At 42.5% G+C, this 144,179-nt stretch overlaps 3 protein-coding genes, 1 long non-coding RNA gene and 1 pseudogene across 14 annotated transcripts; 2 read left to right on the forward strand and 3 right to left on the reverse strand.

Annotated features, from left to right (window-relative positions):
- Positions 1–2,750: 2,750 nt before the first annotated feature.
- Positions 2,751–72,476, reverse strand: WDR37 (WD repeat domain 37). Of its 6 annotated transcripts, none has more exons than XM_037031971.1 (14): positions 72,317–72,476; positions 49,149–49,326; positions 44,338–44,434; positions 38,177–38,272; positions 37,761–37,825; positions 33,567–33,702; positions 32,134–32,205; positions 30,532–30,576; positions 28,554–28,630; positions 20,729–20,966; positions 19,354–19,495; positions 9,512–9,646; positions 8,949–9,063; positions 2,751–5,574 (listed from the first exon to the last, which is right to left on the reverse strand). In XM_037031971.1, exons 2-14 carry the CDS (start codon positions 49,284–49,286, stop codon positions 5,443–5,445), a joined length of 1,488 nt encoding a protein of 495 aa, XP_036887866.1. In that variant the 5' UTR covers positions 49,287–49,326; positions 72,317–72,476; the 3' UTR covers positions 2,751–5,442. The 6 variants fall into 6 exon arrangements, with proteins under 6 accessions (XP_036887866.1, XP_036887864.1, XP_036887869.1 ...); XM_037031969.1 differs by lacking the exon at positions 72,317–72,476 and adding an exon at positions 64,085–64,405; XM_037031974.1 differs by lacking the exon at positions 72,317–72,476 and adding an exon at positions 63,521–63,715 and having other exon boundaries at positions 20,729–20,963.
- LOC118977194 (uncharacterized) lies at positions 32,906–33,046 on the reverse strand (annotated as a pseudogene).
- A 55-nt stretch (positions 72,477–72,531) lies between the features above and the next one.
- On the forward strand, positions 72,532–79,228 carry IDI1 (isopentenyl-diphosphate delta isomerase 1). 6 transcript variants are annotated; one of them, XM_037031977.1, is made up of 5 exons: positions 72,532–72,603; positions 74,073–74,247; positions 74,855–74,947; positions 76,566–76,696; positions 77,870–79,222. In XM_037031977.1, the coding sequence occupies exons 2-5, from the start codon at positions 74,103–74,105 to the stop codon at positions 78,185–78,187; spliced, it is 687 nt and encodes a 228-aa protein (XP_036887872.1). In that variant the 5' UTR covers positions 72,532–72,603; positions 74,073–74,102; the 3' UTR covers positions 78,188–79,222. The 6 variants fall into 6 exon arrangements, with proteins under 6 accessions (XP_036887872.1, XP_036887873.1, XP_036887870.1 ...); XM_037031978.1 differs by having other exon boundaries at positions 72,555–72,628; positions 74,075–74,247; positions 77,870–79,228; XM_037031975.1 differs by lacking the exon at positions 72,532–72,603 and adding an exon at positions 72,735–72,902 and having other exon boundaries at positions 74,075–74,247; positions 77,870–79,228.
- Positions 79,229–87,481: 8,253 nt separating this feature from the next.
- GTPBP4 (GTP binding protein 4) lies at positions 87,482–110,651 on the reverse strand. Its single transcript, XM_037031870.1, has 17 exons — positions 110,529–110,651; positions 109,439–109,609; positions 106,162–106,265; positions 105,944–106,080; positions 104,008–104,108; positions 102,661–102,753; positions 101,786–101,977; positions 101,638–101,703; positions 99,005–99,094; positions 98,055–98,165; positions 96,445–96,522; positions 96,043–96,094; positions 95,474–95,574; positions 92,483–92,680; positions 91,394–91,459; positions 89,233–89,376; positions 87,482–88,144 (listed from the first exon to the last, which is right to left on the reverse strand). The coding sequence occupies exons 1-17, from the start codon at positions 110,574–110,576 to the stop codon at positions 87,992–87,994; spliced, it is 1,905 nt and encodes a 634-aa protein (XP_036887765.1). The 5' UTR covers positions 110,577–110,651; the 3' UTR covers positions 87,482–87,991.
- A 20-nt stretch (positions 110,652–110,671) lies between these two features.
- LOC118977093 (uncharacterized) lies at positions 110,672–111,765 on the forward strand. Its single transcript, XR_005064456.1, has 2 exons — positions 110,672–110,872; positions 111,549–111,765. It is a non-coding gene; the product is annotated as an uncharacterized LOC118977093 (long non-coding RNA).
- The last annotated feature ends 32,414 nt before the right edge of the window (positions 111,766–144,179 follow it).

The raw sequence follows: 144,179 nt of genomic DNA on the forward strand, positions 1-144,179 counted from the left end.
ACAGTTTTACATGGCTGTGTGCTGGGATATTTGTCCACTTTGAAGCTACGCCTCCATGGCTTGTTCTCCTTACGGTACCTTATGAAGCTTCATCAGAAAAGGCGTTTGTTCTGTCTGTGAAATATGCCATTGGTACTTTAATAGGTATTGCATTGAATCTGTAAATTGCTTTGGGTAGTATGGACATTCTGATGATGTTAATTCTTCCAATCCATGAACACGTATATGTTTCCATTTGTTTGTGTCTTCCTTGATTTCTTTCTTCAGTGTTGTGTAGTTTTCAGCATACAGTTCTTTAACCTCCTTGGTTAGGTTTATTCCCAGATGCCCATCGGTAAATGACTGGATCAAAAAGCTATGGTACATTTACACAATGGAATTCTATGCTGCAGAAAGGAAGAAGGAACTCCTACCCTTTGCAACATCATGGATGGAACTGGAAAGCATTATGCTGAGTGAAATAAGCCAGGCAGTGAAAGACAAATACCATATGATATCACCATTAACAGGAATCTAAGCAACAGAACAAACAAGCAAGCAAAATATGACCAATAACACTTGAATACGGAACAGGCTGACAGGGTCCAGAGGGGAGAGGGGAGAGAATCATAGGGAAAAGGGGATGGACTCACATGAATATAAAGAACACATGGACAATAACTAAGGTGGGGGGCGGAAATGGGAGGGAGGTGGGGAGCACTGGGGGGACAGGGCTGTGAATATAAGACAGAAAACTGTACCTGAACAAGAATTAAATAAAAATAAAAAATTTTAAAAATCAAAAAAAAAGGCATACTGGTGAAAACTGTTTATCCCACATAATCTGCATTTCACACCTTCTTGAAAGGCAGTTTGCTGAGCACACACTTCTGGTTCTTTTCTCTTAGCATATCTGCATTCTTCTCACTCAGATGAAGCGATTGGAGACTGGCTTTCTCAGTTCTAGTTCCAAAATTTCAGGGGAGGATCTTGAAATGTCCAGTTTGGGTTGGACGGAGTATAAAATAACCACTCACTAAGAACCCATGAGGGTGAGGGGCAGATGTGACACCCAGTGTGACAGGAAGTGTTTGTGTCCTGTTGGTGACAAATGCCTGGCAGACAGGAAGTAAACACATTTAGCTAAGGTAACTCAAACCCAATGTTCCTAAGTGGTGCTTAAACTTTCCTAACACATTGCCATTTCCTTTAGGGAAAAGTCCTCATACATTCTAGGTTGTACTCAAAACATCTTCTGGGTAACTAAGGAATGCCTGACATCAAAGCTGTGTGCTCCCAGTAACAGCATTTTCTACCATGCACCTGAATTGTGGAATAAACAGCCCTGCCTTCCAGCAAGAACTTCCTAGTCTCTTTCCAAGTCAGACTCGAGGCCATGCTCTTCCTCCACCACACTGCCACCAGCACACCCTGCAGCGATGTCTCCTACCTGCATGACTCCTAGTGACCTCTCGGTGCATCCCCACAAGTCAGCGAGCACACCTGGAGCAAACCTGCCCTCACCCAGGCTGCTGCATGACTTGGGCCCCACCGCTCACCCCACCTCGCCAGGTGTCCTCCCCTCGCTCTATACAACGCCGTGCTCTACGTGCGCATCCCCTTGCTCCTCCCCTGCAGTCCCCAACATCCTTGCCAACCTTCAATGCTTCAGACTGACTTCATCTCTTTATAGAGATGCCTGGCGCAAACGATCTAATGCTGCTCCCTTGTTGCTCTCTCCCCCAGCCCACAAGTCACAAATGGGTATCACCTGCCAATCACCTAGACTCTTATTAGAGCTCCAAAGATCCGCTTACTGTATTTTATTTTTGACCAGAAGCTGCTTAAAATGTTTTACTGGAATTATTTTTAAATTATGCAATACTTTTTATCTAATTTCACTTTTAGCTTCTTCACTCCATAATATGGACTAAATATGTTACATATAACAATTGAGGTATTCTCAATTTTTGGAATAATCTAACTTCTAACTTATTGAGAAAACAGTACCAATGGATAGGAGACACACATCTTAGTGGCATTTTGATGACACTATAGCAATACCAATCTTGCCTTCTTGATTCTTCATACCAATATGTGGACTTTTCAATGTAACTGAAGATGTAATCACAAAATTTCAACAATCACGTTTTTTAAGAGTAAGGAGAGGTAAGTAGTGGGGCACTTCTGCCAATGCCTGTGCAATGAGGGCCGGCAGGCAGGAATACCGCGTCGTGTGTGAACACCTCATGCAGTTCCTGCGACGGGCAGTGATTCGCACACGTGTGTGAGGACAGACGGAGGGCGGGCAGCCGCCCCAGATCCTGATTCACACTCCCCATAGAAAATAGGGTCAACTTTCTTTAACTGCAATTTTTAAAACTTTCAAACAAGCTTACCTGCTATAGTAACAACAAGCATCTTATTGGATGCTGGGGAACTTTGAGAAATGCCTGCATTACTTCAAATCATTAACTTCTTTCAGAAATTTTTGGGATGAGAATGCAGGAATGGAGAAGATTATGTATCACTTAATACTAACCTAACAGACAGATAGGAAATATAACACAACTGATCTTTTAAGTCTAAAATTAAAATTTTTCAACGGAGTAATACCATAATTAGAAATCTGTACAATTTCTACTTCATTGTGATGTTCAGTAGCTATTAACAAAGTTGCATGAAAGCAATACATTTTTAAAAAGTAAAATAATTTTAAAAAGTAAAATAATAATAAAAGACACCCCTAAAAACAAAACTTTTTACAATAGTAATTATGGAACATGGACTTTTAATGAATTTCATATTGGAATGAAGACACAGAACACTTAAAAACAATTACATCAATACAATAAAAACACTTGCTTCTATACAACACTTACAAATGCATACTTTGTCCCAAAGAAACTTGTTTTTCACACATTTAAGCAACAAATAATTTTACATAGGATTCTTCAGGTTGCAAAATATGTACAGAACCTCTGACTCCACAGAAACTGATGTGCAGTGGTCGAAAGAGTGCTGCTTTGTCCAACAGTGTATCTCGTATGAAATTCTCTATCAACACACAGTTTTCAGTAACCACCATTCCCTTTCCATTATTAAATGAAATTCTGGACATGTCAGCATATGGGACAGAACAATTCCCATTTCAAAACACTATTTCAGATGAAATCACTTGTGGCTGATCACATGACAAGTTTAGCCACACACACACATACATGCATGCAAACTCACACATGTGCACACACACACTACCCCCCAGTCTCCTTCATGACTTCTGAAATCACCAGCTCTACAACCAGAGCAGCTGAAGGGATCCCATCAAGGACACGCAGCAGCCAGCAGGAGCAGGTCCTGTGCCTGGGAACCCGGCTCCAGCACTGTGGGGCCTTGCGCCCTTCAAGGAGATGAGTGAGGCTGGCCCTTCCGCTTAGCAAATTGAGCAGCTGCCGACCATGAAGGGCGCTGGTCTGTGCAGAATTAAATGGCAATCACGAATACGTATTTAAAAGCTTCAAAATTTTCTATCTGGCAGAGATCTGGTTCTTCAGGTTGATTTAGCTATTTATATACATTTTTCAATGTCCCTAACAGTGATTCTAAGACACCCAAACATTCAAATTAAAACACAAGAGGACCCGAGAGTGTGGTTAGGCAAATCAACATTGAGAGCTCACCACGCTCAGGCCTTTGGGGTGTGGTGCCGTGGAGAAGGTGTGACCACCAGATATCCTGCCATAAGACCACTCAGGAGAGCACGGCTGGACCCTGGTGCTCAGGCTCACAGTGACAAGCTGACTTTGTCCTCAGTGTGCTCAGGGCAAATGGCACACTTTAAAAATACAACCAATTCTTGAGTTTTAAAAATTAAGTCACTCTAAAACTTTTCTTGTTTGTCCCTTAGTTAGCAACCTCAACTCTGATTCTTCCTGGTCCCTCTTCCCTGCCAGGCTCTGTAAATCATTTCAGAATCACCAATGCTTCAGGGCTCAAGTCTCAAAGATTAGCTACTGTAGGACCTGGGCCTTAGGCGCTCCACCCAAGGGCAGCCTGCACACTGTCCCACTGTGCTGCACCGCACCAAACGGCGCTCTAGCCCATGTCACTACAAAACAGGAGACACAAGGAATGGGGTCACCTATGGTCATTCCCAACATTACCCTCTTGTATCTCTCCAAGGGGCCAATCTCCAAGTGGACATATTCAAGGACTAAAATTATGAGGAGCAATACACTGAGATGTCTCTTTATCAAAACTATAACTCAACAATAACACTAACTCACAAACGTCAGACACAGTAACTGCTAAGAAGGCAAGAGTGACGGGCCCAGCAGTGGGAGGGTTGGCACTGAGAGGTGTTCCGGCAGCATAGACCGGAGCATCTTGTCACCTGTAAACTATGGCTATAGCTGCCACCCTGCTGGCTAATGGAAGCGCCTTTGTCTTCAGGATACATTTGCTGTTTGTCTTTCTTGCCTTCTGAACTGAATTCAGTATTCCAGCTAAAAGCCAAAGTGCTTAGTTAGCTAGGCACAGTGAGACTCCCAAGTTTTCCAGACATTTATTTTTGAGGTAGTGCTCATTTATTTGCATTGCTGGCTCTCAAATACCACCAAGGAACTGAACCCATGTAGAAATATGCAAACCAAAGGTGTAGAAAATAAATAAGGTTTTGTCTTCAGGTAGCAGAGCCTTCTTAAAAAGGTCAAGTCACATTCAATGGATAAATCATTTGAAACTTCTAAAAACTGTTTATAACCATAGCTATAAACTAAAGTGCTTTAAATTTTTGCTTACGATCTGAAATTGGTGATTAGAATCATTATATTTTAGAATTTGCTAATATGAGACCTCAGGATATTGAAATGATTTTCTATAAAAACAACAGAAACCTTTTCTTTTCAAAACAAACTCTCTGAATGTTGCAAACTCAACATTTCATGCTATTTTTTTACTTCTAAGATCCAGGTTAATTTCACAGAACTGTAACAGAATAAAGAGCTGAAGCTAAATTATACAACAGCGCTTGCTACAACTTCATAAGGAAGTAAACATAAAATTTTTTTACAATCCTGCCATTTATCAGCCAAGGCAAACACAGCCCTGCAGTCTCCCCAGGACAAGGTAGATATGTAGGATTATTCCAGAAATGCCACAGACTTATGCTCACAGTAATACACAGGTTCACATTGAACTCACACAAGTGTGATGCCCTCCTGACATCTGTCAAATGCCATGTGCTACAGGGAGGGGCTCCGTTCCCACTGACCAGAGGATGCCAGCACAGACAAGACGGATAAAAAACAAAACCACAGTTCTGTACATTTCATGCAAGCTGGGTACAATGTGAAAAGGACATATACAAATCACCCTTCTCAGGGTCCAGCTCTCACAAAAATGGCTGATCACTATGAGAAAGTCTGCTCCAGTCACAGGTCCATGGCAAATAGTGGCAGCACCTTATTTTTCTTGTAACAGCGCAGGGATGTTGATGTTCCAGCCTATGGCTTGCCTGTCAAACCCACAGGTGAACAAATTGCATGTGGGATGGTCCTCACTCCACGCCGAGCAGCACACCATTCTTCTGTGGCCCTATTACCAACACACAAACCAGAATTAGTGTATTATTCCTCAAGCATAAAAGCTATAAAACCTCAGCCAAATTAACAACTACACCACTCAAAGCAACCAAATGAAGAGGAAAACAATTAATAGGCAGGATTAGTCAAAGTGAGCCCAAAACACTGAGTAGGACAATAGGCTCTCAGGAATGTGCTGGTGGAAAGGCCATGACAAATGAATGAGGTCAGACACAAGAACCCAGTGAGATGCACAACAAAATCATTTACGATTCTTTTTAAGAAAATGAGGAAGATTACAGTCAGACAAAAATAAATAACTAAAAATAATCAACTTAAAATGTTTTAATGAATAAATGAGGCTAGGTAAATTTGGGAATAAACTCAATGAAATTCACTCAAAGACCTCAAATACATTTTAACAAATAATTGGTTCAGGTGTTAAAGCAGCTAGGAAAACACATTTGGTGCCAAGTAAAAAAAGAAAAAAATAAATGGCCTTTCAAGTAGATTCCTGCTAGCTTTAAAGATTCCAGTTCAATACCAGAATGTTGAAAAAAATTACTGTAAAACGTGTGTGAAGTTTACAGTGTACTATGTTTGGTGTATGCACACACACACAGATGCAAGCAATGCCTTAGAAGAGTCGTACATTGCTCTAATAAATAAGTGGCTGTTACTACATCCTACAATAAAGTACCTGAAGCAGGATTAGGAACAGCTGACAGAAATTTAGTAAGTGAAAGAACAGCACAGAAGTCCCCTCTGGAAAACATTCACATATGAATATTGCTAGCTATATGTTTTAGAGAGAACTAGACAGGCCACACAATGAAAGGACTGCGAGTAAGGAGCCCACAGAACAAAGGGTTTGGGAAGGGATCTTCTATACTTCTTTGTTTGGAACCCAAGAAGAGAATGAACAAGCATTCATTAGCTGGCAGGAAAAATCGAGTCTCTGGAAAGAACTAGTTGAAGATGACAAACTCAAGGCATTCACTGTACTAACCATAAAATCAGGTTCCAACTACCTGGATGAGGGAAGAGACCAGGCAGCACCTACAAGGGTGGGTGCAATCCAGAAGCTAAGTCCTCACTGAGCTGGAAGCCCACACTAGGTCAATCATCCTTTCATCTGTACACTCCCAGAATGCATGCGGACATGACCCAAAAAACCTCTATGCACACGCACACTCTGAAACCACTCTGCCCTCCTGGAGTCGCAGGCCCATGTTGAAAGCTCCACACTCCTGTGCAGACCCTGTGCCCTGGCCACAGATGGACCTCTCACTGTGCGCTACGCCATGGTCCTCTCCGCCCAAAGGGCGCCTGCTCAGTCCACCCTTTGGAAAACGTCACTTACACGCTCCCCGAAGTTAAAACAATTCCATTATCAAAAGCTCCTGCTGCTCTAGTGACCAAGTTCAACTGAGTTTCGTTGTCTCTTTATAAATCTGTCAGCTGGAAGAAGTTGAGACGACATGAAACAGGGATGTCTAGCTGCAGTTCTGTGACACTGAAAACCATATGACTTATCTGAAGAAGTGTTACAAGTTGAGAATGAAATGTTATTCATTAATAATAAAAATAAGTCTTTTCAGACTCACATTAGGAGGATATAAACCCAAGCACAACAGATTTCTACAATTCAAACAGGTTTGAATATTAACAGATAATTAAAAATGAAGTTGTGTTCAGAATGAGCCCCAAGAACTGCTGAGAACTCCCAGTTTTTTGCGGGGAAATATTCTGAAAGTAACGAAGCTACACACACACCCACTTGTATTTGAGAATACTAGCTTTCCACATTGCAGAGCAATTTTATGTACTGCACAGGTGCAGCGAAAAATAAAGAACCCTACTGTGTAGGACAGGCATTTGGAGGATACATCAGCGATGCTCAGCAGTTACCAAAGAAAATCCCAGACATGCAACCACAGCTTTGCTAGGGGCTGGGAGCCTCTCTATGGTTATGCTAAATCTGAGTAGTGCTTCTGTGACATGCATTCATAATTAAGAAGCTCAGTAACTGACTTCAAACAGCACACAAAGGAGCCACACAGGGAAGAATCAGCCATGTCTGAAGCACAGGGAGCTTTCAGAAAGTTGGTGCCACTTAGACTTGCTGCTCTATTGGCAGCAAATCCCACTTGACCGTCTTCCTAAGTCTGTGGTTCCTGAGCCCCAACACCCACCATGGCCAGCCTGCAGCTCACAGATGCACTTTGAGGCTCTGCCCAAAAAAGACATGGGGTAACTAGACCAAGGCTCATGGGTACCCACTATGTTGCAGCTATGGTGGTGGAATGCCAGCGTGCACAGACACACTAACTGCAGCATCAGAAAATGAGTTCCTTAAGAAAGAATGAGGTATCACAGTGACACACAGAAAAGGCTGAAAAAAGCAAAGGAGAATGACTGTGTGGTGGGACTCAGGCACAAAACTGAAAAAAGGCCACCTCACCAAGCTGGGGGCGGGCGGGGCGGAGGCAGGGCTGGCTCTTGTTACTGCAGCTACATTCATTTCCCCCACAGAAGGAACCAGTGTGCCACTCACTCAGGGATTCTCCCTCAAACTTGAAATCACCCAGAGAACAAATCAAGACAGAGGTTCCCTGGCGCCCCTCAGAGACCAAGTCAGCAGGTCTGAGCTGGTACTGCAGCCCAGGTAACTGTGACAGGTTGTGCAAACACCTCATTATATACTGAATCAACACCTCCGCACTGCACCATCTAGGCTGAATGTAGGGAGCAGTCCTAACAACCAAGATGGTCACATCTACAATGGAGTCTGTCCTGGCAACCCAAAACGGAAAGGGGTTCCTGGCTGGGACTGGAGGGTCCCTTCTTAACAAGCTACCACAATCCATGATCACCAATCCTGCCTGACCATGCAAACTCTTGTCATTTAATATACTTCCAATTTGTTTAAGTTCAACTGCAAATACGTAAACTGTGCTTTCCAGGACAGTGGCCACTACCCCACATGCAAATGAGCTCCTGAAACATGGCTGGTGACACTGAGGAACTGAATACTCCATTTCCTTTTAGTTAAAAGTAACAACTACTACTCAGTTCAAGAATTAGGAAACATTTTTAAAGTTAAATTCTAGGAACCCTAAATACAGATCAAATATTTGCAATGAAAATCTAGCATCCAAAGTTAATAAGAAAACAAGAGTGTCAAATTCACTAATACTTTTATACTAATGACATGTCCAAATGATATTATTTTGGATATATCTTGTAAAATGTATTGTTAACATAATTTTTTAAGTGGCTATTAGAAAGCTGAAACACATGTGTGACTCGCAATGTCATTTCCATGAGTTGCGGATGACCTTGCAGACGTGAGGCCCTCCGTGAACACACACTGCCTGCAGTTACCTGCCGACTGCTGCGGGGGAGCCGTGCCAGCCGCACTCCGGACATATCAAATAACCTTACTTGTCGGTTGTCATGGGGGAGGGCGATGATTTTTTGGCCAACACATACATTGATCCTGCAAAGAGACAAAGTGGGTTCCATATAAAACAGTGACAGCATCGGTTTCTGAGTTTACAGATTATGATGCAGTAGAGTATTCCACACTACGCATACTTCACAGCAAACATTACAGCAAACTCCAAGTATATTCCCTGCCTATAGCTTTAGGATACAGAGACCAAGTTATTTACACACAACTCACATGTACAGCATGGTCACTAAAACAGAAACACTATGACACTGAGCCATAACTGCCTCACTCTTATTCTCAAAGCCCACTACACCAACCTGATTCTGCACTGAAGTTTCAGTGTTTATGGACAATGAATTTGCATTGGAGGATCAATAACAAATATTCTCCCAGAAGTCAGAACCACTTTCCCAAGGCTCATGGACAAGACACTGCAGTACAACCAACCCTTTCCAGTCAAGTAAACATCTAAGCAATGAGTAGCTTCCTTCACCTGTTGATAGCGGAGTCCGTCCGAATGGTCGCAATGGGAGATCTCATGTTCTTCAAATCCCAGACCTTCACGGTGCGGTCGTCACTGCCTGAAACGACGTTATCTCCCACGGTAAACACAGCAGAGGTCACGGTGCTATGAGTAAAGGGAAAGGTCAGAACCTCATCTAGTGTACAGCATGGTGACTAGTTCATACTGTACCATGTACTTGAAATTTGCTAGGAGAGTGGATCTTAAGTGCTCTCACCACACAAACAGAACAGGTAACCATGGGAGGTGAGGGATCATTTCACTGGATGTATATACTAAACATCACACTGTACACCTTAACTATAATCAATTTTCACTTGCCAACTATACCTCAATAAGAAGGAAAAAATTTTAAAAAGAAGAAGAAATGGTCATGAAAATAATCTAACCATTCCTGACAACTCTGGCCCTAAATAACAGCCTCCCTGAATATTTAAGAGCCATATTATTTTCAGAGGCATAAAAATTAACTACAAATAAATAACATACATTTTACATATATAGCCTTATTATTTCTCACAACAATTCCAAACTACTTTTATTCCACTTAAGAATCTAAAACAAGAGACAAACTTCTCAGGTTTAGAATACCCAGGTCCATCCCAGACTCAGACCTAAAGCTGCTTCACCGGCATTAATTCCTGAGTCCCTGCCAGGTGGGCCTCACCCTGGTCGTCACTGCCGGCGTGCAGGTGACCTGTCTGTGGAGTATCCTGTGGACCTGGGATAAGCAGCCTCCCTGCCTCTGCCCAGCTGCTTCTGTCCCCTCCCCAGGTGCTACATCGCCCAATGTCAGCCATTATGCTACACCAAGGAAAACGGGGGAAACCTGGAGCATCAGTCCCGAGACCCATCTGAAGTCTCTATTTATAAAACAACACAAGGGCTTGTGTTACTCCTCATCCAGCCAAAGGTCACAGCAAGGTTTAAAGAATTCAACTGTCAACAGAGCTCTGGGAATAGCTCATAACACCAGGCTGCTCTGCAGATTCTAGCTTTTAGAAGATTTGGGCCAAGTTAAATTTCAGTTAACATTCTGCTAAATTAATGGAAAAAATCTCCACAAAAGACCGTCGAACCCTATGTTAATGAAATGCTGAAAGACATTAGGTTTTTAATAAATCACAGTCCTGACAGGTATTGTGGGCCATCAAAGGAAAAAAGCTGGCACAGAGGCAGTCATCTGACGGCACCCTCCACTCGGGTCCCACGGGGAGCGGGGCCGCCACGGCCGCACACTGGAAAAGCTCCGACTCTGCCAGACTCCAGCAGACTCATTTATCTTGTCGCCGCGAGCAGCCGAGCATGTGCTTCCAGCTGACAGCGTGGTACCTCCTCGCCGCACACCACTGCCCGATCTGGAACATTCCGCTCCCTCTGAGGGTCTCAATCAACGGAAAGACTGTAATGCTAGCACTCCTCATTAGGACTAACAGCTGTCTTCCCAGTCACACAGAGACACAAAAGTGTTTTGCATAACAATCTGCTGGAATTTCATGGCTAAGAAAAAAAATATATGATGTGGAAAATGCTGGCCCATGAAATGCTGCAGCAGGGCGTTTTCCTGGCTCTGCGTCAGAAACTGACTGCAGCGCACCCATTTCTTATTGTAAGGTGTAGTTTCCTGCAAAACAAAGTCATCCTTCTACATCTGAAGAGCAGGCCAGAGAGCAAGCACTACACTCCAGGAACAGAAAAGGCAGGGCACCCTTCCCTAGAACACAGGCTGCTTCTCCTCAGGTCCACGGAGCCATATGTGAAAAGCATATTGAGGAGCAACCAGTGTGGCCCTCTCGACGGCCATCCGCCTGTTACAGTGCACTGCAGTGTTCATGTAAAGGCACAGGTGTAACACCTGTGTGCCCAGCAGAGGCTGATGTGGCAAATGAACTATGGCACTTTCCCACCAGCAGAGGCAGAGTTCTCACGCCCCTGCACAGGAGACCCGCACATGCCACTCGACCCTGTCGAGGCCACAGCCTCTGTATCCAAAGGCATCAGAGGTCACCACATTCCTCTACAAGTTGTCCCTACTTTCCAGACTATTTTAGAACTAGGCATCGTAACATATGACACCATCTGCAGGAGACAGAGCAGGGTCCTGGGGAATATGCCCTCCTGGGCCTTTCCTACCACACGTGCTTGGCAGAATTTAAGGCACTCAAGCAGCCTGTACTATATGACCTCAGAAGACCAGGAAACTTCATCTCCAAATAAATTCATTTCTAAATATTCCTTGATAGCTAACTCCCCCCCAAAAAGATCACAAACATTCAAAGGAAGAATCAAAGTTATATTACACATGACTCTTTTTCAGGATTAAAAATTCCACTGTTCCCTTGAAAAAAATGATGTTAAGGCATGTTCCTGACTGGTGTGGCTCAGTTGGTTGACCACAGTCCCACAAAGTGAAGGGTTACTAGTTCAACTTCCAGTCAGAGAACATACTTGGGTTACAGACTCAGTCCCCAGTTAGGGTGTGTGCCAGAGGCAACTGACTGATGTTTCTCTCCCTCTCTTGTCTCTCTCCCTTCCCCTCTCTAAAAACATACAGATAGCCCTGGCTGGTGTGGCTCAGTGGATTGAGTGCCGGCCTGTCAACCAAAAGGTCACCAGTTCGATTCCCAGCCAGGACACATGCCTAAGTTGCAGGCTAGGTCTCTTGGTGGAATGTAAGAGGCAAACACACATTGACGTTTCTCTCCCTCTCTTTCTCCCTCCCTTACACTCTCTCTAAAATAAATAAGTAAAAATATTTTTTAAAAAACAATAAAAATAAAAATATATAGATAAAACAACTTTTAAGGAAAAAACAGATGTTAAGGCTCCTTACTGTGCCAGCTACTCGGTACTCTCACTTGGCTGCTCTCCTCTCTTCATCTCCCTCTTCAGGACAACTGAAAGGTTTCCTTTCTAAATTACTGAACTACCAAACTATCCATTCAACAAGGATTTCTGAGCACTGCTATGTGCCAGACCCTTCTTTGTGTGCTGGAGAGAACCCCCAACAAAGACCGGGTAAAACCATTCCGGGTAATGTTTACATTCTAGTGGAAAAGATGGCAGCGGTCCTGGCTTTAATGAAACGTGCTACAGTTTTAGAACATGCAGCCTAGTGGCTGGAATGTGCTGCTAATAGTTCTCTCGGAAACCCCCTGCAGTCACCAGCTTTACCACTGGCCAGAGAGGGCTCTGAAAGTGGTTTTAAGAGCAGGACAAAACAGTATGTTCGGTTAACCTGGCTAAATCCTCCTCCTTAGCATTCTATTAATTAAGAACCCTTTTCCACAAATTATTCAAGATGATAGTGCCACACAACCTGATTTAAAATTACTACAGAGAAGTTAAAATGAGTAAGATTTATACGCTGATTTCCCACTAGTAATATCAAAGTCAAGACACTGACTTTCTTTCTCTGAAAACTGTGGTCCTTGTTTTGTTCTTACTGAACAATGTAACAGCCCCAACTTTAAGTGTGAATATTTGTAATGACTACAATAATTATACAGAAACCCGAGAGGAATGTATACCATTTAAATTACATAAGGAATAATCTCTCTGGTTTTAATCACTTGACTTTCCATTCCCATATTCTCTGAGTCCCAAACTTTGCCTGTTACATACTCATCAACTAACAGCAGCCAATGTCTCAACATCACCATAATGTGAGTCTGTGTACAGAAACTGGGAAAGAACTTCGAAGGTTTTATTTTTTTTAAGCTTTCAAAAGGAAAAACCTTTTATATCAGCTTTGAAGGAAATGTGATTCAGACAAGTCCTATTCATCAGAATAGTTAGAAAATAAAAGTCAGAAATATATAAGGAACTGCAAATGTTTCATTCTCCAATATACTAGATTAGCCAAAAACTGCAAAGTTGAAGGAAGGTCACTATTGCTTTCATTGGTAAGAAAGACATCACAGGGAGCCACACGCCCAGCTCTGGGTGTTTAGTGACCCCTCCCAGGAGAATCTTTCCCTTACTGGTAATAAAGGAAGTGTTGCTCAGACTGGAGTATGGAGTGACCACCTAACACTGCACTAGAGGAGCCAAAGGCTCTTATAGCCCGAGACTGTGGGCCAATGTGCTTCAAAACCGTATGTGAGCACACCCACCAGAAGTGACACAGGTTACACAAAACATGACACATGCAAATAAGTGTATATGTGTATGAGTGTGCCCACTAGAGTGGTGTGGGCTACAAGGAGCATGACACATGTACAGATAGGTATATACATGTGTAAGGATGCCCATCAGAAGTGACATGGGCTATACGAATTGGGATGTATATGCAGATTATGTACATCCATGTGGGCATGCCCATCAGAAGTGGTACCAGCTCCTCAGAACATGACACGTGTACAGATAGGTATATATATGTATGTATAAAATAACCATAACTAATCTCCACTGATACAGAAGTGACTCTGCTACTTCAGCAACTACACTCAGAAACAACCATTTTTCAAATCAAATATGACTTGCTCACTGAAACAGACTAAAAGGGGTGGAACCATGTGGCCCCAGGAAGCATCCTTGGGTTCCACACATAAGCAGGGAGGTGACTACAAGTAAAATTTCACTTTAAAAACTTCAGAATTAGTCACTATCACAGCCCCTCAACACTTCGCATTTCCTTGTTCCTGAACCACTCAGCTGCCTGAGTGGTGACTGCCTGGTTTTCTCCTAGCTCATGTGTGATGCACACACTATGCACACTGGGCATCTGAGGACTGACTTCAAGGAGCCCCGCGTGGTGGTGAGGATGCCTGCAGCCCCCCCGGGTGGCCGAGAGGGAGTGAGCACAGACCAGACCAGATGACACAGCACCCTGGGCTCCCTGATGCAGGCCTCAGCGCACAGAGCGTGAGCACCACTACCCTTCCAAAGACAAGCCCCGCCTCTGGCAGCTGCTCGCCTCCCCACTCTGCTCACTTCACATCACTGCTCAGCGGTTTCTGCCAACACGTGGAACCTGGTCCAAACACAGCTCATGTCTGTCTTCACAAGTCTGTAACAATGTAGTTTGCAAGTTTTTCATCTGTCAATAACCTGACAATTTTTTTCTAGGTTATTTCAATGAAAGAGAAGCAACTTGGATAGAGCTCCTGACAAAGCTGAGGAGAGTGATTTAATCGTACTAATTTCCCTGAAGACCTTATTTTACTAGGTACTGATCAGCCCTTCTTAAATGAGAAATTTTTAAAAGGTAAATGGAGAAATATTATCAACCCACCTCTTACTTTACAAGCTATATTCTGATCTGGAAACAACTTACAAAAGTATCAAGAGGGGACTGATTAAGTAAATTACTATACATCCAAACTACAAGCTTCTTAGAAGTAGAGTTGGTTCCAAGGTGCTGACATGGAAGCACCTCAAGCCCTCTCTCAGTAAAATACAGTAAGGTTTGCAAAATGGCCCCATTTACAGAAAATCACCACTGTGTCCACATATACGAGGTGCAAACACATACTCCAGCAGTTGAAGCTACACAATATACTTACTAACATCTCTATGAGAAGACAAACATCCACTAATTAATATGAAGTAAACTTCCAAAAACAGCCCTTACACAACCACTGAGGTCGGGTCACACTCGGCCAGTGCTGCTGCTGTTCCTCTTCTCTGTGAACCTGGGTGGCATGTTCACACTAACAAAGCTGAGAAAATAGGAAACGGGGCCGTACACTGGAGTTTGCACTATCAAGCTGAGTCCTTGGTTTTATGATAAACTTCGATACCAACCATTGCCAGGGATTGTATATCTCTAAACTTTTTCAAATAAAATTATTCCAATCTATCCTTTTTAAAAAAGATAAAACCAGATTCTGAGGCACCATGGGTAAAGGAACATGAAGCTGAGAGAGGCTTTAGGTTCCATATAGTTTTGAGGCCACAGCAATCCTACAAGTCCTTTTCTTTCCCAGACAGCAATTTCTACCCCCACGCCACAGGGACTTCTGGGGCCACCCTACCAGAAACTTCAAAGAACAATATCTTCTCCTCCCCCAGGCAAGGGTTTGAAACCAATCACTAAGAGTAATGGATTTACAAACCGAGCCCAGTCAGTCTACCAGAATTTCTAATCAGTTAGAAATTATAATGATTAAAGTTATGCCACTTTTCTTATGTGTTTATTGCCAAATACCCAGGGGAGACATTTAGTACTAAACTCGAAACCTCCAAGGCAGCGTGCTGACAGACCACTGCCCACCTCCACCTCGGGCCCACACACGCCTGACTCACTCACCAAGTACAGAACTCAATACGGTGAAAATCACCACCACCACAAAACACACTCTTATCAAAGAGAATGTTGTCAAAACACACTCTTTTTTAAAAGCACACAAAAACCTTAACACCACAATACAGAATTCAAAGTACATGACCTACACTTTAGTATTTAGTACTTCTCCCCTGATATTTGGTAATAAAGCATATGAAAATGTCATAACTTTAAAGCAACCACTGTAATTTTTTAAATATTTTATTTATTTATCTTTAGAGGGGAAGGGAAGGAGAGAGGGAGAGAAATATCAATGTATGGTTGCCTCTGCCGAGGACACACAATGTATCGTGTGTGCCCTGTCAGGAACTGGCCCGCAACCCAGGCATGTGCCCTGACTGGGAATCGAACCGCGATCCTCTGGTTCGCAGGCCCGTGCTCAATCCACTGAGCTACACCAGCCAGGGCTTCCACTGTAATTTTTTAACTAATTTTTTAAAAACATTTTCTTGTTAGATGTGGGGTTTTGCTTTCTTTAGAAGAAATTGTTGAACTTCACATGGACAGGGAGTAAAGTTACAAGCATATGGAAAAAATAAAACCAAAAAAGAAATTACTTTCTTTTCTGAAATTTTAAAATTCTCAGATATTTTATCTGCGCTGAGCTAATTTCAGATTTTTTTCAATGTCCGAGTTTATTCACACTTGTAAATATCATCAGTTGGGTACAGAACTAGAGTCATCATCGGCCGCCCATGGGGGAAACTTAATGACCCGGTGACAGCCTCAACCGTCAGTCCCTTTTTACAGTAACTGAAACAAACCAAACTAGACGGGGGGGGGGGGGGGGGGGGGGGGGNTTCCCTACACGGTGCTCTTCCGATCTGGGGGGAAGGAGAGCAGACATTCTGCCACGTGCCCCGCAGGGAAGGCACGGGTGCCGGGAGGCACGACCTGGGTCCGCCTAGGAGAAAACACACTCAGCGGGCGCATCTCCCGTTCCTTTCAAAGGGCAGTTCCCGGGTTTAACCTAAAAGTAAGTTTTATTACAGTAAGAGGATAAATCTGAATATGGGCTGGACACCAGGGTTGTTAGAGAATTTGTTTAAATGTTCTTAGCTGGACAGTGGTGCTATGGTTATTTAGGAGGATGTCCTTATTCTGAAAAGATCTACCTGAGGTGAAAGGGCGAAGTGTGATGACAAGGACACTTTCTTTCCAAGGGTGCGGCCAAAGAAAGTGCTGTTCAGAGAATACAGTGTACATTCCGATACAATAATGTGTACACGCATCCATAGAGAGAGCAGTGTGTGTGCTGTGTCTTCACATGATACATGTGAACCCCTATTTGTAGAGACAGAAGTGCATCTTGCTATATAGTCATACAATATATGTGAACACATATCTAGGGAAATGCACATACGATGTACTCATGATACATGTGTACATACAGCTATAGACAAAGTGCACGTGCTGTATATCCATGTGTACAATATGTATCTAGAGACAGAAGTATAAGTGTGTTCTACTCATACACATGTGCACAAATTCAAAGACACAGAATTACACATGCACTATGCATTCTTATGATACATGTTTATGGGTACCTACAGGCAGAAGTGCATGTGTGTGCTGTGTATCATACAATACACATGTACACATATACAGGCAGACAAGTGTGGTGAAATAAAAACAACTGCGCTTCTAAAAGAAGGACCACTGGGTTTGCTGCACTCTTTTTTCCAACTTTTACATAAGCCTGAAACTTTTCACAATAAAAACTTGGAGAAAAGACGTGCAGGCTCCAAGGTAGAGTTGTACGAGGGTCTGTTCGCCTTCCCATATGGTCCGCATGGTAACCACCCAGACAGCTGCATCTGCTTTCTGGACCCAGTGACCTCAACCTAAAAGCAGACAATGAAGAACTCTTGCTCCACCCACAGCCCCACCCTTCCCAGTGTGCTCATGTGGGCTGGCCTGGTTAGCAGCTTTCCCTACACAACCTCCAGAGCCATCAAAAGAACCTGACTCACAAGGACATGGAGAACATGTAGGCCCAGCTCAGCCCCCAGCACTGTATGAACCCCTAAGAATCGGGCATTTTCTGTTTCGGGGCTATGCCTATCCTAGTTGGTAAAGAACTGCCTCCCTTATCAGAATAAAATAAGTTCTCACATGGATGCTCTCAGAACAGAGTCAGTGGTATGCTAAAATCTCGGACGTGCTGGCTGCTGCTTACTCCAAACACTTAAATGCACCTCAGGTACAAGGTGCAACCTGTTCTCCCATGTCAAGCTCCTTATATAACTCTGTCCCAGTTCCCTTTTGTATACTTTATGAATTATAAACATTAGCCCTGGCTGGTGTGGCTCAGTGGATTGAGTGCCAATCTGCGAACCACAGGGTTGCCAGTTCAATTCCCAGTTAGGGCACACGCCTGGGTTATAGGCCAGGTCCCCAGTTGGGGGCATGTAAGAGGCAACTACATATCGATGTTTCCCTCTCTTTCTCCCTCTCTTCTACTCTCTCTAAAAATACTAAATAAATAAAATCTTTTTTTATTATAAACATTAAATCTAAAATTTAGTATGTAACATTGCAAAGATAAAACAGACTTATCTGCTACATCACATGGTGGAGGAAGTGAAATATATATTCTGGAGCAGCTGGATGAACAAAATTTCATTCATAAAAAAGTATTTACTGCACTGGCTGGTGAGGCTCAGTGGATTGAGTGCTGGCCTGTGAACTAAAAGGTCACCAGTTCAATTCCTGGTCAGGGCACACGCATAGGTTGCTGGCTGGGTCCCCCGTCAGGGCCCGTGGGAGAGGCAGCTAACAGGTGTTTCTCTCCCTCCCTGCCCCTCTCTCTGGGAATGAACAGATAAAATCTTTTTCTAGAAAAGTATTTCCTGAACACTACTGCATACATCAGGAGGTACAACTGGACAGGAGTCCTTATTGTGGTCTGCATGGAGCACAGCAGCAGGGTGGGGAGGTTCATGGGCTGAGTAACTGGAAAGATGATCATGTGATATATTGGGAAGGGTCAGACTGGGAGAATAAGAAGTCTGTGGAAAGAAGAAAGTTCTGTGAAGATATGGTTACTCCTGAGCTGCCCACAACACACACCCAGACAGAGAAGGGTGAGAGTCAGTGTGCATCAGAGCACCGAGATCTAGTATCTTCTCCTGGAACAGTCCCTGCAAATACACGTAATACCACAACTAGGTGAAAAGCCCCCAATGTGAGGACTTGGGAGTGGCTGTGAACAGTCCCAGTGTGATCCCCTCACACTGCCAATGCTGGCAACTTCCGTTTCCTCTCTGACCTCCTCTTCCACTGTCCCATTCTGTCCCCATCCAATTTTCTTGAGAGAACTTTAGTGACTTCTCTCAGTCTTCTAACTTCTTTGAAATCTCCAAAATGGAGTTAAATGTTTAGGGAAAGAGTAGCCATTTTGGAAGACATTGGAGTTCAAAATTAATACTGAAAATTAAGGTACGAATGAAGTTTTCATATTCACCCACAAAACCTTTATCGTGAACAGTTAAAAAGAGACATTTGAATGACTGCAACTCACTCCGTATGGCCCTGAAAAACATTCACAGAGTGGATGGACGGGTCCCTGAAATCCCACAGACGGAAGGTTGTGTCACGAGAGGAGGTCACCACGAGCCGCTGGGTGGGGTGTGTGCAACAGTGAGTGAGTTCCTGGTCATGCCCTACAATACAACCAAAACCAACAAAAGTGTAAGGTCACCCACATGCAGACACAGTTACAGTGAAGCTCTCTTAATAACACCAGAATCAAAACTCAGTCTTCATGTTCTCCACTGCTAATGTCCACTGTAAAAGTAAGCACAAGGAAACAATAAATAGCACGTGTGGTCACAGGGAGACTAGTTTCCCCTCAGGAGCTGGAGGTCCTTTCACTTGTACATTTAAAGGAGCATGACACTGAGTGTGAGTGTGAGTGTGAGTGTGAGTGTGAGTGTGACCTACTTCCTGACCCTGACAGTTAAAAGGTCTGGCAAATCTCTTTAACAGGCTCATTCACTTGCAGAATAACTTCTAATAATACATGTGGAGTCTTCAGTGAAATTAGTCTTTAATAAACAGGAAATGTTCTTACTGACAAATCTGCAAAAACACTTGTGGTGGGAAGAATTTTAAAATGGCCTCAAGAGCCTCATCTCTGGTGTACACACTGCCTGATAGTTTCCCTTGAGTGTGGGCAGAACCTACAAATGTGATGAGTTACTACTCTGATAATCTCAGTACGAAACATGGCAAAACAGATTTTGCAGCTATAACTTAGGCCCCTAAATGAGGTGGCTTTGAGTTCTTGACATAATCAGGTGTCCTTTGAAAAGGGTCCAGGCAGAAATGCTGCCCTGCTGGTCTGGAAGAAATCAAATAGCCATGGGAAATACAACTCTAGAAGGGACTATCAGGGACCCAATGGCACGGTGGATGCTAAAGGTAGTCCCCAGCTGACAGCTAGCAAGAAAATGGAGAGACCCTTGTCATTCACCACAAGGAAATGAATCCTTCCAACAGCAGTAAAAAAAAAGGATGCCAAGCCTCAGATGAGCTAACACTCCAGGCAACATCCTGAGACCCTGAGCAGAGGGCCAATAAGTGTGCCCAACATTCCTGACATAGGGAAACCACAAGGTTTAAACTCATGTTATTTTAAGACACCATGTCTGTGGAATGCTACAAAGCAATAAAGCTAATACATCGGTACGTTTCAAATATCTAGATACTACATGTTGCAATTAAATCTCCTAAAGATAAAATCACCTACCAACAGTTTTTTTAGAAAGGACCTCTAAAAAATCAGCACCCAGAGAACTAACAATAATTCTGGACAGGAAAGAATTTGCAAAGTAAGATATAAACACAGGCACATAAATCACCAGCACACAACTGGGAGGCCAGGACTCAAGTACCTGTCAGAGAGTGAACGAGCTCTGCCGTCTCCACGTCATACAGGTTTGCTGTTCGGTCCCAGGAGGCTGTCACTGCCTGCTTCCCCCCAACCAGCCAGTCAGCAGCTATGACCACGCCCTGGTGACTCTTAAGAGAAGTCAAGGGTACCCGGATAGTAGGGCAGTCACTGGATACGTCTCCATCCACATCAGGCTCATCCTTATCAGAGCACTCGACTTCATCCTCACCGCATATCTGCTGTTGAAGGTGAAAACAGAGAAGAACTCCTGAGGATCACAGGTTTTTTCTGACATGGCTACACAATCAGACTGTTGTCCTACAAATCATCAGTCTTTTGTCAAAAGCTAAAGATAAAACAAAAACAATAGTCACTGTAGGCTTCAGCTCTTTAAAAAAATATGCTTATCTATTCATTCAACAAATATTTATGAGATGCCTGCACAGTTCCAGACCAAAGGATGGGCACAAAAGAGAGGAGACAAGCTCTGCTGACATGTACATAATGGACAATGCACAGCAAGGTAAAGAGAGCAATTAAGCCAGAGACTGACAAAGCCCCTGCCTCAGGGAACTTATATACTAGCAAGGAAGACAAACCACATACATAAACCATGCATGTAAACCACACGTGTGGGGTGCATACACACACACACACACATACACATTAGTATGGGAATATGTCATAGGTATACACACTAGTATGGAAATGTGTGTTGTATATATACACACACTACTGTGAGAATAATACATGTCATGTGTACACATACCCATAGCATAATGATATCACATGTTCGCACTCATAGTATAGGGATATCTGTCACACATGCACTCACAGTATACGGACAGGTTTCACATGCATGTATACATATTTGTGTAATAATTAAGTGCTAAGAAAAATAAAACAGGATAAAGAGATGGTCATGAGGGCTACTCTCTACACAGAATTATCAGGGAAATACTCTGCTAAAGTAACATTTCACTCAGGATGTGAAGAAAACAAGGAGTAAAGCACAAGAATATTTAAAGGAACAGTGTTCCCAGCCAAGGGAACAGAAGATACAAAAGCCCCATAATGGAGCACAGGAGCTGCAAGGAAGGAGCTTGCAGAGGTGGATTCAGAGATGTTTCCGGTGTAACTCATGTGAAACCTAGAGAAATGGAAAGGACTTTGGATTCTATTCTGTACGCTGGAAAATCACCAGATGATTCTGAGTAAGGAAGAAAGACAGTCTGACTCATGCTTTAAAGAACCACTCTTCTGTGTGAACATCTCAGGAAGCTGAACTGTGTCTCCCAAAATCCATGTCAAATCCTCAACCACCAGTACTTCAGAACTGTACATGGAGTCGGGGTCTTTAAAGAAGTACTAGAGTAAAAGGGAGCCTGTGGAGTATGCCCTAATCCAATATTATTGGTGTCCCTAAAGTAGGGGATGAGGACAGATACACACAAAGATAACCATGTGAGGACATGGGAAGAGGACTGTCTGTATGCCAAGGACCATGGGCTCAGAAAAAAACAGCCCTTCTGACAACTGGATCTGAGTTTTCCAGCCTCCAGGACCATGGAACATTTGCTATTTAAGCAATCCCCTTGTCCCCGGCCAGGTAGCTCAGTTGCTTGGAGTGGCATCCTGATATAGGTTTGTGGGTTCAATCCCTGATCAGGGCATACACAAGGAACAGCCAATTAATGCATAAATAAGAGGAATAGCAAATCGACGTTTCTCTCTGTTTTCCCCCTTCCTCCCTCTTTGAAACTCAATTTTAAAAAAATTTAACCGCCCCCTTGGGAGTGCTTTGTTACAGCAACCCAAATTGATACGGGGGAGACAAACAGAAGGTGATCATCAAGTATAGGCAGGAGAGAAGAGCCTGAACCGGGGTAGCAGTAAAGACGAGAAGGCTAAATTAAGGCAACTTTTGAGACAGCTCAGGATCTGACAATATCCAGATGGGTATAAGAAAAACAGCAGGTGATTTACAAGTGCTGATTCTAAACAACAGGGTGAACAGTAAAGGCTGAGACAGAGAACAAAAGAGAAAGAGTGGGTTGTAGGAACGTCCAGAGCTCAATTTTGGACACATAAGTTTTGCAATGTCTGTAAAACATCCAAGTAAAAATTGAGTAAGTAGTTAAATGTCTATAGGAGTCTGGAGCTAAAGTCAGGGACTCCATTGTGTAAACTTGGGGATCAGCAGCAAGGGATGGTCCTCAAAACCATGGGTCTGAGATCAGCCGCAACTACTGTGTGAGGAAACCAGGTCAGAGGATAGAGGTGGCCCCCACACATGTGACAGAGCAGGGAGGTGACCCACACAGAGAACAGAGAGCAGGCAGGTGACCCACACATAGGTGAGAGGGTAAAGTGTCGGAGACTGAGGAATCATTGGGAAGAGCAGGTGACCCAGCCAATAAGACTCAAGGAAAAAGAAAACAAGAGAAGTACACAAGATGTGAGATGGAGAGAGAAGCCCAAGGAGCAACTCAAAATGTCTGTGGGTAGGCAACATGGATAGGATGCTCAAGAGAAACATGTCCAGCAGGGACACCGCTGACTCTAGAGAGGCAAAGGAGTGCCAGTGACAAGTCTGGGATTTGCACTAAGAAAACCAATACTGAAGACTTCCGCCAAGATGGAGGCATAGGTGGAAACACTGTGCCTTCTCTCACAACCAAGTTTGAATACAACAAAGGTTTGGAAAACAAAGACACAGCCAAAGAACAGAAAATTGAATTATACGGAAGTCCAACAACTACGAACCGTTCAACCAGGACGGTAAGAGGGGCGGAGCCAGCAGCGGAGCAGGGTCAGGCAGAACAGATCCCCAGACCTAGGCGCGCAAGTAGCCCGGACCCAATCAGGGTGTGGGGCAGACTGACTGCGGTCGCACATTCTCGCACAGTGAGACGGACCACACAGGCCCCAGGGGGCAAACCCAGTGGAGGGCTGACGGCGGTGGCACACTCACGTGCAGTGGGACGAAACGCGTGGGCCCAGTGACCGTGGCAGCTGCGGCACCGGCCACCTGTGGGGGCCGCAATGGGAGGCGGCAGAGGGATGCCATTGTTCCTCTTTGACCCCGCCCCCACATACAGCGTCACACCCCAGCGACTGAGTTGCCCTGCTCTAGTGAACACCTAGGGCTCCGATCCTGCTACGGAACAGGCACGAACAGCCCAAAAGATGGCGCGAGAAGAACTCAAAGTCCCAGAGCCAATAACTCTAAGCGACCAACAGATTGCCAGCCTCTCAGAAGCACAGTTCAAGACACTGTTTATCAGGATGCTTACAGAACTGGTTGATTATAGTCACAAATTAGAGGAACATATGAAGGCTAAACTAATTGAAATGAAGGGAGATGTCGAGGAAACCAATAGTGATGGAAAGGAAACTGGGACTCAAATCAATGGAATGGACCAGAAGGAAGAACGAAACATTCAACCAGAAAGGAATGAAGAAATGAGAATTCAAAAAAATGAGGAAAGGCTTAGGAACCTCCAGGACATCTTTAAACGTTCCAACATCCGGATTATAGGAGTACCAGAAGGGGGAAAGAAACAGCCACGAGTGGAAAACTTATTTGAGCAAATAATAAAGGAGAACTTCCCCAGTCTGGCAAAGGCAATAGACTTCCAGGAAATCCAGGAAGCTCAGAGAGTCCCAAAGAAGTTGGACCCAAGAAGGAACACACCAAGGCACATCATAATTACACAAGCCAAGATGAAAATGAAGGAGAGAATCCTAGAAGCAGCAAGAGATAAGGGGACAGTCACCTACAAAGGAGTACCCATCAGACTGTCAGCGGATTTCTCAAAAGAGACCTTACAGGCAAGAAGGGGCTGGAAAGAAGTATTCCAAGTCATGAAGTCCAAGGACCTACATCCAAGATTGGTCTATCCAGAAAAGCTTTCATTTAGAATGGAAGGACAGATAAAGTGCTTCTCAGATAAGGTCAAATTCAAGGAGTTCATCATTACCAAGCCCTTATTCTATGAAAGGGCTTATCTAAGAAAAAGAAGATAAAAAATATGAACAGTGAAAGGTCAGCAAACTCAGTTACTAACAACCACACCTAAAACAAAAGCAAACTAAGCGGACAGCTAAAACAGGAGCGGAGCCACAGAAATGGAGATCACATGGAGGGTTAGCAACAGGGGAGCGGGAGGAGGAGAGAGGGGGAAAAGGTACAGAGAATAAGTAGCATAGATGGTAGATAGAAAATACACAGGGGGAGGGCAAGAGTAGTCTGGGAAATGTAGAAGCTAAAGAACTTGTGACACATGGACATGAACTAAAGGGGGGAATGTGGGCAGGATGCGGTGTGCAAGGTGGAGGGGAATGAAGGCAGGGGAATGGGACAACTGTAATGGCACAATCAATAAAATATATTTTAAAAATTATAATAAAAAGTTACAGCCAGCATGGATTAGAGACAGAATTTCAGCCCCCTGCAAAAAAAATTACAACTAAATACAGAACAACCATCATTCAAAAATGTCAGAAATCAAGCTGAATGGAAGTCCTACAACTACAGAATTAAACAAGAAACTATATCCAGACTGGTAGGAGGGGCGGAGATACAGAACAAGCTGGTCCCACATTAATGTGTATAGCGGACAAAAATGAGGAGAGCTATCTCAGGAATAAGGTGACCCAGCCCCATATCAGGTCCCCCAGCCCCAGTTCCAGTGCCAGGCAAATATGTCCCCATAATTGCTGGCTTTAAACACCAGCAGAGATTGAGGTTGTAGAAGACAAACTGCCAGAGTATCAGACAGTTCTTCCTAAAGGGTCCACACACAGATTTACTCACTCCCAAGCTCCAGCACAGGAGCAGCAGCCTGAAAGTCATCAGAGACATATGGGGAGAAGTGAATTGTCTCACACCAGGACAAGAGCTGGGGAGCAGCATTCTCCCACAAAGAAGTGCAGAGAGAGGCCACTGTTCCATTTCTGAGCCCTGCCCATGACAGAGCCACAGAGCCAGCAGGCAAGGTGCCACAGTTTGCCCCACCTTGCACCGCTCAACCCAACCTTCAAGCCCACCCAGGCTGTTTCCAATGGCTTTTCCATACAAAATGGCTTATCTTGGCCCATGCTTAATTTTCCAAAATTCTCTCAAACAAATAGCACCTGGCCTCAGTGTGCCCTGTGCCTATTGCTAAGTGGCCCCCAGGCCCAGAACTAGCAGCAATGCAGCTGGCCTTAGTTCACTTAAACTAGGTTAGGTGCCTCCAAGCCCAGCACAAGTAGCAGCCAACTGCAAATTGCTTTGTAGCTTATTTAGGCGGCCCCAGACAGAACACAGAGGGTGGCTAACCTTCGCCTGCACTTCCTGGGAGGCTCCAGAGCCTGAGCACCCAGTGGACAGTTATAGACCACATCAGAGCACTACCACCCACCTCCAAAAGCAACACACTCAATCTGTGGAGTGGGTCCCTGCACAACTGATCTTCCACGGTGATTGATTGGAGGTTGGTGGTCAGTGGTCACTGCCAGTCCTTGCAGCTGATCTACCTGGGTAAATCCTTCCTACTGATATGTCAACAGCAATCAAGGCTCGGCTGCAGGAGGGGGTGTACACAACTCACACAGTGGGTACACCTTGATTGCTCAGCTTGGGTGATAGCGGAGGCTATGCCACTGGACCCTACAGGACACCTACTACATTATGCCATTCTCCCAAGCCAGCAGGAGCAGTAGCAGCTCTACGTAATACACACAAACAAACACAGGGAGGCTGCTAAAATGAAACAAAGAAGCATGGCCCAAAAGAAGGAACGGAGCAAAACTAGAGGAGGAGAACTAAACAAAATAAAAACAAGCAGCATGTTAGATGCAGTGTGTTATAAGGATGCTCAATGAACTAAATGAGAACTTCAACAACATAAAAAAAGAGCATGGAAACCATAAAAAGAGAACCAGTCAGCAATGAAGGGCACAGTGAGAACAATTGAAGAACAATTTATAAGGAATCAACAGTAGAGAGGATGGAGCCAAGAATCAAATCAGTGATTTAGAATATATGGAAGCAAAAAACACCCAATCAGAACAGCAAGAAAAAAGGAATCCAAAAAAATGAGGATAGCGTAAGAAGTCTCTGGGACAACTTCTGGATACCAAAATTCACATCATGCAGGTACTGAAGGAGAAAAGAATGAAAAGGTGGAAACCTATTTTTTAAAAAAATGAAAGAAAACTTCCCTAACCTGGTAAAGGAAGTAGACATACAAGTCCAAGAAGCACAAAAAGTCCCAAATAAGATGAATCCAAAGAGGCCTACACCAAGACACATCGTAATTAAAATGTCAAAGGTTAAAGGTAAACAGGGAATCTTAAAAGAAGCAAGACAAAAACCATTAGTTATCCTCAAGGAAGTTTCCATAAGAAACCAGCTGATTTCTCAAAGGAAACTGCAGACTAGACGGGATTGGCAAAAAATATTCAAAACAATGAAAAACAAGGACCTACAACCAAGATTACTCTATACAGCAAAGCTATCATTGAGAATCAAAGAGCAAATAACGAGCTTCCCAGACAAGAAAAAACAGGAGTTCATCATCACCAAATCTTTATTATATTAAATGTTAAAGGGTTTCCTTAAGATCAGAAATATTAACAATAAAATGGTAATGAGCACATACCTATCAACAGTTGAATTTAAAAAACAAAATAAACAAACAAGCAGATCAGAAACAGAATCATAGATACAGAGAACATTTTGATGGTTGCCAGACGGAAGGAGTGTCAGGGGGCTGGGCAAAAAGGGATTAAGAAGTACAAATTGGTTGTTCCAGAACAGTCATTGGGGATCAAAGTACAGCACAGGGAATACAGTAGCCAAAAAATATATATGCATGATCCATGAACATGGACACAGTGTGGGGATGCCTGAGGGAGCTGAGGGGAATGATTCTACACAGAGGGAAAAACTGTGACAACTGTAATAGGATAAACAATAAAATATAGTTTAAATTTTTTACAGATTTTATTTATTTATCTTTAGAAGGGAAAGGAAGGAGAGAGGGAGAGCAATATCAATGTATGGTTGCCTCTCATGCGTCCCCTACTGGGTACTGGCCTGCAACCCAGGCATGTGCCCTGACTGGGAACCGAACCAAGATCCTTTTGTTCACAGGCCCATGCTCAATCCACTGAGCTACACCAGTCAGGGCTAGTTTAAATTTTTTAAAAAACCTTTACCCACATAAAAATAGTACACATGCCACTGATTTTAGAAAGCTGTCCAAAATCAAGTACATAAAACATTAAGAAATGCAACCTAATCATAAATTTAAAAGAAAGGTAAGCGTTTAATATTTGTGAGAGGGAGGTTAAAGCAAGCACATGCATATAATAAAGCAATGTACTTCTTCTTAGACTCCACCTTAATCTGCTCACATTGCCAACACAAAGCACCAAGACTGGGTAGCCAAGATCAAGGGGCGGTGGATATGGTTTGTGGACAGCGTTTTCTTCCCAGCATGTAGATGCTGCCTTCTCATCAGGTCTTCAATGACCTCTCCCAGTTGTATGCAGGGACGGAGCTCAAGAGCTCTTTGGCATATTTTTCTATAAAGGCCCTGCCCCTGTAGGATCAGGGCCCTACCCTATGACCCCTTCATTTTACCTTCATTTTTCCTTAGAGGCCCTATATCCAAATACAGCCACACTGGGAGTTATAGCTTCATCCTCTGAATGTTGGGAGACACAAACATTCAGTCCACATAACAAAAAGTTATCCTAATATTTGCAGACATCCAGAACCCCACCAACATACCCCAGGTTGCATTTTCAGGCTAAGAAAATGTGCTGCTTACACTAGTGTCGGCCACGGGCTGGGGTGTCGGCAGCTGAACTGCATATCTCCAAATGTGAGCAGTCTGATCTCCAGAAGCTGAAGAGAGAAATTGGGGAAAATTACCCAAAGTGCATGCCATATGTAAAAAGTATCTTTTGAAAGGCTCTTGGCATCATCGGACTTGTGTAATTTAGTGACCATTATTCACAACTTGAAGTACATTTACTCAAGTAGTTATTTCTGAAACCACATAAGGCTACTGAGAATAAGGTAAAGGCACAAATTAAGATAAGTACTTATAAAAATGTTCCCTTTTTCATTTTATGTGGAAAGCTCTGAGGGTTCAAAGAAAATTTACAAGTATGTTTTATTCTCCAAATACCTAAGTAAAGTGAAACCCAGTTATACTCTCACTTGTGCCTATAATAGTTTCTGAGGTTATTTCAGAAAAGTGAATAACACACAAATGAATGGTCCTACCACTCAACACTGATGGATCCCATGATCTGCCAGGCACCCATAAGTACTAGGACCTGACCAGCCAAATCTCCAAGGTGATGCTTGGACTTGGGAACAGAAAGACGAGGACAGCTGAAAGCCCAGAAAGGTCGAAAAAGTGCCAGTCATCTCCACCCATCCTCACAACAGGACCGGCTCTGTCTTTGGTTGAATCCCACTCTGTCTTTGGTTGAATTCCACCTCGGCCTATTGCCTGCAGAGCTTACCCAAGGAAGTGACCATGTACAGATGGTGGTACCTTCCTCAGGTGTTGAATGCACCTACTGCCTGACTTGCCAATCTCTCTGAATCAGCATCATGACCAAACCCCCATCTTACACTCCTCTAACCCACTACTGTATCTGTTTCAGTTTCCGTCAACTCCCTTCTGAGTTGTCTGTTGATTTCAACCCCTCCTTTCCAATCTCTGGTCGTCACTAGTCTCCTTCCATCTTCTCTCTTCCTAATCACACAACAGTCAATTTAATCAAGTTTAAACTCCTTACCTAGCTTATTCCCCAATTTTTTTTTTCAGGTATCAACTAGCTACTGTGGTCAGGCCTATCACTCTCCAACTGACTTGCCCACTGTATTCCACTCACATGTAAAAGTACCCAATTAGAACTGCTTTTGTCCTTTATCCCAGGATCAGCAAAATTCTGCCCATGGGCCAAATCCAGGCAGCCACCGCTTTTGTAAATAATGCTTACTGCACACAGCCATGTGGACTCATCTGCACGTGTCTCTGCCGCTTTCCCACTAACACAGAGCTGAGCAGTTATGACACAGACCCTGTGGTCCTCAAAGACGAAAACATTTACCTCTAGTCCTTTACAGACAAAGCCTGCTGACCTCTGGTCCATCCAAGCATTGATCCTTCAAGATTACTCTCAGTGTCCCAAAACACCAACAGCAGACTACAGCTGTTGGACATTTATGAGGAAAACTTCTCAATATAATAATGAAGGTACTTCATTATTGCTGTTTTTAAAGCCACTATGTACAATATGATAAACCCAAGCTACCACACTTTAGAACTACCTAGAAGAGAATAGAAACGCAGGCTCTTCAGACTGCGATGACTTGGAACTACTATTTCCTCAGGTCTGTATTGGAGGTGCACACAGAATTAGGAACTCGGCAGGAATAAAGGGCCTCAGAAAACTGAGTCAAAATCTGCTGAGGATCTTCATGGCACAAGCAGGGAAAGTGGGCAAACATGAAGTCTTCATAAAAAGTCACCAAGAAGAACCTGGGACAATGTTAATCTCACAAAAAAACAGTAAAGCTCATGTGATTCACCATCCATTACTGGTTAAAAAAACTACTACTCAATGTATTTTTTCCTTATTTTCTATGTAATTCATAAACCGCCTACTAAAAACCATCTAACTTTTGTATAAGACATGGATGATCCTGATGCTACTGATAAGAGAATGATTACAGCTGTTTTAAGAGTATCAATCACTTTGTTCAATAAAGAAAATAAATCAACATACCAGTGAGAGCCAACTGCTCTGATGGATGGAATTTTATAGAATTTACTGCAAAACAAAAATATTACACAAACAGGTTTAAGATAAAACATCATCAATACCTATAATAGCTATAGCATACATTGCAAAATTAAATTTAAACCCTAAAAGAACTATGGCAGTTCAATACTAGATCCTCCTACTCAGTTGAACTGTAAATAAATATGTACATTACAGAGAACTGAGATACAATAAAAATACTCAATATCAGCTATCAAACTGCTAAAATGCAGTACCCTCAGAAAAATATTAACAATCCATTTCTTTTTACCCATAGGGACGGTATCAAGAGTTAGAGATAATCTGCAGAGCACAGCGTAGGCCCAAGTGGCCCAAAGCCACGCCCTCCTCCCCAGCTCTCATGTGGTCCAGTCCCCCGGGGAAGCCAGCCCTAATACCCACACCAAAAAAAGAGATGCAGGGCCCATAAATGGAATGTAAGGAAGTTTTAACAAGTTCTCTCTTTTAGTGAGAATTCCCCTAGCTACGCCACTAGAATTACATTTTTCTAATGAACTAAAAAATGCTAAAAGATGCTGTTTTACTGTCAACTCTAGACAACAGGTAACTAGGAAAAGCTGGTGGAACAATGAATTGTGATGCTTAGACCATCACCACACTCCTGACAGACAAACAGTATGAATGCTGCCAATTTCAGTAAAGCCCACTGCTGGAGAGAGTGTGGAAGAGCCAGAACTTGCCTGCACTGCTGGTGGAACAGAAGCAAAGAGGGGGCGCACACAATCTGGAGACTGTTTGGAGGTATCTGCTCATGCTGACCACCATGAACTGGCCCACATGGAGACACACACCACGTAACATGATCATACATGTGAGCATCCTGGGCCCCATGGGAAGGACTGAAGAGCTCATTGCACAGCAGCCCCCTCCCACCCTCACCTTCACCTCCTCAGTCCAGCAGTAAACAGGCTCCGTTTCTTGACAAGTTGGTAGATGAGGACACCCCTAACTTTAGAAACAAAAGGCAGATGCCGCCTAGGAGTCTGTCTACAAGAATTCAGGGGGTGGCAAGGGCTGGGTAAGGGGCAGTAAGCCAGGGACTGCCTGACAGGACAGTGCATTCCAAATGGAAGGACCCACAAAGGGAGTGGGGACAAAGGGAGTGGGGACAAAGGGAGTGGGGACAAAGGGAGTGGGGACAAAGGGAGTGGGGACAAAGTGAGTGAAATCTGGTCAGAATGCTTGGGTACACAGGGTACTCAGAGAAGGCAGGGAAGAGATGCTGTGTTAACCACGGCACTAAAGGACAGACAGTGCCCTGCCTTGGGTCTGAATATGGGAAAGTGAATCTCTAGAGTGAATACATAATTTTTTATAAATAATGCACATATTTCCATTTCCAAACTATCTATGTGGGCTTTTCTGTGCAACACTAAATAAAACACAGACAACTCCTACCTGATGTTGTTTAGGGAGCTGAGCTTTCCCTTTGTGAAACCCACACTTAGAGGCATAGCATCTGTCTGTCTATGAGAATGCCTCACTGTCCCAACACTGACTCAGCAAACCTCCTGTCTGTAGACCAGCTGATGTCATGGCGCTCACCTGACCCCACGTGGCCCGTGTACTTGACAAGGCACCTCCCTGTCTCGATGCTCCACAGCAAAGCCGTGTGATCTGCAAAGTAAAACAAGGAACTGAGCCATTGCTAGCTACATGGTCTTTTTAATGAAAGAATAAGACAAATATTCTAAAAATGAGAAGTTACATTACCATGACTCTGATTATACTACTCTATAATTCAACTCTTCCAAAACGATGGAAGAAGCTGGTGACTTATCTAAGGTCATTTATGGGCAAGTGGAAAATCAGAATCCTGAGTTCCTGGTTCACTGTTACACTGACTATACCCCACTGGAGACTTAAATACAAAGGTCATTTACAACCTGGGTTTATTTTTGTGTGTGTGAAATATTGAAAGTTTTCAGAACAACAATATGATATTCAAGTGCAAACAGCATCCAAATAGAGTTCTAAATTATTTCATATTTAATAAATATTCCTTTAGATCTTTCCACTTAAGGGCATGACAAAAAGATGAAAAGTAGACCTAATAGGAAAATCTGAAAAATAAACACCAATTACCCAAATGAGATGTCAGAGACATAAGAAAAGGATCTTTCTATTCTTCATTAATTGTCATTTCCATAAAAAATTCTGGGGTGCTCATATACAAACATAATTTTAAACAAGAGAAAAAAGTCTTCATTATTCTAACTAGTTTTTCATTTTTTACTTCCACATGAAAAGGCAGAATCTAGTAAGTAACTTGTCACAGCTGGAAGTTATTTCCAACAAGTAAACACTTTTTTTTTTACACTGTCCTAGGAATGAACCACCTCAGTAGCTTCTGAGGCCAATACATTTCTATCACCGTAATTACTTTAGCAAACCTGGTTCCCTTACACTATTTTCCATTTTAGCAATTTTTATCCAAGGGGTATTAATTAGCTTTCAAAAAATGTCCCTTCATTAGTGAGGAAACATGAGTCTCTCTAACACCCACCCTGTGAGTCCCACAGGCAAACTCAGGGTGGCAGCAGCATTTCCCCCCTAGATCCCGGGACAGCAGCCCCCTTCAAAAGTACTACACAGCACTTCCCTCAGCCACGCCTCCCAAGTGGGAAAAATGTGAAACGCAGACATACAGTTAGCTATGGATAACAAGAAAGCCAATTAAAAAAATACCTAATACATTTAAATGACATTCCACCCTCCGCTGCCTCTAAAACTGATTCCTTAGCACAGCTGGCTATGTCCCATGGAGACAGACATGGCATCACACCCATGAGCTTCAGAAGATCTGACAGGGGCATCTGAACTAAGCACTAAGTCAAGGCTGAGTGTTTTGTCTGAATGGCTGCTCAGCCACATGTCTGCTCCCAGGCTCGCTCTGCTACCTACACCCAAAGGTCAGTCATTCGAACCAGCTGTTGTGCAGGATGAGTGACAAGTAGCAGGGTGAGCTTTGGACTCACCAGCAGATGCGGTCCCCAGGACCACGGGTTGTGTTCTCGCCACACTGACATCCCAGATGCCATCCCTGTGGCCAATGTATTCCTTCACAAGCTGGCACACAGCCCTCGACGTGGTGGCCTTGAAGCTGGAGACAATCTAAAATTGTGGTGGGAAGGAGACAATTTACTGAGCAAATACTTTTAAGTTAAAAAAAGATGTCTTAAAAATGCATAAATCATTAAATAGAATACTTAGAACATTAAAGGAACACAATATAAATGCAAGCAGTGAAATTCATCTGGTTGGATATCACAAAACAAGAATGAAGTCTTACTAAGGCCCCAGAAGACCACCCACCCCCAGAGTCCCCTTCTTCCAATAAGCATGTCCTACAATGGAAGAAAAGCTTATTTGTGTGTTACAAGTTACTCTTCCAAAAATCCAAATCGTAAGACAAAATTTCCAAATTCTGGAAGGTATATCCCAAACTTTTAACACTAATCACTTTAATTACTGCGGACTTTTGTTTTTCCTTTTGCTTTTGATAACCAATACCAACCACCTGTTATTAAGAGGAAAACAACCCAAGGTGGGGAGAAACCAAAAGATGGCCCCTCTGAACAGAAGTCTGTCCGGAATGGCTTGCTGAACACGTGTTTGATGACTACACCACGCAAAGAGACGGCGCAGAGCACTTATAGCAGCCCCGTGTGAGCAACGCATAATCTAATGGGAACAGACCCGAGTACCACACAGGTCACAGGATGGTGTGGGACCACCTAGCATGACACTCACAACAAACAACTCTCTCTTTCCTTATGAGGAAAGTAGAAAGTATCTAAAGAAGACAAGAATTAAACACAAGAACTCTTCAGAGTCTGAATTTTAAACTCTTCTCAGATGTAAGAGTGGCTTTTTAGCGTTTAAGTAAGCCAGAACAACGTAGATTAATCAGAAGACTAACACTAGCCCTGGCTGGTGTAGCTCAGTGGATTGAGTGCTGGCCTGCAAACTAAAGGGTCACAGTTTGATTCCCAGTCAAGGCACCTGCCTAGGTTGGGAGCCAGGTCACCAGTGGGGAGTGCTTGAGAGGCAACTACAAGCTAATGTTTCTCTCCCTTTTTTTCTCCCTCCCTTGCCCCTTTATTTAAAAATAAATAAAATCTTTTTAAAAAAGATTAAAATTGCAGAATCAAGTAAAAAAAATTGATGGCATTAGACATTTGTTTTAAACTCTGATTTGGCAAAGTCCTAAAAAGGTGTCTCAGTCCATTCTTAGTGGAAATAGAACCCAGTTTCATGAACGCGGGTGTGAGCAGGCACAGCAGACTGAACAAATGTGTGAAGAGACTGAACCAATGTGTGAAGAGACCCACTCTCACCAATACCATAGACTGGTTCCATCTGCCTCAGCTTAAACATACATGGAATTACAAAAGGATCTGATCAACCCGAAACCCATCATCATTACCATCTTCTTCTTTCTGAAAGTTCATATCATAGTTAACCTACAAGACTGTCCCTCTACATGGAAACATGCTTTTGCTGCACAGGTGCCATTCATGTGTTAAACAATGTAACATTTAGAAAGAAGTAAATTAAAAAACATGCACAGCCTACCCCCATAAGTGGTAGCAAGTTTAATTTTCCAAGTCTGCCATTTCTCACACAGACTGTATGATTATGAGACATGAACTACTGGAGACCGTATCTGTCAATGACGCCATGGGAACAGTAAGGACTGAGGGGCACTGACTCACAAAAACCAAGTTTCTGGTGGAATTTTGAAAGAAGTTAAGAGGCAGTTCATGAACATTAACAAATTGCTCAAGGTACTGGTTCCTAATGCCTGTTACATGGTGGCCACTTCTTCACCCTTTTTGTTCTTAAAAGTGTTGACTTAGCCACAATTCCAAAAAGCCCCCACAAACTACTCAAGGGAACATTCACGACAGAAAAGCAGCAGAATGAAGCAATGAGTGGACACTTGCACCTGCCATCCTATCATTTTAACTGAGGTATAACCTATACTACTTGAACAAAATCCAATGTGTGAACATTTTTGTAAGTTTCTTTCAAGTGATTTACCAGACTCTTGTGCCTGCCTGCCTCCCTCCCTCGTTTCCCACTAGAGATGGTCACCAGCCACCCAGGGAGGGCAGACCTCTCCTGGTTTGCTCAATGAACTTCAGTTTTTCTGTATGTCACCAAACATACTACCTACCTACCTGCTGAGTCAGGAAGAGGAAGTAATAAACTCAGATCACAGTATCTGCCTGCTACACCGTACTAGCTCTACTACCCAGACAAGCATGGTATAAATCAGAATACATTCTGTTTTCAGATCACTTCTCAAATAATGTCACATATTTTCAAATAATGTCACATATTTTCACTGGTATTCTTTAAGATGGATACATACATTTTGCACAATGCTATAAAGAACATTACTCATGTGCTTCTCATAAATTCAAGTGAATTTCTAATAATCAAAATGACCGGGCTTTAAATATTTCTAATATGTTTTTTAAAGCAAAGTGATATTGTACGTATACCTTTACCTTTGCCTCAATCTTATTTTTTACTACTCATGGTAACTGGTAATTTTATATAATCCTTTCTTCCTCTACTTCAGACATTATCAGAAAATTTGGCATTCAACACCTTACATTATCGCCCTGGCTGCTGTGGCTCAGTGGACTGAGTGCCAGCCTGCAAACCAAAGGGGCACTGGTTCAATTCCCAATCAGGGCACATGCCTGGGTTGCAGGTCAGGCCCCCAGTAGAAAGCACAAGAGAGACAACCACACTTTGATGCTTCTCTCCCTCTCTTCCTCCCTCCTCCCTGTCTAAAAATAAATAAATAAAATCTTTTTTAAAAGTTATGTATATAACTTTACATTATATACATAAGCTGGAATCACTGAATAAGCAATATAATTCAAGGTAGTATTACAAGAAGTTAAATGACAAAAAACATAACCTCACTGCATTTAAGAAAAAGTTTCAATTAAATTTAGTAAAAACTTCAATTCTATTAAGTGTGAACTATATAATACATAAAAACCTTTAGCACTTACATTCCAAAGTCATTAAAAAACCCACAAGAAAATGTCAGCAAAACTCAGATTTTAAACTAAGAATTACCAAAGACTTTCAAATAAGCAGAAATAGCAAAAGGACCATATGTCATAGAAAAAACTAGAAAAATAGAAAGCTAACAATGATTGTATGTCTTCATAGCTTCATTTGTGACTCACCACAAATTTAAACTTTCCATCAGGTTTAGAAAAGGAATGCACATTTGTTAAAGTTCAGCAACTAATTTACATTTTGTATATTCAAAATACTCTAAGTACAGATGTATTCAAAATAACCTCAAAATGTTACTTATAATGATACTCCCTGTAGATTAAAATTAATTTCCAAATAATTAAACCCTGTCACTTTCTGACTTTCCTTAAGTCAGAATGACATAATTTAAGAAAAAAGCAGCCCTGGCTGCTGTGGATCAATGAACTGAGTGCCACCCTGTGAACTGAAAGGTCGCCAGTTCAATTCCTGGCCAGGGCACATGCCTGGGCTGCGAGCCAGGTCTCCAAGCCAGGTCCCCAGTTGACAGCATGAGAGAAGCAAACAATTTATGTACCAATGTTTCTCTGGTACATAAATGTTTCTCTCCCTCTCTTTCTCTCTCCCTTCCCTGCTCTCTATAAATAATAAAAACTTTTTAAAAAGAAAAATACTATAAATGTCCTTATCTGTCTTGGAAACAGACCTTCACTTCCTGGTCATACTTGGAAAATTAGAGAAGGTGAACTAAAATGTAGCTATAGCTCAGATCTTATTTTTCACTGCTTTATACCCACTCATTAGCTTTCTCTAAATTCAGTATCTATATCAAGTCAAATAATAATACAAAATATATTTTGCCTCAAAAAAGACATATTTAATGATGCATACTGTGTTAATCTCATAAGTATCTGTATCTGGGTGTCTATACATGTAGTCACTTAACAATGATACTCCTTCTAAATCTTCCTTAAATTTAAGGAACACTAGTTTATTCATATCCTGTCTCCTTAAATTTTCCTAAACACCAGTTTATTTTACATCCTGTCTCACGTTTCTAATTAAAAACTATGCAACTCAGAGTACATATGTGCCCACCTTACAAACCACATGCCTGGCCCGTGAGCCAGCACCTTGCATACCTTGCTGGTGGAGGCCTTATAAGTGGTCTTCAGCTTCTGAGAAAGCTGGCTGGTACTGTGACTGGCTGCCAAGAAAAAAAATCGACAACCAATACAGTCATATGACCAAGAAGCCACAAACTTCAGAGTAAAGACAGACTGCAGACATTAATGCGACTGTCCCCCACTCCACATGGGAAAACAACACAACTGAGCTGGTCTGCCTGTCCATGCAAACATGGGACAGACAACAGCAGGGCTGAAACAGGCACCTGAGCTTCCAGGTGCCTCCTCCCTCTTTCCTCTATGTTGACACCAAAATTAAGGATTCAGGTAATGCTGACCACAAGAAAATCAAGTGAATCAAGTCCCACATTAAATTCCAAATTCCCTCCCCATGTATTCTGCAGGGCATCCTTCACGAGCATCCCCCTTACCTTTAGTTTTCAGTTGGCCCTTACTCAGCTCTGCCCCATCGATCACTTGTCCTTCTGCAGCTAAACGCTCATTAAGAGTCTCAATTTCTCTACGCACTGGAAATAACAAAATTTTTCAAAAAGGTAAAGCATGTACTTTTTACGTTTAAATATACCGACCACTTCCAAAACTTGAGCACATAAAATATTACACATTGGCATTGTCTAAACAAAGATATGAATAACATCCTATAAACAAGATCACAGTTTACTGAGTTCTCAAAAAAAACTCCAGACATCATTCCAAAAACAGAAACTCCAATGTTCTTCCTACACAAGGAAGACATGATAGATACTATCAGGGTTCTCATCCAGCAGAGCTCTTGGATTTTGATTTAGTTCCTTTCCTTTCTACTTCATTCAATATATTTAAAAACACTATCCTGCCCTGGCTGGTGTAGCTCAGTGGACTGAGCACGGGCCTGCGAACCAGACGATCGCAGTTCGATTCCCAGTCAGGGCACATGCTTGGGTTGCAGGCCAGTTTCCGGCAGGGGTCAGTTCCCTGCAGGGGATGCACCAGAAGCAACCATACATTGATGTTTCCTTCCTCTCTCCTTCCCTTCCCCTCTAAAGATAAATAAATAAAATATTTAAAAAAATAAAAATAAAAATAAAAACACTATCCTGATATCAAATCAAGGGGGGGAAAACATAAAAAAAAATAAATAACCACCATTGCATAGTACTTTAGATCACCAAGTGAGGATTACATATAGAGATTGAAAACTGATGGAAAGTTATGAAAAATGAGTAGAAGTAGAAGTGTATGGGAACAGAAGAGAAGAATGAAGAGGAAGGACATTAGCTACAAAAAAGAGAATGAGTAGAGAGACTGAGGAGAGAAGTGGACATGGCTGTGCTTTGGACACATGCTGTTATCCCACTGTTATCCACCCTGTGCAGATGAGAAAAGAGGCCAGCTGGGAAAAGGACTCATCCAAGGACATGGCCTACTGAGGCCATGATCTGGACCTTGCCTGGCCACAGATTCACCCAGCTCTAAGGGCATATGCCTATCATATGCCTGCCTCCAGGCTTCCGCAAGATCTGTTCAGGCTACAAGGAGGCCAACCATCTGGGTTAAGTACAAATGACATCAGTTAATAAAAGGAAAAGCTTAACTAAAGGCTCTGAACAAATTCAGTCTGAGCAATTTCAACTCTATTTTACAGGCAGCAGGAAGCCACTGAACCTCCAGCGTTAGTCATCGGTAATCCTACAGTTTTTCTTGAGCAAACTACACAAATTCATAGAACACAAAGCCTTAGATCACAATGGAAACTCAACAGTACTCAGGTCCATACAACTCTTGAGACTTAATCTAAAAACAAAAGAGAAAAAAAAACCATAAATCAGATACAGTACATGGTACCTAATTTTTATTTTAGAAAAAGTTGGAATAATTTTGCCCTCTGTAAATTTTCAAGATGGACTTAACAAGGAAAACCCAATATTAAAACATTAAGTTTTCCAATGGCAAAGTTTAAATGACATGCAATTACAATCTCTTCACTACTGGCCCAACTATACCACTTAGTCACAGAGTAAAAACATGTTAATAGTGCAAAAACTGGTTATTAGTATTCAATTTTTAGAATCAACTTAGAAGGCATGAAAAACCCAATTATAGTTAAACATTTTGTAAACATAAACCCTGTAAAATAACAAAAGCTAGAAACTAATGGAGCAGTGAGGGATAAAGGACACGTCATTTCCTAACATATCACAGCAAAACATGACTGCATGTGGACTAAAATTGACAGAGCAAAAAACAGAAGTAGATTAAGTCTATAAAAAGTGTCACTAAAAGCCCTGGCCAGGTTTTTTGGAGCATCAGTTGGTTGGAGCATAATCCCATACACCAAAATGTTGCAGGTTTAATCCCTGCTCAGGGCACATACTCATGCCTAGGTTGCAGGTTCAATCCCCAGTCTGGGCATGTATGGGAAACAATCAATGTTTCTTTCTTTTTCTCTCTTCCACCCACCTTCCTCTCCCTCTAAAATCAATTAAAAAAATATATATACACACTCAGGTGAGAATTTTAAAAATTTTAATAAATAAAAAATCACTAGAAGAAAAAAATGTAGCAAATGTTTTCCTTTGCAGAGTGAGATGGGTCAACAGATACGGTAATGGCAAATGTCTTTACTTTGTATATTGCCTGATTTTTTTAAGCAGTAATTTTCATACCTGACTACTTAGTGAGGACAACTGACCTCTTTTCCCTTACATTGTCAAATTAAAAAATGACAACAGCCAACACAACAATAGCTGCCCAGTGTGAATGAATTGAAATTATACCTATTTTTTGTCAGATTGGCAAAAAATGTATTTTTTGGTGTACCACAGAATTTTAGTAATCAGTTTATGTATGCTATGAGATGAAAAAGGTTGAAAATCAGTGCTTTAAGGAAATAAAGGCACTGCTTCTAAAATAAATATTTTCAATTAAAAATATCTTTAATTACTGTTTATATTCAATCCTATTTTGTATGTTTAGGTGAATAATTTTTTTTAAAAAAAAAACACAGACAAGCCCTGACTGGTGTGGCTCAGTGGACTGAGTGCTGGCCTGTGAACAAAGGGTCATCGGTTTGATTCCCAGTCAGGGCACATGCCAGAGTTGTAGGCCAGGTCCCCAGTAGGGGACGCGTGAGAAGCAACCACACACTGATGTTTCTCTCCCTCTCTTCCTCTATTTCCCTCTGACTAAAAATAAATAAAATCTGTAAAATTAGAAAAAAAAAAAAACTACAGACAAGATGGCCTACTTCAAGGATCCAAAGACTTGAACCACATTCCCCGCACGTTTGTTTTATTCCCTTCTCTCATTGTCTCCTTCCCACCTAGTACCATTATAGTTACAGATATCTGCATTTTTAGCAGTATTACTCCTTTACTATTTTTTTAATACTCAAAAACTTCTGCCTACAAAAGACGTAGTAGGGTATCAGACTTGAAAAATGCAGATGTCGAAGAAATAGATGTCTTCTGCTTTAAAACACTGTGGCAGAGCTGCACTATAAGCAAATGAATCTAGTAACCATGTAAATTATAAATAAAACCTAAAAAGGAACCAAAATGAAAAGGATAACTTTCAGGCAATATCTTTCTATTGTAACCTGTTATTTAAGGAATACTAGTGATTTGTTCTAAGTAGGATGTAAAACCTGTTCCAAATTACTCTTGCTCAGTCCAGCTTGCCAAGAGTTCAAATGTACCTGTAATATAGTGACCATTCCCAGGTAGACTGACAGGTTGTACGTGATCTTAGAATACACAAGTGACATAGATAAGATACAACAACTGAAATGGTAGATTCCTTTACACTGTTTACATTTCTATGACCATGCTTTTAGGGAAGGTGAGTTTTCTAAAAAATACATAATGTCTTCCTACCTATCTCCATATTAATAATGAAAAAGCTATTTATTAGTATTCAATTTTTGGAATCATGACCCAGGCAGCCCATCTTCTCCACACACCCACAGGAGGGGATCAGAGAAGCACTAGGAGGACTGCCTGACACTGAAGAAGGAGGGAGGAAGGGCTTCAAGCAAAGATGTGGGGCAAGCCCTAAATGCTAGGAATGCCAGCAAGAAGGTGGGACCACTGTCCTCACTGCAAGTAACTGAAATCTGCCACAATCCACATAAGCGGGAGAAGATTCCTTCTCATACCTCCAGAACACTTACAGCTCTGCCCATGTGTGATTTTAGTCTGCAGTGCTGTAAGATAATAACTTGCGTTATTCTAAGCCACTAAACAATATAACAGCATAAAACAGGGCTTCTAGTCAAGGTGAAGGCATAGGTAAACATGACTCACCTCCTCGCACAACCACAGCAAAAATTACAACTAAACTACAAAACAATTATTACCCAGAACCAACAGAAAATTGAGCTGTATGAAAGTCTGACAACCAAAGAATTAAAGAAGTCACATTCATTCAGATGGGGTGGAGACGTGGAGACACAGAATAGGCTGGTCCCATACCCATGTGTAGTGGATTAAAATCAGGAGAGATATCTCAGGAGTGAGGGATCCCAGCACCACCCCAGACCACCCAGCCCAGGGTCCCAGTGCCAGGAAGATAAGTCCCCATAATGTCTGGTTGTACAACCAGTGGAAGGTTGGGGCAACAGAAGAAACAACAGGATGCTCAGCCATCTCCTCTTAAAGGACCTGCAATGGACTTAGGGCTTAATCAGATTCACTCTTCCTGGGCTCCAGCACCAAGGTAGCAGCTTGAGGGGCACCAGTGGTATAGGGGGAAAACTGAAGCATATGACATCAGGGCAAGTGCCATGGGACAGCTTTCTCCCAGACAAAACTCCAGAAGCCAAGCAGCAGCCATGTTCCTTTCTGAGCCCTTCCCCACACAGACACACAGAGCAATAGCACAATATCTGAGACTCCATCAACCTGGTTTGCAAGGGATACCCTACCCTGATGACTGCCTAAGGCTCTGCCCCATCCAACTTACAAGTGCATTTCTCTACCTTAGGCCTACTACTAAGACAGGGAGTCAAAGCAACTCTACCTAATACATAGAAACAAATACAGGGAGGCTGCCAAAATGAAGAGACAAAGAAATATGGCTCAAATCAAAGAATAGAACAAGACTCCAGAAAAAGAACTAAGCAAAAAGGAGATAAGCTATCTATCAAATGCAGAGTTCAAAACACTAGTTATAAGGATACATAAGGAACTCACTGGGCACACCCAGGCAGAAATGAAAGTTACACTAAGTCAGGGGTGTCAAACTCATTTTCACAGGGGGCCACATCAGCAATGTGGTTGCCTTCAAAGGGCCAAATGTAATTTTAGGACTGTATAAATATAACTACTACTTAACAGTTAGGCAAGAGCTCAGTGCTGCCACTGGATAGAAACAAGGTGCCAGGCCAGATAAAGCAAGGTGGGGGCCTCAGGCCTTGTGTTTGCCACTTGTGCACTAAGTGAAGAAATAAAAGAAAAATTTAGAGACTCAACAGTGGAGAGGATGAAGCCAAGAATCAAATCAATGATTTGAGACATAAGGAAGAAAAAAAAACATTCAATCAGAACACCAAGAAGAAAAAAGAATCCAAAAAATTGAGGACAGTGTAAGGAGAGTCTGGGACAACTTCAAACACACCAACATTCACATCATAGGGGTGCTGGAAGGAGAAGAGAGGCAGCAAGAAATTGAAAACTTCTTTCAAAAATAATGAAAAAAAAAACTTCCCTAATTTGGTGAAGGAAATAAACATACAAGTCCAAGAAGCTCAGAGAGTTCCAAACAAGATGGACACAAAGATCACACCAAGATACATCATAATTAAAATGCCAAAGGTTAAAGATAAACAGAGAATCTTAAAAGCACAAAGAGAAAAGCAGAGTTACCTACAGGGGAGTTACCATAAGACCATCAGCTGATTTCTCAAAAGAAACTTTACAAACTTTACAAACTTTACAAGAAGCATTAAAAGTGATAAAAAGCAAGGACCCACAATCTAGATTACTCTGTCCAGCAAAGCTATCATTCAGAATGGAAGAGCAGATGAACTACTTCCCCAACAAGATAAATCTATAGGAGTTCATCACCACAAACCATCCTTATATGAAATGTTAAAGAAACTTATTTAAGAAAAAGATCAAAGCTATGAACATTAAAAGAGCAATAAATTCACAACTATCAACAATTAAATACAAAAAACACACTAGGCAAACAAGCAGAGCAGAAACAGAATCATAGATATGGAGACCATTTGGAGGGTTATCAGTCAGGAGTGGGAAGGGGGAGATTGGGGGAAAGGTTCAGGGATTAAGATGTACAACTTGGTAGGTACAGAATAGCCATGGGGATGTTATAAACAGTACAGGAAATAGAGTAGCCAAAGAACTTACATGCATGATCCATGGACATGAACTAAAGAGGGGGAGGAATTGCCAGAGGAAATGGGGGATGCTGGGTGGAGGGGATAAAGGGAAAAAAGTTGGGACATCTGTAAAAGCATAACAAATAAACTACATTAAAAAAACAAAGATAGTGGTGAATGTCCAAACAATAGGACTCACAAAGATTTTTAAGTGAAAAGTTATAAAAGTATATTAAGACAGGAAATACTCACATTCTAAGTTTTCAATATAAAGGTTTTCAAATTCTCTTTCTATTTGACCAAACAGTTCCAAAAGTGTACTGCGAACTGAGGAAGGCAGTTTGGAATCCTGCAGAAAAGGAAGATTTTTGTTTAAAAGGCATGAATGAATGAAGCACTCTGACACCAAGCACGAATATACATTTTCAAAAGTGAATTTTCTTGCCCTGGCCAATGTGGCTCAGTTGGTTGGAGTGTCATCCTATAAACTGAATGGTCATGGGTTCAATTCCCAGTCAAGGAACACGCCTAGGTTGTGGTTCAGTCTCCAGTCAGAGTGTGTATGAGAAGCAGATAGATGTTTTCTCTGACATTGGTATTTCTCTCCTTCTCTCTCTCCCTCCCTTCCACTCTCTCTTTAAAAAAAAAAAAAAAAGTAGTAAGTATGCCCTCAGGTGAGAATTTTTTAAAGTCAATTATCTTAAGCTCATCTTATTATCTTTACATGTTTTATTTCTTATACATAAAATACTTAAGAACTTAAAGTTTCGGCCCTGGCTGGTGTAGCTCAGTGGATGGAGTGCGGGCTGGGAACCAAAGGGTTGAGGTTCGATTCCCAGTCAGGGCACATGCCTGGGTTGTGGGCCAGGTCCCCAGTGGGGGCCATGTAAGAGGCAACCACACATTGATGTTTCTCTACCTCTCTTTCTCCTTCCCTTCCCCTCTCTCTAAAAATAAAATAAAATAGGCCCTGGCTGGTGTAACTCAGTGGATTGAGCACGGGCCTATGAACCACACGATCGCGGTTCGATTCCCAGTCAGGGCACATGCCTGGGTTGCAGGCAAGTTCCCTGCAGGGGCCAGTTCCCAGCAGGGGATGCACGAGAAGCAACCATACATTGACATTTCTCTCCTTCTCTCCTTCCCTTCCTCTCTAAAGATAAATAAATTTAATAAATAAATAAATAAAATATTTTTTAAAAAGAACTTAAAGTTTCAAATTTCTGTAGATAAAACTAAAATCAAATTGTATAAATGGTTACCTAGGACAATATGGAATTCAAGAATAAGCACTTCTTCAGAACATAATTTTTCTTTTTATGAGAGAGGAAATAAGTGTACTTTATTTTAAAACTTTTATTTTTTAAATAAAAATAAAACTTTTATTTAAAAAATTTATAGAGAGGGCATACAGTTCTCATAAATATTAGAAATAGCCTTTAAGTTCTACCATAGAGTATTATAAATTAATTGTAATGTTATGTACTAATATAAAATGTGCCTCACATAGTCCTCATGTCCACTGTTGCTTCAAGCAAAATATTTTCTATTATTCTATGTAATACCTAAAAGATTACTGAGAAGACAGAAAAAAGAAAAATGTTCACCTGTAAAAGCCAAGTGTCAGTTAAATGAGAGCATTACAGCGTGAGTCCCAGTAAGCTGTCGATGCCTGCGAGCCACAGCACACGCTCTGCACAGATCAGTCCATCTAAACCTCATGAGAAGTCAGTGGAAGAAGCAACATCTCACTTGAATTTTTAGGTACAGTCAAACAAGTAAGCAGTGTCCTAGGTACCAACTGTGTTGACAAGCATTTACCTTCCAGACACTGCTAATAACAGGCAGACTAACACAGTCTACATTCTGCTCTAATCCCCTGAAGACATGATCTGTAATCAGGCATGTCCAACCTGCAGCCCACAGGCCACATGTAGCTCAGGATGGCTATGAATGCAGCCCATCACAAAACTGTAAATTTACTTAAAAATGCTGAGATTATTTCGTGATTGCATATTGCAATTATTTAACATCTGGCCCAAGATAACTCTTCTTCCATTGTGGTGCAGAAACGCCAAAATGCTGGACACCCCTGCTCTATATAGTATAGTATTTTCTATGTGACCTCATCCCAGCATTACAGTATTTTCAAACAAAATTCTTAATAAACATTGCAATATTTCTAAAGTAATGTTTTAATACTTAACTCCTGTCAGTGTAATTTTCTAGGTGATTTTTCAAATTGATATATAGCACAAACTTTTTTATATCTAATGAGTTGCAAATAAAAAGTTACAGGTAACATATATTAAATTCCTTCTCAGATTAATTTCTTGTCACCCTGATGTTAATGGTGACATCAAAACTAAAATGTCACCATTAAATTAATGTCACTTCATAAAAGAATTTAAGGCAAAATGCTCTGGCTGACGTGGCTCAGTGGATTGAGCACGGGCCTGCGAACCAGACAATCGCAGTTTGATTCCCAGTCAGGGCACATGCCTGGGTTGCGGGCCAGTTCCCGGAGGGGGCAGGTGCATGAGAGGCAACGGTACATTGATGTTTCTCTCCCTCTCTCCTTCCCTTCCCCTCTAAAGATAAATAAATAAAATTTTAAAAAAAGGAATTTAAGGCAAAATGATCAATAATGACATAAGCATTTTGGCAGTATGTTTTGAAGTAATCACAGAATGCTCAAGTAAATTTTACAAGCTACTTGAAAATATATGTGAAGTCACTTGTTTACATGCTGAATCTGGTAGGATTGATTAATGCAGTCTCTCTCAATTCCCATCTAAAATATCAATAAAACATATGGGGAAAAAAAAAAACTTAGCCCTGGCTGGTGTCACTCAGTGGATTGAACTTCAGCCTGAATATCACAAGGTTGCTGGTTCAATTCCCAATCAGGCCACATGCCTGGGTTGCAGGCCAGGTCCCAGGTTGGTGGGGCATGCAAGAGGCAACCTATTGATGTATCTCTCACGTTTCCCTTCCTCTCTTTCTCACTCCCTTCCCCTCTAAAGTAAATAAATAAAGTCTTTTTAAAAATGAAAAAATAAAAACTTAAAGAGTAACAATGAAAAATAAAGTAAACCATCACAATTAATGTATTACTGCTTAATACACTGTCTGCCCGGCCTTGTGGCCTTTGCATAGTCTCTTCCCTTCCCATGCCATGTTCTTCCCAAACCCCACATTCAGCTGGCCCCTCTCATATAAGTGTCACTTGTTGGAAGCTTTCTGACTCCCAAGGCCAAATCTCCTCTCACGTGTATCAACTTTAACTCACCTACACCCATAACGTTTAAGATCCTTATTCAGCCATTGAAATGTTACATTTACTTAAATAGTAAACACCTCTTAATATAAAATGTAGTTGTAATGACAAAACTAAGATGTCACCATTAACATTACTTGATAAAATAAAGACAATCAGGAAACAACATGCTGTGAAATGAGAACTTTTCCACTGGAAGGCAAGCAGGGCTGAGTGAGCACTCCCGAAGGACCTCCTCCTGACCTTTCCTAACAGCTCTCCTACTGCCATTTGACTTCACAAACCCTGAATTGAGGAGCTGAACTTCTAGTATCACTTGAGAAAAGTCATGACAGAGAAGCTACTAGTTCAGTAAAGTGCATAAAGGGATTTGCATTTTACAACAGCCGCGTGAACCTGGACACAGGACCCATCAGTGATCCATGTGCACAGATTCAGGAGACCCCTGCAACTACAGACCTCCCATCCCTGCACTAAGCACCACTTTCTAAACTACTTCCAACTCATGAATCTAAGAGTTTAACTTACTGTAGTCCCTTCACACTAATCTTCACTACTGATACTGCTCCCCAACAACTCAAAGAAGATGACTGTAACCTCATGCAGAAAGTGATTACCTACTATTCAATTCAAACCCACTGGTAATCAACCACCTGTACTCTCAGACCCCTCTACTCACACCCACCATGCCAACTGCTTGCAGCCCACACCATCACTACCATCCTCCCACTGCTGAACCAGGCAAAGCACCTCACACCAGCCAACCAGGACACTGTACTCATCGACAGGTAAGCACCTTTTAAGGAACACTGGAGACACCAAAATGAGGGCTGAAGAGCAATGCTGGGCTGTGCAGCTCAGCATTCTTTAAGGTCTTCACAAAGGGTTACCCTGAGATCCAATTACTGCACTTATGCTACATCATAATGGCGGGCAGGCACTCAGAAAGCCAAGAGAAGAATGCATGTACTTCATATTGGAGTTCACGCTAGGAGGTACTAGCAAAGGTGGTAGAATTTTTACTGCTAGAAATGTAAGTAAATCTGCCCTGGCTCGTGTAGCTCAGTGCATTAAGCTCGGGCCTGCGAACCACACAATCGCGGTTCGATTCCCAGTTAGGGCACATGCCTGGGTTGCGGGCCAGTTCCCAGCAGGGGACTCACGAGAGGCAACCATACAGATGTTTCTCTCCTTCTCTCCTTCCTTTTCTCTCTAAAGATAAATAAATAAAATCTTTAAAAAAAAAGAAATGTAAGTAAATCTAACAATTAAAAAAACATATGTCCTGGCCAGTGTGGCTCAGTTGGCTGAAGCATAGTCTCATAACCAAAGGGCTGTGGGTTCAAATCCCAGTCAGGGCAAACACCTAGGCTTCAAGTTTGATCCCTGGTCCAGGAGCAAACAATCCCCAGTCTGGAAGCATTCGGGAGGCAACCAATCGATGTTTGTCTCATGTATCGATGTTTCTTAGTATTGTCTCAGATAACCAAAACTTGCACTATAGAATAAAAACTACACTATAGAATAGCACAAAGAAAAACTAATCTAAACTGTCCACCCACTTATTTATTATTATTATGTACTATAAAAACATTACTTGGGAATTGAATCCTGTCACTCTGTAGGTTACTGTATTTGACAATAACTTTATATCTGGGGGTGATGGAGTTGGGTTTGTTTTAGTTTTGGTTTTTCTTTGGTAACCCACACTTTTCTCTATGTTAGAGGCCTTGTATGCTTGGTTATTTCTGGAACATTACAAATATGCTTAGCACTAACTTACTTGTCCTTCCAACATCTCTCTTGGTATACCCGTCCTCTCCTGCTCCGAGCTGTTAGTTCTTCGTATAGAAAGGCTATGAGATTTGCGTTTCTGTTTTGCTTGGCGCGCAGCTGAACAGCTCCCGCTTTCTGTGGGCATTACTTCCACAAGGTGATATCCTGGTCACTTCTGCAATAAGCTAGACAAAAGCAGGAAAAACAAGTATACTTTATTTCTGATTATAGCAAACTAAAATGAAGAAAAATGAGTGGACGAGGCAATGGCTATTTTTAATTCCAAACTTCCTTACTATGGTTAACATTTACTATGTAATTTAGAATACCACAAATTAACATTTTAAAATAGAAACCATGGCCTTTGTTAAAGAACTAATTTTTTTATCAAATTCCATTAAGATGTTTTAAAAATCAAATAGCAATGAAAAGCTTAAAATATAGAACAACTCTTCCTTGACCAACTTTTCCCAGGCTCAGCCTACTTCCTGGGAGAACCAATTCTAACTGCATGTCCTAGACTACAAATTGTAGAGCAGTAACTTTCAACTGGTGTGGCACAAGAATTTTTAAAACATGCAGTACCTGACCTTTTTAGTCAGAGGCACTGACCTCTTTTCCCTTAGACTGTCAAATAAAAAAATGACAATAGCCAACACAACAATAGCCATCCAGTGTGAATAAATCAAATACATACATATTTTTGTCAGATCAGTAAAATAAATTTTGGTGTGCCACAGAATTTTAGGAATTAGTTTATATGTGTCATGAGATGAAAAAGGTTGAAAATCGCTGTCCTACAGAAATACAAATACATGCAGCTGCAAATTTTCTATTAGCCATATTTTAAAAAGTAAAAACAGGTGAAATTAGTTTCACAATGATTTATTTAGCCCAGTATGTCTAAAATAATATCATTTTCATCAATGCAAAAATACTATGGGATATTTCAGTTTGTATGCTTTAAACTTCAATGTGTATTTCCTACTCACAGCATGCCTCAGCTGGAACCAGCCAAGTTCCAAGTACTCCGATGTGGTCAGGGTTGCCGTGAGACGGTACAAATTTTCATTTATCCATTTTGGATATTATTACCCATTTCTTGCTACTTCGAGTTCTTCCTCCCAATATAACCATATTACTTAGTTAACATAATTTTCTAATTATATTAACCCATGATATTTTCTTCTTCAACTGCAGATTCACATTTTGGGCATTTTTGCTCTTACTGGTCCTTCCTTCTCCCAATACATTTATGGTAGTCATGTCATTTTAAGTAATACACTTACATATATTCCTTCTTCAACTACTATCTTTTAATGTTCTCCATTCCCCACCTCTCTTTGTAAGAACGACTGCAAGTATCCAACCTTATCTTGAGGTCTCCCCCACAGCCTACCCATCTCTCAACTTTTGTTCTATCATCTGTACTCTAAATGAAAGCACAGAGTATGTGTCTTTTTGGGATTTTGAACTTAATACCCTTGAGGTCCACCCAACTTGTTGCACACACCAATAATTACTTCCTTCTGAGTCTGGGTAGTATTCCACAGAATGAATCTATGACAATTTTAACCATTCACCCCCCTGCAAAAAAATTTGGTTCTTTCCAAATTTTTACTACTACATTTAAAGCACTATGAACAGTAACACACAGGTTTTTCATGAACCTTGGTTTCCATTTGCTTTGGATGAATGCCCAAGCATGAGATTGTTGGGGTATAGGGAAAATGTGTATTTCACTTAAAAAAATTACTGAAATGTAATTCAAACACCATATAAATCACTACCACCGCCAACTTTAGGCAAGCACTAAATTACTTTCTCTACATTTAAAATTTCCTTTATTGGCCATTTCATATAAATGGAGTCACACAATTTAGAGTGTGTGACTCGCCCATGTCACAGACTGTATTAGCAATTTCTTCCTTTTTATTGCCAAATATACATTTTACTTGTTCATCAGTTGGACACTTGGTTGTTTCCATTTTTAGATTATTATAAGTAACACCACTGTGAACATTAGCATGCAAGTTTTAGTGTGCACTTGTTTTCATCTCTCTTGTGTACACACCTAGGAATGGAACTGCTGGGTCATAAGGTAACTCTATGTTTAACCATGTTTTTGTTTGTTTGTTTTTTAGACACTGTCAAATTATTTTCCAGTAAAACATACTCCCATCGGCAATGTATGAAAGATTCTTTCGCATCCTACCAGCATTTGGTTAACTATTTTTAATTTTGATTGTTCTGATAGGTATGTAGTATCTTGTCATAGTCTTAATTTGCATTTCCCTGGTGGTTAGTGATATTGAAAGACTTTTTGTGTGCTAACTTGCTGTTTGTATAGCCCCTCCAGCAAAATGCCTCTTCATATCTTTTGCCAATTTTTCTAATACAATTGTTTGGATTTTTTACTGTTAAGATTTGAGAATTAGCCCTGGCTGGTGTAGCTCAGTGGATTGAGCATGGGCCTGCAAACCAAAAGGATGCAGGTTCGATTCCCAGTCAGGGCACATGCCTGGGTTGCAGGCCAGGTCCCCAGTAAGGGGGTATGGGAGAGGCAACCACACATTGATGTTTCTTTCCCTCTCTTTCTCTCTCCCTTCCCCTCTCTAAAATTAAATAAATAAAATCATTTTGAAAATAAGAAAAGCTCACTTTCTTAAAAAAAAAAGATTTGAGAATTATTTATATATTCTTCATCAGTTACTTCTCAAATATGGAGATTGCAAAGTTTTTACCAGTCTGTAACTTGTCTTTTCCTCCCAACATGGTTTTTCACAAAGCAAAACTTAATCTGATGAAAACCAATTGATCAATTATTATATTTTTAAATTTTTTATTTATTTATAGACAGAGGGGAAGAAAGAAACATCAATGTGACTGCCTCTTGCGCGCGCCCAATGTGGACCTGGCCTCCAACTCATCCATGTGCCTGGGCTGGGAATCAAACCAGCAACCCTTTGGTTTGCAGGCGGGCACTCAATCCACTCAGCCACACCAGCCAGGGCTGATCAATTATTCTTCTATGAATCATATTTTGAATCATGTCTAAGAACTTTTCATCAACCATAAATCCCCAAAATTTACTGTTTTCTTCAATTTTTATTTAAAACTATATTTAAATGTATGAGCTATTTGGGGTTGATTTTTATACGGTGTGAAATTTAAATCAAGATTTTCGGGGCTTTGTTTTGTTTGGGGGTATTTTTGTTTCTAGTATTATCCAATTATTCCAGCACTGTTAAGTTGAGGACTATCTATCCTATACTGAACTAAGCAAGTTTTGGCATACTGGTCAAAAATCAGCTGGCTATATGCTCGTGGTATCACTTCTTGGTTGTCAGTTCTATTCCACTGACCTGTCTATCCCTCTGCCAACACCACAGTCTTGATTACTGTGCTGTCTTGAAATCAGTTAATGATTCCTGAGTTGTCTAAACTATTTGTTATTTTGCCTTTCCACCACATAAATTGAAAACAATCTTTTCCATATCCCCTGATGGGGATTTTAATAGGAATTGTGTTTAATCTGTTCATCAACTTGGAGGGAATTGGCATCTTTATGATATTGAAACTTCTAATCTATGAACACAGTTGATCTGTTTATTTAGATTATCTTTGATGTCTTTCTGTTGTAGTTTTCTGCACAAAAGTCCTCCATATGTCTTCTCAAATTTATACTAAAGTTTGTATTTTTGAGCAATTTTAATATATTTTTATTTCCATTTGCACATGTTCGTTGCTAGTATATAAAAATACAATTGGCCCTGACTTGTGCAGCTTAGTGGGTTGGGTGTTGTCCTGCCAACCGAAAGAAAGGTTATTGGTTCAATCCCCAGTCAGGGCACATACCTGAGTTGCAGGCCAGGTCCCAGCCATGGGTGAGGGAGAGGCAACCTATCTATGTTTCTCTCCCTTTTTTTCCTCCCTCCCTTCCGCTCTCTCTGAAAATAAATAAAATCGAAAAGAAAAAAAAACCAGTCTTTCACCATTAGGTATGATGCTCACTAACTGTAGATTTTGTAAATATTTTTAATCAAATTGAGAAAGTTCCCTTCTATAGTTTATATTCTGAGCATTTCAGGAAGGAGTGTTGAGTTTTGTCATGTTTTTTTCTTTTCTTTTTTTTTTTTGAGTTTTGTCATGTTTTTTTCTTAATGTGACCATGTGGCTTTTCCTTTCTAGCCTGCTAACAAGTCAATTACAGACACCATGTAATATAATGACATGCATTTTCAGTTTATACCCACTTTACCACAGTGGACAATTCACTGTTTGTTCTCTCATTTTATTTTATTTTTCCTACTTTCTTGTGGGTCACCTGAACATTTTCTAAAATTTCATTTTGATTTATCTATACTATAGTTCAAATATACCTTGTTGTAAATTTCTCTAGTAATTGTTAAAGCATGACATTTTCACAATGTATCAGTCTACTGATTATCAACATTTTATCAGTTCATGATAAAATGTAGAAACCTTAGTTCCTCTTGTCCCTGTCCCAACCCACTTCTAACATAATCATCTTAAATATTTGCTCTACATACAAAGAGAGCCACATCAGACAGTTAAGTTTCAACCTTCACACATAATGTAAAGAAGGAACATCTATTGAATTCACCAATACACTTGCTCTTTCCATTGTTAGTTCTTCCTTCCTGGTATTCCCACACTCCTTATGTCACTTTTCTGTTTATAGAACTTCCTCTACCTGTTTTTTTAGGGTAGGCCTGCTAGGAACAAATCATGTGAAGGAAATTTTCCCTTGATGTATTATTCTAAGTTGACAGTTCTTTTCCTCCAGCAGTTGAAAAATGTGCCACTTCCTTCTGCCATCTATAGTTTCTGATGAGAAATCCACTGTAAAGGAAATTGTTTTTATACTAAAGGTAATTTGGCATTTCCTTCTTGTGCCTTGTTTCATCTTTAGTTTTCAGAAGTTTGACTGTGATGTGTTTTAACATGGATTTCTTTGAGGTTATCCTGTCCAGGTTTCACTAAGTTTCTTAAAACTGTACATTTATAGTTTACCAAGCTTAAGAAATATTCAGCTTGTACCTCTTCAAATACATTTGGAGGCCCAGTCTTTCTCCTTTCTGGGATCCTGAAGACAATAATGATAAGTCTTTCTGTTAAAGTCCCCCAGGTCTCTGAGGTTGTTTATTTTTTTTTCAGTCTATTATCTGTTGTTCAGATGGGGCAATTTCTCTTGTTTGTCTTTAAGTTCACTGATTCTTTCCTATGCCCTCTCCATTCTACTATTAAGCCATCCACTAGTTTAATATATCAGACTTTTCATTTCTGAAACTTCCATTTGTTTCTTCTTTATATCCCATATTTTATTCCTGATATTATCTGTTTTTCAAGTGTTAGTAATTAATCATTAAAATATTTTTATGATGGCTGCTTTAAAATCTTTGTCAAATAACTAATATCTGTCAGCTCCATGTAAACTTGACTTATTCTCAACTTTAGATTTTCCTGGTTCTTTGTGTGACATGATTTTTTTCAATTGAAGCCTCAACATTTGGGGAACTGTGTTATCAGACTTCCAATATGACTTAAGTCTTCTATTACAGCAGGCCTCTGCTGACACTGTACCATCAGGCAAAGATGGAGACTACTTTGTTTCTGCCAAGTAGATATGGAAGGTAGATGGCAGTTAGGGCTCCCCACTCAGCCTCCATTGACCCTGGGTAAGGTAAGAGTTCCGCCACTTCCTTGGCCTCTGCTTACACCACCCTAGCTGGACCAGAAGGGTTCCTCAGTTACTGCACGCTATATGGAAGTGTGGTGAAATTCCAGACTATACTAGGTTTCCTCTGATGCCACCCCAGCAAGAAAAGGGATGGGTATGCTTTGTTATCACCCTGCAGAGATGAGACTTCCAGCCCCTCACATGGCCTTCTCTGGTAACACCCAGGAGAGTGTCGTCACTTCAATACAGCTGTCGAAGGTAAAGTCTAGTTTCCCCACCCAGCCTTTGACAGCAAAAGTTAGGGTGGGGGCTGCAGTGTTTTCTAAAAGTGTTCTGTCTGGTGGACTCTCCCTTTCCCGGTCTTTTGTCTAAAAAGCAGGCTTCTTCTTGGGGCTTCTTGTGTGAGCCATTCGGTGTTGCTGGGTTGCTGGCTTCTCCAGTCTCAGTCTGGCATACATGAGGCAGAAAGAAAGAAAAGCCAGGGAACTCAGCTCTGTGTCATTTCTCCGGCCCCAACACACAGTCAGTCTACTCTCTTTTCTCCACCTTTCAGTCTTAAATTCATTTTATATGTAATGTCCAGTGTTTTTAGCTGTACTTACAGAGATGAATAGGAAAACTACATCTGCTCCACCTTTCTTTAAGAAAAAGTCCACTCACCTTTTGTGTCTCACATTGTATGTGTAGGCTTTTTAAAATGGCAACGAGGTCTCACTTTACAACACAGGAAAGCATTCAAATTGGTCAATTCTGCATGTATGTTTTAAAATTTTGACACTCATTAATTTATTGAAATTATTTTCTGTAGCTTTATGTAGACAAAATGTAACTAAAATATTTTTTAAAGCTCAAAAATAGGAATAAAGATACTTGTAATTCTTTGTCCCTAAAATTCTTGCTTTTTTAAAAATCTTCTATTTCTCTCACTTTTTGGTATTCTGTTTGTCAAAACAAGTCACAAGGCCAATCCAGATTCAAGTAGAGACAAAGAGACTTTTAATCTCTGGATAAGAGGAGAATGAGAAAGAATTTGTAACAATCTTTAATCCATCACACCCTAATCTCATTTGTGAATTTTGGCTCTACACTTAATAACATTCTGCTTCCCTAAGAAATATCAGTGAAAAGAAGTATGTAGTTTTGTCACTTCAAATACTTAGTGGAATATATGGATATAAATAATTCAATTATTTATACACCTCTCTTAGAATGAAATCCACAGAACACAATGGTTATGAATATGAGTTTTGCCCTGGCTGGTGTGGCTCAGTGGATTGAGTGCTGCCCTGTGAACCAAAAGGTTACTGGTTCCATTCCCAGTCAGGGCACATACCCAGGTTGTGGGTCAGGTCCCCAGTTGGGGACATGCAAGAGGCAACTGATCAATGTATCACTAGTACATCCACGTTTCACTCCCTCCCTCCCCCTTTCTCTAAAAATAAATAAAATAAAATAAAAGAACAAGAGTTTTATGGTTATACAGACTTTAATTCCCCCCAATTCTTCTAAAGATTGGCTCTTTTCTATCATAAAGCCTCAACTTAAACGTTACCTCCTCAAAAAGAGTTCCCCTGACCACCGCTAGTCCTAGTACCTCATGACCCTTAACCATATTTGTACTTAGATCTAATTTGTGATTTTCTCATTCAGTGAATGCTTCCTTCCCTACATCATCAACACCATGAGGCATTGGACATGTCCACCATGGGACATGCTCATTTGTGTTCACTACTGTACTTGCAGGGCCTACCATATTGCCTGACATAAAATATATTCTCAAAGAGTTGATGAATGTATAAATGAATGAATAAAAAAACACATCTACCACTGACCAGCCATCTAACTTCGATCAAGTAACTTGATCACCTTCCTAAGACTTAGTTTTGTCATCTTTAAAACAGGAATAGCCCTGGCTGGTGTAGCTCAGTGGATTGAGCACAGGCCTGCGAACCACACAATCGAGGTTCGATTCCCAGTTAGGCCACATGCCTGGGTTGTGGGCCAGTTCCCAGCAAGGGATTCACAAGAGGCAACCATACATTGAGGTTTCTCTCCTTCTCTCCTTCCTTTCCTCTCTAAAGATAAATAAATAAAATCTTTAAAAAAATAAAACAGGAATAATAACAGCACTTAATTTCATTAAAGTCATTCATTGAATACTTGTTGATGATATAATGTGTAGATGAGCTAGGTACTAGAAATATAGTAATGAACAAAACAAACTTGGTTCCTACCTTCAGGTTGCTTAGAGTTAGGTTTTAAACCAGACATTAAACACAGAATCTTGTAACTTATTATAGAAATAAATTATGGTGAATAATTTAAATATATTATGCATATTATAAAAGAGATATACAAATATTACAGGGAGACCAAATATTAGCTACAGTTAAAAAGGTCACTGTAGCCATGGCTGGTGTAGCTCAGTGGATGGAGTGCAGGCCTGCGAACCAGACGGTCGTGGTTCGATTCCCAGTCGGGGCACGTGCCTGGGTTGCAGGCCAGTTCCCAGTGGGGGACATGCGAGAGGCAATCACACATTGATGTTTCTCTCCCTCTCGCCTTCCCTTCCTTTCTAAGGCTAAATAAATAAAATCTTAAAAAAAAAAGTCACTGTAAGGAACTGTCATTTAAATTAAGGCATAGGTAGTTATACTTTGCCTCCTCGCATAACAAAAAGGACAACAATAAATTTAAAAACAAAAAATAACCAGGACTACCAGAGAATTGAAATGTATGAAAGTCCAAGACCCAAGGAGTTAAAGTAAAAACATTATTCCAGACTGGTAGAAGGCAGCAGGGGTGGAGAGGAGGCACGCAAGGTGGCATCTGGAGGACTGGGATGGGTGAGACAGCAGCTTTACCTTTGCCTGCGGAGGAACAATTTAGGCTTTACCTAAGCCGGGAAGAAAAACTGGAGAGCAAGATAGACACGCAACCCAGGGTTCCAGCACATGGAAATATATCCTCAAAACCTCTGACTTAAAAACCTATGGAGGTTGCAGTGGCCAGAGAAACCCCCAGCCTCACAGGAGAGCTCGTTGGAGATACCAACAGCATCCTAGAATGCACACAAATCCACCCACCCAGAAATCATCACCACAAAGGCCCAATTGGCTTATGGGTAAAGTGGGAAGTAACTGAAAGCCAGCCAAGAGCCCAGCAAGCAGCACTGTTCCCTTTCCTACACCTCTCACACACAGCACCACAACCCAGTAACTGGGTTGCTCTGCCACGGCAAACACCTAAGGCTCCACCCCTTACTGCATAGCAGGTACACCAAAACAAACAAACAAAAAAAATGGCCCAATGAAAGAAAAGATCAAAGTTCCAAAAACAGAAGTGAAGAAGAGAGAGCCAATCTATCAGACGCACAGTTCAAAACACTGATAATCAGGATGCTGACAGAAATGGTTGAGTATGGGCGAAAACAGAGGAAAAGGTGAAGGCTATGAGAAGTGAAATAAAGGAAAATGTTCAGGGAACCAACAGTAATGGGACTCAAACCAATGCTTTGGAGCAGAAGGAAGAAATAAACATTCAACCAGAACAGAATGAAGAAACAACAGTTCAAAAAAAATGAGGAGGGGCTTAAAAACCTCCAGGACAGCTTTAAACCTTCCAACATCCTAATCATAGGGATGCCAGAAGGAGAAGAGGTAGAGCAAGAGCAAGAAATTGAAAACCTATTTGGAAAAAAAAAAAGGAACTTCCCTAATCTGGCAAAGGAAATACGCTTCCAGGAAGTCCAGGAAGCTGAGCGTCCCCAAGAAGGTAGACCCAAGGAAGCACACACCAAGCTACATCATAATTACATTACCCAAGATTAAAGATAAAGAGAGAATCTTAAAAGCAGCAAGAGAAAAGGGGACAGTTGCCTACAAAAGGGTTCCCATAAGATTATCAGCTGATTTCTCAACAGAAACCTTATAGGCAAGAAGGGACTGGAAAGAAGTATTCCAAGTCGTGAAAGGCAAGAACCTACATCCGAGATTACTTTATCCAACAAAGCTCTCATTTAGAATGGGAGGGTAGATAAAGTGCTTCCCATATAAGGTCAAGTTAAAGGAGTTCATCATCACCAAGCCCTTATTATACGAAACATTAAAGGGACTTATCTAAGAAAAAGAAGATGACTGAATATAGAAACAGTAAAATGACAACAAACTCACAACTATCAACAACTGAACCTAAAACAAAAGTAAACTAAGCAAACAACTAGAACAGGAACAGAATCACAGAAATGGACATCACATGGAGGGTTATCAGCAGGGAGGGGGAAAATGGGGGTAAAGGTACAGGGAATAAGAAGCATAATAGTAGGTACAAAATAGACAGGGTGAGGTTAAGAATAGTATGAGAAATAGAGAAGCCAGAGAACTCCTACGTACGATCCATAGACATGAACTAAGGCAGGGGAATGCTGGTGGGACACGGGTACAGGTGGGAGGGGAATAGAGGGGAGAAAGAAAATGGGACAACTATAATAGCATAATCAATAAAATATATTTTCAAAAATAAATAAATAAACTGAGACTTAAGAATTAGCAAGAGTTAACCATGTGAGAAATGGAGGGACAGAAACTATGTGTAAAAGCCCTGAGCCGGAAGTAAGACTGTTTTATTAGATACTAAAAACAGGTAATGTGGCTACAACACAGCAAGTAAACAACGGAGAAAATGGTGCAAAATAAGCCAGACAGAAAGGCTTAGATTCTGTTCTTTTACATTTAGGTTTTATCCTAAATTTAAAAGGGAGCCACTTAAACATTTTAAGCAATAAGAGACACTAGATTTGCATTAAAAACCCATCAGGCTGCTGTGTGAAAATATGTAGAAATAACAGGTGACTGGAAATGGGGAAGCTAATCAGGAAGTCACTAACGTAGTCTAGGTGATAAATGACGGTAGTTAGTTAAAGGGCAGATGATCAGATTTGGGGACTAGAGGAGCAGGTGGGGAAAAAGAGAGGTTAGCAAGGAGAGCTCTCATTTCTGAGAAAAGAGGTAGGTGAAATGGGAGGCCAGGGCCCCTGAGATAAGGCAGCAAGATTTGGAGAAATCAAAAACTAAACACTGAACGTATTGCGTTTGCAATGCCACTGAATATCTAAAACAACAAGGTGACTGGAAGTATACAGGTCTAGAGATGAAAAGAGAATTGGACTTTATCAATCTGTCAGAGATCTACATTTAAAGTAGATGGGCATTTTGACCCCATCATGCCTCTAGATCCAATGCTTTCCCAAGTTATTTCTTTGTAAGAAGAAAGATTTATAATGTGCATTACAGGTGAAATAGGCAATATAAAACCAAACTAATGGTCCCTTAAATGACTTATGGAAAGATTTCCAATTGAAAGATGACAGAACAAATCTTTTGATGAAATTTAGATCTGAAAAATTTGAGCTACAGAAATTAGAAGTGGTTGGCCTTGGCCAGGTGGCTCAGTTGGATGGAGTGTCCTCCCATGCACCAAGGGGTTGAGGATTCAATTCCTGGTCTGCGCATGTGCCTGTGTTGCAAATTCAATACCGAATTAGGAGGCAAAGGATCAATGTTTCTCTCTCCCTTCCTTGTTGTCTGAAATTAGTGAGCATATCCTCAGGTGGGGATTTTTACAAAAGGGGAAGGGGAGGGAAGGGAAATTAGAGATGGTAAAATAAAGACATAAAAGAAAAATTCACAATGGCAGAATCTGTAATTGATTAATTTTATACAAAAAACAAAGATTGTATTGATATTAAATTAAACAAATTTGAATTTGAATATAGATTTGAATATAACAAATCTATAGTCATAGTCATATGACTCCCATTGAACAGCAATTTAGCAGTTACCTTGCAGTTTACAAGGTATGTTTTGTAAAGGAATGATAGCAAAACACTGTGAAAGCTGTCCTGATAGGGCTTCAGAGAAAAAAGGGAACTTCACCTTTAGACATTTAAATCAAGCAAATAAAGCAGTAAAAGTTTCTTTCCTCTTTCAATAACTTCAGCACAAGCATTGTTAAGTATAAACTGAAAAGTTAATGCACTCCCAAGAGTGTTATCAGTTGGTTAAAAAAAGATTGCAATACCAACCTTCCTTTCACATCACAGATTTTCTCTCTTAATATCACGTCTCTGGTTTTTCCAGCCACTATGTCTTCAGTAGGAAATTAGTAGTCTTCTTCACAACTCATTTTTAAGATCCTCACCTTCTACCTTTCACTGAGTTTTTAATCCCTCATCTCCATGAACCACATCGTGTTCTGTTTGCCTATTTGTCACTTCACAAAACAGTCCATATCCTGGTAGTCTTTCCCCATTGATCAATTTCCAACCAAATATACATTTCCATCTATTATAAATTATAAACCTGGAAGAGGTTTTGGTTCTCCAAAACCCAACATCAAATGGAGATTTTTCACAGAGATTTTATCTTTTTGTAACTTTCTAAATTCTGTGCAATCATATCTCAGAGGTGGGTTCATGTGCCTATGCTGTACACTGTGTATTAACACTAAAATATTATCTAACAAATTCAGGTTCTGCCTCTTCCTCTAATTTCTTCTGCTATAGTTCACCATTCTTCCAGAATTAGATCTGTAGGTTCCTCTAGTTCTAACCTCTTTCAAGGTTTTTCTTCTTTTCTTGTGTTGTTAACCTGTTACAATTTTTTTACTCAAACTTTTTAAAAATTTTACTTGTCTCTTCATTAAGTCCTCCACCTCTTCCCAGCAGGCATCACTAGTCCCAGCATCACTTCTTCCCTTCACAGCAGATGGTCCATGGAGGGTGACTAATTTCTTCCCAAGAAATTCAATGAAAATTTTCATAACATTTCATTGTGAAAGCCATTAGGTAAATTCCTAGCAGGCTGAAACACCAAACTTGACAACTGAGGAGTATCAGCAGAGAGGCAATCTCAAAATTCTGTCAGCAGTCTCACCTGTTTTAAATGTTTTGTTAGTGATCAGGATACACCCTTATCAAATCTGTGACTGATACTGAACTAAGAGACACCACTAAAAGACAAATAACTACCAAAAATTTTTTAAGATCTTAATAGCAGTTTCTTAAAAAATGACCTGGACGTGGCATGTGTGGCTCAGTATTGCTCAGTTGGTTGGAGCCTTGTGGTCGTCGTATTGCCCACCCCTCCCCCATAGGTTTTCGGTTCAATTCCCGGTCAGAGCACCATAGTTTGCCATGTAAAATGAGCACTTTTTTGCCCACATTTTTGCCTGCAGTATACATGGGTATAATGATTACGTGGCATGGGTATAATAGTACAAAAACAAGTGTGTGTTATGCACGGGAGCACATTATACGTGGCAAAATACGGTATATAGGTTGCGGGTTCACCCCTGGTGAGGATGCAGATGGGAGGCAATCAATGTTTCTCTCTTTCTCTCTCAATTAATAAACATATGTTTAAATATTTTATTTATTAATTTTTAGACAGAGGGGAAGGGAGGGAGAACGAGAGGGAGAGAAACATCAATGTGTGGTTGCCTCTTGCGCGCCCCCAACTGGGGACATGGCCTGCAACCCAAGCAAGTGCCCTGACAGTGAGTGAATCAAACCGGCAACCCTGTGGTTCTCAAACCAGCATTCAATCCACTGAGCCACACCAGCCAGGGCGGATAAACATTTTTAGTGAGCCCAAAATCTAGGGTGAAATTTAATAAACGTAAAATACTGCCCTTAGAAAAACCAAGACATAATATTTAGAGAGCTTTTGGTATCACCTGGAGGTAGAGGGGAGGACTTCAGGGTGCAAGGTAGGTGCAGAGTTAAGTGAACAGTATGACACTACTATCTAGAAGAGGAAGGAAACATACTAAAAAAATATGTCTTGTGTCGAGGACTTTGCAAGAATGCGGATCATATTGTAACATAACCTTCTCAATAACAAAACAAGGCTAAGAATGGAGATTGAGGAAGTCCCTTACCTAAGGTCGCACCGCTGTTAGCCAGGAGGTCTACTAACCTCCTCTCTCCTTAGGCAGTACTAACAGAACGAGAGTTGACGGTCACTGCATTATTCCACCTCCCTCAGACACTTCACAAGTGACTGGCTGACCACCCTTTTGACCTGAAGGTGCCCCAGACTGCAAAGGAAGCTGGCAGAAGGTGCCCAGGACCCGGCGAGGAGGCCGGACCCCAGGTACGCGACTACCTGGAAATTTTATTTATTCGCTGGACGGTAATCCCAGGGTCAAACGTGTAGACCAGCACACTGGATTTTTAAAGGGCGGCAGATCAAACCTAAAGTACCGACACTGCGCTCTCCCACGCCGGCGCAGCTTCCCCAGGCCCGGCCGAGGGGCTCTGTGGAGGACCCCTCTCCCCATACCATTCCGCATCTGCCCGCGCCACTCGTGCACTGAGGTGAGCGATCTTCCCGGCAATTGAAACTGTGACGCCCGTGGCACCAGGACTCCAGGCATCGCTGCGAGGCTCAATGCACCCTCCTGGGACCTCACCCAAAGCGGGACTAGAAAAGCCAGCCAGGGTGCACGGAGTCGTTGAACGCACGGGCACGAATGAGTGCAACATAGTCCTTGGGACGGCTCAGGAAGGCAGGGGACGAACGGACCTCCACAGCGTACTCCCACCCCGGGGGAGCCGCAGACGCCTTCACCAGGGTAGCCCGTCCCGGAAGGAAGATGGCCGCCCGGGCACTCACCAATCACACCGACGCCGAGCCAGCCGCCTAGTGCCTGCCGGGCCGTGCCTTGCCACCCGTCACTTCCCTACCACACGGAGCCGGGACCGACGCGGAGACGTAGGACACTGACCCAGCCCTGATCAGTCTCCAAGACCCGGCAGCCTGACTAGCTGCACTTCCGGCGCCGTCGGAAGTCCCCGCCTCGCCCCGCTGGGAGGGGGAGGGGCCAGATGCCCCGCCCAAGACTCCGGAAACCCCGACGCCTTTGCCCTACTTCCGGGCCGCAGGAAGTCCCGCCTCGGCCCCTGAAGTTCCTCCCGGCTTCCCCCGCCTCCATGCCGCCGGAAGTACCGCTCGGGCTCAGCCGCTCAACAGAACTACTGCCTCGGCCACAGGCTACTGCCGGAAGTCCCAGTCTGCCGCCCGCGCCGACCGACCTGGGCTCTTGAGGAGAACCGGGAGTCGCTCGCGACGTCAACTAAATCGCTATGGCCCTTCCTGTTCTCCATTATCACCGGGTCCTAATTTCCTTGTCCGCGCTCGTTTGGGAAGACCCTGGGGTGTGGGGCCGCAGGTACTCACCGCGGTCGTGCCCCTTGGCGCTCGGTCGCTGCACGCTCCCATGCATCTTCCCGCAAGCCCCCCACTCTCGAGGCCAGTTCAGCCGTTCCGGCCGGCTGGGCCGCGGGCGGGCGTTGTGAATGAGGCTGGTTGCTGCTCGGAGCCTGGCGGAGGTACTATTAATATTCCAGCTTATCTGCAGAAGGTGACTCAGCCAGCGTCCTTTCTGAAGTATCCGTTCACCATTGGCTCACAAGAGAAACGAAATCAGCTGCTCACTGCGAAAAGCTTTTTCGGCTTTGAGCCAAGCTGGAAAATCTGCATAGTAAATGAGTCCAGATCCCACTGCGCGTGAAAAGCTCACTGCAGTGAATCAAGAGCATGAAAGCATTTCTCCGATCTGGGTCACCTTTCTTGCCCTTTCCTGTAAACACTAAAGCTCAGCATTCGAATTCAAGAAGCACTAATATTAGATAAGAAACAAATTTAATGTATTTGGTGGTCCAAATAACCTAAAAGTATGTGGAAGAAAACCTTAAGTTATGACTGCAGTGAGTATAATAAAAGCTTATCGCTGGGAACAATCATGTAAAATGATCCAAGGCCTTCACACTGTTGGAAGTTGGTTGTGGTAAACATTCAAGTAGCAGTTCTAGTGGTCACCTAATTTGCACAAGGATTAATGCTGGGCATTGGTCGTTGATGGAAAGCTTTATGAACCATATACAGCTAACTCACAGGCTAATGTGTGGGTTTCTTTTGCAATTCATCATCCACAGTTTGGAGGAAACTGGATATTGTTAACTGATATTTTAACTGGATATTTTAACATGCCCATCCATGTTAAAAGCATGCAATTTTTCATCGATATATTTATGATTCCACAACAGTCACTAGATAAATGAGTGCATAATGAGGTGTCACAAATCTAAGAAGGGAAAGAAATCACCACTTTCAGGGCCTACTGTGTGCCAAGCACATATTGGGTAACTTGTTTAATCCTCAAAATGATATAAAGTAAAAGTGATTCTAAATTGAATTCTAATTAAACATGAGAGTTAAAATTACTTTTCAAAATTCAGAAAGGTACTATGCAATGGAGAAAACATTAGATCAAACTCTACGTTCAGCACTGGCCAGGTAGCTGCAAGTTGGTTGGAGCATCATTCAGATGCAACAAGATTGCAGGTTTGATGCCAGTCAGGCACATGCAAGAATCAACTGGTGAATGCCCAAATAAGTGGAACAACAAATCAATGTCTGTCTCTCTCTCCTGCCCCATGTCCTCCCTAAAGTCAATAATTTTTTTAATTGAATCTAGGTTTGCATCACATTCTTTCCACCATGTATTCCTTTGATAGGGCTGCAGAAACAAAATGCCACAAACTAGGTGGTATAAGCAATAGAAATGTATTAGAAGTCAAGGATCAAGGTGTCAGCCGAATTGGTTCCCTCTGAGAGCTGTGAGGGAAACTTTCTGCCTCTCTTAACTGCTACTTAGTGATCTGGCATTCCTTGGCCCATGGCAGCCATAACTGCCGTCTTCACATGGCATCTCCTGTGTGCAGGTCCCTTCATTTGACACTCTTTATAAAAAGATCATAATTGGACTAGAGGCACATTCTACTCCACTATGATTTTATTCTAACTAATTATATTTACAACAACCCTATTTCCAAATAAGGTAGTACTCTGAGGTTTTGGGGCTAGAATTTCAACGTATGAATTGGGAGAGGGGGCACACAATTCAACTTGTAACATACCATATCCTGGAATAACTATCCATGTATTTTTAAAAAAAGGCTCATTTGTAAAAAATTCTGATTGCCATGCTGGTATCCAATTTCACGATCTTGCAAAAATTACACAGAGCACCCAAATCCTATTTTGTCATGTGCCCATCCATGTAAAAACATGTGATTTATCCCCATCATGAGGGAATAAAGCTGAATTTAGTAAGACTCCATTATGAATGTGTTTTGAAGGTAGGTTAGGTTTGCTGGGTATTCAGTCATGCTTCATCACTGATTATTTGATCTGTGCCTCAAACACCTCCCATATATTTCAGGGTCGAGCTGTTTGACATGTTCTTCGTGATGATTCTCAAGTTATTTTATGTATATGCACTATGTGATATATATACATATATAACAAACTTTTTCTTGAAGAACTCTATGTTTAGCACTTCTTTCAGATCACTGCTCAAATACACCAATTTAGAGATGTTCTCCTTATCATTTCTATTTTTGTGTTTTGGTTTTGCCTTTGGATAAGGAGACTTTTTTCAGTTATATTTTATTGATTATGCTATTACAGTTGTCCTGATAACTTTCCCCCTTTTTTTCCCTCCACCCACTCCCTCAAGCAATCTCCTCACCATTGTTCATGTCCACGGGTCATGCACGTAAGTCCTTTGGCTACTCCATTTCCTATACTGTACTTGACATCCCCATGGCTATTCAATGACTACCAATTTGTACTAATAATCCCTCACCTCTTCACCCATTTGCCCACTCTCCCACTGGGCAACCATCAAATCCCTCTCTGTTGATGATTCTGTCTCTATTCTTGTTTGCTTGGTTTGTTTTTTTTAGATTCAGTTGTTGATAGTTATGAATCTGTTGTCATTTTAATTGTCCATAGTTTTGATCATCCTCTTGAATAAGTCCTTTTAACAATTCATGTAATAATAATGGCTTGGTACTTCCGCCAAGATGGAGGCATAGGTGGAAACACTGTGCCTTCTCCCACAACCAAGTTTGGATACAACAAAAGTTTTGGAGAACTAACACACACCCAGAGGCCAGAAAACCGAATTATACGGAAGTCCGACAGCTACGAACCGTTCAACGAGGACGGTAAGATGTGGAGCCAGCAGCGGAGCTGGGTCGGGCAGGACAGACCTAGGAGCGCAGGCAGCCCGGACCTAGTCGGGGTGCGGGGCAGACTGACCAAGGTCGCACATTCGCACGCAGTGAGACGGACCACACAGGCCCCAGGGGGCAAACCCAGTGGTGGAGGGCTGACAGCGGTGGCACACTCGCATGCCGTGGAGTGGGGCGCGTGGCCCTGGTGACGGTGGTGGCTGCGGTGCTGGGGGGGGTCGCGGAGGCAGCGGGCACCGGAGGGAAGCCATTGTCCCTCTTTGACTCCGCCCCCACATACGACGTCACAACCCAGCGACTTAGTTGCCCTGCTCTGGTGAAAACCTAGGGCTCCGTTCCTGCTACTTAACAGGCACGAACAGCCCAAAGGATGGCTCAAGAAGAACTCAAAGTCCCAGAGCCAATAACTCTAAGCGACCAACAGATTGCCAGGCTCTCAGAAGCCCAATTTAAAACACTATTTATCAGGATGCTCACAGAATTGGTAGAGTACAGTCACAAATTAGAGGAACATATGAAGGCTAAACTAATTGAAATGAAGGGAGATGTCCAGGAAACCAATAGCGATGGAAAGGAAACTGGGACTCAAATCAATGGAATGGACCAGAAGGAAGAACGAAACATCCGACCAGAAAGGAATGATGAAATGAGAATTCAACAAAATGAGGAGAGGCTTAGGAACCTCCAGGACATCTTTAAACGTTCCAACATCCGGATTATAGGGGTACCAGAAGGGGGAAAGAAACAGCCACGAGTGGAAAACTTATTTGAACAAATAATAAAGGAGAACTTCCCCAGTCTGGCAAAGGAAATAGACTTCCAGGAAATCCAGGAAGCTCAGAGAGTCCCAAAGAAGTTGGACCCAAGAAGGAACACACCAAGGCACATCATAATTACATTAGCCAAGACTAAAATGAAGGAGAGAATCCTAGAAGCAGCAAGGGATAAGGGGACAGTCACCTACAAAGGAGTACCCATCAGACTGTCAGCGGATTTCTCAAAAGAGACCTTACAGGCAAGAAGGGGCTGGAAAGAAGTATTCCAAGTCATGAAATCCAAAGACCTACAGCCAAGATTGCTTTATCCAGCAAAACTTTCATTTAGAATGGAAGGACAGATAAAGTGCTTCTCAGATAAGGTCAAGTTCAAGGAGTTCATCATCACCAAGCCCTTATTATATGAAATGCTAAAGGGACTTATATAAGAAAGAGATGATGAAAGATATGAACAGTGAAAGGACAGCAAACTCACAGTTATTAACAACCACACTTAAAACAAAAGCAAACCAAGAGGACAGCTAGATCAGGAGTGGAACCATAGAAATGAAGAACACATGGAGGGTTAGAAACAGGGGGCTGGGAGGAGGAGAAGGGGGGAGAAGGCACAGAAAATAGCATAGATGGTAGGTAGAAAATAGATAGGGGGGAGGGTGAGAATAGTGGGGGAAATATAGAACCTAAAGAACTTGAGACACGTGGTTATAAACTAAGGGGGGGGAGAAGGGTGGGGGAGGGAGTGTGCAGGTGGAGGGTAATGAAGGGGGGGAATAGAACAACTGTAATGGTATAATCAATAAAATATATTAAAAAAAATAAAATAATGGCTTGGTGATGATGAACAACTTTAGCTTGTCCGCAAAGCACTTTATCTGCCTTTCCATTCTAAATGATAACTTTGTTGGATAGAGTAATCTAGGTGTTAGTTCCTTGCTTTTCATCACTTTGAAAACTTCTTGCCAGTCCCTTCTAGCCTACAAAGTTTCTTTTGAGAAATCAGCTGACAGTCTAATGGGAACTACTTTGTAGGTAATTGTCTGCTTTTCTCTTTGTGCTTTTAAGATTCTGTTTATCTTTAACCTTTGGCATTTTAGTTATGATGTGTCTTGGTGTGGTTCTCTTTGGGTCCAACTTGTTTGGGACTTTGTGCTTCCTGGACTTGTATGTCTATTCACCAAATTAGGGAAGTTTTCTTTCATTATTTTTTCAAATAAGTTTTCAATTTCTTGCTCTTCCTCATCTCCTTCTGACATCCCTATGATTTGAATGTTGGTACCTTTGGAGATGTCCCAGATGTACCTTATATCATTGTGGGCGTTTATTGAAATCTTCTTGCTGTGCTGGTTGAATGCTTATTTCTTCCCTAAGTTTCAAATAATTTATTTCAATCCCAACTTCATCTCCACATTTGGTACCTTGCAGATTTTTTTTTATTTCACTTAATGGAACCTTCATTTCTTCCTGGGTCTTTTTTATTATGTTATCATACTCAATGAAGTCTTTGAGCATCCTGATCACCAGTATTTTGAACTCTGCATCTGATAGGTTGGTTATCTCCATTTCATTTAGTTCTTTTTCTGGAGTTTTGTTCTGTTCTTTCATTTGGGTCATATTTCTTTGTCTCCTCAATTTGGCAGCCTCACTATATCTGTTTCTATGTATTAGGTAGAGCTGCTTTGACTCCCTATCTTAGTAGCATAGTAGGAGGGCCTATTTTAGAAAAGGCTCCTATAAATTGTGGGACAGAGCCTTAGGTAATTGCCAGGGTAAGACAACTTGCTTCACTGCTTTGTGGTTCTGTGTGGGAAGAAGGCTCAGAGAGGAGACAATGCTGCTGCCTGGTTTTTGGAGGTTTGTCTAGCACTCGTCCTGTGGGACTGACGCCCTTCCAGCTGTTACCCTGTTGCTGAATCCCACACAGGATAGGTCTGTGTAAATTTTAAGTCCATGTGGGCCCTTTAAGCAGAGTCTCCTGAAAATGTAGCAGTTCTTCCACCACCCCAACCTCTTATAGCCAGAAGTTATGAGACTTATCTTCCTGGCCCTGGAACCCTGAGCTATGCAGTCTGGCCTGGCGCTGGGATCATTCACTCCCAAGGTGGTATCCCTCCTGATTTTTATTCTCCACACATGAATGTTGGACTGCCCATTCCGCTGCTGCTGCCTTTCCACACCACATTGCATCCCCATGCCTCTTGGCCCATGTCACATCTCCACCCCTTCTACCCATCTAGATGAATGTGGCTTCTTTAAATCCTTGGTTGTCAGACTTCTATACAGCTAGATTTTCTGACAGTTCTGGGTGTTATTTGTTTTGAGATCCAGTTGGAATTCTTTCTGTGGTTGCGCGAGGAAGCAAAGTATTTTTACCTACGCCTCCATCTTGACCAGAACTCTCATCATCACTGACTTTTAATGGCATAGTCCATCACCATCCCTTAACTATACCTTATTTTTCTTAGTACTTTAACCTATTGACATTATTTTTGTATGTTATTGTTTCCCCCAGTAGCATGTAAACTCCATAAAAGCAGTAACTTTTTCTATTTTGTTCACTGCTTTATTCCCATGACCTAGAAAAGTGCCTGGCACAGAATGCACAAAAAAATGCTAAAGGGTAAACAAATACATGTACTTCTCATGAGTATATAGATGCCTGAATGGCGTAGGTTAAGTTTTTCAATCCCTTTTATGTACCAAATTTATCTAGCTCTGCAAGAGGAGAAGGAAGAAAAACACAATCAACTGGCATGAATATAATCAACTGGGTACTCAGTTTCTCCTATTCCTAACTGTTAGGGTGATGCAGGCTGTGAAAGAATTCACAAAGAAAAGAAAGTACAGAGAGTGAAGTTTTTATTCACTCTCCAAGAAAGGAGAGGGGCATGGTGTAGAGCTATATACCAGCACAGCAGATAGGGGCTTTGAGCTTTTACTGAATGATAATTGGATGTTAAAAGGGGAGGTGCTGTTGTGAGGCCTCCAGGCTGTTGGAGCAGTTTGTTCCAATATTATTTTCTGCCTGTGGCTGTAAGGATAAGTTAGGCATGGTGTGTTCTTGCTTTCCAGTAAATTCCGGGGGACAAGCTGAGGAGAGTAAAATGGAAGTCATGTTTAACAACGTCATAGGCCTGCAAAGCAAATGGCACCACTATAGCAAATAGCACTGGCTTTGTCCTTTCAACAACTGCTCTTACTAGGAGAAGAGAAAAATTAATTCATAGTCTTGTGGACCAAAGGGTCCAGTCCATATGATGAAACTTCACCAGGACTGACTTGCTGACACATGTCACTTGTGCCTCATGTATGACACTGGAACAGGTACTTTCTTGCCTCAAAAAACATTACAGTCTCTGTATTAGTTCTCACCCAGTACATACATACCATCAGTGGAGCTTATTACCTTGTGTGCTGTCCACGTACTAAATGAAAAGGGAAAAGTAATCTCACAATGAGTGTATGTTGTCTCCAAGCTGTCTTTAAGAATATGTTTCATTCAGCCCTGGCTGGTGTACCTCAGTGGATTGAGCATGCGCCTGCAAACCAAAGGATCGCTGGTTCAATTCCCAGTCAGGGCACAAACCTGGGTTGCAGACCAGGTCCCCAGTTGGGGGTGCATGAGAGGCAACCACACATTGATGTTTCTCTCCCTCTCCTTATCCTTCCTGCCCCCTCTCTCTAAAAATAAAATCTTGTTTTTTAAAGAATATGGATTCAGTTCTAGGAGTTTTGATGACTTTGAATAAAGAAATCTGCATTGTTTTTATTATCATGACGCTTAAATGTCACAGGTTCGATTCCAGTCAGGGCATGTGCCTGGGTTGCAGGCCAGGTCCCAGGCTGGTGGAATGCAAAAAAAAAACAAAAAAAAAACGACCAGTGTTTTTTTGCAACCCCGATAGTGGTTGCAAGATGGTATGCTGCCAAACTCATGAATTGTTTAATAAAGCAAAGTAAATCTCCAAATTTACTGAGTTTTGTTTTTTAACAAGTTCATATGTGTCCATACAACAGTGGTTACAGTATGTTTATAGCTCAGCCTTGAGCTGAGTTTAGCAACCTAACAGCAGCTCTGGGGACTGAGAGACAAGATGTGCCTTAGGCCCCCACTTCTCTAAAAGCCTCCCGACTCTATTTTAAGTGACCCTCTTAGCAATGCTTAGTCCTAGACGAAACTTCATTTCAATTACATATACTTTGTATTTAAACATTGAAGGTAATTTCACACTGTAGTCTGCTTTAAGGTATTACTGACATATCCCTAACCAGCGTGGTTCAGTTAGTTGGGCATCGTCCAGCAAAGCGAAAGTTCGCAGGCGATTCCAGTCCGGGCACAGGCCTGGGTTGTGGGTTCAATTCTAATCCCGGTGCATAGGAGGGGCAACTGATCGATGTTTCTCTCCCCCTTTTCCCCCTCCCTCTAAAAATAAATAAAATCTTTTTTAAAGAAAAATAAATTTAAAAAGTATCACTAACATATAACCTATGAATATACATGTGTAAATGACTGCCACCCACACAGTCCTATTCAAGCGCAGAAGTCTCAAACTGCCTCTACGCTCAGCCCTGCTGAACTGTCCCTGATAACGTACCCGCTTTAGGACTTGCAGAAATTTCCCATTGGAGACAAACTCGTCAACGATTCCAAATAACGTAACTCGGGACAAGTGGCCCCCAAGTTACTACATTAACAATGACTTCTAACTACACCTTCAAGCCTTGAACTTGCGGAGGCGACCTCAGCTAGCCGCGCCGCATTTCAGGTCCAGTACGCAGGGCCCCAGGGCGCAGGCGCCAGTCCACGCCCCGGCGCCAACGCCTAGGGACCAGCCCGCAGCCCAACCCGTAGGCTCGCCACACGGTCCCTAAGGCAGCGTTCAGTCAGGTGGCTCCTCGGTGGAGGGGCACGAGAGGCGAAGTAGAGGCCCCACGCTCTTTGTAGACGAGGATCTTCGACCCACCGGGCACAGAGGTTACCCAGCCCCACCCGGGCGTGGTGCCAACGCGCGACCGAGACGTCAAGACTGGGTCGGAGCGCGATTGGCCTGCCGTCATGTGGGGCGCTCTGGCGAGGGCTCGAGTGATTGGGCGGGCGGCGCCGCGAACCTGGACGGCGGGGCTGTGGCGGTGGGAGGCGTGTACGACGGAGCGGCGAGCGGCGGTCGGTCCTTGCCTCAGGTTCGGGGCGTCTCCGAGGGGAGAAACGGGGCTCCCGGGCGTCCTCGAGGGATGAGGGGTAGTGATTGGGTGCTCCCAGGTGTCCCGAGGGGAGGGGAGGGGGTCCCCGGGGGGAGAATTGGAGATCTCCCCGGATTCCTCAGTGGAGAGACGGGGGGCCGGGGGGGGCCGCAGATCCTTGTGGGGGAAAGACTAGGGGTGGGGGTCCCCTAAGGGACAGATTGAGGGCTCCTGGTGTCCCGAGGGGGAGGGACTAAGGGTGGGGAGCTCCGAGAGGACAGACTAGAGGCAGGTCCCCGAGAGTTCCCGGAGCTAAGCGCGGAGTCTCGGTAAGGTTTGGTGGGGAGGGACCACTTCAGCCTGGGGACCGAATGCGGCTCCACTGCCGGTTATGTCCCGTGAGCTAAGAATGGTTTTTCAGATGTAGTTGTTTGTGGGGCGGGCGGAGAAGGAATTACTTTATGGTTTGTGAAAATTTTGTGAAATTCCAGTTTCCTTGGAACAGTTCACACGCAGCCAGCGGCTGCGTCTGCGCCTGCGCTGCCAAGGCGTGGTGCAGTCACAATCTTATTAGGAGCCCCAGCTGTCAAAATTGGGTTAAATCTTACTGGGATATTAAGAAAAGGTTCGTTAGTGTTGGGCATATAAATTGGATGTTGAAAAATGGATTTTAACAGAGATTGGTATGTACCATAGGAGGGAATGGCAACGCATTTGGGCGGGTAATGGTTACCATATTTATATATGTAATATATAATATGGGTTATCACAGACACACAGAAATGTTGAAAATAGGGTAAAAAGTGAGATTGGGGCTACATTATAGATGGACAAACACCTAAGGAAGTAAAGTGTACAGAGGGAGAGGACTGACTGTCAAATGCTGCATAGGGTCTCACTGGACAAGAATTTAGAGGACAGCATTGAGACCGGCAGTTCAGAAAATGGCTGAGATAGAAGGCCAGCTGATGGCCCGTAGGAGAAATGGTGGCCAAGATGGGCCCAAACGTGGGGACTCAGGTGGGAATGCCAGCAGCAGCAAGCACCGTGCTTACCCTTTGAAATGGCTTTCTTGCTTACTGGGCTCTTGGGTTCAGAATGGACTCATCACTGTGTTTATATGACAGTTACAGAAATGTGATGTAATAACCTTTCTTTCTCTCTTCTTTTAGGATTCTAGGGCAGATCAGACATTTAGTAATGATGCCCGAAATCAACACTGACAATCTTGATAAGCAACAGGTTCAGCTCCTGGCAGAGATGTGTATTCTTATTGATGAAAATGACAATAAAATTGGGGCTGAGACCAAAAAGAATTGTCACCTGAATGAAAACATTGAGAAAGGTACTGTTTTAAAATAGTCTGTGAGAAAGTGACTTGCCTAGGCATTTCAGGATAGCTGAGAAAAGTATGTTAGTAAAGGTGTGATCTTTAATCATGTCATCATATTTTATCTTTGGTTCCAGTTAGTTGAGGGTATAATAGTAAAATCTGATTTGCTACTTTCCCTGCCAAACAGCTGTTTCTCTCCACTCATATCTTTTACTCAGATTCTTCAAGATTATTTTGGTTTGTAAAAGAGGGACTAGCCTAATCTTAGCAGAATAGCATTCATCAAGGCTATAGTGCTAGGGAGGTTTTTTTTAGTGAATGGAGAAAGAGACAAGTTATGAAAAGGAGGACATGCCTTTCCAGTTTGCTCAAGAGGGGAGGCTCATTAGCAGACTGGCCAACAGATCACCATTTCTTTCCCCTGGTGACCAGCTTCCTTACTGGTATTCCAGAGCTCTTCTCCACTATAACTTTCAAGCGACTCACTAAGTAAAAGACAGTGGGAAAAATGTTAAAAAACAAATGCCAGCAAGTCACTAATATCTTAAATCCCAAGTAGAGAATTAGGCACATAAATGGTATTTTAAGGCTAAATTAATAGTATTGCTTTTACTTTCAGGATTATTGCATCGAGCTTTTAGTGTCTTCTTATTCAACACTGAAAATAAGCTCCTGCTACAACAGAGATCAGATGCTAAAATTACTTTTCCAGGTTAGTGGCCTAATGTATAGTATTTTGTTGGGAACTATATTTAATTTGACTTTGTCACTTGGAACTTTCTGGTTAGCTATTATCAAAAAGGGAAATTCTGTGAATAACATAATTTCACATTCTACATAAAAGAAACTTATACAATGAGTGCAACCTAATGAAGTAACAACAAAGAATAAAAACTACTAGATATACGTATGTATTTACATAAATACTTAAAAAATCTGTATCTTGCTGTGGCCAGGTGGCTCAGTTGATTGAGATGTCATCCTATACCTGTCAAGTTGTGGATTTGATCCCTGGTCAGGGCAAGTACAGAAAAAGTGATATTTGTTTCTTTCTCACATTGATCTCTTCTCCCTCTCCTTATCCCTTTTGCTTTCTCTCTAAAATCAATAAGCAGATCCTCAGGTGAGGATTTTTAAAAATCTGTATCTTACACACATCTTTATCTTTTTGGTTGAGATGGCATTGATAACCCTGGCCAGGTAGCTCAGTCAGTCAGAGCATCATCCTGATACATCAAGGTTGCAGATTCAGCCCCTGGTCAGGGCATGTACAAGAATCAACCAATGAATGCATAAATAAGTTGAATGACAAACTGATGTCCCTCTGTCTGTCTTTCTCCCTGCCTCTCTTCTTCCTATCTTTAAAACCAATAAATAATTTTTTAAAGGTGATAATAAAGAACTTACCTACACATGTTTGTTTCACAATATGATGACTGATAGTGTAACCGAACCCAGGTCCAGCTGTCTGCTGCAACAAAAGCCAAACTTGTGAGACAGATGCTGGTGAAAAAGAAGAAAGTTTATTCAAGTGCCAGTCACCTGAGATGGGAGACTATCATCCTAAAGCCTATCTTAACATCTCAGTGCAGGCAGAGGTTTTTATGAGGAAGGAGAGGGAAAGTACAACAAAGAGATCAGGGAGGGACTGTGGAAATGCAGGCAGTGTCCTTGCTGGTCCTGATGCGGATTTTCGTGGTCAGTGTCCATGAGTTGGCCATCTGTTTTTTGTCAGCTGAATTCCTGTGTGTGATCGGCGTTAGCTGGGACCTTAAGGTTGGGCTGCTCCTTAAGTTCTCACTGGAACTGAAACTGCTGAACTGTAAAGTATACTAAAAAAAGAACTTTTAATATGAAAGCTTTAACTTCAAGGAAAAAATTACATTAGAGAGTAACAAGCTGAATTTAATGTTTACTAAGATTAATGTGTATAGATTTATATAAGCATAGTATATTCATTCCTCATTACAATAGTCCATTGTAACTGAATAAGAAATTAATCCTCAATAATCATTTGACTAATATTTATATTACTGTTTTTTAGATTTTATTTATTAATTTTTAGAGCGAGGGGAAGGGAGGGAAAGAGGGGAACATCAGCATATGGTTGCCTTGGGCACACCCACTACTGGGGGCCTGGCCCGCAACTGTAGCATGTGCCCTAGACTAGGAATTGAACTTGCGACTCCCCTCAGTTCACAGGCTGGCCCTCAATCCACTGAGCCACACCAGCCAGGGCTGATTTTTCTATTTTAAAACTTTGGGTTTTCTTCACCTTTTAGGGCTACTTTGGAGAAAAGTTAATCTACATCTATATTAACATGTTCCAGGTTGTTTTACCAATACTTGTTGTAGTCATCCATTAAGTAACCCAGGAGAGCTTGAAGAAAATGATGCAATTGGAGTAAGGCGAGCTGCACAGAGGCGTTTAAAGGCTGAGTTAGGAATTCCCATGGAACAGGTAATGAAGTTGTTTGTACAACCAAACATATAAGGTGAAATATAAACATTCTGTTTTGGGGTGTTTTTTTTTAAGATTTTTAAATTTACCTTTAGAGAGAGGGAGAGAAACATCAATATGTGAGAGATACATCCATTAGTTGCCTCTCGCATGCCCCCAAATGGGGACCTGACTCACCCTCTACTGGAGACCAGGCCCGCAACCCAGGCATGTGCCCTGACTGGGAATCAAACTGGTGACCCTTCAGTTTACAGGCCAGCATTCCATCCAAAGAGCCACACCAGCCAGGGCTAAACATTCTATAAAATATTTTTCAGTAAAATTTTAAATTCAAGTGTAGGTCTCTGCTTTGGAACCTCCAGATTTATTGACCCCCCAAAAGCACCTCGAATGAAGATTATTTAAATTTTGGTGTCTTAATAATGTTTGTCAGAATTTAGCTCAGTACCAAAATGGATTGATCTGTTAACCAGTGTATAAAGTTGAGTATTTTTACAGTTGATCATATCAAAGGTGAATATTTTCTTGTGGAAATTCATAGGAATATGATCGATAACTCTGAGTGAATTGAAATCATCTCCCTACCCCCATGCCCAGAATTGTCCCCTTTCAATAAAACCTGAATAAATAAAGTATCTCTCATCTAGCTAAATGGTAATTTTTCCCCCCAAAAAGTAATATTGAGATGTGAAGGAGAATGTCACAATTCCCATTTGAGTGACTCCTTTTTTTTTTAAAGATTTTATTTATTTATTTTTAGAGAGAGGGGAAGGGAGGGAGAAAGAGGAAGGGAAACATCAGTGTGTGGTTGCCTCTCATGTGGCCTCCACTGGGGACCTGGCCCACAACCCGGGCATATGTCCTGACTGGGAATTGAACCAGTGACCCTTTGGTTCGCAGCCCATGCTCAATCCACTGAGCTATGCTAACCAGGGCTGAGTGACTGCTTTTTAAAATTTTTTTCAGTTAGTCAACTTGAATTTTTGGTCCTATGGAAAAAATTCAGATACTTGAAACTATGTAGTGATACATCATCAATAGGAAGTTAACATTTTAAGAGTCCTAACTAAAACTCTACTGGTCTTGTTCAAAATAGTACTGAGATGTGGTGGGTTAATTTAGACTACTTGTTTTGTTGTTGATGTTTGTATTTCTGTTTCATTTTTGTCCTAGGTTCCTCCAGAAGAAATTAACTATCTGACTCGAATTCACTACAAGGCTCAGTCTGATGGTATCTGGGGAGAACATGAGATAGATTACATTTTGTTTGTGAGGAAGAACGTGACTTTGAATCCAGACCCCAATGAAATTAAAAGCTATTCCTACGTGTCAAAGGAAGAAGTGGAAGAAATGTTGAAAAAGGCAGCCAGGGGTGAAATTAAGATAACTCCATGGTTTCAACGTATTGCAGAGACTTTTCTGTTTAAGTGGTGGGATAACTTAAGTCACTTAAATCACTTTGTTGACCATGAGAAAATACACAGAATGTGAATGTGGAGATGACTGATCAGTAAAGTACTAAAAAACTACTTTACTTAGTAAGCTTAAAATGACTTTAAAAAATTAGTTCTGTATTAACACTCACTGGATACATTGATATTTTACAGCCAGAATTTATGTAAAAAAGACGACTGACTTAATTTTGTATCACACACACCACACATATGCACTGCTGTTTGTGAAGGACACTTATGAGAGATTATTTTTTAAACTTGACTTAACCTACCTAAATATAGTCCTGACAAATTTGAACAAATAAGTGAAGCTCTTTATTTTCGATCTGTTGAGGTACACATTTTCAGAATGCTTGTAGAGCACTGTATTTTCCAGGTGCTTTACATATCGTTAAGTTTCTATTATAGTTCAAAAAAACATGCGATAGAAACTCTTTCCTTAGTTACTTCAAAACATCTCAAATTAACTTTCCATTTTAAGATATTAAACTAGGGGAAGTGGGTCCAAGGTAATTAAATGCTGTATGTCCTGACTTCTCTGAAAAGTCTGTGTTTTCCAAATTGCAAGGGACAGACAGGCTGTTTGCAAAATAGCCTGAAATTGGGTCATACCTCAGAAATTGGGTCATACCTTAGCACAGGATTTCTTACAACTGGTTTTTGTTGAATAATTCTTTGTTGTGGAGGTTCATCCTATGCATTAAAGGACGTTTAGCAGCATCCCTGGGTTCTACCCACTAAATACCACCGGTACCCATCCTCCCCCAATATCACAGTCACAATGTCTGCAGATGCCGAATGTGTGCTGGTGGGCCAAGGTGCTCCCACTGAGAACCACTGGTCCACAACATTGTGCTATATTGGGTGAAGGGGACGGGAGATTGACAGGTTAATATTTGTGTTAAGTGGAATCAGGGCATGGAATGTGTGTATATTAATGTGTAAACTGTACCTTAGATTAATGAACTTTTTAAAACTCTTGCATAGATTTCTCAGATTTGAAACCTTAAGGTTTATTATCCTTGAATGCTATGTAATAATAATGAAAAAGATAAAAATTTGTTTCTTACCAGCTAAATGTTTTATAAGTTCAATAAAAGAATCTATTTCTGCTTAACTCTGAACAGTTAATTCATAATTCCAGGGAAGATTGTCATGAGTAATAATTTCACTGAAAAGTAAATATATTTTAAAAATGACATTTGTTGTCTAGTTTGTTAAAATTTTAATACAATAATAGGTTAACCTGTCTATGGTAGCTTAAACATAAATGCCAAATAGCTTCAAAATATATTCATAACATTATTTCTAGTTACGTTTTCTAGGAAGTTTTAGGCTGAAAGCCACACATAAGTAGTTACTCAGCTACAGTGGCTAGTGGCTGCAGTACTAGACAAGGGGGCCTTACATCAGCACTTAGCACTTTGTAAATGCTCAGCAAATGTTACCACTGTTACCTTAAGGATGACTCTTCTTTGACCTGATGAACTCCTTAGAACTCAAACACTTTTTTAAAGCCAATGGAGACCATAAACAATTCCTGAAGGGGCCAGGGGTGGTTTTTAAGTTCATTCTGTCCCCAAAGTTTTATTACCAAGGAAAACAATAAAATACTGTAGATGGATGGAGACCACCCTGCTGATCTCACGCCCTTATCTTGTTCCATGAAGCCCATTGATAACACCAGGCTTGCTCCCACCTAGGTTTTCTGTTCCTTCTAACTAAAATTCCTAGGAAATTCTTTTTCCAGAGACATCCATAACTCACTCAATTTTTTGAGACTGCTCAATATTAACCACTTCAGGAATGCCTACTTTGACTATTACGTGATGCGGCCCTATTCTGTACTTCAACCTCCTTTCCTGCTGTTTTTTTTATAACTTAACAGCTCAGCGTTGAATTTACTTACTGTCTGCCCACCCAGGTGCAGGTTCCATGATGGAGGGGATTTATTATTTCTTCCATATTTTCATTTTGGAAAACTTTGAACATACAGGAATATTGCAAGCACAGTACAGCTCATGTAGACACTTGACACAGATTTACCAACTGTGAGTACATGTAAACCTTTACATTCTACTACAGATCTAATGACATAAATTACTCTCTGCACTTCAGCATACATACTCCCTAAAAGGGCATTCTAACATAGACAATCAGCACAATAGGATATTTAGCACGTATAATACTTATATTTAAAATAAATCTTTTCAAATTTCCCCATTTTTCTGAATGATGACTTGCATAAATTCTCTCTCCCTCCCCCTCTCCCACCAAGAGTCTGTCGAGGATCAACAACCTGCCTTAGTTGTGACTGTTAAACTATCCCAGCGTCCTTTTGTCTTTCATGATTCTTCAAGATTGCACAGCAATTATTTTACAAAGTTCTCCCTATTTTTATTGGTCATACTGTTTCCCATAACTAGATTCAGATTAAACTTTTTTGACAACAGTGTTGCATAAGTAGTAGTGTTTCCTCAGGCAATCACATTTGGGGGCACATAAAGACAACTGTAAAAGTGATGTAAAGTTAGCCCCTTCAGTAGGATATATCTGCGAGGTTTCTCATAAAAAGTATTTTCCCCTTTTGTGATTCACAAATAATTATAAAGTAATACTTTTAAATTGTGTGAAAATCCTGCTTCTCAATATTTTTAAATATATTTTATTGATTATGCCATTACAGTCGTCCCATTTCCCCCCATTCATTCCCCTCCACCCTGCACACGCCCTCCCACCCACCTTCCCCTCCTTTAGTTCATGTCCATGTGTCATGAGTTCTTTAGTTTCTACATTTCCCACACCACTCTTGCCCTCCTCCTATTCTCTTCCCACCATCTATGCTACTTATTCTCTGTACCTTTTCCCCCTCTCTCCTCCTCCCACTCCCCTGTTGCTAACCCTCCATGTGATCTCCATTTCTGTGGCTCCACTCCTGTTTTAGGAGTCTCCTTAGTTTGCTTTTGTTTTAGGTGTGGTTGTTAGTAACTGTGAGTTTGCTATCCTTTCACTGTTCATATTTTTTATCTTCTTTTTCTTAGATAAGTCCCTTTAACATTTCATAGAATAAGGGCTTGGTGATGAGAACTCCTTGAACTTGACTTTATCTGTGAAGCACTTTATCTACCCTTCCATTCTAAATGATGGCTTTGCTGGATAGAGCAATCTTGGATGTAGGTCCTTGCATTTCATGACTTGGAATACTTCTTTCCAGCCCCTTCTTGCCTGTAAGGTCTCTTTTGAGAAATCCGCTGACAGTCTGATGGGTACTCCCTTGTAGGTGACTGTCCCCTTATCTCTTGCTGCTTCTAGGATTCTTTCCTTCATTTTAATGTTAGGTAATGTAATTATGATGTGCCTTGGTGTGTTTCTCCTTGGGTCCACCTTCTTTGGGACTCTCTGAGCTTCCTGGACTTCCTGAAAGTCTATTTCCTTTGCCAGATTGGGGAAGTTCTCCTATTATTTGTTCAAATAAGTTTTTCCACTTGTTGCTCGTCCCGTTCCCCTTCTGGTACCCCTATAATTCAGATGTTGGAATGTTTAAAGATGTCCTGGAGGTTCCTAAGTCTCTCCTCATTTGTTTGAATTCTTGTTTCTTCATACTTTTCTGTTTGGCCATTTTTGTGTTCCTTCTGGTCCACTCCCTTGATTTGAGTTACAGTTTTCTTTCCATCACTATTGGTGGTTCCCTGTTCATTTCCCTTCATTTCAATTAGTTTAGCCTTCATTTGTTCCTCTAATTTGTAACTAAATCAACCAATTCTGTGAGCATCCTGATCACCAGTATTTTGAACTATGCATCTGATAGGTTGGCTATCTCTTCTTAACTTAGTTGTATTTTTTCTGGAGCTTTCATCTGTTCTTTCATTTGGGCCATTTTTCTTGTCTTGATGTGCCTATTACATAGTGAAAGGGGAGGAGCCTTAGGTGTTCACCAGGGCAGGGTAACCCACGTCACTGCATTACAATGCTATATGTAGGGCAGGGGTCTGAGAGGGAACAATGGTACTTGCTCCGCTGTCTGCCAGATTTCAGTCACTTCCACCGCTATCCCCAAGCAAACTGGGCCATTCTGGTGCTGATTCCCCGGTGGGTGAGCTTGTGTACATTCTAGGCCCCTGTGGGTCTCTTTAACGAACTCTCCCTGAGGCTGGGAATCTCTCCCAGCACCTCAACCCCCACAGGTATTTTCAACTGGTGTTTTGAGGCTTTATTTCCCCGCACTGGGACCCTGAGTTGTGCAGTCTGTCTTGCTCCCCACTTTTGCCTGGTTTATCTGTGCACAAATGTGGGACCATCCAGTTTTGCAAGCCACCTTGCACACCAAGCCCCTCCACAACCTGCCACCTCACTGGGTCCACCCACTGCTGCTTTGTGTGTCCTGGGTCCGCCAGCCACTGCTTTTTTTTTTTTTTTTTTGCTGAGACCTCTCCTCCTGGCCACCCCACCCCTCCTGCTGGTCTGGATGAATGTGTCTACTTTAACTCCTTGGTTGTCAGACTTCCATACAGTTCAATTTTCTGACAGTACTGGTGGTTATTTTGTTTCTAAATTTTTGTTGTCTTTATTTTGGTTGTGCAAAGAGGCACAGTGTGTCTACCTATGCCTCCATCTTGGCCAGAAGTCCTGTAATCTGTTTTTAAATTGAAGGACATTATTAATGTGTATGGGCTGCTTTTAAAAAAATGTTGTTATATCTAGGAGTAATTTCATTTAAACTGGGAAATGATTTGTCATAAAGTCCTCCCAATATTCATGGAGTTCAGCTACCTATAATTTAGGCTGGATAAATGTGAAATCTGGAAAGAGGCTCATCTTAACTAATTGTAGAGTTTCATAAGGATATATATAATTTCTGGAGTAACAAGTATAGAAAAAGACTGTATTACTTTCAACTCAGTAGACAGACTAATGTAGGATAAAAATTATTTCGAAGGAAGACAGTTATGTAAAAAGACAAAGTAAAAGAAAATAAGTTAATGCTTTCAAATTCAGGAATGTAAATAATGAGAATTTTCTTAGTTTATTCTTAGCAATTTTCAAATACATAATACATTATTTTAAACTATAGTTACTATGCTATACATTACATCCCCATGACTTAGCTATCTTCTACAGGGATGTTGTAACTTTTGACCTTTGTCACCCATCTCGCCCACCCTTTATTGCTACCTCTGGCCACCACTACTCTGTTCTCTGTATCTGAGGTCAGTTTTTCTTAGATTCCACCTAAAAGAAAGATCGTATAGTGTTTGTACTCCTCTGACTTACTTCACTTAACATAGTGTCCTCAAGGTCCACCATCCATGTTGTGTGAAGCACACAATTTCTTCTGTGTTTTTTTTGGTCTGATTATCATTTCATTTTAGATACACCACATTTTCTATATACAACCATCTGAGAATAGACACTTAGGTTGTTTTCATGTCTTGGCTGTTGTGAATAATGCTTCAATAAACATGGGAGTACATATTATCCCTTTGAAATCATGCTTTCTTTTGGATATACTCATATACCTAGAAGTGAGATTGCTGGATCATGATATTCTACTTTTTGAGTAGAAAAACCTCCATACTGTTTTACATAGTGGTTGCACCATTTTACATTTCTGCCAATAATGCACAAGGGTTCCAAATTCTCCTTAATCTTCACCAGCACTTGTTTTCTGTTCTTTTGGTAGTGGCCATCCTAATGGAAGTAAGCTCACTGTGGTTTTTTCATTTCTTATTAGTGATGTTTAGCATCTTTATATAAACCTGGCCATTAGTTTATCTTATTTGGAGAATATTCTAGCATTCTACCATTTTTATTAGGTATTTATTGTAGTTGAGTTGTAAGAGTTCCTTTTATATGCTGGACATTAATCTCATAGATACTTGCAAATATTTTCTCCCATTCTGTAAGTTGTCCTTTCATTCCATTATTTCCTTTGACGCACAGAAATCTGACCTAGACCCCACTTGTCTCCTTTTGCTTTTGTTGCCTGTACTTTCCATCTCCAGAGTTTTTTTGGTACCTTTGTTTTATATCTGTTGGTGTTTCTATTATGTTCATACTGTTTTTCCCACATCCATGTCCTCCTTTAGCTCTTTGAGCATCTCTAAGACAGTGGTTTTCTGTGGTAGTGGCAGAAAAATAGACTCACACTAATGGAACAGAATTGTGAGCCCAGAAATAAACACATGTGTATGGGCATATTTTTGACAAAGGAGCCAAAAACATACAATAGAAAAAAAAGAAAGCCTCTTTAATAAATGGTGCTGGGAAAATTGGAGAGCCACATGCAAAAGCATGAAACTAGACGGCTGTTTATGACCATATACAAAAATTAACTCAACAATAAATCACACAGAAGAAAACATAGAATCTCAGCCTTAGAGATTTATGAATTTGACCTCAAAGGCAAGGGAATTAAAAGGAAAAATAAATGGTACTGTATCTAAACAAAACTGTAAGTCTTATACACTGTAAGTCTTAGACACCACCAACAAAACAAAAAGGCAACCAAGTAGGAGCAGGTATTTGTAGACTACACTCCTGATAAGGGGTTAATATCCAAAAATATGTAAGGAATTCATACAACTCAACCAAAAAACAAATTGAAAAATGGGCAGAGAATCTAAACACCTCTCCCCAGAAGACATACAAATGACCAACAGATGTATGGAAAGATGCTCAAATTCACTAGCTATTATGAAATGCAAAACTACAGTGTGATACCACCTGACACCTATTAGAATGACCGTATCAACAATAAATGTTGGAAAGGTTGTGGAGAAAAAGGAACCGTCATTCACTGGTGTTGGGAATGTAACCTGATACAACCACTATGGAAAACAGTGATGAAGTTCCTCCAAGAGTTACCATGACTTTCTTCCGGGTAAATACCCAAAAAATTTGAAGACACTTATTCATAAAGATATATTCACCCCTATGTTCATTGCAGCATTATTCATGGCGGCCAAGACATGGAAACAATGAAGTGTCCTTCAATAGATGACTGGACAGAAAAGATGTGGTACATATATACTATGGAACACTACTCAGCCAGATGAAATACTACCATTTGCAACAACATGGATGGATCTTAAAATATCATACTAAGCAAAGTAAGTCAGATAGAAAAATTGAGAACCGTATTTCACGCGTCTGTGAAATATAAAACTGAAAGCAACAAATGAACAAGACAAGCAAAAAGAACAAAAACTCAGACACAGATTAACAGTATGGTAATCACCAAAAGAAGAGGCAAGTGGAAGTAGTAAATGGGGCCAAATACATGGTAATGAAATGTTTTGACTGTGGGTGGTAAACATACAGGTTATTTTTGTAGACTATACACTTGAAACCTATGTAATTTTCTTAACCAATGTCACCCCAATGAATTTTTAAAAAGACGGCTGTTTTAAATTCTTTATCTGAAAGGGACCATTTTTAGGGGGCCATAATTTCCTATTTATTTGTATGCCTCATTTTGTTGCCATGAAAACTGGACATTTGATTTGTATGATGTGATCAGGTTTTCTCTTCACCTGGGTGGTTCGATTTGTTTATTTTTTCTTGATCGTTGTGCTGGCTTGGGATAAAAACTTAAGAGCTTCTCAGTTCTCTTCTGTGGCAGACTCTGGCCAGCAGAGTCCACCTGTTGTGACTGAAGACAAGAATAAATGCACAGGCTACAGCAATCCTGTGGAGTAACAGGGGACTGCATGGCCACTCCCTCAAGAGAGACCCTCGCCTAGACAAGCTTGTATTGTTTTTCTAGGGTTTTACATCAAAGAAGGATTTATTTTCTATTACATAGAATATCACTGTCTACATTTTAGGTACAATCAAGGAAATGAAAACACATGTAGAATGGAAAGGTGGCAAGCTGATTAGCTCTGTCCTTGGGAAAATTTACACAGGCTTTGGAAATTACCTTGAAGACAGACAGTACATATTTGTTGTTTTAGACCAGGGTGATGGAGTTTTAGCAAGAGCAAGCTGTATACACTTTCTAGGCCTGATTCCCATGGGAAAACTCGGTTTGAAGATCTGGCTCCTGCCCACAACCTCGCTTCTGTAATTTTCCACACAGAGCTGAGACACATTTGCCACACCAGAACAAACTGGTCCCCTACACTCTTCTGAGTATGTTTTTCCTTGGGCATGTATGCTTTCTGAATTCCCCAGAACAAGCAGTTGGTTTTAAAAGTCCTAACCCTTAAAGGTCTTGTCTCCAAAAAGGGATAAAAAAAGAAAAAAAAATACAAAGTGGTAAAAAGCACTGGCGCTTCCAATTTTCTGAATCTGATTCAGCTTACGGGAATTGCAAGAATGGGAGTCTACCTCTTCTATCAGAAGCAGCAATCAGCAATCAAGACATAGAATCCCAGCCCTGACCAGTGTGGTGCAACTGTTTGGACATCATCCCACAAAATGAAAAGCTGCTGGTTTGATTCCTGGTCAGGGCACATGCCTGGGTTGCAGCTTCAGTCCCTCATTGGGAAGTGGGCAGTATGTAAACAGTAAGTCACGAAGGCTAAGCTGACCAAAATCACTGTGATTTATTGACCAAGATTCTCCCTGGAAGAGGCAAACCTTCAGAGTTCCAAATTAGTTACACAGACAGGGTCTGCCAGTCCTTCTTTAAAGGAATTCCTGGTGCTTCCTATTCCATCTTCCCTGAGAAGAGTTTGAGTTTCTCTCACTATAATCTTTTCCAGCACAGACATATGGAATTATACTAAGTCCTCACTTAAAATTATCAACAGGTTCTGGGACTTTAGGTGAAACGTGTAGGTAATAAAGCCAATTTTGACATAGGCTAAATGAGGTAAGCAAAGAGTCAGTTCATACAGCATGTCATGAAACGTTCGGAAGCCTAGTGTATAATGCAAACACTGGAAGACTGCCTACACAGGTGTCATTAGAAAGTGCTCTGAGTCAGCAGGGGACTTGCTAAAAGCATACAAACTACGTGGTAACAATGGTACTATTTTGTGGTCAGAAGTGATGTTTTATGCAGTTAATGTTCTAATGTTAAGGGTTTTGAGCCAACATGCACCTCACATTGATATCCATATAAAAAAATTGAAAACAGGCCCCCAAAAGGTGCTTTTCTGGTAGTGTTGTAGTGTTGGGTGTTTGTGTTTTACTCAACACATGTGATTTTTAGCAATGGACTTCTGAAGCAGATGTCCACATTTAATTGCTGTAGTGCCTGCCTTAGACACTACACAATAAAGTATTTCTGCTTTTAAAAAAAGCCCCCCCCCCATTTCATCAAATTGACAGTAATTTGTGACTACCCCCTCCCCCCAAAAAACAAACCAAATAATCGAAACTACTTTCTTTCAGAAGTTTATTTTGGATAAAATAGTTGAAGACAGGTAACAATGATACACTGTACAAAAAGACTAGAAAATAATTTAGTGATGGCATCTGACATACCCATAACCTGCGTCTGCAAAGCAGGGGCGGCAGCATTCTGCCCACAGCCACAAGTGGAGTCCAAGGAAAGAAAGGACTCATCACATGCAGGGAACCAAGCCGAAGTTCCCTCTTGCTGAAGAGAACAAGTGTCACACCAACAAATCTTTCCAGTACTGCAAATATGATGCAATCAAGAGTCCATTAAATGCAGAAACCAGTCTGCTCAAAGTATTCATGAAATTATGCAGTGATAACAATTTCTCACACCTGTATCATTAAGGGTTACACAACAGGCACTTTAGTTATTTCACTATCGCTTGAAGTTTATAGATCCCTGACTCCAACTTTGTGAAACCATAACCGTATCATATCAAATCAAGAAACAAACGGCAGTCTAGCCAAACTGCTTCAGCTGACAAGGACACTATCTCCTGTCCTTCTTACCAGCTTTCCTCTTCCCAGAGAGTAAGTGCTTAGGCTTCATGTCAAACACATGCCTGTCTGCCTCCCCCTTTCTCCCCAAGCGATTCATCTTCTTCTGAGCACTCTTCATCATAGTCTTGGCTTTCTTCACCATCTACAAAGGAGGAGAAAACGTAAAACACGTTTGTCACTGAAGACCAAATTTCCATGTGCCTGGTAAGAGTCTGTCTTGCCCTGGCTAGGTGGCTCGGTTGGTTGGAGTATCATCCTGTACACCAAAAGGTCACCAGTTTGATTCTTAAGGCACATGCCTGGGTTGTAGGTCTGGTCCTGGGCTGAGGTGTGTATAGGAGGCAACCAATCAACATTTTTCTCTCCCATTGACGTTTCTCTCCCTTGCCTTCCTCTCTCTAAAATCAGTAAACATATCTACAGGTGAGGATTTGAAAAAAAGAATTCTGTCTGTATGGTCTAAGCCTGTTCTGTGTTGAGAAACCCAGGTAAATCTCACTCATGGCTATTCTGGACCCACCAAATATCTGCAGGAACTCAACCAATACCTGCATGTGAAGGCGGGAAGAAGATTATAGCCAGACAAGTTTTATACCTGTAAGGACCAGATATATTTAATAAAAAATCAGAGTGTATCTATTCTAACTCCCTCTTGGACAAACAAAAGACCCCTCAAATTTGGACCCATGTGACTGTACTGCTCACATGTAACAAATGGCAATGTTGATATTAAAATCCAGGTTTTTAGATGGAGATGGCATCATGGAATGAAAAACTCAAGCTTCCGTGAAACAGACTGCTCACCTATTATTCAGACTTTCTCCTTTACCTAAAGTTTTAAAATGCTGAAACTAACAATTTTTTGTGTTTAATTAAAAAGACGTTTCAGCAAGAGTGTACATCCAGAGTGTCTTTCCCAAAACACTGACCAAAACAGGCCAGCTGGTTCCCAGCATGTCCAAAATGGCTGGGACCTAGGCTCAGCACCATACGACACCATGCTTCTGTTTACCCTGAGAGGACACCACAAAGGAGTGGTGTAACCAGGGCACAGAGCCAGGGACACCCAACTGAACTGGCCCAAGGGAAACTCTTGGTGTGTAGTGCACAGCTAACTCCCACCTGCAGCCCCTGCTCCAAATGACAGCTGGAGAAGGGGGCTTTGCCCTGAGTGCTTGTGTAGCTAAAAGCAGAGGCCATCCTGTTACTAACTGCACGTGAGAGACTAACCTTGGTGTCCCGAAGACCAGACACATCACGTGGCGTTCGAGAGCTACTGCGACTCCGGGCAATAGATATGGGGGGGACAGAGTCTTCCCGCTTCCTTTTCCTAGTGACACTTCGAGACCTTCTGGCCTGGATTGCATAATGGGCCTGAAAAGCACAAAACACACATATCAGGATCCAAGCCTAGCTTTCAGGCTTGGTGACAAACATGAAATCACTCCAATAAAGGGAAAGGACACTCAGGAACTTTTATCAAAGCCGCTGTCAGATAACCTAAAAAACATCTTTAAAATACACGTCATTAATGTCACATTAATTATTGGTCACATGTTTTTCACTTAATATGGCTGCATTATGTTACAAAGCTAACCATATTCTACTGGAAAAGTTTACTAGAGCTAAGCTGCCCACTCAGTAATATTTTCTCTTAACCTAGATCATTAGTTTAGCATCACGACCTGAATTTCAGACATGGAGCTCTCTCTTCTTTACTCCTCTGTTTTGGGTTTCTTTACTCCTGTTTTCACTCCTCTGTACATCTGAACACCGTGATGGCCATCAGAAAGCTCAGCCTCGAGGTTCAGTAAAGACATGCAGGTGGCCCCTGACTGGTTCTTCTGAAGCCCCCCAGTTGTTAGCTCTGCTTCCGCTGGTGGTGGGTAAAGGGTTCACCCACCCCACTTGTCCTGACATAAGGATGACCTAGTTCCTTCAAAGGTTTGCAGATAGTAAGCCCAGCACTCACTAAGCCCCCAAATGTCAGAGGCTACAAATGTATGTTAAATGAAGACTCCACATGCGCAGAATGTTCTCTCAACTTGTGCTGACAAAAATTCACATCAACCAAACCCTCCTGGAAAAAAAACTTCTACTCTTTCACTTCTTTACTCTGCTTCTGGGAATCTATCTGTTCTGAGCAAATAATACAAAATATGAAAAAGTTCCCAGTAGGGGGCATGAGAGAGGCAACTCATTGATGTATTTCTCCTACGCTGATGTTTCTCTCCCTCTCTCCAAAAAGCAAATAAATAAAATCTTAAAAAGAAAAAGTTCTTTTGTACAAAGATGTATATGCATAACTCACCAAGCATAGAACAAACCTTGTTATTCTAACAAGTAGTTGAAATGCCTTTTTTAATCATTGGGGCTCCCGGAAGAACAGCTTTGAATGATTCACAGCCTAATTTCCTCCCCCAGATGAGAGACACTTCATGGTTATTTTGATACTAAAGTGAAGTTAATTAAAGCATCAAATAAAGACTTTAGTTACCAAAATCAAAGTTAAAAAACAAAACAAAACAAAAAAACTGTATAGGATGGATGACATGAATTTGTTTTGTCTAACATTTCTAATTTGTATTTTTCACTGACACAAATTCTTCTGTTTTTATTGTGTATTTCTTACATATCACCTTACATTCTTTAAGGCATCAAGTGAATTTTTAAACTGTAAGCCATTCAAAAGGCCTAAAATGAAGAGACTAAATTTTTTACTCAATTCCCCTAAAATCAAAATAGCCTACAGCACAGTAAAAAGTAGACGCAGGGTGTGGCACATGGGTATAAACAGATTTCAAAGAAATCAACAGAAAGATGAAAGCCCTCTGCATAAACACTGAATAAAAAGGCGTCTACCACATGGCATCCTAGTTCATTTTTGTGTGTTATAACCACAAGTGATTTTTTTCTTTCTAGTTTTTGAAAATTCCCAAATTTTGCATCAGCCTAAAACAAAAAATGTATATAGAAATATAACGATATTGACAAAAAGCAAAAAAAAAGAGTAAATGAAAATGCAGTGCAGCCATCTCACACACGGAACATCACCTAAACAGGACAGCAGAGTGACATCCAGGGAGTCCGCCCACAGGGATGATTCTGATGAAGGATGATGGCATGGGCAAGGTGTCCCCAAGTGGGAACAGCAAGAACTGAGTCTGGCAATGCCATCCTGCACCAAAAGCATGGCCCCATGAGCCAAATGCCCAACCTCTTCCCCGAGAGGAAAATCACACCAGTGTGACAATCATGCCGCCCTCAACCTGGAGGTTCTAATTTCTTTTTAAATCAACTCTGTGATTCTATTGGTTTCTGAGCCCCTGGTTTTCTAGGATGCAGCTGTATCCAACTACAAAAGTACTTGAGAACACCTCTGCACACTCACACTGTCATTATCATCCAAGTTGACACCAAGACTGCGCATCTCATTCTCCAAGACTTTCTGCTGAACCTGAAAAAGGGGGGAAAGGTTATTTGTCTTAAGCAAAATCAATCTGATGAAATGTTAAACTCAAAGGAAAATGTGCCCTTTATAATGATCTGTGATATACCTCTTTTATAGATTATACTTTTTATTTGGGTTCATAATGATACTTTTGACAGCTCATTAAATCCTATGAAAAATAACACTTCGTGGGCACTTGCCACATGTAGGACAGTGTATACTTCATCTCTGGATTCTGCACAGCACTGCAGGGGATTCCCTGAGTGCCGATAAAGTCACTGAGGCAGAGGTCACTCAACACACATCCTAGGCCAGCATCCCCACAGGCCCACCAAACACCACGGGGGATACTGCACCTGCCAAGAACCACTCACCTGCCATCACTGAAAACAGGTCAAGCACGGGAATATCCATGAGGAGTGTGGGCTGTAATCATTTCCCTTCCAGCCCCACTACACTTTAACCACCCAGCACGTCAAGTCATCCTTTCTTTGGGGAGCTGACCCCCATGTTGTCATATCCTGAGGTTCAGAGATGACTACAGGACCTAACCTCACTTGCCACCCTGATGAGGTCATGAGTAGCACTGAGTAGGAGAAGATGCCTAGAGACAGAGCTGAGAGCTGGAAAAGAAACCTGACCTCACTGACCCACTCGAGCCTGATCTGTGGTAACCAGTCCGAACAGGTCACAAGGCAATAAATCACCTTCAGATTTATCTTAGACTGGGCTAGGTTTCCAAAAATTGTAAAACAGCAGTCTGGCCTAATAAGAACATGTTAATTTGTGGCTTGCTTTTACAGCTACGAATCATAAATTACAATCTCATAAACTTTGAAAATCACCAGGAAAAGGCATAATAATCAGTAGATCAAAACTCAACCTACCATGAAAGACAAGATATACCAGCAAAACAAAGTATGTACAATATTATGGCTGCACACAGGTAAAGCTGTTTTATCCAGCAATGACTATCCAATGACTAGCAAAGAAATGGGTCACACTTTCTTGAAAAGACACAAAACTTGCCTTCTTAGCTGTTCGTGGCATTCTGGGTCCCTGTGTGTCCTTCTCTTTGGACTGCAGAATTTTCAACTTCCTTTTTTCTCTGATTTGTTTTGCCAGCTGTCGGATTTCCACCATTTCTTCGTCTTCACTCTCTGGTTCACTGTCATACTCGCCAGCAGCTGTTCTTAGCTCTTCTTCTTTTTCTAACTCTTTCAATTTCTTTAAAAAGAGTCACAGATAAACAAAATCAACAATGAAAACCTTGTAAGTAAGTGTAGGAGTTCTGGGAACTAGGTTTCCCCTAAGCCTTTCGGTAAGCAACAGGTGCCAGGGTTGTCCCATGTCAGCCTCACCCACGTGCCAGAACTGACCTCCCAGCAAAGATTCTGGGAAGAAAATGAAGACTGTGTGAACACTGAGCTTACAGCATATTAACTGCTCAGGGCCATGTCGTCTTCTTTAAAATCGACAAGTGCACACACTGCGGTTAAAAATGTGTAGACAGAGAGCACTTCCCTCAGTCTCCTCGCTCCCAGCAGATTCAAGGAAGACATTCTTGAAGAACTTTAATCATCAATGTGCACTGATCTTGTATTACATTTTTCCATTTATCCATCCTAATGCCATCTCCAAACACAACCTCATCAGTTATAAAGTTAAAATTTTTAAAAAAAGCAAAAAAAAATATGTCACAATTTAAAATAAAAATACCTTAAAAAAAAAAAAAGCCCTGGCTGGTGTAGCTCAGTAGATTGAGCAGGGGCCTGTGAAGCAAAGGATCATGGTTCGATTTCCAGTCAGGGCACATGCCTGGGTTGCAGGCCAGTTCCCAGTGGGGGACACATGAGAGGCAACCACACACTGATATTTTTCTCCCTCTCTCCTTCCCTTCCCCTCTCTTCTTTCTGAAAATAAATAAAATATTTTTAAAAAAAAGCCCTGGCTGGTGTAGCTCAGTGGATTGAGCACAGGCCTGTGAAGCAAAAGGTTGCCGGTTCAATTCCCAGTCAGGGCACATGCCTGGGTTGCAGGCCAGGTCCCCAGTAGGGGACATATGAGAGGCAACCACGCATTGACGTTTCTCTCCCACTCTTTCTCCTTCCCTTCCCCTCTCTAAAAATAAATAAATAAAATATTTTTAAAAAATAAAAAAACACACACATGTATGTAGGCCCTGGATGGATAGCTTAGTTGGTTAGTGTTGCCCCAATATGCCAAGGTTGTATCTTTCATCCTCAGTCAGGGCACACACAAGAATCAACCAATGGCCCTGACCGGTGTGGGTCAGTTGGTTGGGCACCATCCCACAAACCTAACACCAGTTTGATTCACGGTACGGGCACATGTCTGGGTTGCAGGTTCGGTCCCTGGTTGGAGCATGTTTAAGAGGCTGCCAATCAATGTTTCTCTCTCACATCAATGTTTCTCTCCCTCTCTTCCTCCCTCCCTTCACTTCTCTAAAAATAAATAAATAAAATATTTTTAAAAAAAGAATCAACCACTGAATGCATAAAGAAGTGGAACAAGATATCACTGTTTCTAAAATCAACAAAAAATAAAAATATATGCATGTACATTATTATCCAATAAATAAACTGGCAGGAATCCAGCAGTCCACTGTGCCTGCATCACTATTTACGTGACAGTGTGGGGGCAGAGGTTAGGAGGGGCCTGGCCTGCCAATCACAGGCCACCCAGAACCCACACTGAATTAATGGGTGCTGTGCAATAAGAGATGAAAGCAAGAGGTACAACTGATGAGTCTGAAGGAGGAGAGCAATATCACTTCTCACATGTGGGAGTACAGACAATGGGATGACAGTGGTAAGAGATGGGAAAAGCAGAAGACTAGTAAAGCCATGGCAACAAGGATGAAAATCAGACAACAGAGAATAAGGACTACTTCAAAAGTGGAAAAAAACAGGGAAANTATATGCATGTACATTATTATCCAATAAATAAACTGGCAGGAATCCAGCAGTCCACTGTGCCTGCATCACTATTTACGTGACAGTGTGGGGGCAGAGGTTAGGAGGGGCCTGGCCTGCCAATCACAGGCCACCCAGAACCCACACTGAATTAATGGGCGCTGTGCAATAAGAGATGAAAGCAAGAGGTACAACTGATGAGTCTGAAGGAGGAGAGCAATATCACTTCTCACATGTGGGAGTACAGACAATGGGATGACAATGGTAAGAGATGGGAAAATCAGACAACAGAGAATAAGGACTACTTCAAAAGTGGAAAAAAACAGGGAAAGTGTGAAAGGGGCTTATGTTAGGGTTAATGTCCTTGATACCTGGAGATTAAAAGTATAAATTAAAGGTACCACTTGGAAACTGAGAAGAAAATTAGGAAATTTATATGGCAAATATCTGTAAGATTCTGTTTTCCAAGAAGCTTGACTAAGAAAAGAGAGTAAAACAACTAGAGGACCTAGATTATTTTTGTTTTTTTAAAGTGAGAGAAACTTGCAGACACTCATATTCTAAGAAAAAGCAAACAGGGAAGGGACTGAAACAGGAGGGAAACACTGGTGATGAAGCAAAACTCCAGAGAAAGGAAGGAGGAACCAGGCCTGAGAACCAGGGGTGCTACACCCAGAGGTACCGCCAACAAGAAGCACCTGTGTGAGAACAGCGCTCACATCCAGGGCTGCACGTTCTTCAAAAAGGCAGGCCGCCGGCTAAGATGGGAAGAGGGGAGTAGAGCAAGAGCCTGAGAAGGTAAAAGGTCTCTACAGGAAGGGGATGAATGGCGCTGACAAAGGGCAGAGTGCTGGGGTCTCCACGACACTTGGCAGGAGCAGGCAGTTAGTGACTGGGGACAGAGAGGCTTGTGGGTATAAAAGAAACAGTAGCAACACAGGCAGGTGAGCCAAAACTGGTGCTTGAGTCATAGACCAAAGTATTGAGCATCACATCATGGGACCAGCTAAAAGGTGTACCTGTATCTTCTTGTGGTCATATTAAAAAAGAATAAAAATCATGTAAGTTAACAAGTGACACCAACCTGCATGATGTCAGGATCAATGTAATCAGCTACATTATGGCCTTCCCAGATCTCAGGTATCTTATCATACTTTTCAGATGAATTCATTATGTCCCAGTACTCTAAAGTCAAAAAAAAGGTTATGTTTGCAGTAGTTTTTAGTATCTTCAAGCACCACATGTCCAAAACAAGTTATAACCCAAGCAAGACGTGACACTCTGTAATTCGACACAATGTAAGCAAAGCCACCTGCTTATCAAAGATTCACCCACCAGGCATTTCCCAAGGTGTATCAGTACCTAGGGATGAAGTGAGCACAGAAGGAAAACAAAAACAAAACAAATAAGAGGAAAAAGGCATGAGTAACAGATTGCTGACAATTATCAACCTGGCTCAACATTTATGTGCTACGAAAGCTACAAAAACAATCCCTTATCCTGAAATGACAGAAAACTACCGCAATTTCATCTTTAAGAAATTAAATCACTAAAGTCTGGAAGACTTGTGCTCATTATAGCCCTTTCATACTTTCCTGAAACACTTTACATGTAACTGGCAATTTAAAATAACTATTACATGCAAGTCCTTACTTTTAAGATCCAAAATATAATCATCTCCTAGTTCCAGTTCAATATCTCGTTCCTGAAATAAAAAAACCATGATTATGAGCAGCTCTATTTGACTTTTCAGGTTCAGAAATGCTAAGCCCCCTCCTTATTCCTACAAAATACCCTCATCTCCCACCTAAGGACCAATCCTTCCCACACCCGGCACTCAGCTCCTATTTTCAGTAGGAGAGCTGTTGTGAACATCTGGATGCCACATACAGGAGAGCAGTAATCTTCATCCAGTTTCATGGCCATCTTCTCATAGAGCGTAACGGTGTGGACCCCAGTGCTGCTGGCTATTTACACTCTGAGTCTCTATCCCTTGTTTCAAAGCCTTTCTGCCCATCTCCGCAAACAAACCCAGTGAGGCTGAGAGTGACCTACCATCTTCCTCCGAGGCTCCCCAACCTCCATTCTCTTCCTGCGTGCCACCACTCCTTCTGGAATGAAGGGGGGCCTCTCCTGAGAAGACATTATGGGAAATGTTTCTGTAAAACACCTTGTCAAATGGCAAACACAGAAATGAACAAGTAGCAGTAAATTCTCAATCTAAAAAAAAATTACAGAACCACACCCAGACTATTTAAAAACCAACAGATAATTCAGGGGGAGAGGGGAGGGTGCAGAGCCAATTTGGGCAAGGAAGATAGGAGGACTCCACAAGACACCTCTTAAGTTCATTTAGAAAACATAAACATCAAGAGTACCAAGAACAATTATTAACAAAGGAGGGAATACAGATGTATAGCAGATCATGAGTAAGAGATATTTAAGTACAAACCTGAGATAAATGACTAGCTACCTAAAAACAGAGTTGGACAACTACCTCAACCTGCTTCCTAACAAAGTAAATTCATAATCAAGTAAAGACTTTTATTCAAAACAACTATTTTTGGAATGGTTAGGCATTAATATGCATGACAAGAAACCCAGAGGCCACAGAGAAAATATTAATATCTGCTAATAGCTTTAAAATGTGTACTTTATCTGAGGTTAAAAAAAAAATCCCCCAACTCAAAGGGCAAATGACAAAAATAAAAAAACCTGTTTTATAGCACAAAACATTTTGTAAATACATGACTGTCTAACCACTATGCTGTACACCTCAAACTAGTACAAAATAACAATTAATGGTAACTGTAATTTTTAAAAATTAAATAAAAACGAACATACAAAGGTCTGATTTCCTTAACATAAAAATCACAAGTCAGTGAGCAAGATAAATGATCTGAAGAACTGAAAAGGCCAAAAGCCCATCAAAAGTGCTCACCCACACTAATCATTAAAGAAATACTGCATGGTAAAACTATTTCTTTAAAAATTGTAGCAAAATTGGTATTCAAGATTGTATGTATTTCAGGTGTTCACCGTCATAATCCAATACTTGTACACATGACGTAGTACTCACCAGTGTCCATCTAGTTAGCAGCTGTATCTTTACCCAGCTTAACCCACTAGACTGGCAGATGCCAACACCCAACACTAAGGGTGCATTCAGGGAACCATCAGTGTGACACACACCATAACGCATCAGGGAGGACAACATTTTCAATGCCATACCTTAGTTTCCCCTACAGATAGAGTTGTACACAAAAATATAGAACTCTATATAAAGATGTGCATTCAAGCACTGTCTGTAATGGCAATTAAATGAAAAATTTAAAAGAACATAATAAAATCTGTCTAAATAGTTTAAAAATATACTTTCATACCAAAAATATTTCTGGAAAGATAAATAATACAGAGGTAACCATAACCTCCCTGGTGGAGTAAGAAGCAGGTTTTAACTTGGCACCTCACATCCATTTTTACCTTTTCCATATACACTGCATGATTTCTAGTCTGAGTAAAAAGCCCAAGTCCACTCACGCCATCCATTTATGCCCGCGTATAGCTGGATCTGAAGCCCCTGGACAAAGGCACACAGCGTGTCCATTCTGTCGGCAACAACATCACAATCCCCTCTCACAGGCTCTCTGGAAGGGCAACCTTACCTTATCATCTCTTTTGTTTGGCACAGCCAAATGCAATCTGTTCAGCACCTCATTCACTTTATTTCCTTTCATTTTGGTTTCAACTCGATGAGCCAAAAGCCTGTCACAAGCCTAAGACAGTGTGAAAACAAGGCATGGAGTCACAAAATGTCCTGCAGCAGCAACCAGAGACTGTGTTCCAAAGGCCTGAAACTGGCTAAGCACTTCTGTTCAGTAGTGACATCTGGTGGCTAAGTCCCCAGGACTACTTTAAGGTCCACTCTCCCCTGGGGCAAACCCCACTCTCCAGGATGGTGGCTGTGTCTTTCTCCCTCTCCAGGCCAGGCCCAACCTGAGGGTGAACCCAGAAGCAGCACCACCACACAGCTGGCCCTGAGAGATCCCATGGCCCTTTCTAGGCCCTTCTCCCACTTTCAGTGACCCCATGCTAACCAGTCAGCTCCCTAACTCGACCCATACCCCGCCTCGGGACTCGAACTAGAACAACTGAGCTGGGCAGAGTAAAAGATATCAAACTTGCCCTTACTTTTTATTTCAGATAAAAATAACAACAACAAAAAAAGAATATTAGAACCACATGAAATCTAACAGGAAATGCCTCCTTAAGCTGTTCCCACTTATACTCCCTTTTTCCTATTTCTGAACAGGATCCATGAAAGTACTTTCCAGTCCAGTTCCCATGGAAATACCGGCAGGTCAGGAGAAACAGCAGGCAGTGGACAAAGTTAAAATGGCCTGTGCTGGCAGTGTATCTCCGCAAAGCCCCACTGTCATTGGGGCAAGTGGAACTAGGGCTTCGGTGAGGGCACCTGCAATTCACGCCTCCTGCCTCAGTCACTACAAGTCCGCAATGTCATAACCCCAGAAAGAAAGCCCTCCCAGGACTGACTTTTCTAAAACAAGAGGAAGACAGTAGAGGGTCTGACACCTGCCTATGAGGGAGCACTGACCTCTGTTTTCACTTGGATAACCCCTTCCTCTGTCAGGGTGCTGGTCTCTATCACAGGAAATCCTTCAGCCTGCAAATCTATAAATATTTTCTGGGAATATAAAGGAAAAGTGAGAGACATGTTATTTCTAGGTCTCTGTGAACAAATCTTAGTGTTCCTCAGACGGGTGTTATAAATGCTACTCAGCACATCTGTGGTTTAACTCTTGAAGAACATCTCCAGAAAACAGTTAGTTATTTTTCCCTATATTGTTCTGTGATTAAGAAAATTTGAATTACTAGGAGGATCAAACCAGACTATAACAAGCAAACCAGAGGCTTTCCAGAATATTCCATGAGATCTCACCTTCCAAAATGAAAGTTGGCAAGAACAAGATATGGATTATTTTTTTAGAATGCTTTCAAAGCTATTTTTAATAAAATACTTGGCCTCCACAGCCTAAGAGAATTCCTTAGAAAACAACACAAAAATGTTTACAAATATAGCTCCTTATAAATCACGTAAGACTCTTAAGAGAAGGGACCTAATTTGTGTGTCCCTTTACCATATATGACTGCACTGAGACGCAGGAGACCAAACCCACGATCATTAGCTTCCCGTAAACAAGACCTGCTTCCTTACTGGAAAGAGCAGTGGTTCTGAAGACTGGGATCAGAAAGCCAGTCTCACTAGTGACTAGTGTGTAAATCCAAGTAAGATACTCACTGTCTCTGCCTGAGTGTGTGGTGACAATGGCCCTCACAAAAGATGGAGCAGTAACCCTACACTGTTACTGATGAAGTCAAAGCACCAATGAACATAGGCTACAAGACAGTGTTACCCAGAAAGCAGCATCACAGCAGCACCCGATGTCACTTCTTGATTTCACTAAATCTTCCCAACAATATCACTGGTAACCCAATGGTGTCACTATCATTCCAGATAGGTGACCTCTCCCATATATTCCTCACCCTAGGGCTGCTAGGTGGCGAGGCCTGTGTGGTATCAGAGCCTGAGCATCCCAACCTTCCTGGTGTCCCTGACTTTCCCTTCTTTTACACTCTCCAGTGCTTTTGGACTGAAAAACTGAGATTACTCCATGGGTACTTGGGTCCTTTCAAAGACAAGGGAATTCTCTGATGGCAGTATTTATATAATTGGTAATTTAAAGAACACACCACAATTCCCTGAGGAAACCAGGATGGCTGTTTGAAAAAACTGATTTTCACCAAGTATGAAATGTCCACATAACATAAGAGGGACATGGAAGAGAACAGCATGCCCCTTCCTCTGGACCCTCTACCTGTTCAATAATGTATACTCCAGGAGGCACGGCCAGATGGAGTCATCCTTCTACTGCAGGGGCCCCCAAACCTCTAGCGTGCACCCATCACCAGGGGACTGTTCAAGCCCAGGCTGTTGGGCACCCTATTTCTGATTCCAAAGACCTTTCATTCAGAACATATTACACGGGAAAGCAGCTAACACTGTTGGTTGGGGCCACAACCTGAGAACCACTTACTAGCGCAAAGCTTCTCACAGCATCTGTCTTGAAAGAAGCAACTAAAGAGGGCTGCAGGAGCAGGATTCAATCAATTTAACAAATCAAGGTTAAAATTCCCTGCCTCTTGGGAAACTTCAGCAGACACTACAGATTCCAGTTTTAGAGAGTGTCTGGTGCTCATTTTCCTTTGTTCACTCAAGTTTCCAAACTCACTTCATACCTGCGGCTCTGCAGCAGATACGTAGGTAACACTACAAAAACCCCTGCTACTTAGAAACTTATTCTGCAAAGTGCTGCTCCTGTGCACCTGGCTGCTGAGGCCTGCACTGCATTTCCTTTAAGGCCCCGGTATAAGAGAATGGTCCCTCCCTATGTGAGCACAGGAGCCAGGGTTTAAATGTACCAATTTGTTGTACACAGAGAGGTTTCCACAGCCTCCAACAGAGCAGCCATCAGGAAATTTCAGGTGTAGTTTGTCACTGAGAAGTTTTTATGACATGTTGACTGAATCACCAAGAATACTATTGGGTTGGGCAAAAAGTCTGTTACATTTTTTCCTATGATGGCTCTACTAGTGCTTAGCTGTTTTTAACTTCATTTGAAACAATTTTGTTAAGATTGTATTATAACAGCTGTCATATCAGCATGCATTTTAAAATTATCAAAATTGGTGAATTTTTGTGTAGCCAATTTAAAACTGAAGATGGAAGAAAATACGCAATGTTTTCAGCATAAATGCAAAAAAGATTTGGGCAGTGTATATAGAGAAGGTGCTGTGACTGAATGAATGAGCCAAAAGCAGTTTGCAAAGTTTTGTGCTGGAGATTTCTTGCTGGAAGATGCTCCATGGTTGAGCAGACCAGATGAAACTGATAGCAATCAAATCAAGACATTACTTGGGAACAATCAACCTTACACCATGTGGGAGATAGCCGACATACTCAAAATATTCAAACCAATAAAGGTACTGATAAACACAAAAAATGTCTTCTATTTTACAGAAAAAACTATACAATTATTTTGGCCAACCAATATCTCAACTGTAAAATCAAAAACTGGACTACCATTAGTACAATTGTTTCTAAAGTCTGGCTGTCTGAGATAAGATTTAGAATTGCTAAGAAATACTGAAAACATTAGGGTGACTTACCTGATCATCTTCTGGAAGCTCAGCTATTCTCTTCACATCGCATTTGTTTGCAACGACTATAAGAGGCTAGAGTGAGAAGAAAGATAGTAAGGTGATTAGTACCTTCACAATGAAGGTCATAAAATGTGGTACTGGTCATCACACTCACCTTGTTGACAAAGAGAGGCTTGATATTCTGGAAGAGCTCCAGCTGAGCCTGTAGGCCATGCCCACACTGCTCAGATACATCCATCACGTATAGCACTGCAGCGCGTAGGTGAGCCAGGGCTGTGATGGCCTGCATTTCGATCGTGTTCCGATCCTCCAAAGGGTGGTCCAAAATCCCTGGGGTATCTACAACCTAATGGTCAGTCTCATCAATCCAAAGCATACCTGCTCACAAACTTACTGTCCAGAACATCCTGGAGGCACCCACACACCCAAACTAGCCTTATAAAACTAGTTAATAAAACACAGGTCTCCCAGCTGACCATGATAAAATAAACAAAGCAGTAAGGGGAAACCAGGAGATGGAGGGACCTGCAGAGCTCATTAAAGAACTAGCAATGACCTTGAGAGAATGCCTCTCTGCTCATTAGTGACATGATGAAACAGAAATGGAGTAATTGGTAAATACACCCATGTGAGAGAAACTACTTTCTCTTTGATGAAGTTAAATTCAACTGTGGAAACAGACTGCTTCATGCTTTTAAATGCCATTTCTAATAACAGGGCCAAAAAAGGTGACAAGGAGACTTTCCTCAGCAGCACCACTGTTAACGTAATGCAGAACCTTCTTGGTAGCTGGCTGCTCCCCTGAACTACATAAGAGGAATGAGAAATACCCTAACGCAACCCCAAAGCTCAGAGTTCTCTTCTAGGGGCTGCTTCCGGCAACCTCAAGAACCTACTTTTTACCTCCTTAGTCTCCCCACCTCTAAGTGCACTAAGATTATGAACACTCTAGTGCTATAGGGATCAAAATCATACTCCATTAACAAAACTACCAAGATGTCTGTTCTGTTTAAAGAGAAGGGCTCTCACCTGCCAGCGCAGATACTTATAATCCATGTGCCCAACAAACAAAGACTTGGTGGTAAATGCATAAGGCTGCACATCCACATCTGCTCTTGTCACCTGCAACCAAACAAAACAATCACAGGGTTCTACCCTTTATTTTCTTTCAAACAGCATCAAAGTAGCCCTGGCATGTTACCAAGATTGTTTTGGTAGAAGAAATAGAAAAGAACAAGTGAAACCTCTATGGTTAACTGCTAAGGACAGGAGCTACTGAGTTTTGACATATCATGGGCTCCACTTCCTCCTCACATGCTCCAGGGGGAGAGTCTGAATCGGGGAGCAGGGAGGCAAGGCAAGCCCAGTAGGGAGAGGACACGAACCATATTCTCTTTGTCCACCCTGGCCCAGAAATTCCCAGTGCAACTTTCTTTGATGATGAAAACATTCTACAACTGCAATGTCCACGTGGGGCCTGCTAGCCACATGCTGCCCATGAACTCTTGAAATGCAGTCAGTTCCTCATAACTGAGGAACTAAAAGTTTTAATTGCTTAATTTTAATTAAGTGGCCCTTGTCTCTGCCCCACAGTACTGGCTTACAAGTGTTGGAGACATAGCTAGGACACTGCAGAGCTTTGGTTTGTCACCATGTTAGCATAACTTGTGGACAAAGTAAAAATCTACAAACCTGCTTAAAGGCAAAAGTGTTCTTGGTAGCAAACAGCCACCTGAATGTAACAATTGTTTATTGGCATCTGAGCTGTTGTTTGGAAAATGACATTTTAATAGCTGTTTGTGCTCTGCTCACATCCCTCAAAGTCAGGTAAATTATCCTAAAGCATCAACTTACTTACATAAAAAGTGTCCTTGAGTCCCAATTATTAAACTCACTCAAATAAAGAATGACTCAGGACTTCCCACTACATGGACCAAATAGTTTATATGAATGCTGACACAGCAACCAAGGGGACAGTACCCAAGAAATACCTTGGGAGACTGGGAAGTCCTATTCAGTGAGTGTGGCCTGCCACAGTGAATAGCAGTTCTGCTGGCACCACTATTCCCAGAACATGCCAAGATGACATGTCCTGTGAGAGGCTGTTGTGGGTTAACAAAAATGTTTTTAAACATCTCAATCCCTTAGAAACTTGTAGGAAATACATAAGAATCGAAAAGTGGTTTCTGTAATAGTAGTATAAATCTAGGATCTGACAAACTCATTCCTCCCTTCAATGACACAATGTTTTAAGCCCAGGGTAATACCAATAAAGGACTAACTGGCTGGCCGCCCTCCATCCCATGCATTCAGGACATGGCAGCACTTTGGCTTCAAGTCCTTGGTCACCTGCGTAACTATTAGAAAGAGACCAACCTTATTGATGAAGCTGGACTTGCCGACATTAGGGTACCCACAGAGAAGTAAGGTTCTCGTGTTCGGGTCAATAGTTGGCAGACGGGACAGGTGCTGACGCACTGTGAGAAGTTTAAATTAAATGTGCTCAATTTCATAAGAAAAATTAAGAAATTCAAGGTTTAAGATCTGTTTCACTTAATACTCCAGGCCTGTGGTTACATTAACCTCACTCCAGCATTTATAACGTAAGTGATGGAAAAAATACAAATGAATGAAAAAGGATCATCTGCAGAGGCACCATGGTATATGAAGGACGGTATTTCTCAAATCTGGCTGCATCAAGCAATCTATTCCTAGGCCATACCAGCTTGGTATTCCTATCCAACAGGTCGAAGGTGGAGTGAAGAAAAACACACGTCCAAGTGCCCAAGGAAACTCTTATTAAATGAGACAGTATCTGGAAAGGTGCTTTTGAAGCCAGCGCACGTGGCATCATTTTCAGGCTAGACAGAGCACTGCTTCCATGTAATGACTACTACTTGGGGGACTGTCTACAGTGCACAGTGTCAGTGATACCACCAGCTAAACAGATCTTCAGGAGCAATGTTAAAGCAGTCAAGTATTATATTTTTGCAAATTATTTGCTAGATCCTGGGGGAAGTAGAACAGAACTACCTGAGTTAAAAAACATTTGTAGTGAAGCCCTAGCTGTTGTGGTTCAGTTGGAGCATTGTCCCATAGACCAAAGGGCTGTGGATTTGATTCCTGGTCAGGGTACATGCCTGGGTTGCTTGTTCGGTCCCCAGTCAGGGCTCATATAGGAGGCAATTGGCTGATGTTTCTTTAGCATTCGTATTTCTCTCTCCCTCCCTCTCTTTCTGGAACCAGTAAATACATCCTTAAACAAAGGTTAAAAAAATATATTTGTGGTGAAAATTACATAAATGTAAAAAGGCAAAAGAACTGTTTCAACAAAAACCCTACCACACTAATTCAAATGTTGTCTTAGTAAATGAAACTATCAGGTAACAAAAGAAGTAGGAGTTTGATGTTATCACATTTTACAAAGAAAAGCATTAAAAGAAATTAAAAAGTAAATAATAGGTGAAATTATGAGTCATTTTATTTTCATACATATTTTTGGTATTTTCCCAAAATTTACAATATATATGCCTTACCTACTATATATGAGAAACATAGGTAAATTGTCTTACTAGTGCCTGTCAGGAAAAATACCATATTTTGCCACATGCAATACACTCCCACGTATACTGTACACCCATGTTTTTGGCCCAAACTTTCCGGAAAACAATTTTCATTTTAACTTTTAAATTCAATTATTTATTTATTTATATTTAGAAACAAAACCAATCACTGTGTTCCAGGGCATTATTTTGCATATGGATATTGTTATTGCTTTCTCAAGTTATACTTTTAACACATCAGCATAAGTAAAATAATTAAAAACATTCATATAGATACAGGATTAGGACTACCCATTGCACATTGTACAATGGGCATCCTTATTTTCCCCTCAAAAATTTGGGCAAGGCCCTGGCTGGTGTAGTTCAGTGGACTGAGCGCGGGCCTGCGAACCAGACGAGGTTCGATTCCCAGTCAGGGCACATACCTGGGTTGCAGGCCATTTCCCAGCAGGGGCCAATTCCCAGCAGGGGATGCATGAGAAGCAACCATACATTGATGTTTCTCTTCCTCTCTCCTTCCCTTCCCCTCTAAAGATAAATAAATAAAATATTTAAAAAAAAATTGGAGCGAAAAAGTGCACATTACACGTGGCAAAATATGGTAATTTGACCCTGTCATTCTAAAAGAAAACAAAAACAAGTTTCGAAAATATGTTTTGAAAACCAATTTCAAAAATAAGTTTTCCACAAAGATCAAGCACCTTAACAGAATGTGCTCAAAACTGTTTTTGCTAATGGTTGACAAGTACCTTGTTCTAAATACTCCAAACTCTGCTTCTGCCTTTTGATAATAGTACACATGCGCCCCAGGGCAGCCCGCTTCAGCTGCTTGCAGCGGTAGAGAGAGTCTCCATATTTCATAAGCCGCACATAATCTTTAGCAACACTTAAAGAAATAAAAAGAAACACGTAAGATTTTTTTCACTTTTGACAATGTAAAAGATAATATATTAAAAAAATACCTTACTTGTCCACTAAATTTTTGGCAATATTTATCTGTCCTAGAGCCAACTTGTAATGATCCTTGTCATAGAGAATGTTCATTAAATCAGCATAAAATGGATGGATATCCTGCAGCAAAAAAAAAGCAAAGGGGTCAGTTTGGTACAAGTCTCTCATCCTTATGTGTAAACAATACTTGAAAAATAGTCCTAGGGAAATATATCACACCATTCCCTCTCTTCCCAAACCGCCAGCATCTCTCCCCATCTCTCTCTCCTGGCTAAAGTCTGTCTGGTTTGCTGAGAGAACAAGAGTCATAGGGAAGGAAGTGGTACTGTCTTTTCTTTCCTCCTATTCCCACTAACCCAAACTAGTTAGGTCTGTGTCTACCAGGCCGTTCAAACAGCTCATCATCATCTTCAGTAACCTCCAGTTCTCCCTCTATCTCATCAGGCCCTTCCCCCCACACTTCCTGATATATTTACCTGGCTTCTGGGACCTTCTCGCCCACTGGCTACTTCATCTCCAACTCCCTTGCTAGCTCGAGTTCCCAGACCAATGCTAATTACTTGTGCTCCCTGGAGGACTCTTCTTACACTCACTTTCTAGGTGACCTCACCTAAGTTTTCATACATCTACATTTTCATAAGCTCCATCTGACCATCTCCAAGACAGACTTCTCATGAGTTTCAGACTGCTCAGCACTGCTTGAATATCTTACCAACATCTCATGATCAACACATACAAACTGCTCTCCACCTCCTCAAACCCATCTTCTTCCCTATCTCGGTGAAGGGCAACTAACTCTACTGTCTAAGGTGCTATAGCCCACACCTATTCTATGAGAAAATCCATTAGCTCTTCCTTCAAAGGATACCCTGAAGCCAACCATTTCTCAACTCCTTCATTACCACCTGTCTCTAAGTCACTGTGCTGACCTGAGGGGCCTCCTACCCCCACAGACCAGTCAATCTCTAAGAGGAGGGGCGTCAAACTCATTTTCGCCGGGGTCACATCAGCCCCGCAGTTGTCTTCAAAGGTCCAAATGTAATTTTAGGACTGTATAAATGTAACTACTCCTTAACAGTTAAGTGAGAGCTTGGCACTGCCCTTGGGTAGAAACAAGGTGCTGGGCCAGATAAAACAAGGTGGAGGGCCAGATTTGGCCCATGGGCCTTGTGTTTGCCACCTATGCTCCAAGAGCTAAGCCTGAACATGGCCAGTCCCAGGCTCAGATCCAAAGCCTTCCTTCCTTAACAGAATTCAAGCCCTACACAAGTCCCCTCACCCTACCCACCACCTTTCTGACTCATCCCCACTATTCTCCTTCTCATAGCCCTGCCCCACTTACTGTTCCTTGCAGAAAGCATACTCTGGACCCTGGCACTTGCTTTCACCAGGGATCCAGAGCTCACCCCCTCACTTCTTTCAGGTCTCTGCTACAAATGCTGGGCTAGGGCACTCCCTACTCTCCTTATTTATCTGACACACCATACACTTTTATGTTTACTGTCTTTCCTTCCACTAGACAAGAATAGGAACTTCTTTTATTACTGCTGTACTCCTGGTGCCTAGAACAGGACCTGAGACACGGCAACCATTTGATCAATGGTAACTTACTCTAACCTTCTACTCTGAAACTGTTCTCAGAAAATTCTGATTTTTTAAAAAAATTGTTCGTAAATTTGAACCTCTAATGTATTTTAAAAACTCACACAATGACAAGGATGAAAAACTTCTGCCCTGGCTGGCGTAGCTCAGTGGATTGAGCACAGGCCTGCGAACCAGACGATCGCAGTTCGATTCCCAGTCAGGGCACATGCCTGGGTTGCAGGCCGGTTCCTTGCAGGCTAACTACCAGCAGGGGACGCACAAAAGGCAACCATACATTGATGTTTCTCTCCCTCTTTCCTTCCCCTCTATAAATAAATAAATAAATAAAATCTTAAAAAAAAAAAAAAAACTTCTTACACAGAACCACAGAAAACTGGTACTAACTAGATCAAAATATTTTGTTTGCTCAAACTAGCTATTTCCTAAAATCAAATTAGTTTAGAATAATCTCATGTTTTTTGATCCCCAGGTCTTCCCATAGAATCCGCCTTTTCTCAAAAAATAATTTACTGATTCAACAAGCATCTACTGAGTATGTGTGCCAAGTCCTAGACAGAGACACAAATAAGTGCCACTCCTCCAGCAGGAACTTTTAAATTTTAACACTTCTGTATTTTAAAAAGTAAATAAATAAATAAAGACTGTATTTATCTTTAGACAGAGGAATGGCAGGAGAAAGAGAAAGACAGAAACATCAATATGAGAGTTGCCTCTCACACGATCCCAAATAAGGGCCTGACCTGCAAACCAGGCATGTGCCCTGACCAGGAATCAAACCTGCAACCTTTTGCTTTGCAGTACAGTGTTCAACCCACTGAACCACACCGACAGGCACTTCTGTACTTTTCACCACTCAGCCACAACTACCGCGGATACTTCTGTACTTTTTAAAGCAAGCCATTGTCATCTCTTTAAACAGAAAAGAAATACCTGTCACATAAACCAACCTTTTCTCTGTTTTAACCTACCAGCAGAGACTATTTCAGGGTGGTGATAAATTTAGGCTCTCACGCTGTACTGCGGACCCAGCCTTCACCACCCTGTATAACCTTGCCACCATATGATCCTGCACAGGACTTCATAAGCAGTGTTACTCTAGCTTTCTACAACTAAATAAATGGGCAAACTGCATTCCATGGCAGAGTTAAGAGTTCAACTTTCTTGGCTTAATGGAGTAGTCACAGATACTTCATGCGATTTCTTACCACTGTAAAAAAAATTATTCAGTGTTGTACTGACCATCATTGGCTGATAAACCACCACCACCACAAACAATGGTAGACCTCAGGATGCTGATCCAATGTGTGGCCAGGAAAAGGAAACAGGGAGGAGAGGAAATTAGACAAGGTGGTGAGCCACCAGAATCCCGGGCTTTCAGATTAACAGTTTTCAGATCACAGTTTTTAGAGACCTTGGTGTTGGCCTCTGCCAGGCTGAGATGTTACAAAGCCTCAAAAGAGAGCTCTGGGCCCTCTTAGATGGGGTTTGCTTGGTAGAAAGTGGGAATACTGAGGTACAAAAATACCTGTGTTCTGTTCCCCACTTTGCCATTAACTCAGCTAATAAGACAAGTCAACTAGTTTCTGTTTCTTTCATTATCTGTCAGATGAGTAGACCAAACTGGTTAAATACCCATGACCTGAAAGCTCACATTTATAGGAGTATCTGTGGCCCACAGAGTTACTTACGTCCAATTTGGGGAAATCTGTTAGAATCTGTGAGAGTCTGTCATGGTAGTTCTGTTGAGTAAATTTGACTTTTCGCATGTAAAAATGTCTAATACGATGAATTTGGTAATGTTTATGAATAACTGTTGGAGTCTTTCGTTGAGTCTTCGATAATGTTAGGTCAATGAAGTCCTGCAATTAAATAAAATAAGAGAGTTATACCAAATATATCTACTTTGTATCCCCTTTATTTGAAACCTTTTAAAAAGACTAACATTTCATAACAGCATATATTTTAAACTACAAACCCTTTTACTAACCAAGTCTTTTACATACAACTTTGTTTATCTTTATAGTTTCTGGCACTTTAAGAAATAATTACCAAGTGGCTGTTGAAATACATTTTATACCAAACTTTCTTTTATCTTAATTTTAAAATACCCCAAAACCTTTGAAGCTTAATAGACAACTCAAGCATAAATCAGAAAAAATGTCTGAAAAAGAACAATCCTGCAATTTCCATTCGTGCATCTTTCAAAGTACGTAAAGTGATTGGTAAAACAAAAATCCACTGTTTATACTTTCCTAGAATATGTAAGGTGACTGAGGACATTGAAGATTTTTGGCAGGAATTCCCCAGTGCAGACAGACAAGTTGACAGGTGCCCACAGCACTTTCAGTACCAGAAGGAATACAGATTTCAGGCCCTGAGATCTCTACTCCCTCTTCCATCTCTATGAACCCCCGAGGGTCCAGTTCAGAAGTTACCTGCTTCATAAAGTCTTCCACCTCTCCCCCTTCTCTCGGGAAAGGACCTTTCCTCTCTGAGGAACGACCCTCTCACCTCTGGACAGAACGCTGACGTCAGAAGAAGGACCCCCTCCCCTCTACGGAAAGACTTCAACCCCTAAGGACAGCCTCGCCCCTACCGAGGACTCCAACGCCTGAGGAGAGAACCGTACCCTCTCCGAGGGAACACTAATCCTGGGAGCCCTACTCTCGAGGACGTGGCCTTGGCAGCCGGGCCCGGCGGGGAAGCATTGCAGACCCGGGCCCTCCCGGCGACCGGACGGAGGAAAAAAGCAAGAGCGGAAGGCCGCAGGATTCCTACCTTGGCGGAGGGCACCACCGTGATTTTCTTGAAGTTGTAGTGCGCCATGTCGGAGGTCAGCCACGAGGGAAAGGACCAGCACACGGGGCTTGTGCGGACGGCTGGGGACGGGACTTCCGCCGACTGCGGGCACTTCCGGGTGCTCCCGGCGTCTCCGCCGCACAGGTTCCGCGTCGCACAGCGCCCCGGCCTGGCCGGGCGTCCCAGGCAGAGAAGTCGCAGGGCTGAGGGTGGCCTGGAGCCGCGCGGCGCAGTGGAAAGGGGGCAGCGCGGAGCTTTAGTTCCTGCCGCAAAACGAAGGAGTCCCGACAGGCCATCGGTGGTGTCTGGGCTGCCCTCGCCAGGTTCGGCTCGGGGCGCGGGTAGGGGAGCTCGAGTCTTTGGGGTCTTCGGGGTCTCTGGGGATCTCGGGAGTCTTTGGGACTCAAGGGTTCTCTGGGGACTAGAGGAATCTCGGGGGATTCCGAGAGTCTCCGGGGACTCAGGGTCCAGGGAGCTGGGGGAGGGGGGGTCTCGGCGCCCAGGGTGCTCTTGGGATATCGGGGGTCTTGGGGACTCGGTTCCGGAGATCTGCAGGGATTAGAGATTAGGGTTCTCGGCAATCCGGGGGAATCTGAGGCTATCGGGGATATCGGGGAGTCTTGGGGACTCGGGGGAGTGTCCGGGGACTCAGGGGTCCAGGGACTCGGGTTTGTGGGCGCGGACCCTGGGCTCCCAGAGAAGGTGTGGGTGCGCTGTGAGAGCAATGAGGCCCTTAACTAAGTCCCGTGTCTCCCCAGCCCCCACGCCGCGCGCCAACCCCACCCCAGGGTCCTAACCTGACCCAAACCAGGAGGAAAGTGCAGCGCAAGAAAGTAAGGTTATATGCTAACCTCACTCATGAACACAGTAACAAAAATTTTAAATAAAATATTATATAAACAATTATGCAAGAAAAGTGATAAAATTCAACATCCGTGCATGAGAAAACAATTTTTAAAAAAAATCTCTTGACAAAATAGTAAGAATTTCCTTCTTCAGGGAATCTACCTAAGGAAACAAAATAAAGAGAAACAAAACTCAGCGAACACCTTACTCAACGGGGAAACATAGAAAACATTCCATTTGAAATTGGGAACAAGATTATCCATCCATGAATTGATCATTGTTCAACTTGCTATGTGGGGGTCAATTATATTGTTTTCTATACTATATGTTTGAAATATTCCATAACAAAAATAAATAAATTTAAAAAGTGTTTCCTACATGTCCCAGTTCTTGAATCCTGGTCCATAGAATGAATCCATTACTCAAACCAAAAGAAGAGAGGAAGAAAACATATGTAAGGAAATTAACAAAAGTTTATATAGCAGATCCAGTGTTTATCTTAGCAAGTGAATGAATGGAATGAATCTAAACAGCAATAGCCAAGTTAGTTCCTTGAAAAGTAACAACAAAAACATTAGCTACACATATGAAGTGGCATATCTTCTGTAAGTATGGTGAGAATTTATCAGGGTAATTTTCTAGGTGTTGATAAAGATTATAATGAAATGCCACCAATTGCTTTATATGCCTGGGCAGCTATTATATGAGTATCAAGGGCTTGATTACATGTAAGGTGTTGAGTGGAACATAATGTAGCATAAAAGACACCTTCTATGTGCTAAATAATTTTTCATTTTAGCCGGGGAGACAAAATTGAACGCAAAACAGTCTAAGCCAACACAATTTACAGTATATTCCTAAATAGTCACTCCTACTTTCTGCCTTCAGAGATACAGGGGCTACTGTCCCCTGAACAGCACAGCTCCACCTGCACCCACCTTTCTCCAACTGATGTCTTTCTCATCCTACCTGATGGCTTTTCCCTCCCTGATGTGTCTCTGTCTTCTCCTTGGTTACTTACTACCTTCACACACAAGGACCTTCTTTCCTCTCCTCCCTCCCACGTGAGCCGGGCAGTGACACTGTGGACTCTTGTACCCTGAGCCAAGTCCAAACACCACTGCACACAGATCTTTCTAGGCCTCCGGTCTAAGTCCATTATGGGTGGTGTGTCTAGTGGGATATTCTGAGAACCTGGCAAGGTTTTATTACACTGCTTATAGAAAACAAGTTTTGAAGTGAAAAACACCAACTGACCTATTAACTTTTAAACCTGTTATAAAGTTAAACCTGTTAACTTTATAAACCTGTTATAAACCTGAGAACTGCCAATACATGGAATGTCAAATTAGAAATAGAGACTGGTGGTTCTCAAACTCAGTGTCATTACATTACCATCATTGTGAGATTTGTTACAAGCAGCTTGTAACCAATTATAAAGTTCTGAAGTTTGCAATGATTGCCTTTTTTAAAGCGAAAAATGCAAACTGAAGACTCTCATTTTAACACCATTCATTGAGATTTCTTGACTAGGAGGGAAAAGTGTGTGCTCCAAGAATTACTATCACCCACAGACTACTTAACTTGCCTGAAAAATGGAATTTCTGCATGCTCAACTTTGAACAGAAGTGAAGCACAGCAAGAGTATTGACAAATGCTGTGTAGACAAACTTTCAAAGTTATAGGAGAGAAAATCTGGGCTGGGGAGGTGGGGCAGCTGTTGGGAAGGGTCTCTGACAGGTGAGTTTCGTCTGCCCCTTGATGAGTATTATTTCAAACAGGGAAGAGGACAAGTCAGGTGAGGGGAGTAGCTTCTTCCAAAGGGAATACATGGCACCATAATTCACTGAGGTCAGTTTGGTTTTGTTTTCTTCTGTGTGTGGGTTAATTTGTAAGGTGTTTGACCCATGCCAGGCAGGTGACTAAAGGATGGTTAAATGTATTCTCAAACACTGTAAATGCATCCAAAGGGGGGACATTGCTGTGGCCTCAACAATATCCACACTCCCTGAGCACCAGCTACGTCCTGTCAAAGAATGCTCACCAAGACCTGGGATGGATCAATGACCTGGGGAGGGGGCACAAACGGGGGCTGGGCACTATTGTTATGTCTGTTTTGCACATGAAGAAATGAAGCATAGAGACCTTGTCTGACAAGCCCGCTCCAAGCCTGACAATGGAGACAGGGCTGGACCCAGACTATCTGATGTCAGGGCTTCTTTCTTCAGTCCCCACTGCACTGAGGACCTGGGATGGGGTCCTGGCACAGGCCCTGTCTCCTTGTGTCACTCCCTAATGGAGACAGAAAGGACCTCACCAGCCCAGGATGGCATGAATCACACATGCATGGAAGGCATATAGGCACAAGGAAGTGCCTTGAATGCAATGCACCTCCTTCCAAACAAAGACAATGTAGCCTTTGTTTCTGACTGGATCTTTTTATTTCATTCTTTAATCAATGACACTTGTTTGGCTCCTGCAGCTTCTGCCAACCGAAGGCTAATGATAGTGCATTGTACTCAACTGAGCAATTCTTTGCACGAATAGAGACTTAGAGCCTTCATAAATACTCTATTTGGGACGCATTCAGTGGTTGACAAATGACCACCATATTGACATGTGAAGTCGTTCAGAATCATACTTGGAGAAGCCAGAGAGAAAATTGTTCTAGCAAATATGGACAAGTTGGGGAGCTGATTTAAAAGATATCTTAAAGCCCTGGCTGGTGTAGCTCAGTGGATTGAGCACAGGCCTGTGAAGGAAAGGGTTGCTGGTTCGATTCCCAGTCAGGTCACATGCCTGGGTTGCAGGCCAGGTCCCCAGTAGGGGACACATGAGAGGCAACCACACATTGATTTTTCTTTCCCACTCTTTCTCCCTCCCTTCCCCTCTCTCAAAAAATAAATAAATAAAATATTTTAAAGAATAAATAAAAGATATGTTAAAATATTGAGCCAACTTTCATGAAACATCTTTGAGCTGACTAGTTGGAACCAACTAGTCATCTATTTGCATATGTCTATTTTCTTGCTTTTCTCAGATTCCAATAGTATTATTTCTTGCCTAGCCCCTATTGTGAAAGTAATATTATCTGAACCTAGAAGGAAGTATGAGGCAGGGTAAAAGAATAGATAAGATTCTTGCCCTGGTTGGCATAACTCAGTGGACTGAGTGCGAGCCTGTGAACCAAAAGGCTGCTGGTTTGATTCCCAGTCAGGGCACATGCCTGGGTTGCAGGCCGAGTCCCCAGTAGGGGACATGTGAGAGGCAACCACACACTGATGTTTCTCTCCCTCTCTTTCTCTTTCTCCCTCCCTTCCCCTATGTCTACAAATAAATAAATAAAATCTTTAAAAAAAGAATAACCAAGATTCTTCACTTTTTTATGTAAATAAAAAAAGGTCAGGATTTAAGAGAAGGTAACTAAGAGTGATACTGAATGTATCTCTGAAATAGATTCATCTTCCCCAAATGTTCACCAACTACTATGGCTTGAATGCAGTGCACCTCCTTCCAAATCATACATCAAAAGCTAACTCCCAGGGTGATGGTATTAGAAGGCAGGGCCTTTGGAAGGTGATAAGTTCATGAGGGTGAACCCAGAGAGCTCTGCTCTTCCACTATATGAGGTCACAGCCAGAGATATCATCTATGCCAGCTGCTGTGAACCAATAAAACCACAAAAACACTTTTCATGTGTTTCCAGTGTAAATAACAGTATTTTATACATATATTTTCATGATGCACAGAGGCTGGTATGTACTGGGTAGGTCAATCATGGTTGAAACATGCTCATTCCCATGTATTTTTAAAGATTTTATTTATTTATTTTGAGATGGAAAAGGAGGGAGAAAGAAAGGGAGAGAAACATCAATGTGTGGTTGCCTCTCATGCACCCCACCCCGCCGCACTGGGGGCCTGGCCTGCAACCCAGGAATGTGCCTTGAGTGGGAATCAAACCATCAACCCTTTGGTTCACAAGCCAGCAATTAATCCACTGAGCCACACCAGCCAGGGTCTGTCCTATGATTTTAAATGATGGCTTAACCAGGTAGAGTAATCTCGGTTTTATGTTGTTGCTTTTCATCACTTTGAATATTTCTTGCCAGTCCCTCCTAGCCTGTAAAGTTTCTTTTGAAAAATCAGCTGACAGTCTTATGGGAGTTCCCATGTAAATAATTAACTGCTTTTTTTCTTGCTACTTTAAAATTTTTTCTCTTTGTCTTTAACCTTGGCATTTTAATTATTTTGTATCTTGGTGTGGGCCTCTTTGGGTTCATCTTGTTTGGTACTCTTTGCACTTCCTGGACTTGTATGTCTCTTTCCTTTACCACATCAGGAAAGTTTTCTGTCATTATTTTTTCAAATAGGTTTCCAATTTCTTGCTCTCTCTCTTCTCCTTCTGGCAACCACATGATGTGAATATTGGTATGCTTGAAGTTGTCACAGAAGCTCCTTACATTATCCTCATTTTTTGGATTCTGTTTTCTTCTTGCTGTTCTCATTGTTTGTTTTTTGCTTCCTTATATTCCATATTGCTAATTTGATTCTTGGCTTCATCCACTCTACTGTTAATTCCCTGGAAATTGTTCTTTTCTTTAAAAAGAGATTTATTAATTTATTTTTAGAGAGAGGGAAAGGGAGGAAGAAAGAGAGGGAGAGAAACATTGATATGAGAGAGGATCATTGATTGGTTGCCTCTGACACACCTCCAACCAGGGGCCTGGCCCACAACCCAGGCATTGCCCTGACTGAGAATTGAACTGGTGACCATTCAATTTGTGGGATAACACTCAACCCACTGAGCCACACCAGTCAGGGTTGTAAATTGTTCTTTATTTCAATTAATGTAGCCTTTGTTTCTGACTGGATCTTTTTAATGCTTTTTAGTGCTTAGTTGAGGTCCTCACTAAGTTCCTTGAGCATCCATATAACCAGTGTGTTGAACTCTGCATCTAGCAGAAGCTTATCTCCATTTTGTTTAGTTCTTTTTCTGGTGTTTTGTTCTATTCTTTCATTTGAGCCTTGTTTCTTTGTCTTCTCATTTTGGTAAACTCCCTGTGTTTTTTTCTATATCTTAAGTAGAGCTGCCATAGCTCCCAGGCTTGGTAGAGTGGCCTAATATAGTAAGTGTCCTGTAGAGTCCAGAGACATAGCCTCCCCTATGACCCAAGCTGGGTACTCATGGTGCACCCACTGTGTGGGTTGAATATACCCTCCTGCTGTAGTTGAGACTTGATTGCTGTTGGCATGTCCAAGGTCAGCCACTGCTTGTATTCTGTCTAGAGTCACACAGCATAAGCTACAAAGCAATCTGTAGATGGCTGCTACTTGTGGGTGTGGGACCAGGCCATTCCACATCTCAACCCCACCTACCAGTTTCAATATGGTTCCTCCTTTAATTCCATAGTTGTAGGACTTTCATTCTAATTATTCTGAATGATGGTTGTTCTATAATTTAGTTGTAATTTTGATGTGGTTGTGCAAGGAGGAGAGTTGTTTTGCCTACACAGCTATCTTGACCAGAAGTCCAATTATTCCATGTATTTTTGAAAACTATCTCAGAAAGTTTTCATACCTACTCCAAAGAAACAAATAAAGCCCTCATCTTTGTATGCACAGCATACCTAGCCTGCTCCCAATGAGTATACATATGGGACCCTAAAGCAATTTTTCTGCCATCTAATACACACTGCAAAATGCCTGCCATTGACTTCTCATTACCAAAGAATGTTTTATTTCTTTTAATTGTGAGGCTTCCAAATTTGTCTCTAACCAAACTCTTAGGGTTCCACGGTGCATATTGTTTCTTTCTGTGGCAGTGGGAAGAATGTTTCCAAGACCCTTATTCTGATAAAGGAGCCACTTCTAGATGGGATTTAAAGGGAAAGCAAATCTCACCCACATGGCACCCCAACATTGGCCTCATTACCAACAAACAGCACTTGGTTTTAGCTAACTGAAGCTCATCTTTGTCCAGCAAGCCGGGGATGGGTGCAGAATTAGTCAGTGGTACATGCAGCAAACACAGATCCTCAGGACCCCATTCGTACTGCTGTTTCTCAGCCGTCATCACAGCCTTCCCTCTGGTTTCTGAATCATCACCCTAGGACTGCGTGTGGTTTTATGGTGGTGATTTGTTGTAGCATGTTGTCATCCTGCCAGGCTGTGATACAGATACACAGGAATCTCTGTTGTACAGGAAGCAATATATGTATGTTGCTTCAATATATGCATGTTTCAATATATGAAAAAGTTAGTAACTTTTATAAGGATTTAAGTTAGAGGGTGAGGAAAAAGTGGCGGTTTAACCACAGAAAATGACACAATTGTGAACAAGACAATATACAAAAGTTAGACCAATTCAATAGTGTTAAAATATAAAGGTGCATTTAATTATTTTGCTTTACTTAAGAAACCTGCACAGTGTGCCTACAATGCACCAAGCGTACTGGTGGTGTGTGGATGGCAAAGGAGTGACCCCAAAGACATCCATGTTTTTGTCCCTGGAACCTGTCTGTGTCACCTAACCATGGTGAGGGGGATCAAGATCAAGATAGAGCAATATTTACTCACCACCTGGCCTGAAGGTAGGGAGATAATCCTGCATCAGTGAGGTGGGCCAAATCAACCACAAGGGTCCATGTAAGTAGAAGGGGTCAGTGTCAGCGCCATTCAATGTAACAAGGGCTTCAGTGCCACTGTTGGCTTTGAAGATGAAGAGGCGCCTTGAGCCAAGGGATCTGGGCACCTCAAGGAGCTGGAAAAGTTCGGGAAGGAGCCCCTGCCCTTGACCCTCAGAGAGAATAAAGCTCTACCAATGAGTTCACATCAGTCCAGGGAAACCCTTTGCAGATCTACCTCCTGAAGAACTGCAAGGTAGTGAACATGTGGTGTTTTAAACTAAACTTGTGGTCATTTTTTGCAGCAGCAGTAGAAACTGAAGTCACCTACTAATCTATCAATTTGTCTGACTGGTATCTTGCTGAGGAAAAAATAGATATGACTCTTGACCTGGAGAGACATATTCACAGCCAATTACATCTAGGTAGTAGAAGTCTGTAGATGTTTACATGTGTGTGGGTTTATATGTATTATCTGAGCAGAAGGGAGCCATTAAACAAAAAGGCCTTGAAAGGCAATATCTGAGGGTAGATTTTCTTTTGCTTCATTGTGAATCCTGTGAGGACCCCAAATAGTTGGTGTAGAGATGGAATAGTTAGGAACTACTCTCAGCCAGGTGCTGGGCCTGGCTTCCTCTTCCTTTCTCCTCAGTTCACCCTCTGGCAGGATGACTGCATTGCCCTCCCCTTCCCTGAAGAAGAGTATTTATATTCTTGCTGATGATTACAGTGAGGGGACTGAGTTCTTGTTGCAGAACCCACCTGGTCTCCAAGTGTGCACACAGCTCAGATGTCCGGAGGAGAGGTGGCACAAACTGAGACAGATACTTCCTGGGGAATCCAGGTCTGCCTGCTGACCTGTGCAATGAATGGCAAGTTCTCCCAGGTTTGGTTGTTCTTGGGGCTGTGGTAGAATTTTGCCTTTCACTGAAGTTAAAAAAAATATTTTTAACTTATTGATTTTAGGGAGGAAGAGAGAGGGAGGGAGAGAGAGAGAGAGAGAGAGAAAGAGAGAGATCAGTTCCATTTATTTATTTATTTATTTATTTATTTATTGCTTGATTCTTGTACGTGCCCTGACCAGGGATCAAACCCACAACCTTGCTGTATCAGGATGATGCTCTAACCAACTGGGCTACCCAGCCGGGGCCTTCACTGCGTTTTTAACTGCTTCAAAGTCTTCATTAGATTAGGCAACGCCAGGCTGGGGCATTGAGGAAAACACCCAAGTAGTCACCATAGAAATGTGCCCATTACATTTTCGATTTTAAACAACCCTATTCATAATTTGAAATTTGAATGAGTATGGGAGGACTCTTCTCCAGGACTCAGAACTGACAGATCTGTGTTGATCTAGCCAGTAGTGGATGTGGTTAACAACCCTTCCAAATTCCATTGGTGGCCTTTTCTTTTCACTCTTGTCAGCATCTCCTGTGGCCACCTAGACTGGCTGACAAGATTTCCAGATATCCTTGGACTGTTCCAGAACATAGTATCTGGGGAATGGTGGCATGCACCCTGACCCTGAGAAAGATGGGACTCTTCAGCACGTCAGCCCCTCATCTGAACCTGGTGGACCTAGTTATCACAGGCAGGACCTGTTCCCTAACCCTAACCCTAACAGGACTCTGAGTTCCCAAAATGCACTGGGCTGAAAAACCTAACTCTGACACTCCTGCTGGGCTTTTCCGAGGTGCTCAGAGTAGGCTGAATACGAGCAGAGCAGAGGGGCTTCCCATTCTGCAGGGTCCTTCTGACTGCCCCTTGGGGCTATGGTGAGGGGGGGTGCACTTCAGGTCAGGGGAGGGGACCACACCATGTAAAGCCCTGAAGCAGCTCTCCCACTCTGTGGAACATCCCCCACACTTGTAGTCTCCTCCTTCAGCTCCTTCCTGCAGTGAGGGGTGCTGACAACTCAAGTGTCATTTCAGGGACACACCTCTTGCTGGCATGGAATATCAGCTGATTAAGGAGGAAGGCATTGCCAGCATTTAGGCTACTGCTCCCAGGAAGGTGGAAGAAATTATTCTGAGACACCACAGAGGTCTCTTCGTGATGTGGAAGGAGGGGAGGCCAGAGCAGAGGATGGAAATTCATGCTTTGTGAGAGCGTGCCTGACCTTTTCAGCTTGTTGGCTTAGTGTCCATACATAGTCCAGAGAATGGGGGAGGAGTGCTCAGCCCAGCAAACTGAGTGGTAGTTAAGCACCTACTACGCTCTCACTTCCAACATGCCACACGATTTAAATGTTCCCAGCAAGGGGACTTCTCATTTTCCATGTCTGATACCTGTTAGTAGTTATGTTTTAAAAATAAGAAATAGTAGGTTTTAGAAAACAAAAGCATATCATAAGGTAACATATATACCTAAGTCCAAGAATTGAGGGGAAATACAATAAACAGGAAAGTTACAGGTGAAGCACAAATGACAAACCCCAGAGGAGAAGGCTCAGCTGGGAGATGAGAGATGGTTCCCCAGGGGCTGCTGGTGATCAGCACCTAAGCATTTTATTTATTTATTCATTTATATTAAAAAATTTTCACCAAGGACATGTTTAATGATTTTAGAAAGAGAGGCAAGGGAAAAAAAGAGAAAGAGAAACATTGATGTTAGTGAGAAGCATCAATCAGGTGCCTCCTATACCCCCCCTGACCAGGGATCAAACCTGCAACCTAGGTATGTGCCCTGACCAGGAATTGAACCCACAACCTTTTGGTGTACGGAATGATGCTCCAACCAACGGAGTCACCTGGCCAGGGTCCACCTAAGCAATTTAAATCCAGGCGCCTGGCCACTCCCAGCACAATCCCATCAGGTTTTCTGGGGGGTGGATCTAGGCAGTTTTGTGAAGCTTCCTGGGGGTGTGAACAAAACAGGGGCTACCTGGCAGGCCAACACACTGAAAGTAACCACTTAACTGAGCAGACGGGCCGATTCACGTGACACCTTGTGAATGACCCAACAATTAATGCTGGAAGAAACAGGTTTGTATTTACAACATTCCAACCTTGGAGGTGTCCAGAGCCCTTATGCTTGGAGCCCTCCTTTCCCACGAGACCCAGCCCTCCTCTTGTTCCCCAAACGGCTATAAGCCAAAAGCAAACCTAGTAGTTCCCCATTTCCTTATCTTAAGCCAGCTGTGCAAACAGTTTTCCAGTCTCTCTGGAAGGTACCAACGTTGCCATCCTCACCCAGAAGCTCTCTCCTTCAGGGTCTGGGGTATGTCGTCATCAGATTCTGCGTAATAGCCCAGAACAGCATGTGCTGTGTTACCCTGGACCATGGTGAAGTCCAGGAAAGGCGCAAGTCCCAAGTGTTCAGATAGAGAGGGCATCATGGCAGTGTCTTGCACGGCAGGGCTTTGGAGTCAGCTAATGCGGGCACAATCAAGGCAGCATGCCGGTTTCCTTACTAACCCATGGTGGACCAGCTCATATAGCTCGCAAGAGCAGCCTGCTGGAATCTACATCACCACCAGCTGCATCACGGCTCTTCCTCCTCACTCCTCCTCACATGGCTGCCCTCCCTTAGTTTAAATCCTAACCTGAAATTTCCTTCAGTGGGGACTTCATCTCCCACTCTTCCCACAATGAGCTACATTGGCCAATTTTTTGTATAGTGTACATTCTGTCCACTACCGTTCCCAGTCAGGGCAAGAGTGACTCAATGATCCAAGAGGCAGGAGTTTGGTTACAAGTCTGAAAGTCACACACACTTTGCCCCCAGGGGGTAGCAAGCTATTAAAGTAGCTACCAAGTTGCCATTGTAATGCAAAGTACCTTAATCCTATCGTCCCCTCTCCTCCATCCCCCAACCAAAGTTTGTAAAGGCTTTGGAGAACCCTCAGTCTATACCTCATCTCAACCACACAGGATATTTCAGTCATAAAAATTCCTAACTGGGCAGGTTATGGTGGAAAGTGCCATCCTAAGGCCTATATGGTAAATTAATCTCTACTTTGAGCAGCCCTGTCCAGTTTTTTGTTTGCTTCTGGAATAACATACTTAAAATGTCAGAACAGTCTCTCCCCAGACCTGCAGAGATAAGGGCAAGACAACTGCAACAGTCTCACTGCAACCCACATCCCCTAGAAACTATGCATGGGGAATGTTAACAACCAGGTGCCTACCAGTGCAAAAGAAGTATGTGTCTCTCTACTTTGATTTTTGTCTCATTCTAGAGATTTCCCACTTTCCTCTCTCTCTCTTTAATTTGCCACCAACAATTTCATGTAACCCTCCTCACCCCCTCACATCTTCTCCTTTGATTCTAAATGCATGAAAGAAATTACAAAACTGCCACTCTCTGGAGCCTTTTTTCAACCACTTGAGATTTTGCTCTGGGACTGGTCCCTAAACCTTGGCTCAAATAGACTCTTTAAATCTTTCTTCAGGTTTGGAATTTCCTCTCCATGCCCCAGGAGCCAGGCGTCGGTCTGCCTGGCCTGCTCTGATGGCAAGCAGGGCTGGGATGTTTTGGAGACTTTTCCCATGCACATTTGCTCCTTGGAGGCCAGGACAGTAACCAATTCACAACATCAAGACCTGTGATTTGTATCAATCAGAGAATGTTCATTGACAGGAGGTGTGAGTGAGCGAGTGACGACACCATGAGGGAGGCAGTGTGTCCAGAGTTGACTTATTCTGACATTCATGGCAGCCTAATCAGCTGTGATTGTGCCAGATAACAATTATGCGTAGCTGGTACCGGACTGCCTTTCCCTGCTTCGCCTACCCTGCAGGTGCCCATCACCCAAAGACACAAATGCTGTCCCTCATCATGCAGGGCCCCCACTTGGTCCCGGGGCCTCAGTAGGCTTTTGAATCAGAACCTGAGAAACAAGGCTGTGGGTCACACACTTGCTGGGGTGGGGTAGGAAGAAAAGGAGCCAGAGTTACTACTCTCTCTGTCAGAGATTAGACTAAGGGCTGAGGGTACAGAGGAGAACCTGCATTCTTCTACCCCTGCAGCTGCTCCCAGAAATCGCACTCTAAACCTGCCTAAAGGAGGTTGAGCTTCGGGCCCTGTGGGTCATTGCCTCCCACCACACTGCCCTCCCCACACACAGGCGACCACGTTTCTCCTTATGCATCTAATACATGTGCTGTGAACACTTCTGTCAAAGGGTAAGCATGAATTTCACAGGAGCCGTAAGGATGGAGGAGGTGGGAGCAGCCACCAGGGACAGAAAGGCAGGCTGGAGACTTTAGGGCAAACTTTGAAACCCATTGTAAATCAATCACTCATATCACATTCCTCCTCCTCTCCTTCTGCCTACCTGTGACTGGTTATCTCCTTAGTGGTGTTTCTTTCTAGGAACTGTTCAAGAAGACTCAGAGAGTAAAACTCCAGAGTCTGCTTTGTTTTGTCTCTCCATCTATCCATCTGACTTTCTGACTTGGTGACAGGAGCCCTTCTAGAGCCAAAGGGCTGTGTTTGGACCCAGCTCCCCACTCAGACACCTTAGATGAGTCGTTTGCTTCTCTGTACCTCAATTTTCTCTTCATAAAAGTGTACATAATAGTAACAGTAGAAGAAATCATAATGGCACCCAAAAATGTTCACATCCTACACATCCTAATCCTCAGTATATGGGAATGTTTCCTCACATCACAAAAAAAGGGCTTTGTAGATATAATTAAGATTACATAGGATATTGAGCCCTGACTGGTGTGGCTTAGTTGGTTGGCTGTCATCCCACAAGTCTAATGGTTGCCGGTTCGATTCCTAGTCAGGGCACATACCTGAGCTGCACGCTGGTCCCGACTTGGGATGCATGCAAGAGACAATTAATTGATGTTTCTCTCACACATGGGTGTTTCTCTCCTTCTCTCACTCTTCCTCCTCTCTAAGAATAAATAAAATATTCAAAAATTATATAGGACCTTGAAATGAAGAGTTTATTTCTGATTAATGGGCCCAGTCTAATTACTAGTCCTTAAAAGCAGGGAACTGTTCCCAACTGTATTCTGAGAGAGACTTGACAATGAAAGTGAGGTCTGAGAGATGATAAGTTGCTCACTGTGAGGATGGAGGGTGAGGACACAAGAATGTGGATGCTTCTACAAGCTGGAAAAGGCCAGGAACAGATCTTCCCCTGAGCCTGCTGAAGGAGCCAGCCCTGCTGACAGCTGGATTTTAGCCCAGTGAGATGCCCTTTGTGCTGCTAACCTGCAGAACTATAAGATGACAAATTGGAGTCCTTTTAAGCCACTAAGTTCATGGTATTTGTTGCAACAGCCACAGGAAAACACACATCTGTCTCTTAGGACTGTTGTATTAGATGAGGTTACATGTGTCAAGTAAACAGTGTTTCAGACGCACACATGCACGCACACACTCATGGACACATGGGTTTCTCAGTCGCGGCAATGCTGACATTTTGGGTCATTACCTCCTTGTTGGGGGCTGTCCTGTGCATGCAGGGTGCTTAGCAGCATCCATGGCCTCTATCCGCTAGGTGCTGGTAGCACTAACCTCTCCACTCCAGGTGTGGCAACCAGAACTGTCTCCAGACATGGCCAGATGTCCCCTGGCAGGCAAAGTCACCCACAGCTGAGGACCACTAATATATATGGTAACTATTGTTCTTATTTATAATACCAACAATATGCCAGACACCACACTTGGTGATATAATTTCCTTTGTTAACCACCATGATTTAAATAAGAATGTGTTGAGGAGAGTTCACAATTCTAAATGTAATTATACATTTACAGATTCAATAATGTGAACCATTGTCTGACTGCAAACTAGACTGTGACCTCCAAGTCCAGTTTTAAACCTATAGGGGCAATACATGTGCTTTGCATTCTCATACACCTCACCATACCTAGAACAATACTGGGTCCATTAAATAATTAAATGCTAGAGCTGGAAAGGGTCGTCTGATGATTTTGTCCCTCCGTGACAGACAGTCACCAGATACTGGATGAAAGGGTGATGTGTGGATGGATGGATGATAGATGGGCAGGTGGATGGGTGGTAGGTGGACGAGTGTGTGGGTAAGCTGGATGGATGGACTAATGGATAGATGGATGGATAAGGTATCTAACAGCCTAAAATGAGGTTTAAAGTTATCTATGCTATTTTTCATGTATAATTTTAGTTTTTTTTGTCAGAGTTCAATCTCTCTCTGTCTTCTCCTCTCTCCCCTTCTCTTTGTACAAGCCATAGTTGATAGAGAAGTTTCCTATGATTCTAAACATAACAGAGGTCCCACCTTAGTCAAATACTGATGTTTGAGATCTCTATGTAGTATGAGACCAGAACATCTTAGGGGCCAACCCATAAACTCTGTGATAACGTATATCCTTTGAGCTTACTAAGTATCTCACAGCCTGGGGTTGCACAGGTCCATCCAGACCCTCAAAGGGAAGTGGGAGGGGCGCTCCACAACATTCCCGTTGCAGCACAGGTTCACCTGTAACTCGTTTGCTGAACTGAATGACGGTGACAGCAGGATGGGGAGCTGAGAAACTGTGGGTGATTTGGGACGAATTCATAAGTTTGTTACATGGAAAGAAACAATGTTCAGAGGTATAGTCCTTAAAATACAAAACGGTGAGAATTCTTACAACAGTGGAAACGGAATCCTAAATTGGATCTGTAATAACTCTTAGGATGAGAGACTCACTGCTATAATCCCCTACAACATCACTGTAGATAGTGCCCTCCTCGGAAAGCACGTGTTTTAGAGTTCTGCGTCTGAGCTGTGGCCTCAGCTGTGGCCTCAGCTGTGGCCTGATAGCCTCCTACAAGGCCATCAACACCCCCATGGACAGCGGCCCTGTACACATTTGCATCATCGGTGGGGGCAGCCATCTCCCAATGAATATTTGCCAAGTTAACGAACCCATTACTTAGTACTTACTGTGGGAACAGGAGTTGAACTACTCTAGAAGTGAAGGTGGGGGAACGGTAGAGGCTTGAATGTGAGGAATCAGCAAACATTTCTGTTGAACACATGTTTTACGTGTGAGGCCATATAGTAGACATAGGAACACATGTAGTACATGTGAAGGTTACAATAGACATTTGTCAGAAAATTAAATGGAGTCACTTAATAAAGGCACCAGAACCAAGAAAAAATAAATGCATAGTGATGTTCTCTTTTAACATTTTATTTAAGCATCACTTAAAAGCAGGTATTGTATTTGATCAGTTTTCCATGCTTATGATGGAGAAACCTGAAGCCTGGAGTTGACACAGGACATGCCACGTAGTTAGTTAATGGCAAACTGCAACTGGAACCCGAGTCTCTTCCCAGCCAGGTCAGCACTTGTTCAACTGAAGATCCTCCAGAGTGGTTGCTTATCCTCCCCTGGTACGGTGGTAGCTGAGGAAGAAGGTCAGGGTGACTCACTGGGCCACATGGCTTCCTGTCCTCCAGTATTTGAGGAGTCTCCTTCTGGTTCACTAAAATCATCTGAATGATTCAAGCTTCCTGTTCCATTTATAGTCTGGCCATTGGATCAGCTGCTGCGGCCGTTTCTCTCCCAGGCTCTGGTGGCAGGGCTGGCTCCCCTGGGGTCATGGAACAGGATTTCCATTCCTGACTTGCAATGGAGCCCAGTGGTGGGGGGCAGGTGGCTCAGAGCTAAAGCTCCCAGCTGAGATGCATTCAACGTGTTCATTTAACACGAACACGCCAAGCACTGTCGCGGGCTCTGGTGGTACAAGAGTGAATGAAGCAGACAGAACCCTCACCTCAGAGAGCCAAATTCCAGGGGGGGACATGTCAGATATTTGTTGTGAGAAACTTTGGGTGGTTCAGGACTGGTGGTGGTCTGGGTGGTTCACAACATGTCAGATGTCAGCTGTGGAGAGGAAATGCAGAGCAGGAAGGGAAGCAGGGGCCATGGGCAAGGAGGGAACCATGGAAAAACGATGTTTGAGCAAAGACCTGACAGGAAGGCGGGTGCAAACCACCGGGATACTGAGGGGCTTGTTTCGGTGGAAGGCACAAGTGAGGCACGTGCCTGAGAACTGGGGAGTCTTGTGGCTGGAGTGGTGGGCTGGGAGATTCACACAGCCCCAGTGAGATGAGAAACCCTGCAGGGCTCAGGAAAAGTCACCCAACCTGGCTCCCATTTCACAGGCATACCTCTGACTGCCGTGTTGAGAGGAGAGGGAGGCAGAAGCCCGGAGCTTGACCGGACGCAGTGGCAGTGACTGGCAGGAAGGTGGGTGTGGGCACATGCCGGGTGTCATGTATGTTACACCTAGAACCAAAGCTCTGCAGACGTGCAGCAGAGGGAGCAGGCTTGGGATGATGAGCTGGTGCCCATGGCAGGAAGGGCGGGTGTTTCAGTGGCCCTGTCGTGTTTTAGTTCTCAGGGTGGATGGTGATATACAAGTGTTGACTCTATTTTAAAATGCTCAAAATGCATTTTGAAAGTGAAAGGAAAGCTTCTCACTTCCAAAGCCCACGGAAGTGAGAAGAGGCCTCATTCCAGAAAGTGTTGCCAGTGTTCTCTGACCCCATCACAAAATTTTATCTCCTAAAATTCTTGTATTTCAGGAAAGTCTGAACAGTTTGCCTTGTTAAATTTTCCCTTCCGTTGAGGGAATAAAGAGTGAAATGCATGTCACAGACAATGGTCCTGCTCTGGGGGAGGCTGGGTGATAGAAACTGAGGGGCCAGGGGACTGATACCTCTTGCCATAGAGGTGGGGTCCTCAAATCCTCTTCACATTCCCCCTGGCAAAAGCAAAGATTCTCATGTTCATGGATCCCATCAGGAAGCCATCCTACTGTTTTGTGGGCACAATGTATAATAAGAAAACATCATAAAATGTGGAAAAGCTCTTGGCACTTCTTAAAAACCCTGGCTGGATTTCTCTCCCAGCATCCGTTTTCTTCTGCTCTCCAGCTAACTGGCCATCACATGCAAGTGAGCCTCAAGGGCCAAGTTCCCTCGGAGAACCCTGATGGGTGGAGCCTGGGCTCTCACCCAGTAGGAGCTCCGTGGCCAGCCAGCCAAATGCCCACAGGCTGCAGGTCCCATCTGCTGAATGCCCCACCACCTGTGCACGGTCAGGGATCCCGAAAACAGGTTCAGAATCCTCACAGAAACTGCCCACACTTCATGCTCTCATCAGACTCTGTAGCGAACCCCCTATATTCCAAGACCTTCTTGGCACCAGGAATATAAACAGGTCTAAAAAAATTACCACGTGCTTAAAGAGTTCACAATCTGATAGATAATTTTCCTTTTTTGAATTTGGAATACACACACTTTTAGAAATACAGAAAATAATTAAGAAAACTAAAATCATTCATATTGTCAACACCTATCAGCAACCACCACTGAAATTTTATTTACATTTTACTCTCCATCTTTTGAAAATTCCAGTCATTTTTCTTTCTTGTTCAATAGTTACCATTCATCCTGCACAACAGTTTCTCTGGTGTTCCGCATAGGATGCATGTGTGTTAATGGGATAGGTGGTTTCTCTCACGGTCAGGGGTCTTACCCCACCCCCCAAGCCTAGTTTGTGGGTGTGACTTATTTTCAACTGTACAGAGACTCTGACTGAGAATTTACCAGCTGTGAAATGTTCACAACCTTTCCATGTGCATCAGAATTACACAAGTCCCTCCCATTGGGCTTGACACCCTAGAGAGGATACACTGGGGCACAGTCACAAAAGTCTGCCCAGGACAAATAGAGTCTAAAGAAATTCCAGTCTTCCACCATGAAGTAAATCGACCACTGTCACAACCAGCTAGCACGGTCTGTGACTTCAGGCCATGGGAGGAATGGCCCATGACCTTCCCTGAAGGAGGGCACCGGACAGCAGGAAGATTCACGAGGAAGAAGTGCCCCTTTTAAGTGCTTAGACTGATGAGATCAACTGTTCATTATTTTGTGAGAAATATTTATATTTTAAATACATAAAATGTCTTTTGTATTACTAGAATTTTTACATTTAACTTGTCAAACCAACTCATCTCCCTATTTCCTTCTCAGGAAACTCTAAAGAATCAAGGACCAATGACGAAATCAAGCTATTGTGTGACAATACCATTGAGCCTACAACACCTTAAAGTTTGTTCCTTCCTTCTCTCTTATTAGTCAGTTGTGTGGTTAAATGCCCTGGTTTTTTGATGACAACGATGACAATGATCTCTGTGTTTTGGGACATGCATGCTTCTCCCTCCTTATTCTTCTACGTCGAAGGCTGCCTCTTCCTCATTTTGGACATTGGTGACACATCTTAACCTATAACCTAGTCAACATCTGATCCATTAAGCAACACTCATGCCTCAGCTGTGGAAAGTGTCACCCCATGCCAGGGTGGATAAGCATCCTTACCCTGCGAGATGCAGAAACAGGGTTGTTACTGAACCCATAGCCAGCGTTACAGAGAGGAGACAGACTGACAGAATTTGGCACTTTCCAGTAAAATTGTGTAAAACAAGCAACACAAGACCAACCCTAAATCAAGGCCATGCTATAGATCTGTGAGTGTCTAAGTGGACAGTGTGGTATACACTGAAGCGCTGACTTGATTTAGGCCATGTCAGCCTGGACTTGATGTGAGACTCCCCCTGCCCCTCGGGGACACTGTCTGGGCCTCTTCTTCCCCCAATGGTTTCCAAGAGAATGGAGTCTCTTCACCCACCTGGCTCACCCTAACAAGGGCAGGAATTTAGTGTCACCAAGAGTCCTGGTGACTTTGTTAAATTAGTGCTGAAAGAAATCAAGGTGCTGGAGACATCAGTGTGGTGGTTCATGGATGCCATTCTCAGCCAGATTAAATTCTCTTCTTACAGGGTTGATGGGCATTGAACCATTAGCTCGCTGGCTATCCAGTGTCACTTAAACAGGGACTCTGCTTCAATAGAGGAAATACGATACAGACATTCATGGTCTTCCACACCTGGAGCATCTACTCACAGCCTGTATCATATGGCTCTTTTACATAAGTATTGTCATTGTGATTTGAGCCTCCACAGTGCTCTGGAATGACAGCAGGGGTTTCACCTGCATCACTGCATTGTCTCCTCATCCACAAGGCCCACAGGCCAGAGGGGGATGACCCCTGAGGAACCAATAAGCATTTCTAACCATTCTGGCCATTCTTTTTTTCTTAAACCCTCACCCAAGGATATGTTTATTGATTTAGAAAGAGAGTAAGGGAGAATGGGGAGGGACAGGGAGAGAGAGAAATATCGATCTGAGAGAGAAACATAGATCAGTTGCCTCTTTCACATGTCCTGACCAGGGATTGAACCTGCAACCTAGGTACGTGTCTTGACTGGGGATTAAACCTACAGCCTTTTTGGTGTATGGGACGATGCTCCTACCAAGTGAGCCACCCAGCCAGGGTTATTCATTTTTATTTTGCCTGCCTCCTGGAGCAGGGAACTGACTCACTGTCCTGGGCAGGCTCCTGCTTTCCACATTTCTGGGTCACTAACACAGCTGGGGTATGAGATTAGAGACACCAGTGGCTCTTAAACCAGGTCCACACCATTGGTATGCCCTGGCAAACATTACAAATGAGTATTCTCAGACCCACCCAGACACATTGCTTTACTTGGCCTATGAAGGCCAAAGGTTACCCTTTACCTGGTGTTTACAGTTCCTTTCCCTGAGTCAACTGCCAGCTCTGCCTGACCAGGGGCTACAGCTATAGCTGCTCGCTCTCAGCAGTCCTGCTCCTCCCTAGGTTTTGCTTGGCCTCTGTTCTCAGGTGCCTGACAGAACAGGAAATATCCTCAAGGGGTAAAAGTCAGAGAGATGTGGATAAAGTACACTTCCTAGTTTGCTTACCCTGTCTCTAGAACTGTGTTTCCAGTTACCATCTGCTTTTGCTCATCTCTGATGCCTTCAGACTATTGTTCTTAATATGTAATACAGAGTTTATGATTGTCACCAGCAAGAAAGGTGGTCTGATAAGGGCAATGCTACCATGGCCTACCACAGATTTTCCCAAGTATTTTCCTGTGTGTTTAGATTGTCAGATAAAGTGGGATGGAGATCAGAAATCCTTATAAACTAAGACAAAGTAATTTTCCCACTGTTGTTACAAAATAACTCTGGTCATTTCAATTTTTTAGTATCCCTATATTGTACAATATGAACAGTTGTAGTTAAGTTAACACATTCTATATTTAAAGAGCAGTAAATCAGCCCTGGCTGGTGTAGCTCAGTGGATTGAGCACAGGCCTGCAAACCAAAAGGATGCAGGTTCGATTTCCAGTCAGAGCACATGCCTGGGTTGCAGGCCAGTTCCCAGCAGGGGACACATGAGAGGCAACCATACAATGATATTTCTCTCCCTCTCTCCTTCCCTTCCCCTCTAAAGATAAATAAATAAAATTTTTAAAAGAAAAAAAAGAGCAGTAAATCAGGGTAATTTATTCCTCATTTACAGCCTCTCTTTGCTCTTATTTAATGCATGTGGCATTTATATAGAACTTGTTGATAGTTCACTTGAGAGGGACAAAAATAATTTTCATAAGCTCACAAAAAAAGAAGAAAAAGGTACTTTCCATGCTTTGTTATTTGAACCAATATTTGAACTAATGGAATTCTTGAAGTTTTCAATAAAATGGAAAGTAATTAAAATTGAAGAATGAATTTGTGTTCCAAAAGTTTACCCAAATAACTCTTTTCTAAAACAATATCTGGGCTTGAACGTCTGCCAAGGAGCTGGGCATGAACACCGTGTGGACAGCTTGGTGTGTGTGTGCGTGCACGTGCACACCGATGCCGCTTTAATTGGTTTGTAAACACCGACGCCTTCACCCGGCACACGGCACAGCGATCACCGGAGGACAGCTGAGCCAAGCCCAACACTGGGAGCGCCAGCACATCCTGTAATAAACCTTTAGCGTGGCTTGGAAATGGCATTTGCAAGGTCTTCATTTTTCCTTCTCAATTTGTCTTTTTTTTTTTTTGCCTATAATTCTTCCAGTTGCACTTTCAGTCATTACTTAACTCTCTTCTCTCTGGATGCTCAATACAATCCTATAGTAACCACAATAGACAACAAGGAAGAAAAAACACACCCCCGACTTTGAAAAGAGTTAAAGCTGATGCAGCTCTCTTTTCTCTCTTTGAAAACAAGTTCCATCCGTCGTTCTAGGANCCAACACTGGGAGCGCCAGCACATCCTGTAATAAACCTTTAGCGTGGCTTGGAAATGGCATTTGCAAGGTCTTCATTCTTCCTTCTCAATTTGTCTTTTTTTTTTTTTTGGCCTATAATTCTTCCAGTTGCACTTTCAGTCATTACTTAACTCTCTTCTCTCTGGATGCTCAACACAATCCTATAGTAACCACAATAGACAACAAGGAAGAAAAAGCACACCCCCGACTTTGAAAAGAGTTAAAGCTGATGCAGCTCTCTTTTCTCTCTTTGAAAACAAGTTCCATCCGTCGTTCTAGGAGACAGAGTGAAATGAACAGTTCAGCTGTTTTCAGTGCAAAGTTCCCGATCACGATACAGAAGGTGTGATCATTGCTTTTAAAGGACGCTGTGTGAACACATACAAGCTACTTAGACTCTCAGTCCTACTCTCACTTTTGAGCCAGGAATTCCAGTGATGCACAAAACCATGAAATCCAAGATGTGGAAGGGATGGAAGAGACACCCAGCCCCATTTGTAGCACTCATCAGGAGATTTTCCTGTAAAACACCCCTGAAGGAGAGGCGCCAGCTCTCACCCAGGACCAGAGTTCATGGTTTCTCGTGTGAGTTCATCCCATTGCTGGGCAGGGCCAATGCATACAAAGTTCTTTCATGTGTTACCTGAAGTACTCCTTCCAGAACCTTCTACCCATGGGTCCTTACTCTGGCATTGAGCTGCACAAATATATAGTTCTTAACCCATAAATAGAGATGTGCAAGAAACAGCATTTCTGTAAAACAGCTTACATCCATGTCCGGGCTCCTGGTGGTGTTGGTGGTGGTATTCCATCTCAGTGACGGTGAAGTTCCCAGTCCTTAAGCGATAACCAGGGCCTCTGCAGAGCCAAAGGTCAGGGCCATTCCTTCTTTAATCAGTCCGTGCTCATTACCACTGGAATGCTCATGGCCACTTAACTTCCTGTCCTGCTGGGGCTGTTGTGGGTCATGCAGCCCCCTGGCATACCTTCTGGGGGCAGCTTCGCAGAAAGGGAGTCAGGTTGCCCACTTCCATTCCCTAACTCCTAGGACATCTCTTTTTCTCCTAATAAAAGCATCACTCCTGTCTCTATCCTACCACTTGAAACCTTTAACTTCTCACAAGCTTTTGCAAAAGTCAGGAGGAGCCCTAGTCGTTGAACTTCCCTGTAAAGACCCCAATCAATAAAATTTAGTCTGAACCCTTACCTGCGATGGGGTGGGGTGGCAGGAAAGACAAATAGGGAAGGTAAATATGGGAAGACCAAATGCAAGTTTTAACAGCCACACCTAGTAAAAATGAATCATTTTCTTAACTTTCTTCCAAATATTTGAAAACATCTAGGACGTGTGCTCAAAATCTTATCCAATTCAGAAACTATCTCCATTTCCATTATTCACCATGAAACATAGATTCCAGGTTTTTTTAAATTTTCTAATCCCCAGCCCAACCCGTTATTGTTTGCCCAAGTCTTCCTTAAAATATGGAGCTGAGACCTAAACACAGTGCCTGGGTGTGGTCTGACCTCAGCAGAGGGTCACAGTGCCAGGACTGTCCTTGGTGTGGATAATGCACAAAAAACTGAAGGTGGCATCTGTTTTCTTCGCAAACCCCAACTGGGGACCCATGCTGAATCTGCAGTCAACACAGAATCCCACTCCCTTCCTGGCACCTTCGCCAGAGCATGCTGCTGACTCAGGAACAGCTGTGTGTACTCGCCTCCTTTGCCGCCACAGGTTTTGAGAGAAGATGACTCTTCCTCCCAGTGCTTTTTCATCACTTTGATCCATCAGCCACACACTTTATGTGGCTCCAGGGAACTTCAGCTTTTGAGAGAGCACCAACAGAGCCAGTGAAACTCAAGTGCTGAGCTTTCAGGATTGTCCCTTGACACCAGCCAGCCAGGAAGTGGAAGGCTCTGTCCCAAGTGTCTTCTCTGTATGTTTCTGTGATTAAAAGAACCTCATTAAAACCTTCCTTCGGCATCTGTAGTTAAGATGCCCACGTGGAGCAAAACCTTATCAGTGTAGGCTAATTGGAGGAAAGGCCAATGGAATTAGTGAAAAGTCAAGCACATTTGGTAACCAAAAATATGCTAATAAAGGGTTGCCGAGTAGAAAAAATTCTTCGGAAACTATCTCTAAGCATTCTCTTAATTAGCATACAAATTGTATATCAGGTCTGTAATGTTTAACCTCAACATGCTCTCAAGTAGCATGACTTGCTTTGGACAGCCCTTTTATTAACTCAAAGGTATACTATAGCTTGAGCTCTGGATGATTCTTGCAAATTACCAGGTTCCAATCTAATGAGGTTTTCATGCCATAAGGATTATAGGGTCTTGGAGACAGAACCTCAGTGGATATTGACTGTAGATTTCCATTCATTGTTAAAGAGCCTCTGCTTGAATATTTCTCCTGAGCACAAGGTATGTAATATATACCTTGTGCATACACACACACACACTGTATTACAGAATATCTGGAGAGATAGAGAGAGAACTTGTTTTAATTGGGCCGAAATCCTCTGGTTCATTTCTAACTCCCTGTTTTAGATCTGCTTTCTGAAACAAATCATCCTTGTGACATTTTTTTTTTGTCACAGGCTGAATACCGGTGACAATAGCCACCTGGATAGGGATTGGTAACTACCCTCCTGCCCCCCCACTCCCTAGCCCACTATATGATGGCACCCCCACACGCAGCACGCAGTGCTCACAGAGCACAGCAGCAAGGTGAGCATCACTGAGCAGCAGCTGACGGCAGTTCTGATTCCCTAGCCTTGAATTAGTCTCTAGGCAGAGCCCCATTCTTTACTTTCCATATCTGTGTGACTCCTAAGTGTAGTACTGTGTGCAAAATACCTAATACAGTCCTTGACAGATAGAGGAGATTGATAACTACTGGTTTTCTCTGCCTCCTCCCTTTTCCAAACAACACAAAGGACAGAGGGACACCATCAGCCAAGATCCTGACATTCTGCTTCTCTATGAAAGAGCTTAAGGGAGAAGCAGGTGCAATCCAGAAACGATGACCCTGACTGACTGCGGCCATCTTCGTGGACATCACGGGCCCCCAGCGATCTTTGTTCACAGGATCTTAATCTTGGCAGTATACTAAATCATGTGATGCCCAGGTCACACCTGGACCAATAAGCCCGGCTCACAAATATATCTCTGAGTGTGTTCATAACGTTGCCTCCGTCTCCTTTTGTTCTAGGGCCTGTGGTCATCCACTGACTCCCATGTGTGTGCCAGGATGTTAGCTATTCATGCTGGCTGCTGCTCACTGGCCAAACAAAAACAAGCACACACAGTCACACCTCTAGCCCTCCCCCCAGCCATCGAATTCTCAACCTGCTCTATGGCGAACACTGGGTTATTTGACTTGTATCCATGTAAACACTGTTCACATAAAAAATTGTGATTCCATTTCTTTTCTTCTATACTTTTCCTCCCTAAAGTGAATAACTGCCTCAGTCATTCTTCTGTTTACCTTTCTGTGAATTCATAATAAATCCACCCCACACTCTTGGCCCTGGACTTAAAGGGGGGGGCACAAAAACACCCTGAATTTATTTATGAAGAAATTGTGTATTTATTCTTACCTGTTCAAACTGCAGTCACCTTCAAACTACTCTCCGTTTGATGCAATACACCTATCATGACTTTTTCCACTGCTCAAACCAGTTTCTGAACTCATTGATTTTCATGCTTTTTAGTGCTCCTGCACTTTTTTGTCTCACCCCTTCCACCTTGGCAAAATGTTTTCCTTTGAGGAATTTTTTTCAACCTAGGAAACAAAAACGAGTTGCATGGGGTGAGATCAGGTGAATAGGGAGGGTGGGGCACGGGGGTCACACTGTTTTTGGTCAAAAACTACTGACCGCTCAGCACAGTGTGGGCAGGTATCCTTGTAAGTCACCTATCATGAAATGGGCAGATGCATTGAGTCTAAAAAAAAATTCACTGAAGCTGAATGCAACCTCTTCCAATGACCCTAGCTGGTACACTGATGCAGATGGGCTCCTAGACCACTCACCTAGCAGAGGAAGCCTGTACTACAAGGGGCCTGCCTTCCAGAAAATAATTCCTTTTTGGGGGGGGTCCCCCCTCATAAACCTCTTCTGGGCATGCACATCACATGTGCATCCTGTTTGTCCCATCTCCTGGTGCTGAGCTCCCAAGGCTGTGGTCTTCCTCTTCAGTCTGTGCTAGGTTTTATCAGGGTCCACCAAGGGACGCTGGGGACTTTTCCCCTTTTCCTTGTGTTGGATTTTCTCTCTGGACCAGGTGTCCTTTTATTTCTTGTCTATCTATTCCCTCATTCAACAGGAACACATCTCCATGAGCTTCCTGAGAAAGTGACCCTGAATGTCCGAGAATCTAAGCTCTCCCTGTGACCAGGTCTGATAAGTGGGGTTGGATAAGGATTCTAGCAGGAGGTCTCTAAGGATAGGGGTCCTTGCTCCATCACCTCCTATAATCCAGCATCATCTAGTTATAGGTGGCATTTGTTCCCAACCCTACATGTGGCTGCCCTCTCCCCCTCTGAGTGTGGCTCTCAGGATCATCCCTTACCCCCGAGTTCAATAATGCTGTGATAGCATGCCTGGTGGAAGGTCTAGGTCATCCCTCAGTCCACAACTGTTCCCTCAAATGTTTTACCTACTCTCCAAACCACAAATATATCTTTGTTCTTGTGTCCTGCCTACAGTATCTACTCCCCTCTCTCTAGGATGCAAATCCCTAGTGTTTTTATGTTTCCCTGCCTTGTGTCCCTTTCCTCTGAATGTCCCTTCTGTTTGTTCTGGTGTGAATTCAACACTGGCCACTTTTCTCCAGAGTCAGGTGGGTTGGGCCCATCCACACATAGGAGCGACGAGGTGATGGTCATTGTGTATGGGCCTGCATGGAGTGGGGTGGTGGGAGGGTGTCATTGGGGTGCTCATGTTAGAACCTACAGGGCTTGTCTCAAGGATTAATAAGACTCTAAAAAAGTGTGTCCACATCTTGTCTGGAAGCTGCTGTCCTGCAGCCACCAGTGTTATGAGACTCCCATGAGGAAGAAAAAGGGGTGTGGGGTGGCCTCACCCCTCAATGTGTGGTTGCTCACTTAACCCATTCAGCAGAAACCTTCTCTTTGACCCCAGCAGGGACCAAGTGTTCTCCAGGCTGCAGTTGCCTTATAGTGAGTAGTGGAGGGAGGGACTTCTTTTCAAGTTTCCTATAAGCCTTTCATTTTCAGGCCCACCTTCTCCCCATTCACAGGTCCCTGCTACTTCCTATCTCTGTGACTCGAGGGGTGCTTCAAGCACACAGGACCCTGTTGGTTTCCTTCTGTCCTCAGGGTGATGATTCATCCGCTTTCTGTCTCTCAGTCTTCCCACCCCTCCCCAGCCTTCCTACCCCTAGTCCTTTCCCGTTTTTTTTCTTCCCTTCCTTCTCTGCCTCCCTGAGCGTTTCAGGGAGATTTCAGACGGGAACAAAAAAAAGCCCACACATTCAATTCATTAAGGCCCCCAAACTCCTTTCTACTTTTAAAACAACAACACATCCCAAACAGAGGGACAAATGAAAATAACGAGCGGATCCACCAGGAACCCTTTCTCCTTTACGGAGGGCGCAGGAGTGTTTGCCTGAATTCCCTCTCTGTTAGTTATTTGGTGTAAGTCAGTGGGCAGTTCTGAAAGACTGAGCTAAAGTTTCATCTGTCACACTCCTGTAACATTTTATTACATTAATAGTGGATACAACTGTCTCTTCCAAAAGAGAGTCATCCCTCAACACAGTAACGCTCCCGTATTTCCTTTTTACCTTTAGGATCCAACCTCTCGTTGGTGATTGACAAACTTCTGCTGAACAGCTTGGGAAATATACAATGGCCTTATTGATTACTTGAATATTAAATAACTGATTTGTGTAGAAATCACTCTACAAACACCTGTACTTTGCTCATTTCGTTTCCTATCACCTGCTGCATCTTTGGTCTCTGTGGCTGGATGATCAGCTATGTGAAGATATGGACTAGCTCCGAATTACAGAACCTGAGAAGGGAGGAGCACACAGAGCATCTTGGAGGGCCGTGTGGAGTCGTGTGAAGAAGATGGAGGTAGGAGGGAAAAAAGTCGGAGAGAAGACAGAGCCCAGACTGTGTCAGGCTCAGAATTAAGATGAGACCCAGCCTTTGACCTGCCATAGACATCACCTGGTATCACTGTCTTCTTTCCCTATGAGATTCCCACTGAGTCAGAGAGAGAGTGAGTGAGCCCAGGTCTGCCATGCTCCTTGGTCACAGAATCTGTGCAGCCCTGGGACTCCCACCAAGACAAAACCAAGGAGGGGATGTTTCTCCCAAGGAGGCTGGTGGGTGTAGAACAAGGGCAATGGGTGATACGCAGTCACACAAAAGTCCACTCAACATGCCTGCCTCCTCACTTCTGACCCCCAGCAGGGGTTGTCTCGGAGGCTTAGCGCAGAAGGCAGGGACCAGGGTGGAAGGTCAGCTTGGAGTCCTATTCTGGTTAGGACATCCACACCAAGTACATGTTGGTCTTTCACAACCCCCATTTCCAGAGCTTCCAATTCTCCCCCTCCCACCCTAGTTATTTATGCTTTCCACTCCTCTTCAAGATCTGAACTTTCCAAGGTTTTACTCTGACTGAGAGGAGCTGTACTCTCCCCAGCTGTCCAGCTTCAGTCAGCGTGGCCAAAATCACCTGTGCGTGGAAATGCCGTCATTACCCAGTACTGCCTCAGCAGGGCCTGGAAACTGGGAGTCGCCTGGACTTGGACCTAGATCCCTGCATTTTGTGGCCTGTGACCTTTCATCTGGACTTGGCTTTGGACTTCTGTCATGACTGCTGAGCCAAGCCTCTGGTTCACTTCAGTGACGGGCAGTTTTTATTTAGCCCAAATCAGTGATTTGCTGCAAAAATATTTCACATCCTGTTTTCTGGTTATTTCATAGTCCTTGGCTTGAATCCACAGATTTGGGGGGCTTGTGCCTTAGCCCACAACAAAAACACAGCATGTTATGAATGTGACTGAAATTGTATTTTAAAAAGCTAACCGAGTCCCTCTTGGCTTGTGGACAAGTTCATACTTGTGGGCACCCACATTTTCATTTCCTTAGAGCTCCTTTTATGGGGCATTCTATGTCCTCCCTACATTGCTGAAGGACGGAGACCATGATTCATCATTTTTATGTTTCCTGCACTTAGTTCACATACCAGAGAACCACTGAGTTCTCATACATCCAAGAGTCACCTGGAGAACTTATAAAACATTCAACCCCCAGGCCCCTTTGCAGGTAATTCTGCTTGCATATCTGAGGCAGTCTTACGGAATGTGCATTTTTATCAAACTCATGGTTTGGGGGTTTTTTACACATTGCTTATCCAACATCACTCCACCAATCAATCAACAATATATCAAAAACCACTGGTTGCTAAATTCAGAGCGTATTTCCTGTCTCTGCCTCACTGAATCACACACAACACCTCGGACCATACCATCCTTATTGAAGCTCACCAGACACAATATTGTAGATGCTCAAAAAGTACTTTCTGAATGACTGAAGTTTAAAGATTAAGGCTAAGGCATACGGAAGGATCAGAGAACAAAGAATATAAATCAGGGCTGTATTTCCTGGTCTGTGGCACAAGTGCTGTTTTCCACACGAGGAAGATGAATGTGGAAAAAGCAGTCAGCATCATTTACGGCACAGACAGAGAGACAGCGTGGAGGCAGGTTCAACAGGAAAGACTGCTTGCCAGACATCTCTCACTGCTTCTTGGAAGGAGTCTACCTTCTAGCCAGAGCGATCAAGCCATTTCCTGGTGTTGTCTCTGCTCTCTTTCACATTTGCCAACCCCTCCCCCTTACATCCCTACTGGAAAATGAATGCCCTTCTTTCTAGTGTCCACCTATCAAGACCAATTCTTAGCACAGATTCTTATCTGATCTGTTCACGATACTGTTCTTGTTCTCCTCTGAGCAACCTTATGCCTTCCACGAAGCCCTCAGCAATGCCAACTCTGTTCTTTCCTCTCTACCTCACTCATTGCTTGGTCAGCCCTGGAAGGCTCTGATTGGCCCCTTTTGGCTTTTGTCTGAGCTCCAGGTGCAAAAGTGCATTATTGGTGAGGGAAAAGTATTTGTGAAAGTTGAGCTATGGTGTGACAGCTTAGGAAATGGTTAACAACCAGTCTGGGTGGAGTGTGACATTTGAGGAGGGGAGTAGGAAGGGGTGAGTGTCAGAAAGGAAAGGAGCCAGATGAGAAAGGGCTTTGGATGCCGGGACAGGACTTGGATATTGCCCCCAACAGAGCAGAAGTGATAAGCAGATTTGTGCGATAACACTGTCCCTCCCTGCTGAGCGACTGCACTGGGGTGTGGCAAGAATGAATGCTGTAGTGACCAGGTAGGGGAGGAAAGTGGACTACTAACTAGTACAGTGTCCAGTGGAGATACATGGAGGGATTGAGTGGTCATCAGGAGCAGAACTGGTCACTAGCATCTCATAGAGACTGGTTACAAAAAAAGGGGCAAATGGTTTGGGCACAAGGCAGTAGGGGAGAGGTGACAGGTAGTAGAGGAAAGGCAGAAACCAGTTCTGTTAACTTGAATGTGAACTTTTCTTCAGCCCTCTGGGGTGTGCTGGGTAGGTAGTTGGGGACACAAAATTTAAGTTCAGGGCATATATACGTGAAGGTTGGTTTGGGAGTAACTGAAACACATGAAGATGAAAAGTTACTCAGTGAGAGTGGGCAGAGTGACGGTGCACAGCAGAAATTGAGGTGTGCCAGAAGTTAGAATAGCGAGGGAAAGGCCCCTACAAAAGAAACAAAGAAGGGCTCCAGAGAGAGAAAAGGGGACCAGAAGCCCAGAGAAGACACTGCTCAGAAAGGAGGCTGTGGCCCACCGAGGCAAAGGGTCAAGCACTTAAGGCTGTTCTTTGGGATGCTGTCAGGGACTCAGCAAGTGCACTCTGTATAGACACAGAGAGGCATTGGCTAGCTGGTGTTGGCCTAAGAATATAACTAGGAAGAGGGGAGATGGGAGTGACAAGTGTAGAAAATTCTTTCCACAGCATGATCAGCCTGACCCAGGAAGACCTTGCTTCTTTCTAGGAAACATGAGCCACAGATGCAGTAGAGTGTGTGTCAGGGAACAAAGGGAGTTGTTGTGCAGCGGGTCTTATTTTCTCTGTACAGTTGAAGGATGGTGGAGTTGGGGGAGCTGAGTGGTTTGAGGAGGAAGGGAATGGCCTGGACCAGGATCATGGAGAACAGGGCAGGGGGGAGTGACAGGCTGCAGAGCATGTTTGAGTGGACTCTAGAGTCTCTGAGGTCACTGGTTTCCAAAACCCCCAGCAGTCCTAGAGTGGGACAGGGGCAGGGTGTGGTGGGATCAGTCCCAGGCTGAGTTCTCTCCAAGTAGGGGCTATACAGGCTGCAAGGGCAGGGGAGTAGAAAACTGTAAGAAGAGCTAAAATAATGTAGCTTGACATATGGCTTTGGCAGAGAAGGCATACATTAGTTTCTATCACTGCACAATAATTTACCTCCACCTTAGTGTTGAAAACAAAATCCATTCATTATCTCAGCTTTGGTGGGTCAGAATTCTAAGTACAACTTAGCTGGGTCCTTTCCTCAGAGTCTCGTAAAGCTGTAATCAAGCTGTCGGCAGAACCTGTGGTCTCACCTGGGGCTCAGGATCCTCTTCTGAGCTCATTCAGGTTGTATGACTGAGGTCCCTGAGTTTCGCTGGGTGTTGGATCACTCTCAGCTCCTAGGAGAAACCTTTCTCCATAAGCACACACCTCTCTCCACAGGTTTGCGCTTTCTTCTTATGAGGCCAGCCAGAAAAAAACCCCTCAACTCTTTTGTTAAAAGTGTTTTTATTTTTAAAATGTATTTATTATTATTTTAATTATTCTATTGTTGTTCAATTACAGTTGTCTGCATTTTCTCCCCATCTCTTCCCCCACCCCCTCCAAACCCACCTCCTTCTCTTGTTTCCACCCTCCCCCTTGGTTTTGTCCATGTGTCCTTTATAGTAGTTCCTGAAAACCTTTCTCTCCGCTGTCCCCCCACCCACCCCCAGCTATTATTAGATTGTTCTTAATTTCCACCTGGTTATATTTTGTTTGCTTTTTTCTTTTGTTGATTATGTTCCAGTTAAAGGTGAGATCATATGGTATTAGTCCCTCACTACCTGGCTTATTTCACTCAGCATAGTGCTCTCTAGTTCCATACATGCTATTGCAGAGTATGAGCTCCTTCTTTCTCTCAGCTGCATAGAATTCCATTGTGTAAATGTACCATAGTTTTTTGATGCACTCATTTGCTGATGGGCACTTAGGTTGCTTCCAGCACTTGGCTATTATAAATTGTGCTGCTATGAACATTGGGTGCACAAGTTCTTTTGGATTGGTGTTTCAGGGTTCTTAGGGTATAATGCCAGCAGTGAAATTGTCAAGTCAAAAGGCAGTTCCATTTTTAGTTTGCTGAGGAAATTCCATACTGTTTTCCACAGTGGCTGGACCAGTCTGCATTCCCACCAACAATGTACCTTTTCTCCACAACCTCTCTAACACTTGTTTGTTGATTTGTTTATGTTGGCCATTCTGACCGGTGTGAGGTGGTACCTCATTGTGGTTTTAATTTGCATCTCTCTGATGGCTAGTAATACTGAGCATCTTTTCATGGATCTCTGGGTCCTCTGTATGTCCTCCTTAGAGAAGTGTCTGTTCAAGTTTTTTGCCCATTTTTTAATTGTTTTTTTTTTGTCTTCCTGGAGTGAGAGTTCTTTATATATTTTGGAGATCAATCCCTGGTCCGAGGTATTAAGAACAGCCTTAAGTGCTTGACCCTTTGCCTCGGTGGGCCACAGCCTCCTTTCTGAGCAGTGTCTTCTCTGGGCTTCTGGTCCCCTTTTCTCTCTCTGGAGCCCTTCTTTGTTTCTTTTGTAGGGGCCTTTCCCTCGCTATTCTAACTTCTGGCACACCTCAATTTCTGCTGTGCACCCTCACTCTGCCCACTCTCACTGGGTAACTTTTCATCTTCATGTGTTTCAGTTACTCCCAAACCAACCTTCACGTATATATGCCCTGAACTTAAATTTTGTGTCCCCAACTATCTACCCAGCACATTGGCAAATATGTTTTCCCATATGGTTGGCTCTCTTTTCATTTTAATCCTGTTTTCTTTAGCCATGCAGAAGCTTTTTAATTTGATGAGGTCCCATTTGTTTATTCTTTCCTTTATGTCCCTTGCTTTAGGGGACATATCTGTGAAGATGTCACTACATGGAATGTCTGAGATTTTCCTGCCAATGAAAAACACTCACCTCTTAAAGAGCTCACCCAACTAGGTCATGGCCACCCAAGGTAATCTTTTTTGTGATTAACTCAAAGGCAACTGCTTTGGGGCCTTGATTACATCTGTGAAATTCCTTTTACCATATGATGATATAGTATATATCACATTATATTCACAGGTTCCACCCGCACGCAGTGGGAGAGGATTATACAGGAGAAGGGTAAAGTCATCTATGTGCACAGGTAGTCCAAATTTACATCTCAAGTTCTGACCTGTCCCTGGGCTCTCTTATGGGCTGAATTGTGTCTCCTCAAATTCGACTGTTGAGGTCCTAACTCTCAATATGATTGTATCTGGAAACAGGGCATCTAAAAGAGGTACTTAAGGTTAAAGGAGGTCATAAGGGTAGGCCCTGGAGACACCAGAAATCTCTCTGTCCACTCACACAGAGGAAGCACCATGTGAAGACATAGTGAGAAGGTGATGTCTACAGGCCAGGAGAGAAGGCAGAAACCAGAAACCAGAAACCAGCCCCAGAAGCTTGATCATGGACTTCCAGCTTCCAGAGCTAAGAAGATACATGCCTGTTGTCTAAGCTGCCATTCAGTGGTATCTCATGGCAGCTTGAGTACATTTACACGAACCAAACACACGAATCCCAACCTCAGTGAGAACTGTGCTAGACACCACACGTTTCACACACCCAAAGCAGA

Source organism: Sturnira hondurensis, unplaced genomic scaffold, assembly GCF_014824575.4.
Source record: "Sturnira hondurensis isolate 20B ecotype Veracruz unplaced genomic scaffold, ASM1482457v3 Scaffold0021214, whole genome shotgun sequence".
NCBI classification, from domain to species: Eukaryota; Metazoa; Chordata; class Mammalia; order Chiroptera; family Phyllostomidae; genus Sturnira; species Sturnira hondurensis.

What these genes read in the sequence shown, in the direction of transcription:
- WDR37 (XM_037031971.1), bottom strand. Translation starts at nt 49,286, where the DNA reads ATGCCCACAGAAAGCGGGAGCTGTTCAGCTGCGCGCCAAGCAAAACAG. An exon ending in AGCCCGTGGCCGACACTAGT is followed by an intron (nt 20,967 to 28,553) that starts GTAAGCAGCACA and finishes CACCTTCAACAG; the next exon opens with CAGATATGCGGTGAGGATGA. An exon ending in TCCCCCGCAGCAGTCGGCAG is followed by an intron (nt 5,575 to 8,948) that starts GTAACTGCAGGC and finishes TGTTGGTAATAG; the next exon opens with GGCCACAGAAGAATGGTGTG.
- IDI1 (XM_037031975.1), top strand. Translation starts at nt 72,778, where the DNA reads ATGTGGGGCGCTCTGGCGAGGGCTCGAGTGATTGGGCGGGCGGCGCCG. An exon ending in GCGGTCGGTCCTTGCCTCAG is followed by an intron (nt 72,903 to 74,074) that starts GTTCGGGGCGTC and finishes CTCTTCTTTTAG; the next exon opens with GATTCTAGGGCAGATCAGAC. An exon ending in TAGGAATTCCCATGGAACAG is followed by an intron (nt 76,697 to 77,869) that starts GTAATGAAGTTG and finishes TTTTTGTCCTAG; the next exon opens with GTTCCTCCAGAAGAAATTAA.
- GTPBP4 (XM_037031870.1), bottom strand. Translation starts at nt 110,576, where the DNA reads ATGGCGCACTACAACTTCAAGAAAATCACGGTGGTGCCCTCCGCCAAG. An exon ending in TTTGGAGTATTTAGAACAAG is followed by an intron (nt 104,109 to 105,943) that starts GTACTTGTCAAC and finishes AACTTCTCACAG; the next exon opens with TGCGTCAGCACCTGTCCCGT. An exon ending in TTATATTTTGGATCTTAAAA is followed by an intron (nt 95,575 to 96,042) that starts GTAAGGACTTGC and finishes TTTTGACTTTAG; the next exon opens with AGTACTGGGACATAATGAAT.